Source organism: Hyaena hyaena, unplaced genomic scaffold (genome assembly GCF_003009895.1).
Source record: "Hyaena hyaena isolate Hyena2069 unplaced genomic scaffold, ASM300989v1 scaffold_140, whole genome shotgun sequence".
NCBI classification, from domain to species: Eukaryota; Metazoa; Chordata; class Mammalia; order Carnivora; family Hyaenidae; genus Hyaena; species Hyaena hyaena.
Genome location: NW_024080772.1, coordinates 1,434,066 through 1,578,244, shown reverse-complemented (window position 1 = coordinate 1,578,244; position 144,179 = coordinate 1,434,066). Strand labels below are relative to the sequence as shown.

Below are 144,179 nucleotides of genomic sequence, written 5' to 3'. Positions count from 1 at the left end.
GTAGGGGAGAGACGGCAGAGCGAACAAACCTAGGTTTTGAACCCCACAATGCCCCCCACTGAAACATTCTCTCTCTGCAGAGGAGCCTCAGACAGGCACCCCGTCCAGCCCACCCCCCCCCACCCTAGTATGCCCCTGAACACCCAGTTTGGGACACCTAGATCTTTGGCCTTGAGGGAACACACAGCTGGGTTGGAACCCTGCCCTCGCCCTTCTCATACTAACTTGGAAAAGTTCCTTAGTTCCTCTGAGCTTTGGTTTCTTCATCTGAAAAACTGTCCTACCAAAAACTGTCAGGATTAAGTGAAGTCATGTGCAAAAGTAAATCAGCACCATTGCTGGTAGATAGTCAGCAACATCAGGTGTGAACTCTTGCTTCCCCTTCCCCCACCCACAAGCCGTCTTTAAAGTTATGATGGGGCCGTGGGTGGCTCAGTCGGTTCAGCGTCCGACTTCAGCTCAGGTCATGATCTCATGATTCATGAATTTGAGCCCCACAACAGGCTCTGTGCTGAGAGCTCGGAGCCTGGAGGCTGCTTCAGATTCTGTGTCTCCCTCTCTCTCTGCCCCTCCCCTGCTCATGCTCTGTCTCTCTCAAAAAAAATAAACACTAAAAAACATTTTTTTAATAAAATTATGATGGGCCAGGCCTCTGTCCCTACAAGACAGACCCAGGTGACACGTGTGCCCCTCAGGTGGAGGAGACACATGTGACTGTAGAGGCAGCGGTTCCCACCAGCCCCGCCAGGCCCTCCTGAGTTCTCCCAGGGGATGCTGTGCTGTGAAGCCGCACCCACCTCGATGCTAGGGGTGGGTCCTGGGCAGAGATGGGCACCCGGGAGACCAGCTGTCCGACTAGGCTCCTGGAGACCCTCCACAGGAAGCAGCATCCTCGCCAGGCCCTGGGGGGGGGGAGGGGGGGGAGGGTCCCGATGCAGAGGGAAAAGGCCTCCCGGGCCGAGAAAACAGTCTGAGCCGAAGCACGGAGGAATGGACCGTGAGTGTGGGATTTGGAGAGAGGGCCCGAGGCCCAGAAGGCAGATGAGGGCCGATGTGGGGACCCCTGCGGCGCTCTGTCAGAGTCGGGGCTTGCTCTGCAAAGGGAACTCTGAAGACTTTTTGAGAAGCGGAATGACATTACCCGATTCCTGGGGTCCCAGGAGCCACCTGCACTGAAACCCAGAGTCCGATACTGGCACCCACCAGACACGCTGGGAGGGGCACCCAAGGGCCCCCACTTAGGCTCCTGCCTCCAGATGAGACAGGCACATGGGCCAGCAGGAAGGCAGTTCACAGATGACGTGCCCCCCACCCGCCATAAATGCCCTCTTCCTGGGCCCCTTGGTCAGCTCTGAAGCTACTCCCACTGGCTGCAGATGCCGCCTCCCTTCCCTGCCGTAATGGGATCAGGTGTTGGGGGGAGGTCAGCACTCCAGCACCCCTCGGTCTCCGGACAGCAGCAGGTGCATCAGCCGGCAGGCCCAGAGGAATGTAAAGAAATGCAGACAAAGTGCTGCACACAGCACCTGGCACATAGTAGGAGCTCCATAACCGTAGGCAGCAGGCACGAATCAAAAAATCAAAATGACAGCACAAGTTCACGGACAGTCTTACTGAGAAGAAACAAGGGAAAGAGGCTGGCCTTCCTTAGCTCCATGTTGTTAGGCGCCAGGCGCTGGGCTGAGGGCTGCCCAATGTCATGCCATTTAACTTTTGAAATAGAGCAACAAGGCAGACGGCATTGTCCTTGCTTTACACATAAGAAAACTGAGGCTCAGAGAGCTTAGGTAGTTGGGTTCAGGTAAGTGAAGGCCTCAGGGCCGACGCTCTCTGCTCAGAGACAGAAGAACATGGTACTTCACAGCATGCACTCGGGAGTCACAGCCTTGCGTTAAAGTCCATCCCCTGCTAGCTGCAGGACTTTACACAACGCATTCCTAAACCCCTCCGAGCTTCTGCTTCACTGTGAAAGGGAAATAGCAATGCCTGTCTCACAAGGTTACTGAGAGTATTCAATGAAATATGGAAAGCATTTCATACTGTCCAGCCCCTAAGCAAGCATTCAACACACAGTGGCTATTGACATTATTGTTTAATAACTATTCGTGTGTGTGTGTGTGTGTGTGTGTGTGTGTGTGTGTGTGTTATGATGTACAAGGGGAGGGAAGATGTCCTGTCTGGAAGTTTCTGGGGCACGAAGCTACAGTGGCCTGCCTGAGGCTGAGAGGCAAAATGGAGGTGTCACCTGGTAGATGTCCTTCATCCGTAAGTTTTCTGTGGACAGGCTGGGGCAGAAGAGCAGCTCAAGTATCACCTTGCTGGGGAATGCTCCAAGAGATTCCTTCTCACCAGAACAGACAGAGTCTGTTACGGAGGCAGTTAGTGCCCGCGTCTTAATGACTTTCTGGGACAGTATGGTCTCATGGTCAAGAGAATTTCTCAGCCGGTTTTATTCCCAATGCCACCAAGGAATGTCGCCTTCCATTTGCAACACAGTTCACTGTGTGTGTTGGGGGTGAGGGGACACAATGAGTGGAAGGGGAGAGTAGCATTTATATCTAGGGATGTGACTTTCAAAACAGCCCCCACCTCCCTGGAATTCTGATATGAATCATTGGTCTAGCAGACATGGGAAAGCCTCTGGGTGAGAAAAAGTTTTATTTAAGCTATGTGTGGAAGACAATAGGTTGGTGACAAGCAGGGCTGCCCTGTGTGGTTGTTCAGGTTGGGCACTGCACAAGGCATCATAATTAAGGAGACGCCATTTACACTGCAGTCACTACAAATCTGCACATTTATTGCCCTTCTCTGATGAACAGAAGTAAAGTGTCTTGATGAAGAGATGTCTTTTTCTAATGCACACAAAGGCACTTATGAGCAAGTGGTGGACCTGGTGAGAAGGGTGTGTAATGTATCCATAAATTTACAAAATTCAAAATCTTCTGAGCCTGCCCCACTTTTGTGTATCATCGTGATGCAAATATAAATTACAGATCAGAACACGTGTTAGTAATTCAATGAAGCTTCACATTGTGCGGACAAGAGGTACCTTTGTCTATCTGCTTCTGTCGCTGAATTGTGAGCTGTAAGTGACCTCAAAGGTCAGCTGGTCTCTTGGCTGGTAAATAAGGGGTTAATGTGGGGCCTGGCTGTATGACACACCCACCAGGGGCTGGAGCCTGAGCCTACCACTGGGCCATATCCCTGGAAGCATCACACTGGCCACCCACTGACAAGGTCCACAGCATCCTCCTCCACCCTCCCACCAAAGCATCCCCAAAACGGTCGGTGTAGTGCCTCAGACTGCAGTGCCTGGTCGAGGCCAGGACAAGGGGTTCCTGAGGAGGACTGTGTTTCCTGGTGGGGCTGGGGGCCGCTGTGTCAATCCTGCCCAAAATCACACAGCTGAGATTCGGAACCTTCTGCCCACCCACCCTGACATTTCCACCATCAAGGTGCGAGTCATCCAAGAGCCTGATCCTGGTGCTGGAGCCCTATGCAAAGTGGCCTGGTCCACCCCCGGGAAGGCTCTCTGCAAGGTTTCCTGGCTCAGGGGCCCCACCCAGTACCGGGGCTCCAGTCATCAAACCGCAGCCTGTGAGCACTTACAGGTACGAGAGGCCCAGAAAGGGCTGAGAAGAAAGAAACACCTCCTCCAATCAGCATCTCATCTTGGCAAACTTGTGTTGGCCGTGCCTAGCGTCTAAATGCCTGTCACATTCCAGGAAGTGGCTCTTTTTTTTTTTTTTTTAATGTTTTATTTATTTCTAGGAGAGAGAGAGAGAGAGAGAGAGAGACAGCGTGAGCAGGGGAGGGTCAGAGAGAGAGGGAGACACAGACTCTGAAACAGGCTCCAGGCTCTGAGCTGGCAGTCAGCACAGAGCCCGACGCGGGGCCCGAACCCACGAACCGTGAGATCATGACCTAAGTGAAAGTCGGACGCTTAACCGACTAAGCCACCCAGGCGCCCCTCACATTCCAGGAAGTGGCTCTTGACAAAGGTCTCCTTATAAGAAGCTCAGCAGGCTTCAGACCACTAGCTCTGTCCTTTCCCAACGGCCCCGGCCCCGGGAGAAAGCCAACTCAGCCTGACCAAGAGCTCGAACTTTACATAGGCCTCTCTGGGACGTGTGCCAGGTTTTACCTGGGAAACTGAAATGGCTTCTGTGGAGGGCCATGTTCTTCTGTCCTTATTTTACTGGAGGGAAAGACAAGGCCCAAGAAGGGGTCCCAGTTGGGCCAAACACCAGAGGTTTGTAAGCACAGACATGGTGGAAATCTCAGACCTCCAGACAGCTGCCTTGGAGCCCGGTCTAGGGTCCAGGGACAGACGGGCCTGGAGCACAGGGAGAAAAATGGAGGTCGGGAATCTGATCACAACCAGGAGCCTGAGCAATGGGACCAGGGGAAAGGGGCCTCTCCCAAAGAGAGGAAGGCAGGGAGAAAAAACAGGCAAGGCAGGTCCCAATTCCTGCTGATCAGGGAAATGCAAGTTAGTCAAAATGCATCCGCCAGTCGGCCAAGATCATCAACACAACTCTGAATGACACCAAGTATTGGTGAGACCCAGAGAGGCCGGGGCTCCAACGCACACTGGGTGAGGGGGACATGGTCGTGGCCACAAGGGGTGTGGGGGAAGCGGCCTGGTTTAGCTACTAAAGATGTGCAAGCCCAATGCCCGGCAAAAGAGCTCCTCGGCACCTCGCCTAGAGAAAACCTCGCATGTGTGAGCCAGGAATGAAGTATGAGAACGTTCATAGCAGCTCTGACTTGTCAATGGCCCAAATGTGGAAATAATCCCAATGCCCAAAAGGAAACTAGAGAAAAAAGTGATGGGTATTCATGCCATGGAATATTCCATGGCAATGAAAACGAACAAACTACTGCTCCCCTCAATGCCCTGGGTGGCTCCACGGTGTCATGTTTAGTGAGAAAAGCCAGGCATGGAAGATTCCATAGGGTGCCATTCTGTTACTATGGAGTTCAAAGGAAGACCAAATGAAACACCTTAGACATGCACACAAAGATGGTAAAACTCTATAGAAAAGCCAGGGGAGTGAGGAGTGTAGTTAACCCTAGGGGAAGGGAGGCAGCTTCCTAACGAAGGGGCCTGTGGGGGAAGCTTCTGGAGGCTGCCCAGTGGGCATCTATTTCTTGACCTGGGCAGTAGTGGCTACACATTCACAAATTGTACTTTAAAAAAATATTTTTTTTTTGAGAGAGAGAGAGAGGGTGAGCATGAGTAGGGGAGGAGCAGAGAGAGACAGAGAGACAGAGAGAGGGAGAGAGAGAGAATACTAAGCAGGCTCCAAACTCAGCACAAACCCCAATGTGAGGCTCAATCCCATGACCATGAGATCATGACCTGAGTCGTAATCAAGTGTTGGACACTCAAATGACTGAGCCACCCAAACGCCCCTATAATTCTACCTTAAACAGTTCATGAGTTTTATACATTTTTCGGTTGACAAGTGGTTGAGTATAAAACAAGTAATAAACTTTCAAGCATCCATGCTGGTGAACAAAGTTAGGCACCTGTGAGGTGGCCCTGGGGACAACAGGCGACCTTGAGAGACATCTTTTTTCTTTTTTAATTTTACAGAGAGAGAGCACAAGCAATGGAGAGGGGCAGAGGAAGAGAGAGAATCCCAAGCAGGCTCCACACTCAGTGTGGAGCCCAAGGAGAGCTGTGTCCCACAACCCTGGGATCATGACCTGAGCCAAAATCAAGAGTCCGATGCTTAACCAAGTGAGCCACCCAGGTGCCCCAAGCCTCTGATTCTTGATTTTGGGTCAGGTCATGATCTCAGGGTTCACGAGATCAAGCCCAGCACTGTCAGTGTAGAGCCTGCGTGGGATTCTCTCTCTCTCTCAGAATAAATAAACTTTAAAAAACAAAAAAGATCAGCCCAGTTACAGCCCTACACACCCTCCCTGGTGGGGCTGGGTGCCCCCGTGCTCTGGGACCCCCTTAGCAATGCACCTACAGAGCACAGGCCGTACAGTCCCTTCTAGTGCTCTTCGAGGTCCCCAGCCGGTGTGGGCCTCTGTCCCGGAGAGGTGGCCTCTAACACAGAGCCTTCCTTCCCCCTCTGGCAGCATCACTCTCAGCACCCCCGGGAGTAGGCTTACCCCCAAATGGGAGCTCTTCCAGGAGCCATGGCCGGCAGGAAAGGGCAGCCCCGTTTCTTGGCTCATAGGCTCAGAGAGCAGCAGGCTCCAGAGAGGAAGGGACCGCCCCCACAGCCCCACAGCCTCTATCCACCAGTGTCCTTTGTCCTGGCTCCAGGTCAGGTCCTCAACACCCCTCCAAGCACTCCAGGCGGGCTGGCCCGCCCCCACCCCCCTCCCCCGTGCACCCCTCCTCACCGTTCCATGTGGAGGCCAGCACCTGTCACTGGAGGAATCCAGGCTCTGTGGTCTCTCCGTGGCCGGTGCAGCCCAGGGGCCCCAGGGGGCAAGGATGAGGCGGCCCCACGCCTGGCCAGCCCCAGGCCGGAGGACAGGCCCCTGGCCCTGCTGCTGGTGCGCTGCTGCCGGCCTCTGCCACGCTCTCCTCGAATAAACAAGGCTGCATAGCAACCGCTGCTCTGAAGGAGCCCACAGCTCCTGCAAGAGGGAGAGAGGGAGCCAGGGGACATTTCCCCTTGGCCTCATTCCCCCTGGGGCCCAGCCGGGCACTGGGCCCTCCCAAATGCCAGCCTGTCCTGTGGGGCTGCCGTGGGGGGGAGTGGGGCGAGGGGAGAGCAAGGCCCTGCCGTGTAGTGACCGCAGCAGGGGAATGCCTGGCAGGCTTGGGGCCGGGAGGCGCTGGCTGGTTTTGCTGCAGCGGCCCGTGGGCCCCATTCTGGTTTAGCTCGCAAGCTGTTCTTGGGCGCAGAAGGGCAGGTGGTGTGAGCATCCAGGCCTTGGCAAGAGGCAGAGCTGGCTTTGAATCCCTGATCCTGCCTCTTCTGGCTGTGTGACCTCTGGCCAGCCCTGAACCTCCCTCAGCTTCTGTTTCCTCATCTGTAAAATGGGGGCAACAACATTGACTTGACAGGGTAGCTGCACGAATTACACAGCTTGCGTAACAGGCTGCGCTTATGTCCAGCCCATCAGAAGTCCCCCACCTGAGTTAGCGCCTTTCTTCAGAAACACACGCACACCAGCAAGCCCGTGGCCTCCTCTCCGGCCAGATTCCGCTGCCCCGGCTTTTGGAAAATGTGAACCTGAGTAGCCCATGTGTGCTTCTGCACTGGGCCCTTGCCCTTGGACGGAAACACCAGGCTCCCATTGTCCTACCTCGAATGAGACTTGCTCCCGCCCCTCACCCTACCGGCTTCTAACCCTCACTATCCAAGGGGCGCGGGGTGAGGGGAGAGGGAGCCAGAGGCCTCACTGACTTCATGCAGCCTGGCAAAGAGCAACTCACCCAAGACCCTGCGAAGTTTTCTAGGCAGATCCCCAACGGTCTTTACAGGAAAACAGGCAGGTGCACAGAAACAGAGCAGGAAGGGCTGGCGGGAGGCTGTTTGCACGTCCAGAGGCCCGGCCCACTGAATCACACGTGCCCAGGGCCTACTGATGGAACCCTCTCCCGGACTTTCCAGCACTTTCCTGGGTTCTTTCCCCTTCTCTGAGACACCAGTGAGGGCAGACCCATGGGGCCTCTCCTGAGGCCCTGGAAGGAGCAGCTTTCATTAGCCACGTTCCACGAAGGGCCCATGAGGGCCAGCCTGTAAGCGCGGAGGAGAGTCCCCAGGGCAGGCCCACTGGGTTCCATGGGGAGGCTGCTCCCCTCCACGGCCCCTCGGGGGGCAAGCTGGCACGGTGAGCTGAGCTCCGAGCTCCCTTTAGCAGAGGCCCCAGGAAGGAGGCTCTTCCTCCAAACCAGGACCAGCGGCAGGAGGGGCTCCCAGGAGCTTTGCACTGGATTCCCCCTTCACGGTACGTGTGAAGAAACCCGAGTTTACAGATGGGGAAACTGAGGCCCAGCAAGGTAAGTCCTGGCCCAAGCTTCATAGAGTGAACCATCAGTGGCAATGCCAGACAGGGCAGGGGGGGACAGGCTGGCCCCCATGTCCCCGAGCTCTGCTGGGAGGGGGCGTGTGGGCACCTCCCCACAAACCCATCCTCACATCACGGCCTGAGAGTCAGACCCTCCAAAATACAGATCTGACGGTCACTCCCCAGCTGGACACCGCTCGCGGCTCCCAGAGTCCTTGGGGCAAGGCCACACCTGGCACCGCATATAACGAGCTCCTCCAACCTGGCCCCCATCCTGTCTTCCTTCCACCGCGTCTCTTCCTGTGCCTCTTGCTCTCTACCCTGACCCCGCTGGACTGTCCAGCATAAAGTATCTCCTGAGGACTGTTTCACACCCCCCTCTCTGCCAGATGCTGGAAATAGGGGAGACTACAGTTTGCCCTTAGGAGCTGAGTCACAGAGAGAGACCCCCACTGGATTCCTACATTACCTACACTACAGGAGGCACATTTGGCTCAGCCCTGGAGGCAGCCTGGATCTGATCCCAGCCACCGCATCACTTTGGACAAGGAGCAAGCTCTCGGAGCCCCAGTTTCCCCACGTGCCAAGCATGGAGGAGCACAGCTCTGCCCTCCTTGTGTGTCTGACTCTCAGAAAGCACTCGGGCTCTGGCTGGCAGGGAGCAGGCACTCAGTGAGTCACACACTCACCGTCACTATGACCACGTGATGGGAGTGAGTCTGGGGGTGTGGTGAGGTGTGGCGTTAACCTGAAGCCTGAAAGGTAAGGAGCTGGCCAGGCGCCAGCAGGGGCGGGAGCTGCTGGAGCTGCTGAACCCCAAGCCCAGGGCCCTAGGAGCCAGCAGAGTTGCCCGGATGGGCGAGGGGAGGCATGGTGGCAGGCCGTCTTCTAGAAGCTCTCTGGTCACTTGTTGGAAGAGATCCCAGAAGAAAGCGGCTTGAATACCCTGCCCCAGCAATTTGGCTTGATGTCTTTAATCATCCTAAATCAATACTTTCAGATCTAATTTTGTGTTCTTTTTTAATGAAGCCTCCAAATTGTTCAAGCGCCAAGCCCCGCCCTCCTGATGGAAGGGTGTCCAGGCACGGGCAGAGGAATTCCAGGGGTGGGAGCCTGCGGGGCACAGGGGAAAGGGGTGAGGGAGGAGACACCAGATCTCAACGTCAGCTAAGCCACCTGAAAGACCCCAAACACACTCTGTCAGGCCTCTGGGTTCTGCTTAATAGCTCCCCCTGCATAGCACACACATGCCCACACACACACCCACACATGTGCACACACACACGTGTATATACACACATGCATGGACACACACATACGCGTGTGCATACACAACCACACACAAACACACGTGCATATACATATACACACCTATCCACACACCCACACACATGTATATATACACATGTGCACACGGGCACACACACACACACACACACACACAGGGAGCATTCTGTGGGAAGTTTGGAGTTAGGCTGCCACAGTCAAGCAACTACCAGAAGCCAAGAGCAAGGCCTAGAACATCCTTCCCTAGCATCTTCAGACGGGCCTAGCCCTGCCAACAGCTTGATTTTGGACTTCTGGGCTCCAGTAGGATGAGCCGATAAATTACCATCATTCTCAGCCACTCAGTGTGGGGGACTTTTTACAGCAGGCCCAGGAGACTGCTAGAGAGCTCCAGCACCCTCCCTGGGGGAAGCTTCCCCTCCCGCCAGCAAGTCTGAGTGCAGGAAATCTTCCCCCCAACCTCCCCAGGCTCCTCTCTCCCCCTTCACTCTGCTCTGTGCCCACCTCCAGGCCCCATGCCTTCTGGCTCCCTTGGGTGTGGCCAGTGGAAGACAGAGGAGGAGGCCAGGGTCCTATCCCCTCGCAGTCGTGCTGGGCTGGCTGTGGCCCTCACCAGAAGGTCACGGCTCCTGACAGGCAGCCCACTAGTTTCCGCGGTCCTATAATGGCTCCCTTCAAGCCCAGGGGTGGTCCAGGTGCCCAGTGTGACCAGTCAGTCCCAGGGCTTCCTGCTGTTTCTCGGCATCCTGCCCACACCTGCGTGAAGCCCTCTGATCACCCAATTTGAGAAGGCTGTTCCCTGTCGTTCCCTATGTTCCCTGTCATCTCACTGACTCTCCGAAGAGCTTATATCCCCCACCCATACAGATGGGAGAATCCCCAAACACAAGGGCCATGAGTGATTGTCTCTCCACACTTGACACGGGGCACGAGGCTTGGCCCGCCCCAGAAGGCACTGGATAAATATCTGAAATGAGTTAATTAAATGGTCTGACAGACTGCAGATTCACAAGCCGGGAGAAGGGCTTTTGTACGGAGCAGATAAGCAGTCCCCTCCACAGCGGCAGAGGACAGCCCTCGTCTACCCAGCTACCAGCTCAAGATCTCAAAACTCGATACACTAAAACTTTCAACACATGATTTGGTGAACGGATGATGACATTTTGACCCTATTACCTCAATGAAAATGTCACTGAAAGTCCTGTTGGCCCTTAACAAAGGAAACTGCTTCTATTGCCAGCAATGTAAAAGACCAGATACCCTGAACACACTTTCCACTGCAAAATATCTGGACGTCTGGTTAAATATGCAAATAGGGGCACCTGGATGGCTCAGTCAGTTGAGTGTCCGACTTCGGCTCAGGTCATGATCTCGTGGTCTGTGGGTTCGAGTCCTGCGTCGGGCTCTGTGTTGGCAGCTCAGAGCCTGGAGCCTATTTTAGATTCTGTGTCTCCCTCTCTCTCTGCCCCTCCCCAGCTTGTGCTCTTTCTCTGTCTCAAAAATAAATAAACGTTAAAAAAATTTTGTTTAAATAAATATGCAAATAAACATCTAAATACATAACTGAGAAAAAGCCTCCCTCAAACCTCCTCCCACCCCTACCCCTACACATACTGCCCCTGGCAGAGTCCCACGCCCCTGCGAGGAGCCCTCCCTGACCCCCCAGGATCTGCCCTGCTTCTCCAGCCCCTGCACGGTACTGTCGCAACTCCACTCAGCACACAGCTGCGATTGTCCACCCGCCCCTGCTCCCAGCCAGCTGCACGTGCACCCTAGGCCGTGAGCTCCCTAGCCCCTAGCCCCAGTGAGTGAGCAGGAGACCCTCAGTCATGTGACAGAAGTGATATGAACCCTGGCGATGTGGAAGACGGGACAATTAGTGGCATGGAACTCCCTTTCCCTGCAACATTCACTGCTTTTCCCCAGAGCAGACATTGGGAACATTATCTCCAGGCTACAGACCAGATTTTGAGCACCATACAATGTATGGAAGAGAGGAAGGGGGCTCTGGGGCGACCCCTTGGACGGTACTGCCCCATCAAAAACCAGCACTGGGGTGCCTGGGTGGCTCAGTTGTTTGAGCATCAACCTTGGCTCAGGTCATGATCTCTCGAGCCCCACATCAGTCTCTGTGCTGACAGCTCAGAGCCTGGAGCCTGCTTCAGTTTCTGTCTCTCTCTCTGTCTCTCTCTGCCCCTCCCCTGCTTGTACTCTGTCTCTCTCTCAGAAACAAATAAACATTAAAATTTTTGTGGCACCATCCTAGCCACAAAGAGAAGTTAGCTCACAGGCAGCAGGTGGGGCAAGGCCCTCCTGGTGGAGACCCTGTTGGGGTGGAGGCCCAGGCTGGGCCTTGTGTCCCTACCTCTCAGGATAAAGCAAGTCCTGATGATTAGCACGTGACTGGACCAAGGATTCCAGACAAGGAGACAAGGGGGTTGGTCCCAGCCCTGACCCTGTCATCAACTTTACTGTGTGACTTCTGGCAAGTCCCCATCCTCCGTGAGCTTGTTTCATTGTGAAACAAGGGGATCAGGCACTAGATGATGTCCAGGCCATCGTGGAGGCTGGAGGCCAGAGGCCCTGTATCCTCAGGCACTCAGATGCCCTGTATCCTGGGTCCCACCCCAGGCTGAGGAGAAAGGCTCAAGTTCTCCCTCCCTTCCACATACCACACACTTCCACATGGAGAAGTAGAACAACGGAGGCAAGCTGGCCCTTTTCTAGACTGACACTTGGGCTGACTCATCCTCCCAGAATATCACTCGTGTTTCTTCTTACCCCAGCCTGCCCCTCAGAGCCCAACCAATGAGAGCCTGAGAGATGCTGACTGCAGTGCAGGCTGGGTGCAGGTGCTCAGACACTGCCAAGGGCACAGAACAGGTCCCACTCTACTGGCATCCCACTGTGGCCTGTCTCATTCCCTGGGAAGTTCCTGGGACACTCCAATATAATATAGGCAACCTAAGCCACAGGGTCAAAGAGAGGACCAAGCCAAACCCTTCATATTACAGATGAGGGAAACTGAGAACCAGAGGGTGTCAAAGGAAATCAGTTATAGTAACAGGGCATGGACTGAAGCTTCTGATTATGCTGCTTCTGGCCCAGCTCCTCAGGAACTTCTCCCAAGATAAGCCAGCCCTTTACCTCACATGAGGCATGCCCCCTCCTGCCTTCCCCCCACAGAAGGAGAGAACACAGAGTGTTAGGGGAGAGAAGCTCACTGCCCCACAGCCACAGGAAAGAACATGAGCAAGGATACTTGTTCCTTCAGTAATGGATGGATGGATGGATGGATGGATGGATGAATGGATGGATGGATAGCAGGGAGAAGGGATGGGAGGAAGGAAAATTAATATGTGAATAAATGAATAAATAAATGAAATGAAAGAATGAATGTAAAGAAAGAGAGATGGGGTGCTTGGGTGGCTCAGTCAGTTAAGCATCCAACTCTTGATTTCAGCTTAGGTCATGATCTTGTGGTTCATGGGACTGAGCTCCATGTCAGGCTCCACACTCCACACTCTCCAGCTTGAGAGTTTCTCTATGTCTATCTGTCTCTCTCTCTCTCTCTCTCTCAAAATAAATAAATAGACATTTAAAAAAATTTTAAAGAGAGAGATAAAGGGTAGGAGAGAAAGAATCAATAAGTAAGCAAATAATTCTGGGGGCTAACAGAGAAAAAGAGTTGGATACATTTTTATAACAGCATGCAAAGAGATAAGAAAATTCTTAAAATGTCCCCACATTTCCTCTTTGTGAAAGTTCATCCAGCTTATGATCCCATTCTTAGGATGTGTGTACATTTCTGCATTTTTGTTTTTCTTTTTAAGGCTCCACACAACAGGGTGCAGGGGGGAATGGAACTTCCCTCCCCTCCCCACTGGCAGTGAGGGAAGGCATGACAGTGTGTGGCAGTGCTCTGCTTGTGCTGGGATGGTTCCAGTGGGACCCAGTGGGAGACTGCACATCCATCCCCACCCGGATCTGTGGGCTACACCTAGATAGCATGACTGCCTATAGAAAAGGAGCCAGAATAGGATCTCCAGTTTCACCACATAACACTCAAATATTCAAGATACATTTGATAATTACTCATCATACCAAGAACAAGGAAACTATCAACTTAGATGAGAAAAGACAACCAGTGATGCAACACCAAAATGATACAGATTGTTAAGATTACCTAACAAGGATTTTAGAGCAGCCATCATAAAATGTTTTGATGAACATGCTTGAAACACATAGAAAAGTAGAAAGTCTCGGCAAAGGAAATAGAAGATATAAAGAAGAAACAATTGGAAATTTTAGAACTGAAAAATAGAACTGAGATAAACAACTCAATGTGAATATAACTATGACAGAGGGCAGAATCCATAAACTTGAAGAGAGAACAATAGAAAGTACCCACTATGAATAACAGAGAGAAAACAAACTGAAAAGAAAGGAATAGAGCCTCTGGGACTTGTGGGACTATAACCAAAGCTCTAACCTTTGTTATACTGGAGTGAGTATGGGGGCTAAAGAGTGTGGAGCTAAAAAGTATTCAAAGAAAAATGTCTGAAAGTTCTCCAAATATAGTAAAAGACTTTAATCTACAGATTCAAGAATTGAGCAAACTCCAAATGGAATAAACCTAAAGAAATCTACTCAGGAAATATCACAATCAAAGTTCAGAAAACTAAAGACAAAGAGAAAAAAAATTTTTTTTGAAAGAAAAAAAAACCTGTTAACCCATAATTCTATACCCAGCAAAAATATCCTTCAGGAACAAAACTGAAATCAAGATATCCTTAAACAAAAGAAATGAAGAGAATCACCACCATCAGAACTACCCGAAAAGAATGGCTAAAGGAAGTTCTTTAAACAAAATGGAAATAACAAAAGAAGGAAGCTGGAGACATCGGGAATGAAGAAAGAACAAGGAAAGAGTGAAAATATGGGTAAATGTAATGGGCCATTCTCCCTGGAGCAGGGCAGGCACATAGAATGAAATGGAATGTTCCAAATGCTTGAAAACCTTCATACACAGCTCACACAATTGGACATGATCAAGGGACAAAGTCAAGAGGTATGTTTGAGGCACTTTGAGACACTGGGTCAAGCAAACTGCAAGACTTATTACCAAATGCCAACTAGTGTGTTCGTAAAATTCCTTTATTATTTAAGACATTTTGAGGAGAGTTTTCTGTTACTTGAAGGTGACAGTTCCCTAAATCACAAGGCAATTTGTGTGCTGGGATTTTCTATCCAAAGACCCTTGTGCTGAGAACAGAATGACTAAAATGGAAAGTCTTGACAAATCCTCCCCACTAGGGTGGCCCCTAATTCAGCTCATGTGAATGCAAATTATACCTTTGGTGTGGACCTGTGTGGCATGGACAGTCCAATCAAAGAACCTACACATAAGAGTTACTGCCCTAGGAGAAAGGCAGGCAGGTGAGAGCTTGACCCCTTCTACACCAGGGACTGGCAGCAGGCGCTGCTCTAGAGACTGAAAGGGAACGTTCAGTCTGCGTTCAGATATGCTTCTCCTTACCGCACTGTGGGAAGGGTATCAGCAAACCACAACCCATCCAGAGGAACGAGAACGTGACCGTGAGGCCATGACATCTCATAAGGAGCTGTGAAGACAGAGAAAAGATGGACTCAGAGGGGAATGTGAGGGCTCCATTGAGCCACTTAAGAGATAGCAAACCACAGTGAGCTGGGCTCGGCTGCTCGGCTCCACAGGCCAAGACACTACTTACATGCATGCAGGACGCTGTGCTTCCTGACACGCTAACAAATGGCTTCCCCAGGAAGCAGTGAACTCTCTGTCCTTAGGGATGCGTGAGGAGACAGCAGCCATATAGCATCCTTCCAGGATGCTTACTAGGGGTCCAGCCTCCCCCGACCCAGCCTTCTATTCCCCAACCCCAGTAAGAACAAGTAGAGCTCCGTGGTTCTGGAACGTGGGGAAATGGGAGATGCAGTCCCCTGCATTTCAGGTGAATTCTATTTCATTCCAGCTACATTCTGGAATGTACAATGAACCTGGACTCTATAGGGAATGTCAGCCCAGCTATCCTCCACAAAAAAAATAAAAAATAAAAATTCCAGTAAACGTAGTTCGGGAAACGTGAACTCAAATAATGCAGAGCTAGTTTTTAACTAGACCATGTCTCAGGACCTTTAATAGGTTTATGTGTTGTAATGCTCTAATAAAGGGTAGAGAATGAAGTGACTTCCAAATACATATGACCATACATCCATATGAAGCAACTTCTAGATCTATGTGACCATGGCATAGATTGGCTCATGAAATATGTCCTAGGACCAGAGTTTTGAGGACCACATGTTACAAACCAATGTTCTGATCTGTCTCAAAGTTCAGTTTGCAGGGCAACTAGCCCAGAACTTGAGCCCAACTGAATAACACACTTATAATTCAGTGCAAATCATATTTTACCTCTTGGAATCATCAAGACAAATCAGATCTCAAGAAAGTTGTTCAGATAAGTCAAGATGTGTATCTCCCTCGTCGGCTGGTACCAAGACACCATTACTTCCCTCCAGAAAAGTCATCAGAAGCAGAAGAGGAGAAAAACCCCTTTAGAGAAAAAAATACCGCAGAGAAGAGATAAAGGAGAGATAGAGAGTGTCTTCCCACCATCATACAGTCGATCGAGGATCTCCCTAACCACCACCACCACCCATCTTCTCTCTAAAAATGATCAACTACCACAAATGCAAGCTTTTCTGAGTAATTTCGGCCTCCTCCAGGCTACGACAGACAAACACTTCCCCAAGCCGCCCACCCATTACCTGAGGCACAAGGCTTCAGGGGCATTTTCAAAGGGGAGAAGTCCTGGGCTGGATCTACAGTTTCCAGGCCTGCTGGAGACCAGGGCTCCCCAGGAGGGAGAGATGAGGGGGAGGAGACACCCACAATCTCTCCAAAGAGACTCAGCAGGCCTGATGAGTCTCTGGGTACCAGCTCTGTTTGACGAGGATGGAAAGAAAAGACTCTTGTTTCTCACTGTTCCCCCGGGTGACAGTTACCATGGATATGAATCAATTTGGGGTGCTTGTCAGTTGCCAATTGAAAATAAAGAGCAAGCTCGCCCTGAACCACAGACATGCAGAGACGCACCTGCTGCTGGAGTGGCTGCCAGCAGAGAGCCCTCCCTGGGTCCTAACATGGTACTCACATGGGCACTCGGGGCTCACAGTACACACGCCCTCACGGAGAAGCAGTGTGACGTAGAAGGATGCTGACTAACTCCCTCTACCCCTCATTAATATGCAGGAAACCAGAATTCTAAAGGACACCCTCCCAGGGTAGGCCTGGTCCTGGGGTATTTAATAATCAGAGCCACGCTTAGTTGCCAGTCTAAGCATTTTGCTCATGTATCCCCACAACAATCCTTGGGGGTACATACTCTAACTACCTCCACTTTTCAAACAAAGAAACTGAGGCACAGCCGCATCAGCCAGCCAGCAGCAGTAGGGCCAGGATCAAAAACCAGCTTATCTAGTTTCCTAGCAGTTTTCCCATACTGTCAGGACTTCGGAGACCCAGCTTGTCCCTGTGGCCCGATGCAGATCAGTGAATGTCTCTGTACCCCATTTTCTCATCTCTAAAACAGGAATAAAAATATTTTCCCTGCTTACGTCCCAGCACTATGATAAGAATCATGTCAAAGCTAATCCAAATTTAGGGAAGAGAAAAAGAAAGGAAATTAGCATTCAGTAATCACCTACTATGTGTCAGAGAAGTTACACTGGTTCTTACATAACAGCTTGTCTCTAATTCTGCAAAAGAGGTAAGAAAACCATGTGTCAAAGACCTCATAGTCAGGAAGCCCAAGAGTCTGAATTCAAAAGAGGTCTATCTGGTTCTAAAACTTTTGTTTTTTATGCTTTCCATTTTTTGTTTTTGAAATTTTTTAAAAAATTGTTTAATGTTTATTCTTTTTTTTTTTATTTATTTCTAGGAGAGAGAGAGAGACAGCGTGAGCAGGGGAGGGCAGAGAGAGAGGGAGTCACAGTCACTGAAACAGGCTCCAGGCTCTGAGCTGGCAGTCAGCACAGAGCCCGACGCGGGGCTCGAACCCACGAACCGCGAGATCATGACCTAAGCGAAAGTTGGACGCTTAACCGACTAAGCCACCCAGGCGCCCTGTTTAATGTTTATTCTTGACAGAGAGAGAGAAAGGAAAACGAGAGAGTCAGAGAAAGACAGAGAGAGACAGAGGGAAGGGGCTGAGAGAGAGGGAGACACAGAATCCGAAGCAGGCTCCAGGCTCTGAGCTGTCAGCACAGAGCCTGACACAGGGGTTGGAACTCATGAACCACGAGATCATGACCTGAGCTGAAGTCAGATGCTCAACCGTCCAGGTGCCACTAGTTTGTTTTTATATACCAACACGGTTACAAAAAGAACCCACTAGCATTAATAACCCAGGTGTCCTTAGGACTCTAGTCTTCTAGAATCCTCATTTGCCCCACCAGTGTGAGCATGTCCTGCCTCACTGCACACAGAAAGGCTGTGGCCTCCAACTTCTGCAGGTGGGAAAGGTGGCCACCCTCGCTCAAGACCCCCTGCCTCTGAGTCATCTGCGGCACCCACTACTGTGCCCCACATCCTGCCAGGCAATTCCAGACCCAATACACTCACCTTTCAATGGGGCTAAAAGCCAAACTGAAGGCTGCATGGCAACTCTCAGCCCCTAGAAGTGGCATGCAGTGCAATGCAAACCTTGCAAAACTCCTAAAGCCCAGCTAGAATCTTCCAGAAACCTCTCGGTGCACACAGTAGCCTGTGTGCCATAAAACTTCACCATAAAACACAATTGGACATTTGTCATTATTGCTGCAAACAGGAATGGCACATTGTCCTAGTGAGACCAAAGAGCAAATAGCCTGTATTTCTCTCTTGCTGGTTTTCTCAGAGCTCACACGACTGCGGAGAGATGGCTTCCCCATCCCAACGGCAGGGTGAGCCTGCTCGGGGGACCCTCTGAAATGCTATGACCTTGACAGAAGCGGCCTGCGGGTAACAGGGGAGTGCTTCCCCAGAAACACATCCTTAGGATGTGTGCAGTTCGGAACAGGAGGGCAAAGGTGTAAAGGACGAAGATGGCCTCCTCTCACCAAAGAGTCACACAGAAAGAGGGCGGACGCGGTGGGGTGGGGCGTGGGGGAGACAGCTTCAGAGAGGACAGAGAGAGCCAAAAAGAGAATGCCTGTAAGAGCACAGCACATCTCTGAGTATAGAAGCCAAGGTGATCACGTGGAGAATTTGCTGTGTTACAGGAGAAACGTTAACAATTTAAACTGTTTAAAAAGAGAGGCCCTAACTGGAAAACAGATGAAGATAGAGGGGATGAGTATACCGAGGGTTGGAAGAAGCGGTTTTGTACTCGATGTTCTGCTGCTTCTGTGGCCTTCAGCTCATTTTGTAACATCTCTGAGGCTTCTTACTGAACCTTTGTGTGCTGCTGGCCCCTGGATACACCAGAGACTTTATTTTGTTGCATCTTTACAGCCGCCTTCCGAGATGCTCCATACTCTGATTTTGTGGATGAAGACCTTGGCACTCGGGGAAGGTAAGGGCTTGCCAAAGCTCACAGGGGAAGTGCTAGAGTCTGGACCCTCAGCACTCTGCTCCAACGCTTTTGTCATACTCGATTTCTTCATAGGGAAAGGCACGCCAGGCCAGCCACTGGCCACCTCTGATAAGGCCCGTGTAGACCCTAAGATAAGAATCACAGAGTTTTAACGTGTACAGTTTTGAAGCAGAGTGGCCTATTTGGGTTTCTTTTTTCTTTCTCAACTTTAAAAGATCCAAATTAATAAACAGTCCAGACTTGGGCAAATTTCTTGAACTCTGACAATCCATAAAAAAGTATTCTGTCTCTGCCCCCTCAAACAGTACATTTGAGGATAAGTCTCAAATGTCCTTGGGGGTCTAAGAATGCAATGTCAAACCTACTGCATCTCTCTCTTTCCTTCTCTCTCTCATTAAATAAAAATCTTCCTCTCGTGGGGTGCCTGGGTAGCTCAGTTGGTTAAACATCCGACTTTGGCTCAGGTCATGATCTCACGTTTTGTGGGTTCGAGCCCCACATCAAGCTCTGTGCTGACAGCTAGCTTAGAGCTTGGAGCCTGTTTCAGATTCTGTGTCTCCCTCTCTCTGACCCTCCCCTGCTCACACTGTCTCTCTCAGAAATAAATAAAACATTAAAAAAAATATATTCCTCTCATAAAGTTTTACATTTGCAAACTGGCAGACTTTAAGAAACAAAAAGCAAATATCATTTACTTGTACACATGAAAGTTGTCAAGTCCAGAGTCTTGTAAATGTCTCTGAAATGCAGTAGGTTCTCCTGAGAAACCCATGAGCTGGCATAATGCAGAGGAAAAATGGACGCCATTTCTCCTGCTTTCTTTGGGAGTAGGCAGCTGTTATAAACCATAGTCGTGGTGGGGATACTATGGTCTTAGTTTTATATTTATAGATATGCATGCTCATAGAAAAGTCTGGAAGGATATATGCTAAAACATTATTTCTGCTTACTTCATGATGGAGGGGATTATGGATGATTTTTCTTTCAATTGGTGTTTCAAGGTTTTCTACTATGAACATAGATTATTTATATGCATTTTTAAATTACTGTAATAAAGGCTATGTAGCCACATAAAAAAGATCAATAATCACAAGTTAAATGAAACGTCTCCTTCTGACATGATGGAATAACATAGACTGGATTTACCCTCCCGTGATAGACAATTAGAGAAACAGACAGAATATAGAAACCATTATTTTCAGACACTGGACAACAGGCAGCACTGTGATTCCTGAGGGAAAGGAAACAGATACAGTGAGGCCTGAAGGAGTTCTGGCTTTCTGCTTGGAGGCACATTCCAGACCACAGAGCAGGGAAGGGGTCCCCAATCTGGCTGTGTGGAGGAGACAGAGATGGGGTTCAGAGGAGCGGAGGCAGCTGGAAGTTACGAGACAGAGCTCTGGTGGAGAGGAAGGTGGATGGAAAAAATGGCTCCAGAAAACTCTGCCTGGGTGTGCCCTTGAGTCTTCCTGAATACCAAGATGCTCATGGGTAGAGGGAAATTCCAGGAGGTCAGACAAAGAGCTATGGAGAAACAGTGAGCAGAGTAGTCCCCAGAACTCAAACGGCATTTAACTAGCATTCCAACTAGCCAGAGTGGAGAGTCCCTGTTGATAACTCAGGGAGTTCACTAGGGACCCATAGGGTCATGCATATTGTGATGCATATGGAAACCTAGAGCCATCCATAAAACAAAAAAGTAGAGCAAATAAGACAATGGTGAGGATAAAATGGAATTATTTTGAGAGAGAGAGTGTGTGTGTGTGATCGAAGGTGGGGGAGAGAAAGAAGGGGACAGAGAGAATCTTAAGCAACCTCCATGCCCAACACCACGCCCAAAGCGGGTCTGGATTTCACAACCCACCATGAGATCATGACTTGAGCCTAAATCAAGAGTCAGACCCATTTAACCAACTGAGCACCCAGGTGCCCCTACAGTGGAATTTTTAAAAGTATTCATTCAAAAGTCACAAAAAGAAGGCAAAGGGTGTGTGAGTGGCTCAGTCAGTTAAGCATCTGACTTCATCTCAATTCATGATCTCACAGTTCGTGGATTCGAGCCCCACATTGGCCTCTCCACTGACCGCTCAGAGACTGGAGCCTGCTTTGGATTCTGTGTCTCCCTCTCTCTCTCTGCCCCTTCCCCACTTGTGCGTGCACTCAATCTCTCTCTCTCTTTTTCTGTCTCTCTCTCGAAAATAAATAAACATTAAAAAATAAAAAAGAAGCCTCCAAGTGTTTATTTTTAAAAAAGAAGGGGAAAGAGGGAACAAAGGCCAGAGGAGAAACACAGGAAACTAATAGTACGCTTAATCCCAATCATACTAATAACTACAATAAATGGACATGGTCTAAACGTTCAAGGAAGAAACAGTCAGACTGGGCAAAAACAAGACCCTACTGTATGCTGCTTACAAGACATACACTTTAAAATTCAAAACACAGATAGGCGAAAAGTAAAAAGATGGAAAGAGATTTATATCATGCAAACAATATGTATAAGGAAAGCAGAGCAGCTACATTAATATTAGACAATGCAGACCTTAGAACAAGAGCTACTACCAGGTATAAAGAGGGATATTCTGCAATGACAAAGAGGCCAATTCATCAAGAAGACACAGCAATCCTAAATGTGGGTGTGCCCAGCAACGAAGCTTAACATGCAAGAAGTACAAACTGGCAGAACTCAAGGAAAAACAGACAAACTCACGTTTATAGTTGAATACTTCAGTAGACCGCTTTCAATAATGGATAGGATAAGTAGACACAAAAAGTGGGAAACCTGGACAACACCATCAAACAACTTGACCTAATATTCACAGAACATTTTACCAGACAATAGCAGACACCAATTCTTTTCTAGTGCATGAGAAACATTCACTGAGCTAGATTATGTACTGGGCCATAAAATAAGCCTCAGTAGGTGTAAAGAAGTAAGTCATACAGAGGATGTTCTCTTACCATAGCAGAATTAAATTAGAAAGTAATAATAGAAAGATCTTCAGGAAATCCCCACATATTTGGAAATGAAAGAAATCACACTTCTAAATAATCCATGAGTCGAAGGAGAGCTCAGAAAAGAGAAATGAGAGAATGTTTTGTACTGAATAAAAATGAAAATACAGCCTATCAAAGTTTGTGGGTTGCAGCCAAGAGAAAGTTTGTCTTTAAATGCTACACTGGAGGGCGCCTGGGTGGCTCAGTTGGTTAAGCATCTGACTTCGGCTCTGGTCATGATCTCACAGTTTGTGAGTTTGAGCCCTGGATCAGGCTCTGTGCTGACAGCTCAGAGCTTGGAGCCCGTTTCTGATTCTGTATCTCCCTTTCTCTCTGCCCCTCCCCTGCTCACTCTTTCTCTCTCAAAATTAAACATTTAAAAAAAATTTTTTAATAAAAAATAAATGCTAAACCGGAAACAATTTCCATTAACAGAAGGAATCAACAAATTATGGCATACCCATGCAATAGAACATCACTTGACAATAAAAGAAGAAGCTATAGGGGCGCCTGGGTGGCTTAGTCAGTTAAGTGTCCGACTTTTGCTTAGGTCATGATCTCGCGGTTCGTGGGTTCGAGCCCCGCGTCGCGCTCTGTGCTGACTGCCAGCTCAGAGCCTGGAGCCTGTTTCAGTCTGTGACTCTCTCTCTCTCTGACTCTCCCCTACTCACGCTGTCTCTCTCTCCTAGAAATAAATAAAACATTAAAAAAAAAAAAAAAGAACAAGCTATAGATCCACGCAACAACATCAATGAATCTCAATAACATTATGTTGAGTATCCTTCATTGGAAACTTGGAACAAAAAAGAATAAAAAAAGAAAGAACAAAAAAAGAACAAAAAAGAAAGGTGTCTATCCCATGGTGACAGAGGATATATCAGTGGTTGCCTCAGACTTAGAGGGAGGGAGACATTTGGGATTAAGTAGGAAGATGCACCAGCGAAACTAGGGTTGATCGAAATTTCCGGTGTCTGGATCATGCCATGGTTAATACAAGTATAAAGATTTGTTGAGGGGCACCTGGGTAGCTCAGTCAGATAAGTGTCTAACTTCAGCTCTGGTCATGATCTCACAGTTTGTGAGTTCAAGCCCCAAGTTAGACTCTGTGCTGACAGCTCAGAGCCTGGAGCCTGCTTCAGATTCTGTGTCTCCCTCTCTCTCTGCCTCTCTCCCTCTCTCTCTGTCTCTGTCTCTCTCTCAAAAATAAATAAACATCAAAAAAAAGATTTGTTGAAACACATTGACCTATATACTTAAAAGTATGCTGTTATTGATTGTAAATTATACCTCAATAAAGATTTTTTTTTTTAACTAGCATCACAAATAGTGGGACAGTGTGTCATTATCTCGCCGCCTGAGGTGTTACAATATGAAGTATACAGTGTCATCTTTAATATCTTATCAAAACCATTAAACCCAAATCTAATTAAGCTGTAAGAGCTGTGCTGTTCCGTACCACAGCTACTAGCCACATGCAGCTATTTCAGTGTATATTAATGAATGAAAATTAAATAAAATTTAAAATTTGGTTATGCAGCCATGCTGCCTATGTTCTAAGTGCTCAGTGACCACATGTGGGTGGCGATTACCATATTGGACATCTCAGAGAACGTTTCCATCATCACAGAAAATTCTATTGGATACTACTGACATGTAACATCCCAATTATAGAAAACACAGGGGAGAGAATGAGTTATATCCACAACAGGGAAACAATCACATTCAGCATGTGGCTCATTCTATAAGACAAGTGGCTTGGTCTCTTCAACATGTTAATGGCATAGAAAAAACTAAGGAAGGAAAGTAGGAAAGACTGTTTTAGAGCACAAGTGACTAAAGAAGACATAACCAGATCCAATGAGTGAACCTTGACTAGATCCTGGCTTGAAAATGACAGCTATAAAAAATAAAATACAGGGGCACCTGAGTGGCTCAGTCTGTTGGGTGTCTGACTTCGGCTCAGGTCATGATCTCACAGTTCATGGGTTCAAGCCCTGCGCCGGGCTGTGTGCTGACAGCCAGCTCAGAGACTGGAGACTGTTTCTGATTCTGTGTCTCTCTCTCTGATCCTCCCCTGCTCACGCTCTCTCTCTCTCTGTCTCTCTCTCTCTTAAAAACTAAATAAAACATTAAATAAATACATACATACATACATACATTTGGGGGACAGTTGGAAAATTAAATATGAACTGGACATCTGATAACATTAGGAAATTGCTATTTGATTTTTTTAGCATAATATTGGTACTGTGATTATGTTGGAGGTCACAATTTTTAGGAACTTCACAATGAAGTATTTAGAAGTAAGTTTTATGATATCTCCAATGCACTTTCTAAAAGATGAGCAAAAATAAACATGTACACAAATATAGATGAAGTGAAATGAAATATTAACAATGATTTAATGTAAGTGGTATGCATACAGATAATTACACTATTCTTCTAACTTTTCTGTATATTTGAAATTGTTATAAGTTGGGAAAAGAAGTGGAAAAAATATTCTATGGCCCTCCTATTATTGCCATAGCGTAAAATCATGGTTTCCATGGACAAGGCTCTACAGAGGAACCTGATGCAGTTGATGGATGGTATGTGTGATTTTTCTCTGATTCGGGCTTTATTATTATTTACTTCTGAAGGAAATGCAGAAAGGGGAACATCCGTTCAAGCTTCCTGTGCCGGACGACTCCTGGCAGCTAGGCATTTCATCAGGTAGGTGTTTGGCCTCCAATGGGGGGAAGGGGTGGGGGTGGCAAGCAGGTCTGGGAAGGGCACAGACAGTCCAGCAGCCCACTCTGTCTGAATGGGCCAACCACCTGGACACTCAACCTCCTCTAACTAGGGGTTCACCTCTGGGTCCCTCTCACAATGCGTGTTGCTGGGCTTGAGACACTCAGGCTGTTTTAGGACCTGGACAGCAGAAAACAGAGTTGGGAGCACCTCACAGTTTCTCTGGGGCAACCCCAGAAGGTAGGGTGTGCAGAAGACACAGCCCCGTGAAGAGGTGAGAACTAGCAGCTTTTCTTCAAGACGCCCAAAAGCACAAACTTGCACAAAGCAAGGATGGCACCTAGTGGTTGTTTTTATATGGATGCTGTCCTTGCAGCCTGAGAAAGTAACCAGGGCAACCTGGGGAGGATGGGAGAAAATTCAACGCCCAGAGAAAATTCAAGCAAGAGCAAAAAGCAACATGCATGTGCGCTCTAAACTGGACACTGAATGTCCAGTGAGGGAGAGAGAACCATCTGGGTCTACCTGAGAACATTTTACCATAGGCTCTTTCTTCCCCGTTCATCAAAACTCATTTTGGTTTCCTGAACCTAGGTGGTCTTCCGCACTTCACTGGTCAAGGATCTCAGGTCTAAGGTGTTCATGTTATAAGTTTCTCGAACATACCTCTTAGGCCTCTATTTGCTCCTCACTTTTGTTCTTTGACATTCTGATCCCTGGTTGGGAGTAGATTGGTCTCCCCTTTCTCATGGCTTCCACGGCACCTGTCTTGTAAAAATAAATGACATTAACTTCATTCTACCTTGCTTTCTAACTAGTTGTTCAACTCTGTCTCCCCTCATCCCCACTCCTAAGTTATAAGTATCATAAAGCCACAATCCCAGGGACATTCCAATGCTGTGTCAAATGCAATCAACTGTGTGCAAAGCACTGAGCACCCAGCTGTGAAAAAAGAGAGGCAAAAAAACTAAAAACCTAAAAAACCCTTCCTGATGAAAAGATTCCCTCCTATGCAGAATCCCAGTGCCTCCCCTATCCTTCTGGAGTCCTAAGTAAACACACAAAATCATTCCGTCCTGAGGTAAGAGCCTGATGAATATGACGTGCAGGAATCTTACTTACTTTGCCCAAACTGGAATGTTCAGCCACAACCACTCCCAAAGAGGCAATTAGATCATTTCTTCCAATGCAATTACCCCAGCCTGAGGAGGGAAACGCAAGAGGCACCATTTCCCAATAAAAAAAAAAAAAAAAATCATCTGATATCCCTATCAAATGGGAAAAATAAATTTTAATGTTATAACATTCCACAATGGAATCAATTCTCTTTAGCTATTGGTCTACCCCAAGCCACGCCAATTGGTTCTGAGGTAGTTTAAAGGAATGAGAAAGTTCTTACAAACTTGGAAAGTCTTCCAACATATGCTGGGGTAATAAAAAGTGAGTTCTAGTTGCAAAAAGCTATATACAGTATACCATTTACGTGAGAAAAGAAGAAACGACTTATGTTCTCAGAGCACATGTATGTATGCAAAGGCACAGGAAAAGATGCAGAGGGACCCAGACTCTAAAATAACCATGCTCACCTCTACGTTTAACCGCTGCGAGTGGTGAGGAAGGGGATGCGAGTTGGTGGGCAGACTTAGTGCAGCCTTACACACGTTTTCATCCGTTCTTACAAGAATGTATTTCTGTATTACTTGTCTAAGATTTATTTTTTTTTAATGAGGTACCTGGAGTAATCAGATGCAGAAGCAGAAGGGAGAACAGTGGTTGCCAAGGGCTATGGTGAAGGGGAGAAGAAGAGTCAGTGTTTGTTTGTTTTTCTGAGAGACAGAGAGACAGTGTGAGCAGGGGAAGGTCAGAGAGAGAGGGAGATACAGAATCCGAAACAGGCTCCAGGCTCTGAGCTGGCAGCACAGAGCCCGATGCGGTGCTCGAACCCACAAACCGTGAGGTCATGACCTGAGCCGAAGTTGAATACTTACCCGAGCCACCCAGGTGCCCCAAGAGCCAGTGTTTAGAGCGTAGTGTCAATTTGAGAGGATGACAAGGTTCTGGAGACGATGGTGGTGATGGTTGTGAATGTAAGTAATGCCACTGAGATGGTAAATTTTATATTATGTGTATTTTACCACAACTTAAACATTTTTAATGTGTTTTTAAATGCTTAAAGTCTCTGTGAGGTAGACAACAGCTCAGTTTGCAATCAACCTGGCTTTGGGCAGGAGACTGTCCCCTTCACCACTGTGACGTGACACTGCCCAGGCATGGGTGACGGGATGTGACGATACCTGAACCACAACGAAACCACTCTCTCCCAGGAACAGGCCATTTAGACTAGCTCAGGCTCCCAGGAGGAAAACAGGTAACACGGTGTTTGATGCATTTTGTAAAGGTGTGGGCAGGGTTAGGGGAAATTGGCTGGGGAGGGGGAGGCATTGAGAAAAATGGGCAAGAAAGCAAAGCGAACTTTAAACTGCAGCCACGGAAGAGCAAAGTGGGCAACTCCAGTCGAGCTAAGCCCCTGCCACCCCACAGCCAGCCGGAGAGCTCGCCAGCCCCAGGCCAACAAACAACGCCCTCCCTGCCTCCCACCCTCCAGGCCGCCAGTCCCTTGCCTGCTGGCTGGTCCCAACCAGCTGCCAGCCCAGGGGCCTGGCTGATGCAGTTTATAAAACCCAGCCTCCTAGGCCATGGAGCAGATGGAGAAGGCGGGACCGTGGATCTGGGGTGGAAGAGAATCCCCAGCTCTCCAGAGAGCCCACAGTGGCTAAATCAGAAACTTGGGGACAGAAGCGGCAGAGGGTAACAGATAAGGGACCCTGGCGGCTCCTCCCCCTCTCACCTGTAATCCTTTCCCGAGGCCCAGATGGTTCTGTCTGAGCACGGAGAGTCTGAGATTCTAATACGTTTGTTTTGCTTCAGCTGCCTCCCGTCATGTTCTTGTTTAGTACAGCCAAAGAATATTTACTTAACAATGTGGAAGAATGAAAAAAATATTTAGGGAACATGTATAGGTATCGAGATAAAGTGACACCAGTTCACACCAATGTAGCAGTGGCACAAGAGAAGAGAACAATGAATAGAAAGGTTGGCACTGAAACGAACCTGCCACGAGCATGCATCTACAGGACAGAGAAAGCGTGTCTTTGTCCTCTCGGGCTGCTGAACAATTACCACAGACTGGGAGCCTCAGACAGCAAACATTTCTCTCTCACTGTTCTGAAGCCTGGGAAGCCCAAGATCAAGGCAGTGACCTGGCTCCTGGGGAGAAGCTGCTTCCTGGTTGGTTGGCGGATGGCACTCACATGGAGAGAGCAGAGAAGTTACACTCTCGGGTCTTCTATAGAAAGGCATGGACCCCACCATGAGAACTCCACTCTAAGGGCTTGATCTCCTCCCAAATGTCACATCTCCAAATACCGTCACATCAGGGATTAGGGGTTCAACATAAGAATTTGGGAGGACACAAATTCAGTCCAGTGCTAATAGTATCCAACAGTGTGGAGAAAACTGGGGTGTGTAGAGGGAAAACTGGATTCTCCCTCATCTCACAGATACACTGAAAATAATCCAAAATGGATTACAACAGCAACTTTCAAGTGTCTTACCCACAAAACACATTTTATGTTGCAACCTAACATACACCCCTCTAAAACAACCACTCTCGTCCACACGTAACACGCTGGTATGTTTTACAGTAAATATTTTTTCTACTTTGAAAAATGGTGGTTGCAGCCAACTTTATTTCACATGGACTGATAAATCACAACCAGTTACTAGAAAGGCAAATGTGGGAGAAAAAAAGATAAAGATCTAAAAGAACCAAAACAAAATACAAAGAATATCTTCCTAGGGGAAAGGTTTTTTAAGCTTAAAAATACGAAAACTATAAAGGAAAATAGTATCAAACAAAAATGAAAAGGCAAATTGGCGGAAATATTTATGGCATGTCTGGCAATGGATGAATATCTCTAAGAAAGAAAAAGCCTTTATAGATAAATAAGACAATCCCTTTAAGCAAAGACAAGGACCTGAACTTTCAATACTCTAAAGAAATAAATATTCTAAAGAAAAATCAATACCTTTCCAGAAAAGGATTTAGCAAATTTCTTGTCTGAAGAGAATATTCATGTATTTTATTAACTAACGCTACTCCTAAGAATACTTCAGAAGGAAACATTTAAAAAGAAATAGAACGTGGGTAAATGTTCACTGTAGCATTACTTACAACAAATTTAGTTAAAAAGTAGAACACGATGGAATACTAAAAACCACAGATAGCGTTATTTCAAATGGTAATTAATGGTATTAATGTAACAAAGGAAAAAATGAACAGATGCTAGGATTCCAATTTCATAAGAAAAATGTGTGTGCACTCATGCAAAGAGAAAAAAATTTAAAGCAGATACTCCAAAACAGTATAAACGGTTATCTGTTAATATAATTTTATTTTCCTTCTTTATGCTTTTCAGCATTTTCCAAAATTTACTCATTGGATGCCATTGCTTTTAAAACAATAGAGTTTAAACATACATTAAAGAAAAGGGGGTGGGGGGTGCCTGGGTAGCTCAGTCCATTAAATGACTCTTAATCTCAGCTCATCTCTCCTACTCGTGCTCTCTCTCCCTTTCTCTCTCAAAAACCAAAACAAAAAAAATCAGTTAAAATCGTCCATTTTATGTATATTTTACCACAGTTTAAAAGGGGAGGCAGACTTTGCTAGGTTGAAAGTACTTAACAAGGTCAAAGTTTGGCTGAAAATAGCAAGTTTATTTCTTAGATGTACCGGCATGGTGATGGTACCCATGGTCAGGAAGCAGGAAGCTGTCCACTGAATTATTATAACGTACCCTAACCAGCTGTCCTCAGTGGGTGCCTGAGGAGACCCAGAACACCTGCATTCCAACCAAAGTAACTGTCCCACTAAAAGCAGCATCAGTATGAAGTGAGAGGGTCCAGGGCAACGTGTAGGAAAGCCTAGAATTCCAACCCCTTCACAATGCAGACCATGCACTGCCCGTAACAGCAGCTAATAAAACCATCCAATTCAATTCCACACTCTGGTTCAAAGACAATCCTCCAATTATAAAGCCAGTTTCCTCTGTGGCTTTCCTGTGCAGAAAGATGGGTCTCCACCAAACACGAATACTCTGCTCCACTTGAGAGATCTACTTCTCACTGTAAATACACCATTTAAATACCAAGTTTTTTAGAAGCCTTGCTAATTATCTCACTACATGAAATTGCATCACCTTTAAGGACAAAGACAATCAGTTTCTGAACGTGCAAAGCTTTGGCCCCGTTTTGTAACATCATGACCACACAGGGCCAGCTAAGGCCCCTAGCGAGCTGCCAAGTGGCCTCAGTCCGGTGATTGCATAGCCAGGCAACTATGCCCCATCTCCTCTTTCTAACTGGAAAAACACAGACTACAGTGTGGCCCAGGGTCTAACGAAAGAAATGCTTTCATACCTACTTACTTCCACCAGGAAATCCTTTCACTTCGGCAGCCAGTTAAGTATAGTTATTTCCTCCCCCTTCGAGCTATCATTACCTACAAAGAATATGCCAGGCAACTTGTAAAGTGGTGATTTTCAACTTTGGGGTTTTTCATGTGACATTCCTCACGTGCAGTTATAATTGCCTTGTTCTTTTCAGAACTACCTTCCTATTAAAAACTAGCCACAAAGCGCCGCCAAGGACACTCTGATTTTCTCACAGCAAGTCAGCCAGCACTGCACAAAGAGAAAACACCATCTATCCTGCACTTCTGCCCGACTGTGCCTGCTAATCTGTCTACACGGCTACAGACTCTCGTCCTGCATTTTCTGATCCGGTATACAAACTCGACACATAGTGGGTCAGCACAAGGGACAGTGCTGAGGTACCATAAAGTGAAGACCACAACATTATATTTAAAAAGCAAATTTGGGGGGGAGGGCCTGGGTGCCTCAGTCAGCCAGCTCAGGTCATGATCTCACGCTCTGTGGGTTCCAGCCCCATGTCAGGCTCTGTGCTGACAGCTCAGAGCCTGAAGCCTGCTTTGGACTCTGTGTCTCCCTCTCTCTCTGCCTCTCCCCTGCTCACACCGTCTCTTTCAAAAGTAAACATTAAAAATTTTCAATTTGTTTTAAATAAATAAAATTTGAGGGGTGCCTGGGTAGCTCAGTTGGTTAGGCATCCAACTCTTGATTTCAGCGCAGATCACGATCTCACAATTTAGGAGTCTGAGACAACCCCCATCCCGCCCCCACCACCTTGGGGAATCTGTCCTGACAGCATGGAGCCTGCTTGGAATTCTTTCTCCTTCTCTCTGCACTCACCTCCCTCACACTCTCTCAAAATAATCAAACTTAAAAAATATGTATTTCTTTCATTCAAAAAAAATTGTACACCTGAGTTGCTTTCAGAGGGCTCAACAAATGATTACATGAAGGGCATCATAAAAAGCACTGTGGCCTGGGAGGACACACCAGTAGTATCACCTACAGTTGAAAGAACTCACAGCTGAAGGCTGTCATGAATTCAGATTTCCAAAGAATTAAGAGTAAACGAACATCAATCCCTCCTACTCCATGGTCATGCTTTCTTGGATGTGTCCCTCAAGGGTTCTCTTCTCTTACTCCAATGCTGAAACCCCAGGCATGGGTGTTGCTTCCGATGCACAATTGCTCTATGGGAAGCTCATCCAGCCTAGGGGCTTAACTGTCACATACATGTCAATACCAAACCTCTGCTTCCAGCTCACCTTTCCCCAAGTCAACTGGGCATGTATTTGTATTCCTTTTTTTTTTTTTTTTTTTAGAGATTACTAATTACAGAGACAGAGAGAAACAGAGCATGACTGGGGGAGGGGCAGAGAGGGAATCACAGAATCCGAAGCAGGCTCCAGGCTCTGAGCTGTCAACACAGAGCCCCATGCGGGGCTCAAACCCACCATCCGCGAGATCACTACCTGAGCTGAAGTCGGACGCTTAACATTCGTAATGATGTATCTAGAACTCAACATGTCCAAAACTCAATTCCTGATTCACTTTTCTAAACTTGCTTCCACCCAGAGCATCATCCAGATGCTCTAGCAAAAATCACTTGGGAGTCTTCCATGACTTGTCCTCTCTCATACTTCACAGGAAATCCAATTAGCTCTAATTTTACAACAATTCCAAGAATCAGCCAAACTCCATGACTATCACTGTGGTCTAAATCGCCATCACCTCTTAGTTGGATTACTGCCAAAGGATCCTCTGGGCTTCTGCCTATTAGGATACATGCCTTCAACTTCCCAACATAGCATCAGAGTGATACAAAATTCTCAACATGGAAGCCAGAGGCACTCCTCTGCTCAAACACTGCAACTGTTTCCGTGAGAGCATAACCAGTCGCAACAATGGCCTGCGAGACCCTATGCAACCTGACTGCTCATTGCCTCTGCTAACCCTCCTGACTTCTCCCTTTCTGTTTGTCTCATTGACCATCTTGCTACAACACAATCACAGGCAGGTGCTGGCCACAGGGCTTTTGATCAGGCAGTTTCCTCACCTACAACACTCTTCCCCAGATACTCACCTGCGAACTCCCTTACACCTCCTAGTCTGTTCAAACCTCACTTGCTCAACAAATCCTACCCCAATTGTGTATTTAATTCTGCCACCTACACTTTCCCATCCCAAGTCCTTCCAATAAGTTACCATCTCACATACTACACAGAATTTACTTGCTCTTATACATTGTTTTTTTGCCTGTCTCTGGTAGAAGGTCAGCTTCTCAGGACAGAGTTCAGTGATGTATACCAAGCAACTGCATAATCTCTGGCACAGAGTAGGCACAATCAATAAATATTTGTCAAATGAATGTACAGTGCTGAGTTAATTTCCATAGGGAACAGCCTTACATCAATCAATATACCCAGTGTTCCTACTACAGATCACATTTCTGATCCCCACCACACTTAAACTTCAAAAGTTCCAAACCTAAGGGGCGCCTGGGTGGCTTAGTCGGTTAAGCGTCCGACTTTCCGACTTTCGCTTAGGTCATGATCTCGCGGTTTGTGGGTTCGAGCCCCGCGTCGGGCTCTGTGCTGACTGCCAGCTCGGAGCCTGGAGCCTGTTTCAGTCTGTGACTCCCTCTCTCTCTGACCCTCCCCTGCTCACGCTGTCTCTCTCTCCTAGAAATTATTAAAACATTTAAAAAAAAAAAAAGGTTCCAAACCTAAAAGCTTGACACCTACTTCTGTCTAAACATATGATGATTATTCATCTATACTCAAAGAATTTTTTACAAATTACAAATTAGTGAAACCACTACCCATTTAGTATTCTTGCAAATAACATTTAAACCAAAATCTGAGGGCTCAGTAAACTGGACTCAACTGACTTTGCATTTTACCCCCAACACCTACTCACCATCAGGTACAATAGCAAGAGATTTCCATGCCACATTAACAGATGAATACAGACCCAAAAACATGTATAAGCTAGGCCTAATCAATGAATTATTTGGCTTTTCTTTGTGAGCTCCAAACACTACTGGAAACAATCAGCCTAATCCAGATGGTAAGACATTTCTCCAACACACCTTAATTTATGTGGAACCATTTAAACATCAAAATCATGAAACACACACACAAAGGGGAAAACTCTGGATTAACAGAGCAGTAACACAACCAAATACAATGTGTTAATCCCTGATCACGAATGTAGGGTTAATTTTTCAAAATAAAAGTCTGGGAGGAAAAATTAATCTCAGAAAAGAGATACACACAAAACACTGTTGCTGGGATTAGGACTGGAATGACATGGTGAAAAATACCCTGAGACTAGAAAGGTCTTTGAAACAAGCGTAATTAAGCCCCAGATTTGTCTAACCCAAAAAATAGTAAGCAATCACTACACACTGTGGTCCTTTACTTCTTTCAGGAATCAGGTGCAGGGAAACCACGGTGGGGGGGGAGGGGGGGGGCCAGGGGGGAAGGGTGTGCCACATCCCAATTCAGATCAAGTTCCTAGTTCTTTCACTTTGTTACAAATAATAGATGTCCCAACAAGCCTGAGAGAGTTGACCTATTAATGCTAGTGAAGGAGGATCACCTTCTTGAAACCTTCACAGAAGCCCAAACGGGTGGCTCTGTTCCTCTACATATACCACAAGACAAGCACTGGGTAAAGATGAATATTTATTCACTTTACAAAGAGAATGGTATTAAATTGCCATAAACAGTTCCATTTATAGACAAATATAACTGTACATCACACCAGTAGCTAGCTCAAACGTGCTTCCCAAGGTGCCTCACGGCTCCAGCGCCATTTAGTTGAGCACAGAAATCTCTGTTCCGCCACTGATGTTAAGAAGTCCCTCAGAGATCACGGTTTTGTGTTTTACATATTCACAGGTGGTAAAAATAAACCCATCTCCCCCGGCCCTCCCTCAGAGTTGAGTTTCCATCTGCATGTTCCCTAGAGAGCACTAAACAAATACTGGCTCATTCTTTAAAGAAAAAAAAAAAATGTACTGATAATTTGAAAAGGCTTCTGTTGCACACCAAAATACTTATTTATACATACATAAAAAAATCTTGAGTCAGATTTATTGTTTTAAAGGTAAACAGATACCCTAACACTGCCAAGAGTGGGTAATGAAAAGGAAGGAAAACATTAAATTACTGAATTATAAAAATATTTTCTTTGGAAAAAAATTCCAACAAGGTTATCATTAATATCTAAAACCAAAGAGAAAAAAATAAACAATTGTTCTTTGATCCATTAGTAATTTAAATAAAAGTGAAAACCTCTTCAAAAGCAGCTATAACTGAATTTCTTAAAAAGTTGCAGGTAATGGGTACTTCTAGATCTATACACTGATGATTCTCTACAAGCAACTTGCAGTCAAGAAAAATCCTTAATATGGCTAATTCTTTAGTTTTTAATTACCATAATTTTTTGTGTGTTTTAAAAAAATATTCCACATGACAGCTTAAAAAATAAATGGCTGTTTAGGGGAAGCACTCCAAATATTCAACCTGACTCAAATCAGATCACCACCATTCAAAGACAAGCTAGGGAAACTGGTATTTAATTTTTAAAATCACAACCGTTTTTACTATGAATCTTTAGTTATCCCTTCATATTTTATGAAAATGTACCAAATTAAAAATTGTTTTCACTAGTGCTGCTTCGTGTCTGGATTTGACGAGAGATACCGACCTGAGATAAGAGCTGACCCCTTCACAGAAGTTCAGTTCTTGAAATCCGACGTGGGAAAGGTCTTCATCTTCACTCCTGTCAATTCTTGGTATAACCAACCATACTAGGATATTGTATTATAAAAATATACCATATATTGGACACTCATGTCAGTACATTGCAGAAAATGTGTCTATTTACTGTGTAAAGTTTATTAACATTTGAATGAAACATTCTTATTTACACAGCTAAGTCTGGGGTGCTCAGGACAGCGAGACGGCATGGGAACCACCAGGAGGAATTTGGAAATGTGCAACGGTCCTTGGCACCTGTCCCAGAGACAACCCTCCCAGGAGAACTCGGCAGCACTGGGTAAAGGTGAGCCAGAGGTTATATAGTTCCATTGGCTTCTTTTCCCGCTTCATTCTTCTTCACTTTCATTTTCAGGATCTAAATCAGAATCTCCATTTAATTCCTTCTCACTTGCCACATCTCTGTCCTCACCATTTTCCTCGTCTTTTTCTTCAGCATCTTCCTCTTCCAATTCATTCTCTTCATCAATATCCTCATCTTTTTCACTTTCTTTATCTTCCTCATCTTCATCCCAGTTATCCTGGCAGAAATACATGAAGGGAAGATTCATTAAGTCCTTGTTTTTACAGAACACACGGATATAAAAGCAGATTTATGTAACAGGAAACAAATCACTCACATCAGAATCCTTCTCTGCTATTTCATCATCTGATTCCTCTTCAGAAGATTCTGCAAGGGGGAGAAAACCCAGCTTTAAATTTATATCAACAAGCAGGGGGCAGAGCCCTAAAAACTAAACAGAATCAGATTCCTGAGTTTACTTTTAGAAATATATTCAGCTATGATCCATCTAAGAAGTAATATTAAAGTAATATTCTTATTTGGGTAAAAGTACATTTACGGTTTTATTCCACCGACATCTAACTGAATAGGACAAAGTACCAAAACCTTAACAAAATCCATCCTTAAAAACTTAAGCCAAGGATGCGGAGGAAAGGGAACCCTCATGCGCTATCGGTAGACATGCAAACTGGTGCAGGCATTACTGAAAACAGGACGGAGACTCTCCAAGAAATTAAAAATAAAACTACCAGATGACCCATCAATTCTGCTGCTGGGTAGATGTTGAAGGAGACAAAATCTGGATCTCAAAGAAATACCTGCACCCCCATGTTCACTGTAGCATTATTTACAACAGCCACAACATGGAAACAACTTAAGAGTCCACTGATGGACTGGATGGACGGTTAAAGAAAATGTGGTACATTCAGCCACTGAACTCCGCTATTAAATATCATTCAGCTACTTAAAAAAGGAAATCATCCTATTTATGACAACATGGATGGACTCTGAGGGCACAGTGCTAGGTGCAGTAAGTCTGATAGAAAAAGATAAATACTGTATGATCTCACTTATGTGTGAGATCTAAACAACACCAAACTTACAGATACAGAGAAGAGACTGGTGGTTGCCAGATGTGGGGAATGGAGGGTGGGAGAAATGAGTGAAAATCAAAAGGTAAAAACGTCCAGTTATAAGGAAGTCCTGTGGATATAATGTACAGCACGGTGATCACAGTTAACAATACCGTATGTGATATTTGAAAGCTGCTAAGATTAAAAAAAAAAAAAAGTTCTCATCATTGGGGGGAGAAATACAATGATGTGTGGTGATGGATGTTAATTAAACGTATTATGGTGATCATGTTGCAATATATACACATATCAAATCATTATGCACACCTAAAAAAATACAATGTCATGGGTAAACTGTATCTCAATAAAACTTGGAAAAATGCAGATAAAGCCTAATTAATTAATCATTTAATTCGGGTATGCTTTTATGTCCTTCAATTATGTTTTATAATTTTCTCTATAAAGGTTTCTTTTTTTTTTTTTTAATTTTTTTTAATGTTTATTATTGAGAGAGAGAAACACAGCATGAGTGGGGGAGGGGCAGAGAGAAAGGGAGACACAGAATCCGAAATAGGCTCCAGGCTCCGAGTTGTCAGCACAGAGCCCGATGCGGGGCTTGAACCCATGAACCATGAGATCATGACCTGAGCCAAAGTTGGACGCTCAACCCACTGAGCCACCCCAGGTGCCCCTATAAAGGTTTCATTTTTTAGATATATTTCTAGGTACTTTGTAATTTTGAATGCTGCTGTGAATGAGATCTTTTTTCCAATAAATTTTCTAACTAAGACAGATATTAGTAGATATACAATCCATTACTGAAACATTACAATGCTACTGATTCTGATTCCTTTTTGCTGATCTTAGAATCCAGTAAACTTGCTTACTTCCTTACCTCATTCATGATGGTAAAACTGTAGATTCTGCTGCATTTTCTAAGCTATGATGGTTAACAACTGCCAAGTCCAATGTTCTAAAATTCACCTCTTTCATACAGTACTAAGCAGGATATCCAGAAGCAATAAAAAGTACATTTATTGTCCAATAAAAAGTACATAAAGTCCAGTTCCTGACTTTATGGGAATACTTCTAAACTCTGTCTGGAGACAGATTAAGGGAATGCCTTTAAATTTGTAAGTTGCTTAGATTATCAGTAATGACATAAAAATTAAATTTTATGGAATTCTTTTTCTAGATCTATTCATATATACTGTTCTGTTAATCAGTTAATGTGGTAACTACATTAAATCCTTGATGCTTAAGTGTCTTATAATCTTTAAATAAATTCTACTTGGAATGACATATTACTTTGGTTAAGCACTTTGCTTAACCAATCAATTTGGTACTCAGGATATTTGAAGATGGTCTAAAATGTTGTTTTCTTAACTATCCTTATCTGGTTTTGGCTCATAAAATGCCAAAATTGTTTATATATAACGAAAATGACTTGCTCCTCTAAAGACTGACTAAAGTTACCTATAAACACTCAGCCTGGCATCTTTGAACCAAGTCTTTGGTTAAATCAATTTTAGGACCATTGGCTTATTCAAGCTTTCTAGTTCTTATTTTAAAGTCAATTTTGATCATTAATGTTTCCTAAGAAATTACCTACTATCATCTAGGGTCACAATGTGCTGGCCTAAAGTTTGTTCACAGTGTTCTCCTTCTGTTCGTCTCTTCCATACCTACTGCCCTTTTTTTTTGTTACTCTATTTGTGTTTTCTCTTTTCTTATTTGATAGTATTTTGCCACAGAAGATGTGCCAAACATGATCTTATTCACATTCATGTTCTTCAAAATAAGGTAACAAAATTCAATGTTAAAAGATGAATGTTCCAATTCTAAACTCTATACTGCCTCCAAGCCTTACCTTCCTCATATACCAATTTTGCCTTTTGTTCAGGAGAAGTCATTCCTTTTGATTTCTCTGAGGCTGTGACCTGAAAGACAATACGGTTTTATTACAAAACAGAGTATAAGATTATTTCAAGTATCACAACCCTCACCACAATCCTCCTTTCTCACAGTGAACTTGCCCTCAACCACTGCAATGGATGACCTTAATATGATACAGGTCAAATACAGAGCAAAAAGCAAATTTGCCAAACACGATAAAGAATTACTCTGTAAAAGCTGAAAAATTGTAAGGTGATCAGAATTTCTTTCTGTGCCTGGAAGTGGGTCATAGCATCACAACCGTCCCAACCATATTAACAACCGAAAAAGGATGGTGAGAACCCCTCCAGAAAAGCTGGAACACACACAACTAGGTTTACTTATGATCAAGTATTTCCAGGGTATTAACATTTATCAATTTCTTGCTAAAACATGGGGCTTTCAATGTCCAGGTAAATGATTCTTATTCCTCTGTATTCCTACCACATCCAAAGTTTAGTACAAAACAATTTGATTTACTCACTTGAGTGATCAGAAGAATAAGCTTTCCATGAAGGTGGGAGAGTTTCTGAAAAGTTTTTACTCTGCTTTCCATTAATTGGTATAGTGTTCCCAGCTGGGGTACCAGATCAGGCAACTGAAAAAGATGATGTCATACCATCATGACAAAGTACAGATAACAAACATACAAATCATGCTCAGACACACCCAAGTATGCAGCCACTGCACCACAAGTATCTGCTTACACATCCAGTGGCAGTGGCTGCTTGGGACACAGCCTAACAACATCTCATTCTGTAGGCCGTCAATGTCCTCATGACAAAAAACAATGGAATTATTTTAAGTAATGGTACAGGGTCAGAAGAAACTGCAAGGAAATTCAAGAAAAAGCAGGGGGAGAGTGCTGTTCTTTGTGCTGATCACGGGTTTTAGAGAAGATCATGTAAATGAAACGCCGAATAAAAAATATTCCTACCATGTATCTCCGGGCTAAAGAGGGCTTTCCTCTGAAACTTACTCTCTGACTGTATCACATTATCTACCTCTACCATAAGGCTCCAGCAGGCTGAAGGAAGCTCTTCATAGCTTCCAGAGACAAGAGACCAGCACAACAGAGCAAGGAAGTATGAAGCTGACCTTCTGTATTTCAAACATACTCCCTATTAATGAATCCTATGAACCATGCTTAAGGAATTAAATCACAAATTAAAGCAAAGAATCTGTCCCTCCACAGGGACAAAAAATGAACCCACTCTGCCCTTTAATTAGCCTTTACTTGTTCTCCTATCACTGAAAATTTAGCATAAATAAGAGTTTCATTCAAATGTTAAATGGCAAACAGACACAAAAAGAATAAACAAAGTTTAACGTGATCATATTCCAATTACCATCATCTCTTATTTGTCCCCATTCAGAAGGTAAGCTGCAGGAACATGGGTATCAGAGTACCTTGTCCATTACTTAAGCCCCATGACTAGCACAGCCCCTCAACTTGGAAGGTAAAGATACTGATAAGGAAGGAAAAGCACTGTTTCCTGCAGTGAGAGAACTCTTGGCCGTCAAGTCCTCTCTATACCATGCTTCTTTGGTCTGTTTTGTCATGACCATGAACATGACACAACTACTACTCCAGCACTTCAACCTGAGGAGTTGATTCTGGAAGGAATTTCACTATAAGGCCTCCTAGGGCTCTTTTCACTTTTGAACAAGTAAATGAAGTCACAAAATAAGTGCTGCCCGCTTTACCAGACAGAGTCCCAAGTCTTGATGTTTGTGGGACTCTGTCCCTGCCCATCAGATGCCAATGAGCAACTCCACTCACCACTGCCCTCAACTGCCCTCCCAAGATTCTGCAAGCTGGGAAAACAAACAGTGTACCTCCTCCTCCCCATTCTAGCCTCCTGGTGAACTCTCCCCAGACACAAAGAACAAACCACTGGTTATTCCGATTGTTTCCCCAATTTCAAACTAATGAAGGGAAAAGGAAGGAGCCTGAGACAGAACAAGGGAAAGAGACAAAGTGGAGTCGGATGAAACTGTGTTACGAAAGGAAGAACAGGGGCGCCTGGGTGGTTCAGTCAGTCAAGCATCCCGACTGTGGCTCAGGTCATGGTGTCACAGCTCATGAGTGCTAGCTTCACGCTGGTCTCTGCACTGACAGTTTTGGAGCCTGGGGACTCCTTCGGATTCTGTCTCTCACTGCCCGTCCCCCACTCACACACATTCTCTCACAAAAATAAACATTTTAAAAAATTGTTAAAATTCTTAAAAAAGAAGAGTAAAATTAAGAATTTTCTTCAACTACCCACTGTAACCTTTTAAGAAAACCTAATATATGGTGCTAAATAATAAAATTAAAGAAGAAAGTAAATTGGATAATTTTATTTCTAGCTTAAAATATAACTGATTTGATGATGTGGCAAAGAACGCAATTCATATTAGGACATAAAACTGTTTTTTTCTGGTGTTACTTTAAGGTTTTATGTTCCCTCCCTTCTATTTGCGTAGATAATCAAGAACTTACAGCAGCCCCACAAAATGACAGGTGTTAAATATTTAATTTCATTTTTACCACAAGCTGTCTGTTAATGTCCTGGGACAAGGCAGGACATGGGAGACATACAATGAGAGACCGCATGCATGTATGAACAATACAGAGAGATACACACAATGTAAAACTAACTTGGCAAAACAGGTCATATACATAGAAAAACATCTAAAGGCTAATAAGTTAGTATGTTACTTTTTGCCTTTCTGTATTTTTTCAAAGTTCTCTATAGATTATATATTATTTTTAAAATCCAGGGCAAGAAAAAGAGGCCAATTTACAAAAGGCAACAACGGTGACATTATTACACCGCACACCTGGGAAAAAATAAAATCTTTAAAAGCAGCAGCTCATGGCTGAAGGGCAGCTGGAGTTGGAGTTAACTCCTCAGTTTATAATCCTTATCAAAGCCAAACGAGAGCTGAAGACTTACTGTGGATAAGTAGGATGCATGGACTGTTAACACACATTTTAGCCACTGAACCATTAAAACAGCACTGAAAAAAAGAAAAAGAAAATCCAACTAAACAAATATTCACAAATTCAAAATTAAATACAAGTGAGTTGTAATATTAGAAGAACTCAGGTCAAGTGAAGATCCATAAACTGCATCCTGTGAAAAGGACACTACTGAGCAAACCACTGGCTGTGACGGTCTTCTCATCCCTTCCCAAGTCTATCAGAGATCTGTGAAATATACTTACCTCTTGGGAGGGGAGGGAGTTACATGGACCGGAGGGGGACAAAATTCCCTTCCCTCCAAAACAATTCAAGAATAAAGCCCATGCTTTACTTTGTAATTAACTGATAGTAATTATGGGCTCAGTAAACTGGACTCAAATGACTTTGCAATTTACCCCCAACATCTACTCACCATCAGGTACAAATAGCAAGAGATTTCCATGCCACATTAACAGACAAATACAGACCCAAAAACATGTATAAGCTAGGCCTAATCAATGAATTATTTGGCTTTTCTTTGTGAGCTCCAAACACTACTGGAGTCTATGAGGGGGGAAAAAGAACTTAAAAAAGAAAAACTATATACTGCAGCACTGAAAATATTACACTGAAAGCTTAGGATCTTTGACATACCAACTTTCTATTTACATACTTAATCATCAAATTATTAACAAGACAGACCCACAAAATTCAGTCATATAAAATACTTCCTTATAATGTTTTAGGTAAGGAGAATTCTACAAATGGCAGTTTTATATATGATTAGGACAAAATCTTAAATAAGACTAATTCATTATATGACCTGATAATAAAACTTAAAAAACCAAACAAGAGTTTTCTAAAAGAAAGCAGAAAGCTAGACTAAAATCTTGGGAATAGAATCCTTCAAGTTAAAGTAAGTAGGAAGAACAATGTCTGACCCCTTTTAGAATCTGGGGCTATCCACTATGTAATCTCATGCTGTCAGAAACTGCTGTTTTTAACAATCACCTTTAAAATATTTATAAAATCAAAGCAATTTAAGTTGCCTAAGTGATCTTACCTATTAGGATGTCCCTGCAATCTTTTTGTAAGCTGAGGGGGGAGAAAAACAGTATTAGCAACAGCACCTCAGAGGCAGCAAATTGGTACCAATTCCCACAATTTATAATATCCAGAAGAACAAAGAAAATATAGAAAAGACTATCAAATATCTCTATTCCTAAATTTCCTAATTCCTCAATGTTCAACAAATATAATCTAGGAATACATTCCCACAGTAAGGGTAACTACCTGATAAAAATCTAGGCTAGGATTTATATGAATGAGTGTTCAGAACAGGTGAATCCAGGGAGAGAAAATAATTTGTGGTTGCCAGAAACTGAGGGTAAGGGAGGATGAGGAGTGGCTAACTGGTACAGGAACTCTGTGTGTGTGTGTGTGTGTGTGTGTGTGTGTGTGTGTGTGAACTACACAATCTGTGAATATATTAAAAAACACTGAATTGTACACATCAAAGGGATTAATTTTATGGTATATAAATTATATCTCAACAAAAAAATACACAAAAAATGAATTAGGTAAATCTTGTTTAACGAGACCTTTCATCTACTCTCGATACTCTGCTTCTTTACGTACTGCAAATCCATTTCTCTAAACAGATTCTTGCTTTAATTTATAGTGTAAGGACCGTAAAATGAAAAGAATACTCCGTTACCTCTTGCAACAATGGAATAACAGCATGCAGGGGCATCCTTAATACAGTCCTCTTAATTAGGTTTAAATTCCTAGTCTGAAGTACTTTCTGTGAGAAAATTAAAAAAATATAAAGATAAGCATATTCAGAAGCTAAGGACACTACAGGAAAAACTATCAATAAAAATGACTTTAAAAACCCAACAATAAACTACCAACTGAATTTTGGTGAATGAAGGCTGCTGGAGGGACTTTTTGGAAAACGTCTTGTTAATGTGTATGGCTGTCAGGCAAGTATAAGCTTTAGAAATCAGGACATTTGATACATACATTTCTTCTCTACAAACTCACTTCATGAACAATTTTTATATAATACAAAACACCTCTAAACATTTAAATACGGATCATGCCACTTTAGAGAAGCTGTTGAACTGTCATTATATAAAATCAGAGTTATATCCACATAAGAGTGAGCAAAACATACTAAAATCACACTTAGAAAGCAACAGAACTTTTAAAATTGTCAACTTTTGGTAAGATTTTAAGCCAATCAAGAGATAGGTTCTCTCTAGTTTCTGGCTATTAAAAAATAAAATAGCTATGACCATTCATGTACAAGTCTCCATATGAAGATACTTTTGATTCTCCAGGTAAATACCTAGCAGAATGACTAGATTTTAAGGTAAATGAATCCTTAACTTTTATGAACTCGCCAAACTGTTTTCCAAAGGAGATGTACCAATTGACACCCCCACCGCCACCACAGGACATTCAAGCTGCACCACACCCTCCCAACACAAGGAACTGTCTTTTCTATCTGAATCCATCTATACTGGGTATGTGGCGTCACCTCACTGTCACTTTAGTCTGCATCTGGGATGACTAATGACACAGAACACCTTTACATGCACTGACCGGCCATTCTTTTGTGAAGTTCTGTTCACACCTTTACCAATGGTTTTTTGTCTTGAGTCTCATTATTCAGGTGTTTGTCTAATCTGGATATGAATCCTGTCTGATATAGGAGCTGCAAACGTTTTTCCCAGCCTGCAGCTTGCCTTCTCCCACTCTCTTAACAGTGTCATTTTATGAGCAAAAGATTTCAACTTTCACGAAGTCCAAATGACCATTTTCTCCTGTGATGCAGAACACTTGTTGGGATGCCATCTAAAAAGATTTTATCCACAAACGTTTGTATAGATTTTATCCTGTTTTCTTCTAGAAGTTTTGCAGGTATCAATTTTACATCTATCTATTTTGTGTGGACTTTTGTGAAGTAAGAGTTGAGATGCATTTTTTCCCATATAGATATTTGATTGGTTCAGGACCAATTGCTGGAAAGAGTTTACTTTCTCAGTTAACTCAACTTAGTACCTTTACTGAAAATCAACTGTGTGTGGTCTTTTTCTGGACTCTCTATTTTGGTTCCTTAATTTATTTCACCAATACCAAACGATCTTCATTATTTTAACTTTACCTTGAAATCAAGTAGGCTAAATCCTCCAACTTTACTTGGAGATGTTGCTGAACTTTAATTGGGAATGTACTAAAAACACAGATAAATATGGAAGAATTCCATATTTTAACAATATTAAATCTTTCAATCCACAAATGTTTAGATATCTATATAATACATCTTTGTTAATTTCTCTCAATTTTTGTAATTTTCAATGAAGGGGGAGAATCATCTTTTATACATTTATCCTAACTTTTTGGTACTACTACAAATGGCATTTTCAAAAATTACTTAAATAAATTTTTAAAAATCTTAAACTCTCTATCTTCTGTGGGTGCCAGTAACTTGGCTTCTTCTCCTAAGCTATAGACTTCTTCTTTTGAATCAAATTTCTACCTCCCTAAAGCCACAAATTTAGTGTCAAGTTTTCTATAGTAGAGAGACACAGGATCCAAAGCAGGCTCCAGGCTCTGAGCTGTCAGCACAGAGCCCGACATGGGGGTTGAAATGACGAACCGTGAGATCATAACCTGAGCCAAAGTTGGCATTTAACCGACTGAGCCACCCAGATGCCCCTCCTTGGTAGGGATTCTTAACCTCACTTTTAGTCATGTGGTGTATCCCTGCCATTGCTCACTCCCTCTTTCATTCTTAAAGTCCTCCTACTATATTTCATGTATCCTCATAAGGTCACTCTTGGGAATGGGGAAGATTATTTTTAGGAGAAACAAGTATTTGTTTTTACTTGTCTTGCTTTTTATTTTAGAGAGAAGTACGGAATATGTGAATGCATCATCTCCCAGGTAATACAGTATGGGAACATCTCTATACTTTTTTAAGGCTTATTTTAAGCCCCCACTACTCACTACAACATTTACAAGTCTTTTACAGCACACAATTTTTCAGGATTCTAGTTTCTAATTACTTCTACTTAAGTAATGCAATAATGAAAAAGTCTTATGTGTACAATACTTCACAGTTTAAGAAGTGCTTCCTAAACATCATTTCATTTGTCCCAACAACTCTGTGACACCTAATAAAAGGACACACTGTCACCTTTGAAGTGCCAAAAAGATTCTAACCTGCATCTCTACAAGTTTCTGGATCCAACTACCAGTGTATACAAAATACGATAGAAGAACATGTTAAATGATACCATTTATTAGATTACATAACCCAATAAAATGGAGTTTTGCAGGAGGCAAAATACAGAATGTAAAACCTCCATAGGGCAAATAACTCAGCTTCTCTAAAAAAATTAACTGCAAGAGACAGAAGAGGCATCTATCTACCCAATACTGTGTGGACTTCACAGGGATCCTGTTTTGAAGAAAGCAAAAATAAAACTAAAGAAGTTTAGGAGACAATCAGAGGTATTTGATGATTTTAAGTAACTACGGTTTACTTTTTTATGTGTGTTAACGGATTGTGGTTGTTTTTAAAAGGACTTGTTATTGTCAGTTGAAAAGGGATTATTTATGGATAAAATGATGCCTCTAAAAAGATATGCTTCACTATAACGTAGGGAGGCACGTGGGCAGACAGGTGAAACCATCACACTGACTGACTAGTGCTGATCATTTCTGAAACTGAACAGGGAGGCCTTGGCAGTCCACTCTAATAAATTTTAAACGTTTTGAAATGTTTCTTTAAAAAAAAAAAAAAGGTAACTGATTTAGTTATACTACTGAGGAAGGTTTCAAAGCACATTTAAGGAGGCAATAATGAAAAATGTTACACTGTATTTTAAAAACATTGTCAGTTGTTTTCTACAGCTTGTTTTCCACTTAGATTTCTATGTTATATTAAACTAAAAGCCACCTTTCAAATTACATACACTTACAAACTATTTTACAAGTAATTTTAGGTTTTAGGATGTGGTTTCCCCTCTAATTATGCAAAATCACCTTTACAAATATAAGATATTCCCATTTAGATCGAAATATAAATCATAAAGATGCTATTCACAGACTACATATTAAAAGGTATATCAATACTAAGTGGCACCATAATATTGCTGAGTCACTAAAAACAAATGCACTTAAGAAAATGTAAACTGCTTTAACCTAATTAGGCAGTGCTGAAATCCAATTTTTATACTTAAATTTTCTGTACAGACCAATGCTTCATTCTGGAAATTAAGAGGACCTAGTTAAGTCACTTCATACAAGCAGTCACCAACTTACAAACACACAAATAATAAATGCCTCCCTTATATAAATTTCTAGTACTTTTACCTCTAAATACTTCACAAGATAACCCCCAACCCTCTTGAATTTTTCCCCAAAACCTCCTACCCATTGCCAAGGTTCCACCTCACCGCCCCCTCTCACGGCCAGGGGGAAATAAGTTTCTGGAATCCAGAGTAAAAACTCAGGAACGCATTTTCCTACAGAAAAAAATATAAATTGTGATCTAGAATGCTGAGTATTAAAATTCAGCTACACTATGTTTATAAAGGCTTTTGTGAACTAAAGCCTAAGACCTAATAACAATTCAGAACAATATTTCTATGAGAAAATGCATTCCAGGTTCAAAATAATTTAATACAATGCCTTTGTAGGTTGGTGACTGTCTGTATAGTGCCACCAGGTGATATGCATTTGACTAAACTCACAAAGTATTAAATTCAGAACAGCTTTATCACATGACTAGTCAGTCTGAGTGTGCTAGGTCAGTCACTTTCTAAGAAAAATTAACTATCTTAATTCATTTTAAAACTGCTATTAATACTTACATTTAGCATTTCGAAATCATTACTTTCTAAACCCTGTGTGAGAAGAACTGGAAAGCTATTTGTCTGTGGAAGGTCATCCTTCTCTTTCTTTGCATCTATATTCAGTGCTCCCAGGCGCTCTTCAATGCTAATCTGCAGAACAGAAATGACCTGTTAATGTTAACCTAGACAAGGCCTAAAGTAGTTTGGTTGAATTACTTTGTTCCCATGTCTGAAAAAGCAAAAGCACTGACTGGTTCACACTGAAAAACATAAATGGGCTCTTACTCATTCCAACAGAATCTTATACCAAGAAGCCAATAATGAAGACGAATGTATTATCTGCAATCCAAGCTTCCAGATCCTGGTGATCTGAAAGTGTCCAAGAAGTCATGATTTGAAAATGTAATTCATAAAAACATCGCTCTAAAAAAGACTGAAAAAATCCACAGATCTGGCATCTGATTATTAAAGCACAAGAAAAGACCTAGTAGCAAAGGAACTTCCCCTTCTAGAACTATCCCTGGTCATCACCCTCAGATCTATAAAAAAGAAACAGGTATTATCAAAAGAAAATTAAAACTAAAGACAACTATGTTGCCAAAACAATTTTTAAAATGTCTTTTCCTATTTTTCTTTTTATTAATTTCAAATGATGATTTATTTTCTAGAGATGCTCTACTACAACTAAGTTTCCCTCATAAAAGAATCTAAAATTTAAGGGTAAATAAACATGATGCAATTTGCTACACAAATATTCAATTGTAGAAAACTGATCTCTTATTTAAACAAGTCTAACAACCATGTTCTGCCAGCCACTTAGTAACTAAATCAAAATACAAGTGTTCTGACTACCAGGGCAAATAGATTTGCTCTGGCAAAGCTTCCTATTGAGGTGATCTTAACATAAAAAAACAAAAGGCAGGAAGAAATTAAAGAAGTGGATCTAGGTCAAGCTAAAAAAGTTGGCACGTTATTTTTAAATACAGATACCATGTTACTAAGGAATAATTTTTATGAACAGCTACTTAGACCCAACCCCCCCCTCACACACACACCCTATCCTATAAAGGAAGACATTTAAAATCAGGTAAAGAAACATAACAATCTTTCTCTAATGATAAAACAGTTAAAATTCTAGATCACTTAGGGTGACACATAAAAAGAAACAAGTACATTGTTGAGAGTGCTGCTGTGAACAATGTTCAACAATAGCCAAAACATGGAAAGAACCTAAGTGTCCATCAACTGATGAATGGATCAAGAAGATGTGGTTTATCTATACGATGGAATACTACAAGGCAATGAGAAATAATGAAATCTGGCCATGTGTAGCAACATGGATGGAGCTTGAGAGTGTTATGCTGAGTGAAATAAGTCAGGCAGAGAAGGACAAATACCTTATGTTTGCACATATAGATGGATTAGGAGGAACCTAACGGAGGACCATGGGGGAGAAGGGGAAAAAGAGTAGGGGGAGAGGGAGGGAGGCAAACCATGAGAGACTTGAATGCTGAAAACAAACTGAGGACTGATGGGAGTGGGGGAGAGGGGAAGGGGGGTGATGGGCATGGAGGAGGGCACTTGTTGGGATGAGCATTGGGTGTTATATGTAAACCAACTTGACAATATACTATTAAAAAAAAAAAAAGTACAGTAACCACAGGAAGGTCTAGGGAGCTGAGAAAAAATGAAGTTTATAAGCACTTGAAGAGGTTATAGTGATGACCACTTTTAAAGGCCAATACTCACTAAACTAGCCAGGACTGCTCAGACAGCCAAGAGAAAAGGCATCACTGGAACTCAGCAACATGCGAAACCCAATGGAAATCATCACAGCAAGTCCTGGCTTAAGGTACTGTTATCAATTATGTGACCCAGCTGACTGCTAGCAATGGCCCAAACAGCACCCTCTTTAGTTAGTAAGGGTCTCTCTTCTCCATTAACAGTGGCCAAGTAGAAGTCTCAGGTAGCAATCTGGAATTTTGGAACCTATGCTGCTGGGGATGAGAGAGGGAACTAGCAGCATCCTCAGTTAAGGTGCAGAAGTTTCAAGTCTGGCTCTATCCAATAGATTTGTTAGTCTCATGAGTCATCTTACAGTTCAAACTCAAAAATGGTCACAGTGATTGTATTACCTCATTTTCCCCTAATTTCCTTTTGGTCTCTACTTCCTCGGTTTGTGGAGGAGCAGGCTTGATAGCTGCATGATGCCCAGGTATGCCAGGTACCAGAACTTTTGCTTCAGAATTCATCACTGGTGTTCTCACCTGTTAGAAAGGAACAGCCAGCAGGTGACAAAGGGAATTATGCCTTAGTCCTTGTAAGATTTAGCCCCAATGAGAAAACTAACAGCTTTTAAAAGGTTTTTCTACTGGAAAATCTTAATATAATTAACTTAATATGATAAGAATTACAGATAAATTTTAATGGAATGTTAGTCAAGTTTCTAAATTATAATTTGAAAGTTTATAGTTTTAAAGCTTTCATAGCACAGGAATAAAAACCAGGAAAAACAATTTACAGATTACTTAGAAACAGTGAAGTTGTACATTTTACGACCCCATCTAGTGACCCAGCTTTGCCAGGAACGCTCAGACAGCCAAGAGAAAGGTGTCATCTCTGAAACTCAGCCAGAAGCGAAACCATAGATGGATGTCATCATAGCAGGTCTTGGCTTTTCTTTTCTCATTAAACTGCCAAACATGTATCTACACGCCATGTTATCAAAATAAAGCATCACAATGCTTAAAAAAATATGGTATTAAATTCCAGACCCATCATTTTGGGCTTTATATCCTTAAATATAGGATCCCTCCTTTAAATGCTGAAATCAGCAAAATAAGTTATTGATAAATGTGGTATTTAGTTAATGATCAGACATGGGGTGAGGGGCTAACTCCTGAAGGTTTTTAACTTTTAGTTGTCTATTCACTCATTCATTCAACAAATCAAAAGCACAGGAAAGCTGTACAATCTTGTTACCTAAAACTTAATCCCACAAATTTGTTAAGATCATAAGGAGGATATTAGTCTCTAAACATCATATAACAATTCAGTGCACCCAAATCTCTTTTTTCTCAACTTCTAACATGAAATGCACTCACCTTTGTTATAGCCGTCTCTACTTTGGGGGCCCAGCAGTTTGAAATGTCTCTTACTAAACACATGTGAGGCTCTTTGGAACTTAAAGCCTAGGAATATAATTTTAGGGGGAGAGAATGAAGGGGAAAAATGTCAAACAAAGCAACTGGGAATAAGAATAACATGAAAAGCCAATGTCTACCTGTGCATTTTCATAAGAATACAAAAAAGTATAGAAAGCTTCCCCACAAAACTGAGCCACTCAGACTGATGGCAGCAGAGAAAAGTGGGTCAACTGTGAAGATACTAAGCATAATGTGTACTTTCTTCGGTTATGAACTGCTCTAATTTTTCACATATATAGTTTTAAAATATCAACAGGTTTTTAAACTATAACAGATTTTTAAACATTCCAGTTTGCCACCCTTGTAAAGAATACTCAGGGCTATTTAGGGTCCCCCCCGCTATACTTCCACAAGCAAGTCAAAGACAGCACTGCTGATGAACAAATTGCTCTAAGGTGGATCTCTAACCCTGATATGCCATTACAAGAGAAGGACAATCAAATGCAGCAAAGTACATGTTACCCATAAGGCTTTACGGTTTTATGTAATTCTCTGTGCCCATATAATTAATCAGCATCAGGAAGGACACAGAACAGGAAACATTGGCTGCATCTGCAGAGGATGGTTAGGAGGTCCAGGTACAGCAAGGGGAGTTATTGGGTTTACTGCTTAACACCTTTCTCCTGTTTTTATTAAACCACATCCATGTGTTAAAGTCTTAAAAAGTAATAAAATAAACTCCACAAGAGTTTGCTTGGGCATGTAGTATTCCACTCAGCATCTCCCAGAGGGCCTTACTGTATGAAGTACAAATGCAAGATGAAGAAATCACCTACTGGACACCTTCATAATCACCCAAAGTCTTCAAAGAAACCTTCAAAAGAGTTAAGTATTGTACCACCCATTACATTTCCACTTGGAAAACTCAATGAGTACTGTTACTAAGGGCTCTTCTATTAAGATTTATCTTTTGGGTAATTGGGTAAAATTCATTCATACCTGTGCTGACCAAAATGTTAGCCACTGGAGATGTAGGTCTACTGAGAACTTGAAATGTGGCTCTTCTGAACTGAGGTGTGCTCGTAAGTGAAAATATGTACCAGACACATATTTTCAAAGACACAATACCAAGTAAAGGAAGAAGGGGAATAAAACACCTCAAATAATTTTCATACGAAGGATTAAAATTATCTTGGATATACTAGGTTAAGTAAAACTATATATATATATACACATATATATATAACATATAGTTACATATATATAACTATATATATAATAGGACCCAGTGAAAGGTCCTTCAGTTACAGGAAAATACATGACTTCTTTTTAAATATTCAAATAAGCAGACCAATGAATCGCTCCAAAATCATTTTTTTTCATGTCCATGTTGATGCTATATTGCTTTACTCCAGAGAAGTATCTACGTACCACTCGCTCAATGGTAGGCTGAAACCAATTGCCATATACAAGCAACAATGACATTTTGTCTGAGCAAAACCCAGCTGCTAGAATAGGAATGGGTTTTGGTGTTGATTTCTTGCCTTTCCCAGGTGTCACTATCTGAATTGTGCAATTTGAAGTCAAAGGCTTTTTGCAGTATCTAGAAATGGGAAAAAAAAAAATACATTAGAAAATTGGAAACAATGTCTCATGTGAATGCTTTGAAGCATCAAGTCAAGAAATGTAATGCTCCTGTGGCCTCCACACTATCACCAGAGCCACCAGGGTCCCCACAGCACTGCTGTTGCTGTCAAGACCTCATCTAGCAACACCTCGCCACCACATCTGCCTGGACACCTGCGTGCCCTTCCATCACGCTGGCAAGCCCCTCAAGGGGCCCCAAGCTCCCAGGTGCTCTCTCACCGCCTTGAGCTTCAGCCCCGGAGGACTCTCTGTACATGCCCTGTTCCAATCAGCCCCAGCTCCAGTTCTTTCCAACCCCCAAAAGCCTCACCATGACCTTGTCTGCAAGGCAGTTCCAGGAACAAAATTATCAGTAAAATCTAATCAACAAAATTCCATCATCTAATATAATTGACAAAATTCCCTCATGGCTTTCTTTCTCCCAGGGCCTTCCTCACCTTCTTGCTCTAGACTGCCTCATCAGGGCACATCTCCCAGGTTATAGCTGTTTGCTTTCCGTACCCTTTGTGTCAGAAGCCTTGGACAGGAGTTAAGTGTGTCCCCTGCTCTTCACGAACATTAAGATAAGCAGTTTCTCCCTTTTTCCTAAAACCTTGGGAAGTGTTGTTACCAGATACCAGCTACCTACCTCTCCTGCTGTCATCCAATGATTTCTTCAAGATTCTAGTGGCTGTCATTCTGTCTAACACTACTCCTGAGGAATTCCTCTCTTAGCGGTCTCTGTATCCGCCATGGAGGCTGATGATGCTTCTGACACACTGTCCTCCCAGCTCCGTCCCCTCCCACCTCCAACAGCCCTGCCCTTCGCTGTGTCTCGGCCTCTCACTCCTCACACCGCAGACGTCTCATTCCCAACAAGTGCACCACACCATCCTTCCAGCTCACGCCTCCTGCTTATCCTGACTCCAAAACCATCTCTATCCAGGATTTCTGGCCTTCTACCCCTCTGTAGTCTATTCTCAACACATCTGACAGAATGACTCAAAGCTCAATGTCTTAAAACACTCGACACTTGATGAGGTCTAACCTCATCAATCTTCTGCATAAAAAGCAATGGCTTACTACTGCCCAAGTCCTCACGGCAGCCCACCATCTCTGGGCCCTTAGTTATATATTCCACATACGTGTATGACTAGATCAATAAAGGTCTCAAGTGTTACACATCAAAATGTTAACAATTACCTCTAGGGAGTAGGACTCAATGCAGGAAGAATTAAGCTTTACAATCTAGTGTCTACACATCCTAAATGTTTTAAAATGTTTTATGCTTTCATAACAATTTCATATTTAAATAAATTCCTACAGTAGGATTGTAAGAATACCACCAACTGACAAAAAGTTGAAACCACCTTGAAGTTTACATGATTGAGTCTCAGACCATGTTTACAGAGCATGGCAAAGGTTGCCAAGCTTTCTATAAAGAGCAGATATTAAATATTTTAGTTTGGGGTGACCACATATGGTAATACTGGATTTAACCCACAGATCATAATTTACTGATCCTTGGTCTATGATTACTACACATGCTAACAGCAACACCCCCACCCCCCCATCCACCAAAACAATAGCATTGCCATGCTTCATTGATCCACATATGCATGGCAAGGGAAATTATTATCAAAGTTAGAAATTAAGGTTTTACCAAGTTCACAAGCAGTTTTCCAACAGAACCCCTTTCTTTTAAAATCTATCACTAGAAGGGTGCCCGGGTGGCTCAGTCAGTTAAGCTCCTAACTTCAGCTCAGGTCATGACCTCAAGGTTTGTGGGTTCGAGCCTCGCACTGGGCCCCATGCAGACAGCTCGAAGCTGGAGCCTGCTTCGGATTGTGTCTCCCTCTCTCTCTGGCCCTCCCTTGCTCATTCTCTGTCTCTCAAAAATAAATAAACGTTAAAAAAAAATTTTTTTTTTTAAATGTACCACTAGAGGAGCACCTAGGTGGCTAAGCTGGCTAAGCCTCCAAGTCTTGATTTTGGCTCAGGTTATGACCTCACAGTTCTTGAAAGCTGATAGCTTAGAGCCAGCTTGGGATTCTCTCTCCCCTCTGTCCCTGCCCCTCTACCTCTCATGCACACATGCATACTTTCTCTCTCTCAAAATAAATATAAATAAACTTTTAAGAACACAAACAAAATGTACCATTAGAACTGCCAACATTTAATAAGTATGTATCATAAAACTACTTTACTACCCACAAATATGAAGAAATGGGACACAACTCCAAAAACTTGAATTCTGACTGAGAATGTATATAATCATATGGATAAAGAATTAATAATGCTTTCAAAACAATCTAACTGAAAAGTAATATAGGGCAAAGAATACTGAGGAAGGAGTAGAAAAGAAAAACAAGTTGGGGAAAGAAAATAAATTTGACTTGAGAAATTTCTTACTTACCCATTTAGTATGTGTTCAAAAAGATGAACTTGACCATCTTTGCAAACAACAGCTAACTTGACAGGCTAAAGGAAAGATTAAACTGATTAATGGGGAAGAGCTTTCATAATATACTTATGAAACTTCAACTGTCCTCCCCACCCCTTTAAATAACCAAAGAAAAAGTTAGAAGACCAAGGTTGCACAACTCTTGTATTTAAAACCCACTACTGTCATCTAGACAACTGGAGTTGTTGTCAAGCATAGAAATAAAAGTTTAAGCCAAAAAGATAATAAGGAGAATGCAGCCTGGAAGCTATAGGAGCAAAGTCACTACCAAGTACAAAGTCACTGACAAAAGAAACTGGCAGGCCCCCGTGTCAGAGCACTCAGATCCCTGAAAACAGGGGCACCTGGGTAGCTCAGTCAGTTAAGCATCCCACTTCAGCTCAGGTCATGATCTTGCAGACTGTGGGTCCAAGCTCCGCATCGGGCTCTGCACTGACAGCTCACAGCCTAGAGCTGCTTCATTCTGTGTCTCCCTCTTTCTCTGCACCTCCCCTTCTCATGCTCTCTCAAAAATAAATAAAAGTTAAAAACTATTAAAAAACAGATCCCTGAAAACACCACTGGGCACAGTCCCCCTGCTCATAAGTGTACACCATAGTGATTTATTTAATGATTACTCTGGACATTCTAAGATTCTTGTTTTATTTTGTTCTTTCATCCCTCACATCCCCTTCTTTCCCAAATCATTAAATCATCAAAACACTAACTTTAAAAATATAATTTGTGAAATCCAAAACCAAATTCTCAAAAATTGAGCCATTTACCTCTTCTTTATTTTCTGACAACGTCAAGTCAATATAGACAGGTTCATCTGTAACTGTAAAAGACATCACTGCATTCTTTTCTTTGTTTTCTGATCGGACCTGCCTAGATAACAAAACCCATGATTAGGTTATAAGAAATTTAATAACAAAAAAAAAGACGAGCACCTAAACGGAGGAACAGTATTAGATTCCCAATAGCTTTTGCATCTTTTGAAAGCTAAATAAAGTGACTACAGATTAATCTTGGACCCATCTGTGTCACTGCCATTTAACATGGTTGCAGGGAAAAGAGAAAGCACTAATGCCCTTATGCAGATTTAAACCATGAATAACGTTCTCTATTCTTTTCCACTAATCTATTTGTTTATCTTGATGCCAGTACCACACTGTTTTGATTATTGTAGCTTGACAAGTCCAGAAATCAGACACTTTTTTCTGCTTTTTCAATGTTGTTTTGGCTATTCTATGTCCTTTGCATTTCTCTTTGAATTTTAAAATCAGATGGTCAATTTCTACAAAAGAGTCTGCTGGGATTTTGACTGGGTTTATACTAAATCTATAGATTAATCTGAGAATTCACACAATAGCAAGACAAACAAAACGGAGTCCAAAATAGTTAAATGCATACATTTAACCCAAATGATCCTCATTATTTGTGGATTCCTTCTCTGAGAATTTGCCTACTTGCTAAAATTTGTCAGCCTCTGATAGAATTTGTGGAACTTCCATGGTCTTGAACAGAACAGTGAAAAATGCTCAGAGCAGTGAAAAATAATAAGAGTTTCCCACAATGTTAAACAAGACTATGCTCTGACTTCCTACTTCAGCTCTCACACTACAGAAGTATTATCAGTACTATTTATTATCATTTGTATTATTTAGAACACTAAAAAGTGTTTCTTAGTGCCACTTTTTTTGCTTTCATGCTTTTTGTTGGTGATTTCACTGCTTAAAATGTCCCTTAAGGGGGTGCCTGAATGGCTCAGTAAGTTAAGCACCAGACTCTGGCTCAGGTCATGATCTCACGGTTTGTGAGTTCAAGCCCTCCATCAGGTTAACATGAGCCTCACACCCCGCTTCAACGGAGTTCAAGCCCAAATTCGGGTGAGCACCACTTCTCTCTCTCTCTTTCTCTCTGTCCCTCACTCACTTATGCCCTCTCTCTCTAAAAATAAAAATAAATAAAGAGTGCCCTAAGTATAGTGCTAAAGTGCTGTCTCATGTTACCTAAGAGCAAAAAAAAAAAAAATAGTTGTGATATACCTTATAGGAAAAAAAATATTTGTTAAATAAACTTTGTTCTGACAGGAGTTAATCAACTATATACATCAAGTATTTTTAATCAGAAACACACATAAAACAAGGCTATATATTGCTTAGATGACAAAAACATGACCAACAAGGCTTGCAGAAACCTAAACTTGTATTTCCCAGAGGAATCATCATTCAGTATCACTAATTCAGTTTACTCAAGGACTTCATATATAACAACTCCAAATAAGAAGAACCAATTGTATGTGAATATCCATACGTGTATGCAAAACCAGTTCACTGGAAATAGTCTGTTCAACACAAAAACATAAATTTCCATCCATTCAGGAATGCAAACTGGTGCAGCCACTCTGGCAAGCAGTTACGAAGTTTTCTCAGAAAGTAAAAAATAGGGGGGTGCCTGGATGGCTCAGTCAGTTGAGCATCCAACTTGGGCTCAGGTCACGATCACCCAGTTGGTGAGTGCGAGCCACACACTGGGCTCGCTATCAGTGCAGAGCCTGCTTCAGATCCCCTGTAACCTTCTCTCTCTGCCCCTCCTCCATTCACACTCTCTGCTAAATAGACATTTAACGAAAAAGTTAAAAACAGCGGTGCCTGAGTGGCTCAGTCACTGGGCATCTGACTCTTGATTTTGGCCCAGGTATGATCTGGCAGTCTGTGGGATCAAGTCCCACATCAGGCTCTTCACTGGCAGCACAGAGCATGCTTGGAATTCTCTCTCTGCCCCTCTCCCACTGGCTTGCTCTAAATAAACAAATAAATGTAAAAAAACAGAAATGTCCTATAATCTAGCAATAGCATCACTAAGTATTTATTCAAATACAAAACTACTAATCCAAAGGGATACATGCATCCTGATATTTCTACAATACCAAATACCTACAATAGTCAAATAATGGAAACAGCCCATTGATGAATGGATAAAGATGTGATATACACCACACACACACACACACACTGGAATATTACTCAGCCATTAAAAAAAAGTGAAATCTTGCCATTTGCAGTGACATGGGTTGAACTAGAAAGTATTATGCTACGTGAAATAAGTCAGTGAAAGACAAATACTATATTTAAGAACCAAAGAGGGGAAAACCAAGAAACAGATTCTTAACTATAGAGAACTAGTGGTTGGGGGGGGATGGGCTAAATAGGTGATGGAGATTAAGGAGTACACTTGTGATAAACACTGGATATTGTATGGCAGTGCTAAATCACTATACTGTACACCTGAAATTAATATTACACTGTGTACTAACTGGAATTTAGATAAAAATTTTTAAAAATTTGCTATCCATCCCTTGTACCATATACACAAATTAACTAAAAACAGACCACAGAACCAAATGCAAGCCTTAAAACTAAATCTTTTAGGAGAAAACCTTTGTGACCTTAGATTAATTAAGGAAAGATCTCTAAACATGACCTGGACTTCATCAAAATTAAAAACTTTGCTTCAAAAAGACAAGGCACATACTAGGAGAAAATATTTGCAAAGCATATACTTGATAATGGGTGTATAATCAGGATATACACAGAATTTTCCAAACTCAGTAAGAAAACAAAACTAATAAAAAAATAGGACAAACATATGAATAGACACTTTCATCAAGAAACATATCCAGATAGGGGCGCCTGGGTGGCTTAGTCGGTTAAGCGTCCGACTTTCGCTTAGGTCAGGATCTCGCGGTTCATGGGTTCGAGCCCCGCGTCGGGCTCTGGGCTGACTGCCAGCTATATATAATTAACAATACTGTATTATATACTTCAAAGTTACTAAAAGAACAGATTTTATTCTCGCCGTAAAAAAGGAAATGGAAATTATATGAGGTGATGAAGATAGTAATTAACCCTGATAATCACTCTGTAATAAAAATGTGTATCCAAAAAAATGTGTAACAAATCATCACACTGTACAACTTAAACTTACACAATGTTATAGGTCAACTCTACACCTCAATAAAGTTGAAAAAAATAAACAAAATTGAGATAATGGTAAAAAAAAAAAAAAGAGAGAAAGAATACGTGCAGTTTATTATACATCAATTATACCTCAATAAAGGTATTTCAAAAACCTAAGGCACAGGGCGCCCGGGTGGCTTAGTCGGTTAAGCGTCCGACTTTCGCTCAGGTCATGATCTCGCGGTTCGTGGGTTCGAGCCCCGCGTCAGGCTCTGTGCTGACTGCCAGCTCAGAGCCTGGAGCCTGTTTCAGTCTGTGACTCCCTCTCTCTCTGACCCTCCCTGCTCACGCTGTCTCTCTCTCCTAGAAATAAATAAAACATTTAAAAAAAAAAACAAACAAACCTAAGGCACAAATTTAAAAAAAAAGACTGAGAAACAGTAAAAAACATGATTTGCAAACACAATTCAAAATCAGTTTCTTTTTATCAACCAGTGAGACTTTATACATTCAGCAGTAAACAAAGGTGCTTGGGTGGCTCAGTCAGTTCAGCATACAACCGACCTCGGCTCAGGTCATAATCTCACAGCTTGTGAGTTCTTGTGAGTTCGAGCCCCATGTCAGGCTCTGTGATGCTTCAGATTCTATGTCTCCCTCTTTCTGCCCTTCCCCTGTTCACACATGCAAGCACACTCTCTCCTTCAAAAATAAACATTAAAAAAAATATATATATATATACACACACACACACACACACAAACACACGTCCACCTGTAAACACTCAATATTTTTATGTCTAGAAGAAACCTGAGAATTTTATCTGATCATTATTCTAAGTATTCCCATTTATGAATTCTTCATAAAACAATACTAATTGTAACTTGAAGCCATTTATACCATACATGTTCAAAATCACTGCCATCAGACTTTATACAAAAGAAACTAGTATCTAAGCTCAAAACAGGAGATAGTACTGTTCTGATAGTAATATAAAAGTGGTTTTTGGTTTTTGTTTTGCTTAATTTTCACTCAAGCAGCAAGAAGCCTTCAAATGTTATTTCCTAACAGAAATGTGTCTTTCAAAGATAACTACCAGGGAACCTTAGGCTTGTTCTACCTACCAAAACACAAAAGTTTTCCATAAATGGCCTTTGAAGGCAGTCTTTTAAAATGAGTTTTTAATTTTTCAAGTTTATTCCTCTGTTACTAGGAAGCCCACAGGCATACGCATTCTATTTAAGGGATGTTAAGACAACAGAAATCAATTTCTCCTTTACAGAAGAAATTTTGTATGGGAGCCTGGGTGGTTCAGTCAGTTGAGCATCCAATTTCGGCTCAGGTCATTATCTCACATCTTGTGGGTTCGAGCCCCACACTGAACTCTATGCTGATAGCTCAGAGCCTGGAACCTGCTTTGGATTCTCTCTCTCTCTCTGTCTCTCTCTGCCCCTCCCCCATTCACACTCTGTCTCTCTCAAAATTAAACATTAAAAAAAATTAAAATTTTTAAAAAAGAAGAAAAAGAAGAAAGTTTGTAGCTAGAGACCCCTGTATCTAGGGAGCCAAACAGATGAAGCATTTTTAAGAATGAAACATCCATGTAATGTCAGGATGATTTGGTGGCAGATTTTAACTTTCTGGAATTACTAATTTCTTATGTAAGTGTTAAACCTTATAGAACTGAATTATCCCAGCAGGCACACCTCAAAAACCAACACACTGTGATTATGAATGGATAATTAGGAACTATGGCTCAGTTGATGGATTGAAGGTGAACAGAGGTCCACATTAGGCCTTATGAACCTTTCCCAACCCAACTACATCAAGAATTACATATCTTGTAATGATGATCCCCACTTCTATCTGAGTATTATTTGGTATAAATTCATAGTAACTTTATATGGTCAAGAACATGCTCAACTAATTGATTACTAGAATGAGAAACTACTTGGTTTTTTTTTTTTTAATGTTTTACTTATTTCTTAGAGAGAGGGAGAGGGAGAGAGAGAGAGACAGCGTGATCAGGGGAGGGTCAAAGAGAGAAGGAAACACAGAATCTGAAGCAGGCTCCAGGCTCTGAGCTAGCTGTCCACACAGAGCCCGACGCGGGACTCGAACCCACAAACCGTAAGATCAGGACCTGAGCCAAAGTCTGACGCTTAACCAACTGAGCCACCCAGGCGCCCGAAACTTCGTTTAAATCTCCACTTATTTTATCTGAACAGCAGGTGTTTAAAAAAAGTTAGTTTCACCATCAGCTCTCATAAAATCCAAAACAACCCTCTTTAATTTTCTTAAATTTAAAAACTAATTGATGGCCATTTAATACCAAATTAATTTTTACTTTTAATAGTAGTTCCAGGGGTACCTGGCCAGCTTGGTCAGTAGAGCATGCAACTCTTGATTTTAGGGTTGTAAGTTCAAGCCCCATATTGGTTGTAGAGACTACTTAAAAATAAAATCTTAAACGGGCAGCTGGGTGGCTCAGTCAGTTAAGCATCTGACTCTTGCTTTCAGCTCAGGTCATGATCCCAGGGTTATGAAATCAAGCCCATGTCAGGCTCTGCACTGAGCATGGAGCCTGCTTAAGATTCTCTCCCTTACTCGTTCTCTCTAAAATAAAAGTAAAAATTACAAAAAAAAAAAAAAAAAAAAGTAATTCCAAAGAAAATTACAAAAAAGGGAAAAAAGAAAAGGGGAAGGAAAAAAAAGCTACTGGACATTGTCAGACATATCCAAGGAATTAAATGTTCTCAGTAAAACATCAGTAAATAGACATTACTGCACTAACCCAATAATTCTTTTTCAAGAAAATCAGCCATTATCCTAAATTTTTTTAAGAAGGTTATTTATAACTTGCCCAGTCACAATCATATTCAGACCCCTCTACCTCTAAGCAAGCAAGGGGACGCCTGGGTGGCTCAGTCAGTTAAGCATCCTACTTCGGCTCAGGCCATGATCTCACAGTTCATGGGTTCGAGCCCACGTCAGGCTCTGTGCTGACAGCCCAGAGCCTGGAGTCTGTTTCAGATTCCGTATCTCCCTCTCTCTCTGACCTCCCCTGCTCATGCTGTCGCACTCTCTCTCTCACTCTTTCTCTCAGAAATAAATAAAACATAAAAAAAAAAATTTGAGCAAGCAAGGATGTGGTACTGATATATAATGTTCCCAAAATTTTTTTTTTAAATACAATAAAGCAAGTCTCACATTGATCATTTGTATCAACCACATAAGCCGTGACAGATTCCTTCTAGGCACCACTACCACCCAGGCCCAGGACTACATACCAGACATTAAGTAGCCGGTCATGCACTGCTCCCGACAGGAAATAAAGGCCGGTGACCCCATCAAAGGGCTGGCTCTCACTAGGAGGTCTGACAGTAGTGAACAGGAGTGAGGAAACAGGCGTCGCGTGTCCTGTGAAGTGCTAGAGAAAGTTCAGTCTCATTTAGGAGAGGACACAGAACAGTGACAAAAGTGAAGAGTCCATATGGACCATAAACAATACAGATGATCCATATCTGAAATCAGAAGTCCAGACTAAAGGTAACAGCTAAATTGTAAGTAACCAAGATTATTTGTGCTACATTCCATGTACTTTTAAAAACTCCACCTGAGGGGTGCCTGGGTGGCTCAGTCGGTTAAGCCTCCAACTTCAGCTCAGGTCATGATTTTGTGGTTCATGGGTTAGAGCCCCGTGCCAGGCTCTGTGCTGACAGCTCAGAGCCGGGAACCTAATTCAGATTCTGTGTCTCCCTCTCTCTCTGTTTCTCCTCTGCTCATGCTCTCTCGCTCTCTCTCAAAAATAAACATTAAAAATATTTTTAATAAAAAAAATTTTAAAACTCCATCTGAAAATACTGAAAAATCACCATTCCCTTAGAACTCCCATGGCCCTACCCACAATCTTTATTTTTCCCATTCTGCATTAAAGATCCACTTAATTCTATCCGTGTTTAAAGGGGTGCCTGGGTGCTCAGACACAGCCAAGGAATTGTAGGTCCTCATTTTACTCTCAGTGAGTCGAAACCACAATCTTACTGCATCATCACAGCACCAAATGTACACCCCCAGCACACTCAAAAATACTACGTATCCCCATAGTCAAATACTGCAAATGTACTAAACACAAAATTTAAGGTAGAAATCAAACCTACTATATCACATATAGCAGAGTAAAAGATTTTTAATTCAAATTCTACTTATTTGTTCTATTCATTTCTCAAATGCATGTGAAATGGACACATCTAACCTATTAAATATCAACACACCAGATTTGGAAGCTAACTTAAACTACCGATTCTACTATTTAATATGCCTGAAATAACAAATCTGTACTCTTTTAAACAATATTCTACGGCTCAGACTTTCTGCCCTTCTCCATACTTACACTAGATGACTGTTAGGCTTACACTAATTTGATTCACTCACTCTGTAGATTTCTTTGGTCTCCAAAACCCATAGTTTGATTGTTCGACCAGCTGAAAGCAACATCTTTCCATCTGGGCTAATACACAGGGAACTGACGCTGCTATTGTCACCTTTCCATTTGCTGTAAAGTGAAGAGAAACAAAAACATCTCAATGAATGCAGAGAAAACTTTACTGATAAAGTAAAAAAACAAAAAAACAGCAAAAAACAAATCGGGGATTAAAAATATCACTTAAGGTTCTATGCAATTATTCCCAAAAAGCCTGTGTAAGGTGACTAACCTTGGACATAACACTAAGGTACAGCCTGCCCAGAGATTTTTCAAGAGGTACCAGAAAGTGGATGAGTAAGAGATTTAAGAATGAAAAATGGGTAGCTGTGTATCCTGTATATGAGGTGGATTTTGTCAATGCCCAGGAATCGACTGGGCTGGCTGGACCTCCCCAAGTCTGTCCTATCCCCACCACGGTGCCCGCACTGTGTGGCAGCTTGGCCTTTAATTTACGTAGCAACACAAATTACTTCTCAAGCTATAGTCCAAAAAGGTTATTTCTATCTCAAATCAACATAGGTTCACTCCCATCTGATAGAATAAAGTAAATCAAGTATAGATGATCCCCTTCTAATACCTGAAATAGGATTTGCAGCATGAGTCTCTGTGCTTTGTTGCACACATTAATATTTTTATAAACAAGAGGCTTGGTTATTCACTTATAAAAATCAGGAAGTAACAGCAGCAATCCTCTTACCAAAAGACGTTAATTATAAAGTAAAAGAAAACACACTGCTCTGACAGTCACATTGGAGTATATCGAACTACTCATATGGAAAAACAAAAGTAGATTTCTCTCTTACTAAACACACAAAAATTTGACTGATTAAACTAAAACTAACAGATTAAAAATAAGTATAAAAAGTACACAGGAGAGTGTTTTTATAATCCTGGTTTAGGAAAGACCTTCCAAAACAATTACAAACCAGGAATCATAATGGGAAAAATAACCTGATTTAAATAAGTAAAACTTCTGTACCATAAAACAAGTCAAAAATTTAAAACCAAAAATCTAGAAAATGTAAAAAAATATATGCTACAGGAAAAGGGTTAGTACTAAGAACACATAAACAGCTCTTTATATTCAAGATATAGATTAGGTTTGGGGGGGAAAAAAGAACTCAAAATAAAAACACAGAGAAGATATAAACAGGCAATTCACAGAAGAAATACAAATTGTCAATAAACCTAAAACTCTGCCCTTCACTAGTGATCAAGGAAATGCAGCAATAATCCAGGACACTTTTTCCTTTACCCTTTTCAGCTCCTGACATTTTTGACAATTTCTCAACAATTCCCACAGCTTCAACATTTTATACTCATTATTCAACACCTATTCACTTAATATACATATAAAAAAAGATGTGATCATCACCCTGACAAGCTTCCCTGAATCTACCACCTCACTCAGCACTGAAAATGCTAGCAAAGAACTAACACCCAACTGCCAAGTTCCCTCCCAGCCCCCATTAAGAGCTTAGCAACTCAAAGTGTAATGTCCTCAGGGGCATCACCTGGGAACTTGCTAAGACTTCAACTCCCAAGCCCCACCTAGACCTACTAAAAGCAGCTCTGTCTGCACAGGTAATTCACATGCACATCAGAGCCTGAAAAGCACTAGATGAGGAAGATTTCTCTCTAGGAAAGGTGACTGGTGCCAGGGTAATGACCCACACATACTGACATTTGAAGGCTTCCCCATCATTCCACAAATGAAGCCCAGCAATTGAGCCACCACCTACACAGGCCTTCCAATCAGCTTTTTCATGTTTTATTTTCAAATAGCAACAGGCAGCCACAGATCTCCAGTCATTTGAAGAATGCCTTTAACTAACATAAAAGAGAAGCTAAAATCAAACAAAAATCAAAACACATCCTCAAGAGGGGTATGATGTAAGGAACAGAAGAAAAATACTTTAAAATCCTGTAATTATTATCTTCAGAGAGTTAGAAAATATTATATCCATGAAAGAAACATGATGCAACAAAAAGAAATATTAAGAGAACAAAAACAAAGCTCCCAAAAATTAAAAATATGGCCAGAAAAATGTAAAATTTCAATAGAAGATTTGGAAGGTAAAACTGAGGCAATCTCCCTGATAACCGAGGGAAAATAAGAGAAAACAAAGAAACCTAGAGAATCCGTCCAGGAGATGCAACGTCTAAGTAACAAAAGACTGTACTAGAGAAAGATCAAAAAAACAAAAGATCAAATTATCAAACACATGCTACAAGAAAGACGAAACAGTGCCTGGGTGGCTCAGTTGGTTAAGCATCGACTCTTTATCTCGGGGTTTGTGAAATACAGCCCTTCTCCCCTCTCCAGCCCAGGACTTGCACTGAGGGCAGGGAGCCTGGCTTGAGAGTCTCAGTCCTCCCCCACCACCCCACCCCCCCCCCCCCCCCCCCCCCCCCCCCCCCCCCCCCACCGCGCCACCCGGCCTTGCTCACAGTCTCTCAAAATAAAGTATCAAAAAAAAAAAAAAAGGAACATTTTCTTCAAAAATGAAGAAAAAATAAATAGCCAATGAACCAATGCTTCAAAATCCTGAGGGAGAGCTACTTTCAACCTAAAATTCCCTATGGTCAAGCTATAAATTAACTGTGAGGATACAATAAAGGTGCTGGTGGACAAGCAAAATCTCAGTAAATTTACCATCACACACTTTTCTTAGGAAGACACCAATATGTGTGTTTCACAAAAAAGAGGAGAGTAACCCGACAAAGACAAAAATGGGATCTAGGGAATAGGGGTTCCATCTGGCGAGAGAATTTTCAGGATGATAATGCAAGAAAATCCCAGGATCCTCGCTGTTCAGCAGACCTTGAAAAGTGGCTGAGAAGTCCTCCAAGAAATAAATATAACAGAATAACTGATGTGTCCAAAATAACAAGCTACTGTGAGGGTCAAACGAGCTAACAACAGGTATATACAAAACTATAAGCAAATGAACAAGGAAACTATAAACCCGAGTTTTGTTCCAAAAAAATAATAAAAAACCTAGTAGAGCAGAGCACAAGGATCATCTGTAATAACATTTAAGTATTCATAATGCAAACAATGAATAGCCCTTCATCAAAAACTGTGATGGGGCACCTGGATGGCTCAGTCATTGAGGGTCCGACTTCAGCTCAGGTCATGATCTCACAGTTTTTGAGTTCGAGCCCCGAACTGTGTCAACTATGCTGACAGCTCACAGCCTAGAGCCTGCTTCGGATCTATGTCTCCCTCTCTCTGCCCCTCCCTGGCTCCTGCCCTCTCAAAAATAAACAAACTATTAAAAAAAAAAAAAAAAAAAACTGTGATGTAACAATATTGGGAAAATGGAGAGCGGAAAGGGGAGAAGGCAAGAACTAAATCCTCATCTTCCACAGCAGAAGTCAACACATGGTCCCTAAGATGGTACACAGACTCCATCAACAGCAGCAGAGGAAAGCCAAGAATGAAGCTGGGAGCACAATACCGTAGGAGACTGTAGTGTGTATGAGAGCTCAGGCTCTGACCCAACCTATTTCTTGTCTGTAAAACAAGAATAGAGCCCACCTCACAATGCTATCATTAAATACAAAACTGGGTAGAATGCACTGAACAGAGCCTTAAACATTAGGAGTTCCTACATGAAGCACCTGACATAGTGAACTTTCATCCAGGCAGCATTTTAAAAATACAGTTGTGTGGGCCCCCACCCCAGGCCAAGTGGATGAGAATATCCACAGGTGTTTCTGACAGTCATCGGGGAGGGGGGAACTGCTGCCACAGGTAAATGGAGACAAACACGGAACCTCTAGGCAGATGACTTATTCATCTGCACCACCCACCCCAAACCTTCCTTCAAATTCTAAATCTCTATTCACACCCCATCTGCTAGGTCTTGCCTTTCATGTATTATTTCAAATTCAACTTGTTTAAAAACTCAAAAACCATTTCCCTCTTCTGGCTATGATTTCTATGAATTGTATCACACTACTTGCCTAGTAAGTTCACAAAATGGAAGACAGTTACATTTAACTCCTTTCTGTCACTTAACACCCCCCTCCAGGGTCCCCAAATGTTCTTAGTTGCTATCTTCTTCATTCTTACTTCCCACATCCTACACTTGAACTACCACAACCACCTACAATCTTGCTTCTGTGCATTTGAACCTGCTCCTTTCCATATACTCTGCTCAGTGCTGGCAGATCACCTTTTCCTAAAGCATTATCTTGGTGACTTTATTCCCAAGACATGACCTTCAGTGGATCTCTCCTGCTTACAACATAGAACCCAAAATTCCAAAAAAGTAGTTTTAATATAGTAGAAAAGCACTGCACCAGAATTCAAGACAGCAGGATAAGAACCCCTTCCCTGCCACTTATTAGCTGTAAGGCCACAGCCATCATTATCCTTCTTAGGGTCCTCATCTGCACAAGCTGAACTAATTTAACACTTACTGAACACCTACTATAAAGCCTATCACAGGATTAGGTGCTTGAACTAGAAGAGTTGGTTGAGATTTTTATCTATAACAGCTAAGCCCAGACTCTTAAGATAATTTGGCCCATATCCTCTACTCATTATTCCCTAGTAAATAAATCCTATCTTCCACTTCTCTTTCCCCAACCTTTGGTCTTGCCATCTCCCCAGCTTCCTTTCCCCACCCTCTTCTATTCAAATCTTACCTCTCCCAGAAGGCCCAACTGAAATCCCTTCTCTTCCACCAGGCCTTGCAAACACTATTCACCTCATGTGACCAGTAATACTTGCTACCTTATGTTCTCTCTTGTGCAGTTATTTTACTCTTGTATCATTTAATGTTTATGTACTAAATCTTGCATGCCTGATTTGATTTAAAGTTCCTTGAAAAGTCTACACTTTGTATTGGTCACTGGTATCTACATTCCCTGTGTCCAATATCAGACTTTACCTACAGCCAAGAACACAGTCTTGATTTATCAAACTCTACTGTATTTCCAACAGTAACCAAGTCACCCCTCCAATACCATGGAACCATCAATGTTACTCACCACTTTACTTTGCATGTCTGTGTATTCCACTCCACAATATGTTTATCATCTGAACAACTATACAAACAGCCATTGTCTTGATGCCACTGTATGCAATTGACCTTGTTGTCATGTCCACCACTCTATGGATCAAAAAAAAAGAAAAAAATTAAAAGAAAAAAACCTCATCTGATAGAACATAATTACATCCTAGAATCATTACTAATAGTTAACAGAAAAGACAGATGTTAACCTAACTAAAAACACCCTAACCTACATCTATCTATTTCCAACATCAAAAATGAGATAAATCAGCTATAAATTCATCAAATGTTAACTTTCCCTTCTCTGCTGGAAAAATATACTTTCACATCTTAAGTCAAAAAAGGATGTTAGTCCTAAACGCCACTTGCCTTTCACAAGAATGTCAGCACTACAGCAAGATAAAATACTACATGTATAGGGGCAAAAAGTTTACTTCAGGTAAAAATCACATCTAGTCAAAACTATCCTTAAAAATCCCTTTTTAAAAAACTATCAAAACCATCTCTCAGTAAAGAAATCATTGTTTCTTCATGTAAACACTAAATATCTCTTTGTGTTAAGGAAGATACCATACAAACAAGAGTTTAAACATACTCAGCATAGCAAGATGCTCGTTCACTTAGAAGCTCCAGGAATGGTCACATCAACTAGGGAAGAGCAAGTTCAACTCTCCCACTCACTTTACACACATTCCAGGACAAACTCATTCAGCAGAATAAGGTGCTAAATCATCTACACTGTAACCAATTACGACTTTCACTCTACTTGAATTCACATGATTTAAACGAATACACGAATCACCATCACATACATATGTAAGCTAAGGATAAAACTCAAAATCACTATTTCTATTACAATCGATTGCTCCTACCTCAAAAGAAAAATAGTTTTAAATGTTAAGTTCAATGGCACTTGGGTGACCTAATCAGTTAAGTGACTGACTCTTAAATTTGGCTCAGGTCATGATCTCACAGTTCATGGGACTGAGCCCCACGTCAGGCTCCACAGGCTCCACACTGACGCCACAGAGCCTGCTTGGGGTTCTCTCCTTCTCTTTCTGCCCTTCCCCTGCTCATGCACAGGCACCTTCTCTCTCAAAATAAATAACCTCAAATAAATATTAAATTCAAATACTTCCCTTCACTAATATGAACTATCCACTCAAAGAACTAAGTTCTTTTTTTTTTTTTTTTTAATATTTTTTATTTATTTCTAGGAGAGAGAGAGAGACAGCGTGAGCAGGGGAGGGTCAGAGAGAGAGGGAGATACAGACTCTGAAATTGGCTCCAGGCTCTGAGCTGGCAGTCAGCACAGAGCACGACGCGGGGCTCGAACCCACGAACCGCGAGATCATGACCTAAGCGAAAGTCGGACGCTTAACCGACTAAGCCACCCAGGTGCCCCTCAAAGAACTAAGTTCTATACCACAGACACATACACAAAGAACTGGTTAAGTGTCCAACTCTTGATCTCATCTCAGGACATGATCTCACAGTTCATGAGTTTGAGCCCCACATTGGGCTCTGCACTGATGACATGGAGCCTGCTTGGGATTCTCTCTCTCCGTCTCTCTGCCCATCCCCCACTTGTTCTCTCTTTCTCTCTCAAAATAAACATTAAAAAAATTTATTTAAGAAAATAAAGTTTTCAAATTTAATAATCCAAGAGATATAAAGCAAAACAAACTAACATTTTCAGTCTGTCCATCTAGCAATTTGTTTAGCATTGTAATACCCATACTAATAAGGTCACAGAAAAAAATGGCACTACCATACATTGATAGGAGCTAGTACACCCTTTTGAAAAACAATCTAGTAACTGTACATTTGTTCATTCACTTACATATTCAACAAACATTTACACAATACCAATTACATGCCAGGCACTGCATTAAACACTTACAATATACTATTACATTTAAATCCTAATAAAAGCATGCAAGATAGGTTATAGAATACCCTTTTAAGAAATGAGAAGTTAAACTACTTATCCCTGACCATGTAACTAAAAGGATTCAACCTCAAGACAGACTAGGTCCTGGGGGTGCCTGGGTGGCTCAGTCAGTTAAGCGTCCGACCTCGGCTCAGGTCATGATCTCACGGTTTGTGGGTTCGAGCCCCATGTCGGGCTCTGTGCTGACAGACAGCTCAGAGCCTGGAGCCTGTTTCAGATTCTGTGTCTCCCTCTCTCTCTGACCTCCCCTTCTCACACTGTCTCTCTCTCAGAACTAAATAAAACATTTTAAAAAAAAAAAAAAAAGACAGACTAGGTCCAAAGCCTGATACCTTTCTACTTTACCGTATCATCCCAAAACTCTTACTCCGACCTACTTGGTTACTTTTTAATAAACCCATTCCCTGGTAAAGTTGTAGAGAGGCTCCTGGGTGACTTGGTCCGTTAAACTTCTGACTCCTGATTTCGGCTCAGGTCATGATCTCATGTATTATGAGACTGAGCCCCACATCAGGCTCTGCACTGACAGCATGGGGCCTGTTTGGGATTCTCTCTCTCTCCCTCTCTCTCTGCCCTTCCCTCCACTATACACGCCTACACTCTCTCCCTCTCTGAAAAATAAACTATGAAAAAAAGATTTATGTATAATCCCATGAGATACCAAAATGATCTAAAAAGGAGTTGTCGGCTCCATCAGCGTTATGTCCACAACCACAGCAGCTGAGTAAAGCAACCATCACACTGCACAGGTGGCTAGGGACCTGCTCACAAGACTGATCAAATCAAAGGACGGGCTCCCAACTAAAGTAGGGTAAAAGCCTATGAAGATCACACTTGACTTGAAAAGGAGGCAGGAGATAAGGGAGATGCCCTTCTTACTAATTATGCTTCTAAATGCTTTAACTGCTTTAATTTGTTTTACGGTTGTGTTTTTATAATCTTTTTTTTTTTTTTACAAATAGTTTATTGTCAAATTAGTTTCCACATAACACCCAGTACTCATCCCCACAAGTGCCCTCCTCCATGCCCATCCCCCCTCCCCCCCATAATCTTTTTTTTTTTTAATGTTTTTCTTTACTTCTGAGAGAGAGAGAGAGAGAGAGAGAGAGGGAGAGAGAGAGAGGGAGAGAAAGGTAGCATGAGCAGGGGAGGGTCAGAGAGGGAGATACAGAATCTGAACAGGCTCCAGGCTCCGAGCTAGCTGTCAACACAGAGCCCAACGCAGGGCTTGAACCCACGAACCGTGAGATCATGACCTGAGCTGAAGTCAGACGTTTAACCGACTGAGCCACCCAGGCACTCCATGTTTTTATAATCTTTAATATGAAAATAAGTAACATACTTTTAAATGCAGATTTAAAATCAGACAAAATGTTTTTATCTATCAAATCAGCTGGGTTTTTGTTCATGTTACTGCTGGATTATTTTTCAATTTTTTTTTCAATTTTATTTATTTTGAGAGAGAAAGACACAGCACAATTGGTAGAGGGGTAGAGAGGATGAGAGAGAATCCCAAGCAGGTTCCATGCTGCCAGTGCAGAGCCCAGATGTGGGGTCTGAACTCATGAAACCACGAGATCATAACCTAAGCCGAAACCAAGAGTTGGACACTTAACAGAGCCACCCAGGTGTCCCGATGTTACTGCTGTTTTAATAGGAATATTCAGTGATGGAAATAATGCTATTGGAATACAGGCACAGTCTTTTCACTGCTGATACAAAATTAGAAAAACTCTTCTAGAAAGGTGTATACTATGCATAAAAAGCCTTAACATTAAAACCCTTTGACTCATTAATTACAGGTAATTCTGGGAATGGAATCATGTAAACAGATTAAAAAAAAAGTATTAGATGTCACCTTAACAGTCAGTAATAGCTAAATTGCCAATGGGCTTTCCAATTTAATGGGATTTTAGGCAGTCACTGAAAATGTTTGTAACTAGTTCTTGACAAATATGAAAATTGCTCATGTTGTAATTTTTAAAAAATGTTTTAATGTTTATTAATTTTTTTGAGAGAGAGCACAGCAAGGGAAGGGCAGAGAGAAAGGGAGACACAGAATCCGAAGCAGGCTCCAGGCTCTGAGATGTCAGCAAAGAGCCCAAGGCAGGGCTCGAACTCAGGAACTACAAGACCATAACCTGATCTGAAGTTAGACACTTAACTGACTAAGCCACCCCAGTGCCCTGCTCACACTGTAATTTAATGGGAAATATCAGGATACGAAATAAATAAGCAGAACTCAACTATATTTCTTAAACACATACATAAAAACAAATACACAATCTATTAAGCATCTCTCAGTGTTAGATATAAGAGTAATTTTCTTTTTCTCTTTTGAATGTAATGTAGTCCCAAATTACCTGTGGAGCACGTTACTTAAAAGAGAAAGGAGGGTGCCTAGGTGGCTCAGTCAGTTAAGTGTCCAACTTTTAATTTCAGCTCAGGTCATGATCTCATGGGCATTAAGTTCAACCCCCTGGTTGGACTCTATGCTGAGCGTGGAGTCTGCTTAAGAGATTCTCTCTCTTTCTCAAAAAACAAAAACAAAAACAACCAAAAAACATTAAAGAGAAAACAAGAGCGCCAGAGTGGTTAAGTCAGTTAAGCATCCAACTCCTGATTTCAGCTCAGGTTCATGAACCTCAAGTCAGGTTCTCGACTGACAGCAGGGAGCCTGCTTGGGATTCTCTCTCCCTCTGTCTCTGCCCCTCCCCCACTCACACACACTCTCTCACACTTTCTCTCAAAATAAACAAACTTTAGAAAAGCAAAATTAGGTCAAAGAAAGAAAAAACACTGTTTGATTCACATATACAGAAAGCATTCCTATAGAAAGAGGAAAGTTCAGAGAACACCAAAAACATAATGTAATAGATGATGTCTGAAACAAAGTACGCTAACTCACTGTCCTGTAGTGCCAAACTCTTAACTTTGCTCTGTGAGAGACCACATTCTTGCTTTGCCAGCTGCATGGCCAGTAGGCTCCACCAATAAGCCAGAGGGAGACAAGGCTGGAGGAACAACAAGGGACTTGTTCCTTCCTGTCTCCTAGAATACATCAGCCCAGCAAATCTTTACCCCTGGACAGGACAATCCTTTTGGCAGCAGCTGAACACAATATGCAATTTTTCCAACCCCTAGAAATCTAGTCTCCTCCCCTCCTTTCAGAGATCCTGTCCTCAGAGATCTGTATCCCAAGTCCATGAAGCCACTCCTTCTCAATAGACAGCAGCAAAGAGAGCAATACCTGCTCCTTAAAGGTCTGAGTTGCAGCAATAATCCCACTGCCTCCTTTGTCCTCTGGCCCTGGAAGCGGTAAGCTCTTTCCTGCAGTCACTATCTGTGATACCTCGAACTTTTTTACCTTTATTTTAAAACTAGTCAACGGTTCTTCGTATTCTGACGTATAATGAAGTTTAAGTTACCTGTTACGGCCATTAGCGAATATCACTGTTCACAATTTTAAATGTGAGGGCAGAAAAATGTCCCTACAGTACAGATCCTATTGCAATATTCTGAACTGTTTTGTTTTTAATAAATCTCTAATAGTTTCTCCATCATCTTTTATATATATGTCCGCGCAAATACACATATCTATACTTACTATCAATTTACTGTGTAATTCTCCTTTTACTGTACTGTATAATAAAACACTACCAACTGCTGTACCAAGAGCCAACAAGTCAATCTGGTTACTCGTTCCTATAGCTTCTGATTTCCTTTTTTTCCTCTGGGGACTTTCCTGGGGAGAAAAAAAAGAAAAAACAATTTTGTATTTCAAAACAAGAATCATTAATGGATAAACACAAATGCCCACTAGCCCACAAATGATATAGGACTGCTACCAAATGACACTTTACTTAAAGATGTGGGGGAAGGGATTCATTCTTAAATGCGTTCTCACTATTTAGGGAAAAAACTATTCCAACAGAAAGAAGAGCTTGTAATTCTCTGTCCCTGCCCCCTACCTCTCTGGAAGGAAAGGAGCAAATAAGACAACTTGGTATGCTCTTGGTATTCTCTAGAAGGTCCACATGGCCTCACTGCTGCTTTCACTTCTCAGAAATGAACCCACTCCTGACAGGTCCAAGCAGAGATTACAGATCCACTCCCAAGCAACCAACACTTCCCCTTTTTCCCTCATCTTTCCTTGTGTTCCAGCTTCATTCCCAGGAGGGCACTCTAATGGTTTTATAAACAAACACTTATTTCAGTTCCAGTCAAAAAAATCGTTATTAACAAATGAGTAGCTCATACCAGAAGTTGTTCTAGTGTGTGAGAATTAGGGTTAGTCTAAAAGTTCCATGCAGTCTTGGTGATCCTAGAGGCACAACTTTCAATCTAATGTCTAATGACACAAGACTTCTTGGATTTACTTCAAAAATAATACTAATACTCCCATCCGTCAAAGAAAATCAATGAATACTTCACATCAAAGTATATTTATAATGCTGAAAATTTATTTCAGAACTTCTCTTCCATATGTTCTTTAAATTAAAGCTTACCTGTACTTTAGCATAAAATGCTGAGAAAGCCACTTAATATAAAACATTGTTTTAATATAAACCACTACAACTGGGAAAAAAACATTTTCTCAACAATGCAAGATCTTTGCTCTACAACAAAAAGCAGCAGCGCAGGATACATAAAAATTTGCCCCGAAAACCACCAACGTAAACTATGATGTTACAAATACATAAAAAATATCAAGGAGTACATTTATAAAGCACTTTCCCTTTTTTTCTTTTAGTTATCTTATGGGGATACTATATTTGAAGAATTTTATTCATTTGAACACTTAGGTCAACAAAAAGCAAAGTAACATTTTATGTATAGAAAAAAAAATAGTACTTTTTGCAAGTCCTAAGAAATATGTCTACATTAATAAACCCGAAAAATAAGTTACATTTAAAAGCCAAAGTATAAAAAAGTCTGATGGTCTTATCAGTAATATTTAATTTGCTTCAAACATTGAAACCTTAGTACAAGAGTTGTCCTAGGTCCTACCTTCAGTTAAATGTCTAAAGCCAAGTCTGAAAGATCCCACAAGGCAGATATGGTTTCTGTACAAGGTTATGAACACAAACACCTATTTCAGGCAGGGGGAGTGGGGTATACTGCAGATAGTATACTAACCTCTCATCAGAAAACTTTCTGCCCCTCATCAGAAAACTCTTCTCTGAAAGATTCTACAACTTATTTCTCCAACTCTTGGTTTTCCCAAATCAATTCAAAATTATCCACACTGAGGTTCCTACTGTATGAAATATATGCTGGCCCAAATATGCACATTTTCTTTGCATATATGAATTTGCACCAAAAAGCACAAAGAAGTTTTAGAAATTAAACACTAACATATTCAAGGCCCTAATTTCCCTATCAACAAAATCTGTTTTGGGGGAGAAGCAAGCAGAGGCAAGTGGAGAAGCATCTACAGAACCTATGCCCAATTTTGAGGACTACTGGTCTAAACCTAAATAATAACACAAGTAACACATCTCAAAGAACTACTGACTCATGCATATCTTCTCTGAGTTGGACGATCTTTTTAAAAACTCACTTCCAAGTTAGCAGGATGAGCATGTCTGAACAAGTCAACCAGATAAGTTTATATAAGCAATGTGCATTTTAGTGAAATCTACTATTTTAAATATTACCCCATGACCAAATATTCCTGAAACCAAGAATTTAAAGCTAAGATTTACAGATTATGATACACCTTTGTCAGTATTTTCTTTCTGAACCTGTTGCTCCTGTGATCAAAAACTTCAATGACTCTCCAGAGAAATCAATATAAACAACTCTGGCATTCAAAAGCCATCTGCAATTTGCCTCCAAGCCTTTTCCAACCTTATTTCCAATTCCCTCTTTACATTACACTAATCATTAACGCTTTCCCATTTTGTTTCTGTTTTTCCCCTGAACTTGGAGGGGTCTGTTTCTGCTCACTTCAATTTTCACCTGGTTAAAAATCTATCCATGCTTCAATGTCCACCTCAACTCTCATCTCTCCACAAAAATCTCTTCTTTCCCTTAAGGCCCACATCATACTGTGCTCTGCATTACAGACACTGTACATCTGAAATGTCCATTTCTTCCCTGATGTCTCAGTCATACTCAGTTTTACTTCCTCTAAAGTGCTTAACACAATGTCATATGCACATTCATTATACATATAATTATATAAAGTAATGAAAAGAGTAAGCTAAAACTTTAATTCATATTTGTGATTGGAAAATTGGAGTTCCTGGAGATACCAGGAGTGAAGACCCAAAACATGTGATTTCTTACAGTCTTTTTCAATATGAAAGTCTGACTGAGCTAAACAATAAAGAGCAGCAGCAGTCTAAAAAAGTTTATCAGCATTTGATCCACAAGGCAATAAAAACACTGGGTGAGAATGTCAACAGTTTATGTGCATGATTTATAAAATCAAGGCAGGGCAGATGTGAAAACAGAGGGAAAAAAGCACATCTATTGATGAGAAGTCTGAATTTGATCAATTAAGCAATGACTTTTTAGACCGAGATCCCAGGGTAAGAAGAGCTTACACAGAAGCCAGTACGCACACTCATAAAATACATATATGTCAGTGAAACAAGTTCCAGAAAAAACTTATCCTTTCCCATGCAAAATACACTCTGATGGTCTATTTCATTTTTTTAGCACTATCACAACCCACTAACGGATCAAAACTATTTTTGAAAAATTCTGACCTCCAAACATTGAAAATTATGCCAAAGTTTCAACTTTCATTCTGCTTAGTCTCCTATACCTTTTCTTGGCCTATCTTAACATCATTTCTCTGGCAAATGTTTACATTTCATGGATAACAGTGAATAAAATGTGTGCATTTTACATGTAATTATATGCAGTCCTTATATCAAAAACACTTAAATTCTAATACACAGGAACTTCTATTCCTGTCAACAGGTTCTAATCTGCAAACTTTACCTTTTTTTCAAGTTTAAATATGGAGAGACCCTAAGATAGAGTATCATACAGGAACACAACCAGACTGTACTACCATCTCCAAGGGATGAGAATGGGAATACTCAGCTCAGATTCTTGCTAGAAACGTTCTTAATGGTACTGTGCTTGCCCCGTCTAATGGCTGAAATCCATGTGTTTTGTTCAACAAGCACTAAGCTGTGTGAGATCATTTTAACTGCAGAGATAGCAAAGTAGCATAAATACATTTCCTATGGTAGCTAATAGTCAACACGGTCTGTTTCTTCAGGGCTGTACACCAGCTAGGGAAGGAAAAGTAGAGTAGTTTGAGAGATTTAAGGAGGCAATAAAATAGCAGGGTCAGTTACTAGGTGGCTCAGCCACTTCCTCTGTGGCTTTGGCATAACATCTCAGCCTCAGTGTACACACATACACCTGAGGAACTGTAAAAACAGCACCCAGCTATAGTCCAATAGTCTGTTTTCTTGCACTTTTCTTATCATCATTAGAGGTCCTCTTCCCCCAGGCTCCATCAACCAAATCAAATTCTCAGCTACATAACATCTACAAAAACCCCCCCAAAACTACTGTGGCATAAATGTGAAGTATTAGAATCATGTGACCAAGAACAAGAAACAGCAATCTAATTTTTCTAAACACTTAAGAAATACAGCTTTAACTCTTGTTACCCAAGCAACCCAGCACCAACTCATTTTTCTCCACTCATAGCAGTAATATCACCAAACTTTGTCTTCAGGTGGCAAACTGCCAATTACTGAACCGGGTACAGGATACTCTTACAAAATAACTTGCACTGAGGAATGGTAGTAGTAAATCATAAAATGGGCCCAAAGATCATGCAAACTGAATCATTCAATAATAACAATTAACATTTACTGAGCACATACTAGAGCAGTCATCGAATTCTCTGAAGACTCTGAAAGATGTATAGCATAATCCCCACCTAAGGTTTGGGTACCAAAAATGTTAAGGTGCTGGGAACACTGGCTTCAGAACAGCATCCATTTCAAGCCTCATACACTAGTCCTCAAAGACATAAGATAGAAGGGTTTAATATGATGTGAGTATCTTAAAACTTAAGGGACAAAGATCATAACCCAAGGTCCTGGGAGCAGAGACTGAAGCAACTGCTACGAATCACTCTCCATTTTTCTAGCTTTAAAAAATCATGTGACTTTATCATTTTATCTCAAAATATATGTGCATATTCAAGAAAACTGCTTCTCCCCTTTAATCTTCAAGTACAATTGATGTTCCAGAAGGATGCATTCCCAATATGATAAGGACTAGATGTCTCTACATTCCTCCCAGTTCTCAATTCCACAACTCAGGATACAGGGGTACCGTGCAAGAAAAGTGGACCAGGAATCGGAGTCCCTCAACTCTAGTGGCCACCATCTCTTCTTTGGTTATTAAAGCTTTGGTGAAGACACTTGAATTTTCTTAGTTCTCATTCGAGTTTAAAAATTTTTATTTCAACACATTTCATAAAGTTGTGTGGCTAAAACAAGAGCATACAGATAAAAGGATACTGAAACCTATAAAAACTCGTAAGTAGCCAATCTCTCATTTTTCAATGAATTCTTCCAAATTAGTGACCTGGTCAATGTGACCAAAGCCATGTTCAAGTTGAGTCCTGGATATGAAACCAAATCCAGATATTGTTCTACTTCAGAGTGGTATACATACTCTAAAACTATGATTTTCAACAGGAAATTTACAACTATGCCCAAGTTTTATTCCTGCGGCATAGGATGTGACTTAAAACAACAGAAAAGCAAAAGGGGGGGGGGCAGCAAATTTTTGCCAACCTAATATTAACTATTTGTTGTAGATAATGGAGAACTACGCTCTAAATACCCAAGTTCTAGTTCTACTTTTGGTTTTTTGCAAGTTGCTTAATTTTCCAGAGCCTCAGTTTTTTCTTCACAACCAAGGCAAAAAGTTAAGTCTTTACCTGCCAGCGCTAACTATATAAACATGAGATATTAATAATAACCAGTGGTTTCAGCACTTACACTATTCTAAATGCTTATGTGTTATTAAACATGTTCACCTTCATAACCATTCTATGAGATGGGGTACTGTCACCCCTGTTTTACCAATGAGGAACCAGAGGTATAATTACTACTGAATTACTATGAAGCCAAACCTAGATTATATGTAAGCAGTAGAGCTTGGATCCATGCATCCAATCGTTGCTCCAGATTCTCCCTCAGCATCAATACTATCATCTCTTTATAGGACCGTTAAAATAGAAATATAGGAAATAATTTTGAAAATTAAACAGACTGCTGTAACTTTAACAATGACGACTATGATTTTTTTAAGAGTCCGAGTTCACCTTAAAAGCTCTTAAAAAGATTTCAATAAGCAACTAAAAGACACTTCATCTATTAACTCTGAAAAGCTATCTTAAGATCTGAAAAATACCCAAACATACTCATCCAAAACATCGTTAGATATACCCCTACTTTCAACCTAAAAATTTAGCAGAAAGTTCCTCCACGGTAGTCAGATGGAGCTAAAAATCTGTCTTAAATACTGGCTTTTGAAGTTTTACACATAGTGTCAGCTAAACACGATACCTGAGGCTTCCAAATCACATTAGAACGATTCGGTTTGACTACTCTATTCCTGCAGTACCCACGTGCATGTGAGTTAGAGTAGACGTAGGCTAGTGACTCAACGGTGAGTGGCATCTTACCTGAGTTGGAGCCCTAACAGTGGAAAAACCTTCCCTAACTCGTCAGTGTCCCATCTAAGAAAAAGTTCACCTGGATTCACATTCATTAAACTAAACCGGCCACTTCAATTTACCTCCACATCCTATAATAGACTTCAGACTTGATTAAAAAGGGGTGTATGAAGGGGAGAACTGAGGTGTTAAAAATAAAAAAGCATACAGTTTCAAACTACTGAGAATGGAAACAAGCCTGGGAAAGTCAAGAGTTTCAAGAGTGAGAGTCCCACACACTGGACGTGAAAGAGAACACGTGGTGAGCCTGCACCCAAAGGTGGGGGGGGGGCGGGGGGTGTCCGGAAGCAAGGAAACAGACTTAGTCCTTCCAAATGCCTAAGGCAAAGCCGATGGGCTAGAGGAATCGGAAGAGTAGTATGTATAGTCCCAAGGAGGGGCTCTGTCAAAAGCCAGGACACTGAAGAGCACATGTTGATGCAAGAGACTTGGCAGAAGGAAACCGCCCTGGGGGACCGGGGGCCTACGCGAACATGGCGGCCCCGGCGACAGCAGGGCGCGGGAGCCAAACCGCAGGGAGCCAGTCGGTAGGACTCCAGTCTACGACCCGTCGGATCCAGCCGCGCCCTCTTTCGCTACCCCGCGGGCAGGCCGCACATGGGACTGGCGAAGTGGATGGAGTCCGCGCTGCCGCCGCGCTCTGTGCCTCCTCGCCCCGGGCCTCGCAGGGCCGCGCGGGATGCCGGGCCACGCGCCGCCGGACCGGGGGTGCGCTGAGGCTGAGCCCGGGCGAACGCCCGCCCCCCACCGTCCCGCCTGCTTTACCTTGGCCTGCAGCCGCGCTGGCGCCCAGGCCAGGCAGGTGCAGGTACCGCTGAGGTGCGCGGAAGGCACGTACTCTTGGTGCAGCCTATTGTTGGCTGTCTCCCACACTCGCAACTGACCGTCGGCAGACGCCAAAGCGAAGTAGGCCTGGTTCAATGGGGAGAATGCGCAGGGAACCCCTGCCGGGGACAGGGGGTCGGCAACACCACCGCCGCCCGCCGCCATTGCTGCCCTGGCTCCGCGGCAGCCACGTGTTCGTCTGTGCGCAGGCGCACCGGCGCGGGGCGGGGCCTGGAGGAAGGAAGTCGGGCGGAGGGAGCGCAGACAGCTGAGGGAGTGGCTCTTCGCGTCTCCAGCAAGCGTTGGGCGGACCCGGCCTGTGAACGGTGGCCCGGAGGGCCCAATGCTAACTTATACCGGGAGGGGGGAGGGGATGTGTGGAGGGACGTGACTGCAGACTGGAGAGCAGGACAATTCCTTAAAAAAAAAAAAAAGAAAGAAAGAAAGAAAAAGGTTTGAGTTTGTTTTGGTTTTTTTTTAAATAACATGATTGAGGGGCGCCTGGGTGGCTTAGTCGGTTAAACGTCAGACTTTCGCTTAGGGCACGATCTCGCGGTTCATGCGTTCGAGCCCCGCGTCGGCTCTGTGCTGACTGCCAGCTCAGAGCCTGGAGACTGTTTAAGAGTCTGTGACTCCCTCTCTCTCTGACCCTCCCCTGCTCACGCTGTCTCTCTCTCTCTCTCTCCTAGAAATAAAGAAAACATTTAAAAAAAATTTTTAAAAATAATAAATAACATGATTGAACTAAATGTTTAAAAGAAATAATCACTTATAACTCCATGATTGTTACATATGTTTTCATTTTTTCTTATCCACTTCCAGGCTATAATCATGTGCACACATAGCACGCACAATTTATTCAGACATCATAGTGTAAAAGTAATAGTAGAAGCTGCTTATTTCGTCAGGATAAATCCCATGTTACTACATCAAATAATAGACAATTTGTAATGACTCCAGAATATTTCAACAAATCAATGCATTATGATTCAAGAAATGCCAGATACTATTCAGCCCACACAGAGCTTATTGCCTAGCAGGAAAGACAAAAACACCAGGGATATAGGGAGACTCTGAAGCTTTTACAGCCAAGGAGTGCCACGGTAACATTTGCATTTCAGATTAGGAATAACAAATTTATCTACATTTCTTAAAAGGCCTCCAGGCCTCTGGATGGAGACCTTAGAGGGGCAAGAATGAAAGCAGACGCACAATATAGAAGGACAATGGTGAGTTGGACTCAGATGAAAACAGTAAAGGTGGGGAGAATGACCAAATTCCACATATAATCTGAAATTGGAGCCATCAGGTCTTTCTAAATGATCGCAAAGGGTGAGAAAAAGACAAGTGAAAGTTGATGCTAAGGCCTGAACAAACTACCAAATGGTGATTCCATCAACTAGATTGGGGAAATGGGTTTGGCTGGAGTGGAAATCAAGAGTTCTGTTTTGGACAGTTAAGTATGATATGCCTCTTATATCTCCAAATAGAGTTGTTTAGTAGGAGCTGGCTATAGAAAAAGATCACAGAGAAAGAAGTTTGGATGCATTAGCATACAAATAATTTTTGAAACTGTGGGACTAGTCAGAACATGTTGGGTACAAGTACAGATGGAAAAGAAAACAGCCCCAAACTGTGCCAACCTTTAGAGATCAGGGAGGGAAGGAAGATCCAGCAAAGCAGATAGGATGAAAGCCCAAGAGAATGAGATAAAAGCTGAAGTATAGAGCTGAGCAACGAAGGAGGAGCTGGATTTCTAACTAAGCCATCTTTGAGTACAAACAATTTAACCCAATGAGATTACAGAATTCATGTCAATGACCCTTCAATACCCAAAATATTCCTTGACCTCCTCCTTTTCAATGATCTTGGCTTCTACCTTACTTACTCCCATGGTCATGTCTCAGACCTTATCATTACAATAACTGCACCTCTATCATAATCTCAAATTTCCCACATCACTCTCTAACCATTAACTCATCTTTCCAGCTTGCTCCCTCTAGCTCCTTGATGGCTGCTCATCCCTCTTAATTTATCTTTTTATATTTTTTTAATTTTTAAAAAACTTTTAAATGTTTATTTTTGAGAGAGAGAAAGAGACAGAGACAGAGTGTGAGCAAGGTAGAGAGAGAAAGAGACACAGAATCTGAAGAAGGATCCAGGCTACAAGCTTCCAGCACAAAGCCCAACATGGGGCTCAAATCCAGAAACCATGAGATCATGACCTGAGCAGAAGTCAGATGCTTAACCGGCTTAGCCACCCAGTCACCCCCTTAATTTATCTTAAACTCTATCATTATAACCCTCAAATCCCTTGCCTCTTTCCCACATTATAGTCCTTCCATGGTAAAACTGCAAACCTGGCAAAATCTAACTCTTCACCCAAAAGCAGCTGAAAGTAATTAGAGAAAAGTCACAGCCACCTATTATGATTCTTATGCACTTCAAATTCATGGTCAGAAACTTCATATGGGAAGTCAATGCTGCCAGGTTATCAATTGTTCCCTAATCCATTCATACTTCCACTCTCCTAGAAGCTAATTCCTATCTTCTCCTACCATCTCAAAACTCCTCCTACCTCTTTGCTCTCAGTGACTTTGCTTCCATTTCTTGGGAAAAGAGAAGCAATCACAAGAGAACTTCCACAAGCTCCCAGTACCACAAACTCTAACTGACCTGTGTTCCATTACTTCTGGCACTACAAGTAAATTGTCCATGCTCCTAGCAAAGGCCACGTCTCCACATAAATTGTAGATCCCATTATTCCAAAAATGCTTTCCTCTCTCTACCAGCATCACTCTTATTTCTCAACTTAATCCTTATCATCAACATATAAACATGCTGTTATTTCTTTCTTCCTAAAAACTAAAATTCCCTTTACTTCACTTCCCTCTACAGGCACTGTCCCAATCTTTTCTTTCCTTAAAAAAAAAAAAAAAAAACTAGTCTAATTTTCTTAATCTCTCTCCTCTGATTTCTCTCCTCCAATGGGATTTTCATTCCAATCCATCCCATCACTACACCAAGATTCTCAGTAAAGCCACAGCACCCTCTACATTGCTAAGTATGTGTCCATTTTACATCTGCATCTGATATGACTTATCATTAGCATGCTTATCTTCCATGACATCACACCCTCCTGGTTTCCTCTTGCTTCTCTGTCTTCTCTCCTGGATCTTCCTTATCTCCCATTCTATAACATCAGGATGTGGGGGCACTTCCTTACCTGGGCATGTGACTTTCCAGAATAAAGAGTACATTTTCCAGCTTTCTTTGCAAACTGTGAGGCCATATGACTATAGGCCAGTACAAAAATGTCCTTAAAATGATAGGGTATGCTATTTTTTATTGCTTCTTTTCTTCTTAATTCCTGGAACTCAAATGTGATGGCCAAAAGCTAGAGCATCCATGATGGGGTTTGAGGAGAAAACAACATGCTAAGAATAGCAGAGCAGCAAGATAGAAGGAATAGAGCCCCTGAAGCATGATATATGCCCTGGACCACCTCCTCTGGATCTCTTTTATACAAGAGAAAATTAAACTACCATGCTGTTTAAACTACTATATTTTGGGTTATGTCATATGCAGCCGCACCTAATTGTGCTCATTCTTTTATATCCTTTGCCTCAGCTGGCCATACCATCAACTATCCAGTTAGTCACTAGAGAAAGTTTAGAAATCAGCCCTGCTTATTACCCAGTCCCACATCTCACTTCTACCCAAACACACATATCTGATCAATCATTAGATTCTATTTTATCTCTTAAATAATTCTCCATTCAATTTCCTCATCTCTATCCCATTCTACCACTTCTGTTCTTATCTAAGCTTTATATCTCTCACTGGAACTGCCACCACTACTTGTATTGGACTCCCTTTATCCATGCCTGTCCACTATGACCTTTGTAGATTATTAACCTGGCCCATTCCACTTCTTTACTTAAAACCCTCCACAAGGGCACTTGTGGGGATGAGCACTGGGTGATATATGGAAACCAACTTGACAATAAACTATTAAAAATAAATAAATAAACCCCTCCACAAACTTGCTGGCATCTACAGAAGAAACTTTATGCCGTTTAATACATATGGATTACAAGACAATCTGTAATCTGGTCCCTGTCACTCTCCCCAACATCATTACTTACTATGGATGATCTCAAACGTCATTAAACCCTGACCTGCTTCTGGTTTCCTGCCTTTATCATTCTTGTTAGAGGTCCTGCTCTTTTGCTCTTTCTATAATTTAGGCTCTTCTAATCCTCTCTCTGCCCCAATTCCAGGCCTTCATTGAACTTACTAACAATTCAACTTTTAACTAACTATTTTTATTCTAGAAAGTGATAGATCCTATCAGTCTGTAATCCATAACAGAATATTTGCAAATCAAGTCAGCAATATATAAAAAAGATTAAATACCATAATCAAATGGGATTTATCCCAGGAATGAAAGGTTGCTTTAACATTCAAAAACCAATGACTGTAATATACCATGTTAACAGAATAAAGGTTTAAAAATACATGATAATCTTGAAAGATAAACATTTTTTGATAACAAAAAAGATTTTAACAAAATCCAACACCCATTTACAATAAAAAAAAAAAACTTTTAACAAAGTAGGGACTGAAGGGAATATCCGCAATCTGATAAAGGGAATCTACAGAAAACCCGTAGCTCACTTCATACTTAATTATGAAAGACTGATGCTTTCTTCCTTTTTTTTTTTTAATGTTTTATTTATTTCTGAGAGAGAGAGAGAAAGCGTGAGCAGGGGAGGGTCAGAGAGAGGGAGACACAGAATCTGAAGCAGGCTCCAGGCTCTGAGCTGGCTGTCGGCACAGAGCCCGACGCGGGGCTGGAACCCACAAACCATGAGATCATGACCTGAGCTGAAGTCAGACGCTTAACCGACTGAGCCACCCAGGCGCCCCTGATGCTTTCTTCCTAAGACTGAAAACAAATTAATGCTGCCTATTCTCATCAATTCTATTCAATATTTTACTGAAGGTTCCAGCCAGTGTGATAAAGTAAATAATAATAATAATAATATCATCCAAATTGGAGAGGATGGAGTAGAAGTATTTTTATTCACAGATGACTTATAGAAAATTTCAAGGAATTCTCAAAAGATTCTAAAACTAATAAATCAATGTAGCAAGGTCTCAAGATACAAGATCCATATAAAAATCAATGGTATTTCTATCAATGGACAATCAAAATTAAATTGAGGATGGTTCCATTTGCAAAAGCAATAGAAAGAATAAAATATCTGGGGGGAAATTAACAAAAGAAGTTCAAGACTTGTATTCTAAAAAGTATAAAACATTGCTGAGAGAACTTAAAGGAGACATAAATAAATGGAAGGACATTGCATATTCATGTATTGATAAACTCCGTATTGTCCAGATAGTAATTCTACTCAATTTGCTCCATAAATTCAATAACCCCTACAAAAATCTTAGCAGGAATATTTCAGTGTTTATTTATTTATTTTGAGAGAGAGTGTATGTGCAGAAGGAGCAGAGAGAGAGGGAGAGACAGAGAGAAACCCAAGCAGGCTCCACACTGCCAGCACAGAGCTTGACACAGGGCTCGAACTCACAAACCACGAGGTCATGACCTGAGCTGAACCCAAGAGTTGGACACTTAACTGACTGAGCTACCCAGGCGCCCCTTAGCAGGACTTTTTGTAGAAACTGATAAATTAATCCTTATATGGAAACGCAAAGTGAAGCAATTATCTAAAAGAAAAATACTCCTACTACCTGACTTCAAAATTTACATTAAAGCTATAGTATCAAGACAGTGTAAGAACTTTTAAGATGTGCTCTCTTGTACTCTCTTAGCAACTTTCAAATATGCAATATAATATTATTAACTATTGTCACCATGTTATACATTATATCCTCAGGATTTATTTATTTTATATCTAGAAGTTTGTGTCTTTTGACCTCTTTCAATTGACTCCTTCCATTTCTAATACACAACAATAAATCCTAGAGGAGTTTTACAGAATCCAGATTCAAGTTCAGCAGCAACTCGGAAACAAATGAAAAAGCAACAGAAAAGCAGTTATATTCTCAGATTTAGATAGTTTATGTTTTACTGAAAATCAGTTTAAAAAATCACGAACTTCAGCAGCTCTAGTAAACGTGAAGTACACATAGAGATACAGAATAAAACACACAACTATTAAATATATTTGGACCACATTTACATGCTGAATTATTTAGTATAGGCTTCTAGGTATCAGGGCTGCTGTTTTTCTCATTTCCTACTTTTTTTTTTGTTTATTCAACAAATATTTATTGAGGGCACATTGTGTTCCAGGCACTATGACAGGCAATGGAATTATAATGATGAGTTAGACACAGCCCTCTCCACAATCTTATCCTCTAACTTTGGAAGTGGTAAACAAGCAGTGACTTTATTTAATCTGACGCTCACCATAGGGGTTTGGTCTAAAGACAGGATATTTACCAGGAGCACAAAGGAGAGGCATTTCCCCCGTGTTTTGGAGTTATCATAAGCCACCATTCTGGTGAGGTTGATACCTGAAGGATGAGGGAAAATTATACGAAAGAGAGGAAAGAAGCACACGCAAAGAGGTAGAGGAGAACATTCATGGAATTGGAACTAGTGGTCTAATTTGACTTGAGATGTTAAAATGTCAGCCATCAGCCACAGTACTTCTTGAAAGGTATTTGGGCTTTAAAGTAATTGTTTGACTAAATGCCACTAGAGGACAGTGTCTTTGTGGCCTTAATAAATTTGAGTTGATGATGCCTCATACTGTCAGAGAATAGTTTCAGAGTGCAGGCTGACAGTTTCCCAGGGAAGACAAAAGGAAAAGGATAGCCAAAAATAGAAAGGCACACATAGTGACCTTTTTGAGAGATTAAATGCTCTGAAAGATCATCAATAAATAAGGATTAATTGTATTTTTCAACATATGTTAATGTATTTCATTAGATGTGTGTAGGACAAAAAATTTATCAGTCTTTGTTTTTTTGTTTGAGAGAGAGAGAGAGCGAGCGAGCAGGGGAGGGTCAGAGAGAGAGGGGACTCAGAATCTGAAGCAGGCTCCAGGCTCCAAGCTAGCTGTCAGCACAGAGTCCGACACGGGGCTCGAACCTACGAACTGTGAGATCATGACCTGAGCCGAAGTCAGAGGCTTACCCTATTGAGCCACCCAGGTGCCCCTACATAGTGTCTTATTCAAATAATAAAAAAGGGGTGCCATTTGCTTTTTACAGTTTATCTTAGAAATCAAAGGTATGTAAATTTATTTCCCATAGTCTGTCAATATATCTTCTTTCCAAGTCCTACCCCTTCTGAAATAACAGCCAAATATAATTTAATCATATTTAAGAGATAATAAAGGAGGAACAATAAATTTTAAATCCATTAGTAGGGCTTAGGATTCAGACAGTTCCAACTCCGGTCCTCACTTGGCAGTAATAATAAAAAGATTGGTCATAAAATCTGTTTCTAAAAAAAACTTAGGTGGGTGCCTCGGTGTGTCAGTTGGTTGAGCGTCCAACTCTTGATTTTCACTCAGGTCATGATCCAGGGGTCATGGGCTTGAGCTGTGTGTCTGGCTCTGCACCGAGTGTGGAGCCTGCTTAACATTCTCTCTCCTCTCTCTCTCTCTCTCTCCCCACCCCGCCCATTCTCTCCCTCAACAAACAAAACAAAAAACTTTCTTAAGAAACAAATCAAAACAAAAAAAATCAAACAAACAAGTCAAGAACAGAAGTGAGACATACAGTTGGGCTGGAGGGAGAGCAGTTTATTCATTTTTAGGACTGAAAGAGAGAAACTTGATAATAGAGTCTGTAGTGGCTGATTTAGAAAGCACAGTTTAGAAAGTCTTAATTTATGTCTTTAAAATTAATAAAAAGACTTATTTTATCAAATTGAAACTGAATTCATAGCCCTTTTAGCGTATTTTGACTTGAACTCTAAATTCAATTGTAGTGTTGACCACTTTTTGAGAACGGGTGTTACAGTACAAAGAGCATGGACTGCTGAAGCAGGCTGACCTAGATCAGAAACCCTGTCATGTCGCTTGTCAGCTTTGGGACCTTGCCCAAATAATTTAATCTCCCTGGGTCAGTTTTCTTACGCATAAAGCAGGAATGCTTATTTCTCACACAGTGTTGTTGTAAACTTAAATAAGTAAATATCTAACATGCTTGGTATTGTTAAACCCTCAATAAACTTTTGCCAACTGAATTAATAAACAAATTAGTGACATTTAATGTCAAAGTAGACTTTGGACTCCAAAGATAACCTTTTCCTGGTTTTGTATTGGCTTTAGGATTAAATACATTTATTTTTATTTAATTCTTTTGGGGTAGGGTGCCAAAACCTGGAATAAATGATTTTTAAAGAGAGCCAATAAAAAAGAATCCAAAAATCCAGTCGATGCTTTTTTTCTTTCCTTTCCTTGTGTTTTGTTTTGTTTTTGGCTTACCCAACAGAAATGTATTTTCTCACAGTTCTGGAACACACAGGTCACGTTGTGGGCAGCTTTGGTTTCTCCTGAGGGCTCTCTCCTCCGCCTGTAGATGGACATCTGCTGCCTGTCTTTAGCTGGTCTTCCCTAAGTGCCTGTGTTCTAATTCCTTTTCTTAGAAGAACACCACTCACCTTGAATTAGGTGCCAAGCTAATGACTTCATTTTAACTTAATTATTTCTTTAACTTTATCTCCAAATAGTCACATTCTGAGGTACTGGGGATTAGGACCGCACTATGTGAATCTTGAGGGGATTAAATTCAGCCTCTAATACCCCTCTACCCTACAACCCTGTTTTAGCATTGACCTTTTCCCCCTTAAAGACCTAAGTAGATGATTCTACTTAGTTTTAGGGGTGGTCAAATAATTAACTGTTATATTTTAATTATTAAAAACAAGTCTGCTAAATAAGCACACAGTGAATACTATCACTTTAATCGGCCCTTCGGGACTCCGTGGGCCTGGGGCAGGCATGCACATGGTCAGAGCCCAGTCCGAGGGACTTGCTAGGATTGGTATGCGGGGGGTGGGGTAAAACTTTGCAGTCGTGTGGGGAAGGAACGCGGGTCAGCTGATGGCCCATCCGAATGCCGACAGCCAAACGCATGTCTGGGCTTTTTCCTCCGACATCTTGGGGGCGACCAGGTGACGTCAGTGTCCCTGATGACTAGTGAGCCGACGCTGGTGCAGGACTTCAGTTTACACAGTGCTTTCACAGGCTTTGCGTCTCTTAAGCCTCCCGTCCCCGGGGTGAGGTTGGTGGAATTAGTAAGCGGTCAATTGTTTAGTCTGTCCACATCCTAGGAGGAAAATGGGCCCCCCGAACGGGAGTGTGACTCGCTCCTGGGACAGTTAACTCCGCGACACCCGGTAGACCCGGCAGCCCCAACTCGGCCTCCTCCGCCCCTCTGGACGCAGGCGCAGTGGCAGAGCTCTTCCTGCGAAGAAGCTGCGGACACTCCAGGCGGCTGCGTCAGTGCGTCCGGCAGCGACAGGACCTCGCACAGCCTTACGTCACTGTGTGCGACGGCGCCTGCGCGGGACACCATGCTGTCAGCCGGGCGGCGAGGTCCAGCCCTTCTATGGCTGCGGCGGCTGCGGAGGTGGCCGGGGCTCGCGACCTTCTCGTTCCTGCGCGGCCTTGGGCGAGGGCCCTTGGAAACAGCCCGGTCACTGTGTTGCGAATCCTCTCCTAGAGACGCGCAAGATGGAGAGGGGCGGCGCGACGCGGCACGGAGGAAAGCCCCCGGCGCAGAGTCGGCTCCATCTCTCCCTCCGCGCGTCCGAGGCACTGGGACCAGATGTCTTTCGTCGCTGGAAAGCCTCAGATTGCCGACGCCACGAGAGGAGTCACCCCCTCAAGAGCGCGAGGACTCGAGCGGAGACCCGGGCCAGCCTGGTCCCGCCCACCGGGGATCCGGGGGTCCCCTGCCGCCCTCCCTGGCCCCGTCCGTGACCGAGGTAGAAGAGCTTCCTGGCTCCTCTTACTGGTCAGCTTCCAGAGAGGGGCCCTTTCGCGCTGGGGAGCTGATCTTAGCCGAGACTGGGAAGAGAGAAACACAATTTAAAAAATTATTCAGGTTGAGTAACGCCGGACACTTAAACAGTAGCTGGGGGACAGTCCCGTTCAGCGAGATCGTGGGGAAGTTTCCCGGCCAGATACTGAGGAGTTCTTCTGGTAAACACTTCATGCTGAGGAGGCCGGCATTGGAAGACTATGTATTACTGATGAAAAGAGGGCCTGCCATCACATATCCTAAGGTAATGCGGTGCGAATTAGGTGCGTACGGGTTCCAGAAAGAACAAAACTGATGCAGAACTACAGTCCTGATTCATGTACTTAAAGCACATCTCAGGTGCGCCTGGGTGGCCCAGTCGGCTCAGGTCGCGGTCTCACAGTTCGTGGGTTCGAGCCTATCATCGGAGCCTAGAGCCTGCTTCGGCTTCTGTGTGTGTGTCTCTCTCTGTCCCGTCCCTGCTCATGCCTTGTCTCTGTCTCCGCCTCTCTCTCTCTCTCTCTCTCAAAAATAAACATTAAGAAACACATCTCAGAACATTTAAATTGTTTTCAGACTTTACAAAAAATAATAAAATGAAACAAATGCATATGAATTTTACATATCTTATGATTGCTAATTTTAGGAGGAAGGAGCCACGTTTTAACTGGGAGTGTCAGTTCTCTTCATCTGCAAAGTGAAAAGAGTATTGACTTACTGTACAGAGTAATGGGGACTAACTAGGCACTAATAAGTGCTTATACTTGTTTCCCATAACCATTAAGTTTGCAAGTTCAGGACTCAAGAGAATGTTCAACTCTTAGTAGCATTATGGAGTATTTTAATCATTTAATAAGGCATGCTACTAGGGGCATATTTTATCAATAATAGACATTACAATGCTTTTCTCTTTAGGGAAAATGTTTTGTATTAAAACAGGTAACATTAAGCACTAGACATGAAAGATATTCTTTGTAAATAAATTAACTTCCTCAGGTTCCTTGCTACAGGCTTATAATAATCATCTATTGCTAGTGGTTTATTTCAGTTCTTAATCATAGTCATAGTCCTTGAGTAGAGGATTCCTTTGTAATTGTAACAACTCCTGTCCCCAAGTGACAAGTCATTCATCATTTATTCAGCAAATGCCTATCTTGTATGTTCAGGGCACTGTTGTAGAGGAAGTATGGTGATGAGCCATGGTCCTTGCTCTCAACCTAGACCTTAAGTCCTAGAGTGGGTGACACCTCACAAGTAAATGAAAGAATAGAATTGCAGAGAGTGCAAAGAAGACAAGTGGATTAACAGAGACAAGTAGAATAACATTGACATGCTGGGTGACCCTGGGGGAGGAGAATACTTTAGGTCAGATAGTTAGAAAAGGTTTCAAAGGAGATACATTTGATAAGAAACCTAATTAGGGAAAAGCCAGCTAGGCAAAAATCTAGGTGCCCCATGTTCTGGCAAAGGGAAGAGTAATGCAGAGATCCCGTGAGTGAGTTAGGGGCGGGAGAGAGCGGTAGGAGAGGTGGTTAGTCTATGTGTTTTGAGGACCATTGGAATGTTCTAAGTAGGAATCCAATTTATGTTTTAAAAAGTCTACCTAGGGACTAAGAAAACCTTTTAGAAGCTTTAGGCCAGTGGGGTATCATAAACTCTTGATGGAAACTGTTTTTTTTTTTTCTTACTTTTGCTTTGCCCTTTTGACTGTTCCAACCTAGCCATAAAAAGACTTGTGTAATTTCATCTCGCTTCCCCACATCTTTTTCCTCCCCATGAGACAAAACTGTGAGAGTGTACTTTTATTTTATAAAGGTATAAAGGTAAATCTTTAGCGTACTTTTTCCCTATTTGTCACTGATAAAGTTACAGTGTTCCATCCTAAGAAGGAATGTAATGTTACTTATTTTAGAGAGACACAGAGTGTGAGTGGGTGAGGGGCAGAAAGAGAGGGAGACACAGAATCTGAGGCAGGCTCCAGACTCTGAGCTGTCAGCACAGAGCCCATATTGGGGCTCGAACTCACGAGCTGTGAAATCATGACCTGAGCTGACTGAGCTGAAGTTGGAGGCTTAACCAACTAAGCCTCCCAGGCGTCCCCCTAAGGAGGAATTTAAATACTAGATTTGCTAGGTGTAGACTTCTTTATTTCCCAAGTGGGGCTGCAGGAAATTTGACTTCAACCTTTACACCTTTGAAATGCTTAAGGGAGTACCTCAATTGACTTGAAAGCTGGTCTCCGTGTTAGAATTACATAGTTTTGCCTTAATAGTAAAAGTAGGTCTGTGGGAATAAATTTAATAAGCTTCCTAATGGATACTTATGAAATGTCAGCATTTCACATTGGTCAGTATGGAACACTAGGTTTGCAGTAGAAAGATAGATGGAAACACTCCCCAGATTTTTAAGTTAATCATTTATGCTAATACGCATGATTGTTACACTTATAGAAGAAAAATGAGGAGTAGAAATCATTGCAACTTAATGAACCCTAAAGTGCAGTCCACTGATTAAAACTTTAGTCTGAGGATTAGATTTATATTACTGAATTAATCAGGAAAAAGATTGGAATTCATGTTGAGAAAAAAGTCTGAAAGCGTTGTCGTTACTTGAAGTTCTAAAATGTACAGAAAACTTGATAGTAAATGATAGCTCATAAGTTTGGAGGACTCTCCCAATCGCTTTAAATCCCTTTTGGAACGAGGCAGGGATATGACTCAATGCTAATGTTCCACCCAGATTTTGAACTGAAATTGCTAGATGTATGTAGTGAAATCCAATCTAGAAAACTCATCTCATTGAGACCATGTAACCTGAATGGCAAGAAGCAAAAGCTGAAGTGTGCTCAAGTTTTTTATTTTATACTGGTGGGTTCTTTATCTTATGTGAATGATCCAAGGAAATAGAACTGCCTTCTGCAGGACATGAAACTACCGGAGCTGCCTGCCACTTTTGTGTGAAGTTGTGCTCCCTCCCCGCCGGGTGCCTGGCGGTAAAGAGGATATGTATGTCTGAAAGATTCAGCATTCGTGAATGATACTTTTGGACTAAATGTCTTAGAAATTATGTGTCTGTGTATCATTTGGTCTTAGCTTTAGTCCTACATTTCAGAAAATACATTTTGATGTACCCCAATGTTCATAGCAGCACTCTCAACAATAGCCAAAACATGGAAAGAGCCTAAGTGTCCATCCACGGACGAATGGATCAAGAAGATGTGGTTTATCTATACGATGGAATACTCCATGGCAATGAGAAACAATGAAATCTGGCCATGTGTAGCAACATGGATGGACCTTGAGGGTGTTATGCTGAGCGAAATAAGTCAGGCAGAGAAGGACAGATACCATATGTTTGCACGTATAGGTGGATTAGGAGGAACTTAACGGAGGACTGTGGGGGAGAAGAAGGGGAAAAATAGTGGGGGAAAGGGAGGGAGGCAAACCATGAGAGACTCTTGAATGCTGAGACCAAACTGAGGACTGATGGGTATGGGGGAGAGGGAAAGGGGGGTGATGGGCATGTAGGAGGGCACTTGTGGGGAGTGCCTGACTTATTTCTCTCAGCATAACACCCTCAAGGTCCATCCATGTTGCTACACATGGCCAGATTTCATTCTTTCTCATTGCCATGTAGTATTCCATTGTATAGATAAACCACATCTTGATCATTCGTCCGTTGATGGACACTTAGGCTCTTTCCATGTTTTGGCTATTGTTGAGAGTGCTGCTATGAACCTGTGGGGAAATTATTTAACCTCTTTGATTTGTATTTGTAGTGGGGATGATGATACTTCCCTCATATTATCATCCTGATTAAACAAGATAATAAAAGCACTTTGCATTTTTAAGCCTGGCACACGGTAAAGTTTCAATAAAGCCCTTATTACTATCATCCATGATATTCCTGTTAACAACTCTTCAATTCTGGTGTTCACGAAATGGGTCCGCCTGTCTATTACTGGTATCCTAACGCTCAGTGAGAAGTTCATTTCATGCAGAGATTATGTAATAAATTCCTAACTGGTCTTCCACTTCTGATTTTTCTTTGGTGTATCGTGAATTCCCCTATCAGATTAATCTTCATAAAATGCCATTTCTTTCTTGTTTTAAAATATTTTTTTATTTCTGAGAGAGAGAGAGATAGTGTGAACAGGGGAGGGGAAGAGAGAGAGGGAGATACAGAATCTGAAGCAGGCTCCAGGCTCTGACCTGTCTGTCAGCACAGAGCCCGACGCGGGGCTCCAACCCACAAACCGTGAGATTATGACCTGAGCTGAAGTCGAACGCTTAACCAACTGAGCCACCCAGGCACCCCTAAAATGGCATTTCTATTACCTCCGTTACATGCCCCAATTACTGACTGACCAGGTAAAGTTCAAATGCTTTAGCTTGGCATTTGGTTCTCTCCTTAGCTCATTTTCTGAGATGGGTAAACTGTTTATTCTACCTCTGTTTTGTTTTAATTCTGGTCCTACTTCATGATTGTTTCCTTAAATTCTCTACATCTTTAAGCAAGGGCCTTCTGCTGATTTCTCTGTTCTTTGAACTCCTATTGTTACTTAATGTCTGTAACTTTGGTGTTATGCTAAAATGCTGCTTTATTTGCTAACTGATTCTTGAATCTCTTATTTTATCAAGTAAAATATAAGCTCTTGGTAGGCTGGACCAGAGTTTAATCCTTTTTTTCCACACCTTTCTTCTTCAAGTCCAACACAGTGTTTGGTAAGAGTCTGTGCTTAGTACATATTTATTGGTCACTGAGTCACCTATACTGTGTTTCAATCACAGGATATGAATATGATACTGTTGATGATGGATATCCACCCAGGTGATACTGTTTTGGAAGCTGGCTCGGGCTCTGGTGGAATGAGCTTATTTTTATCCAAAGCAGGTGAGAGTTGGGATAAATGAGCTGGGTTTAGATGGGCAAAGAAAACATACGATCTTTCCTAATAACAGAAAGTTAAATAAAGATGTTTTAGAAAATATTCACATAACTTTGTGATATAGAGCATTCTCCTTGAAACTAAATGCAAGCAACTATTTTTCTTTCCACTTTGTATGTTTATTCTAGTCACTCTCTCTCTGACCCTCTCTTCATTTTCTGTGCTTTCTCTTGCTCCCTCCATGTGTTTTAAGACTTCTTTTTTTTAAACTAAACTTTTTATTAGGACATAAGGTAGCCATAGTACACAGATCATAAGTGTGTAGACCTCAAACCATTTTTAAAATTTTTTTTTTTATGTTTTTATTTATTTCTAGTAGAGAGAGAGAGACAGCGTGAGCAGGGGAGGGTCAGCGAGAGAGGGAGTCACAGACTGAAACAGGCTCCAGGCTCTGAGCTGGCAGTCAGCACAGAGCCCGATGCGGGGCTCGAACCCACGAACCGCGAGATCATGACCTAAGCGAAAGTCGGACGCTTAACCGACTAAGCCACCCAGGCGCCCCGACCTCAAACCATTTTTAATATAGTGACCACATCAAGTACTTACCACCTAGATGGAGACAGGGAATGTTGCTGCATCACAGAAACTTCCTCATGTCTCCTCTTGGTCATAATCACCCCTCCCCGAAAGTAACCACCTGCCTTTTATCATCATTGATTAGTTTTGCCTGTTTTGGTTTTTGATTTTATTTTTTATTAAATTTTAAAAATGTTTTATTTGTTTTTGAGATTGAGACAGAGTACGAGCAGGGTAGGGGCAGAAAGAGAGGGAGACCAGGCTCCAGGCTCTGAGCTGTCAGCACGGAGCCCTATGCGGGGCTTGAAACCACAAACCACAAAATCATGACCTGAGACATAGTCAGACACTTAACTGACTGAGCCACCCAGGTGACCCAGGTAGATATGTTTCTAAAACATTCGCATTATTCTTTCTTAGTGCATTCTTTTTTAAATAATAAACTTTGTTAGAGCTGTTGAAGGTGTATATGGGTAGATTTTATAAAAAATCCAGATAGAAATATACTGAATTAAACTTAAACCTTTTGTTCTTTGACCTAATGCCATCACATACAAACATAATCCAGTTTAACCTAGGTCTGGAAATTCATTCTGGCCTCCTCAAATCTTTTATTGGATTCTTTTTGGTACATAGTTAAAAGCAGTAATTTCTTCACAGTGACTGATTCCTAAAGGCATTTGATAGAGTGGATTTATAAAAAATTTGTGAGAGAGGAATGCCCATATTTCTAACATCTATAGTACCAGAAGAGTGTCATGACATGAATAATCCCAAATTGTGAGTGATCAAATTATTGCTATTTACCTTGGGAATGGATTTTTTTCTCCATAATTTTCTTTCCCAAATGTTCAGCTTATGCTATTGATAACATTAGATTTTAGCCTTTGAGAACATGATGCATTACAGCTGGAGTTACATTTCAAAAGACATCCTTGAATTTAAACTTTTCATTAGAGGGGTGCCTGGGTGGCTCAGACTGTCGAGTGTCCAACTTCAGCTCAGGTCGTGATCTCACAGTTTGTGGATTCAAGCCTTGCTTTAGGCTCTGTGCTGACAGCTCAGAGACTAGATTCTGTGTGTCCCTTCCTCTCTCTGCTCCTCCCCCATGCATTTTCTCTCTCTCTCTCTCTCAAAAATAAACATTAAAATAATTTTTTTAATTTAAACTTTTCATTCATAAACTACAGACTGATCTGGGGCTGCTTCCAAATGATATCAAATCACCTTAAACAGAGGTGGGTAGAAAATTAATTTCCATTAATTAAAATACATATTAGTCTTCTGCAGAAACTCCACTATTACTATGGTAAACAATTTAAAAGTTTTTCAGACACACACAAAAAATACAAATATCTTTTAATATATGAAAGGTTGGGGCACCTGGGTGGCTTAATGGGTTACGCGTCCAACTCTTAGTTTTGGTTCAGGTCTTGATCTCAAAGTTTGTGAGTTTGAGCCCTGCATTGGGCTCTGTGCTGACAGTGTGGAGCCTGCTTGGGATTCTGTCTCGCTGTCTCTCTGCCCCTCCCCTGCTCACTCTTGAAATCTCTTTCTCTTAAAAATAAACATTAAAAAAAAAACTTGTACTAAAAAATAAATAAATAGAAGGCCTAACTTCATCCATAAAAAAAGAAATGTAAATTACAACTTCAATGATAAACTATATTCAGTTTTTAGATAGACACATATGAAAAGTTTGAAAACTCTCTGTTGGAGAAAGTATGGAGAAATAAGCACTTTACTACATTGTTAGTAGAGTATAAATTGGTATCATTTTTCTGGAGGATAATTTGGTAATAATTTTTCAAAATAAAAAAATTCACATACCTCTTGAGCTAGCATTTTCATTTTTAGGACTTTGTCATCTCATGGATACAAAGATTTAGGGAAAATAATTTTCACTGCAATATTGTTTGTTACAGTGTAGGACTCGAAACAAGCGAAATGTTCATCAGTAGGTGACTGGTTAAATAAACCGTGGCATAGCCATACAGTGGAGCATAGTAGCACTTAAAAAGAATGTAGTAGATCATTAATCACTGAAATATCATTGGTAAGTAAGAAGGTTAGTATGGGACAGTATGTATAATACATGTATGTTTTAAGGTGTGTTGAAAACAGGGAGAGATACTTTGCACACTGGTATAGGTACCAACTATTTTGCAAAGAGTAAATAACTGGTAACTGAAGAGGAAGATTGATTAAGGACCTGGAGTGCGATAGAGTTTTGTATTACTCATATTACACCATGCACTGTTTGTGTTATTTTTTTTCACATCAGTGTAATACCTTTGCAAAATAATGAAAAAAAAATTTTCAATGTTTTTATTTATTTCTGAGAAAGAGAGAGAGAGACAGTGTGAGCAGGGGAGTGTCAGAGAGAGAGGGAGACACAGAATCTGAAACAGGCTCCAGGCTTTGAGCTAGCCGTCAGCACAGAGCCCGATGCGGGGCTCGAACCCACAAACCGTGAAAATCATGACCTGAGCCGAAGTCGGACGCTCAACCGACTGAGCCACTCAGGCGCCCCTGCAAAGTAATTTTTATAACCTTTTATGAACTGATAAATACAATGAAAAATCATAAGTTATTTTTTTTAATCAAGTGGGATCACAAGGACGAGTCCTAAGTTTTGAAATACGAAAAGACCACCATGAATTGGCTAAGAAGAATTATAAAAACTGGTGTGATTCATGGAAAATAAGTCATGTAGAAGAGTGGCCAGACAATGTGAATTTTATTCATAAGGATATTTCAGGAGCAACTGAAGACATAAAGACTTTAACATTTGATGCGGTAAGTTTTCTCAAGTGGGTGCTATGATGTTACCTAGTACTGACTACAAAGATACCCAGCATCACACTGCTTTTAGATGGAAGGCTCTTCCTTCATTATTTGCCCATTTCTATCTGTAGGAGGAATGTTGTCCTTTAATGTCATGGTAGGATTTAGAGCAGAGAGACATACTGAATCAGGTGTCAAGGTTGTTAATAAATGTAGGGTAATAACCAAACTAAATACGAAAAGGAGTAGATGAATATCATGAACTTCACTTCCAGGATAAAGGAATAATTTGGAAGCAGCATTGGAAGCATATTGGTCTTAGTGCCTGACTTCATGTTGTGAGATTTTAGGGGAATAAATAGCCCCCATTTGTGAGAGAACAGCGAAGAGGAATCTTTAGACAGTTAATGTCAGGATGTAGACAAGTGCTCAATACAGATGTTGAGGACAGAGGCATTTATTATGAACATAGTGCCAGGAAGTGGAGTGGATGGGTTTGTAAGAAGGAGGAGCAGTGGGAGGTTCAGTTAGAGGAGAAGCAGCAGAAGATTATGAAGATAAAAGGATAGCTGATGACAGAGTGGTATTTTAGGCTGTGACCAGTGATGGTAGAGATATGGCACATGGAGGTATTAGTTGGCCTGAGTTTCAGAATTCTTAATTTATTAAAAATTTTTTAATGTTTATTTTTGAGAGAGAGAAAGCAGGGGGAGGGGCAGAGTGAGAGGGGGACCTAGAATCTGAGGCAGGCTCCAGGCTTTCAACTGTCAGCAAAGAGCCCAACTCAGGGCTTAAACTCACGAACTATGAGATCATGACCTGAACCGAAGTCAGATACTCAACCAACTGAGCCACCCAGGCGCCCCTCAGAATTCTAATAAGTTAGCTTATCCTTGATGATTCCATTATCATTTCGTAGCTTGACACTACAGACTGAGGTCTAGGTAAGAAGTCTTCTTTGCTTTTCTTAATTGGCTTTTGGAAAGTGGGATTACTTTAGGGCATTTATGAGGGAACTGGGTGAAAAACGAGGAGATTTTTATCAGGACTGGTTCCTATCTCTAACATTCTTAAAGTCTATAGTTTTGGTGACACAGATCCTGGACACACGCTTTTTTTAATGTTTTTTATTTATGTTTTTGAGAGAGACAGAGCACAAGTGGGGAAGGAGCAGAGAGAGAGGGAGACACAGAATCTAGGCCGAGCTGTCAGCACAGAGCCCAATGTGGGGCTCAAACTCACGAACTGTGAGATCATGACCTCAGCTGTAGTCAGACACTTAACCAACAGAGCCACCCAGGTGCCCCACACAGCTTTTTTTCTGTATCCTTGTTTGGTTTGCATATTACAGCTCAGTAAGCTCCCCCACCAAAAAAAAAAAAAAAAAAGGAATTTCTCTACCTAGGCTATCCACAGGAATGTCACAGATATCTGGGAGGTTAATTGGTCATCAGAAGTTTGCTTGGTGATCATTGAGACACAACAAAGGATTTTAGTGATATCATTGAAGCTTTGTAGAAACCTGCTGAACCATCCTTGATCTAAAAGAAAGAATATTCCTTACTAGATTTATTCAGCGGACTCTTGAGCATAGTGCCAGAAATTATCAGTGTGAGGAATATAGGAGAAACCATACTCCTGCCATCCAGAACGATGCTAAACTGGACAAAAAAGGTGTAAAATCACCAAGAGAACAAAAGGAGAAAAAATAGCTAATAAAATTATTTTTGACAAATTTTTAAAAGCTTAACTAACCACCAGAAGAGGAATGCACTAAAAATAGTATTATTTAACATAGTGAAATAAATGTACTATATCTACATCAGTAAATATCAAAGACGTGATGATTAGTGAAAAAAGCATTACAAAAAACATGTATATATGTGTATATGTAAAATTTAAAACTACGTAAAACAGTACCATGTATTGTTTGTAGCTATATACATATGTTGTAAAAGTATAAAATTATTTGGGAACATTACCAACTTCAGGACAATGATATTCTCTGAGGAGAGAAAGGGAATGGGGAAGAGGGAACTAAGTTTTGGAGTCCACTCAGCCTGGTTCACTCTTGGGCTCCCATAACAGCCAAGATGACCTTGGGTTAGTTACTTAAATCTTTCTAACTCTCAGTACCCTCACATATTAAACAGGAATGATAACAGTATTTCATATTTCATAGAATTGTTGAGGATTAAATAAGATACTTCATAGAAAGTGCATAGAACAGTGCGTGTGTATAGTAAGCATTAAAGAAATATTAGCTTCTATTTTCATCATTATTATTTTTCTCCTTTTCCTCGCCTGTTTAAATTCTACTTTTCCTTCAAAGTTTAGATCAAAGGTCACCTTCTTCACTGGAATATACCTTACTCATCTAACTGGGGGATTATCATCTTTCTCTGAATTATTGAACCACTGTTTCTTGATACAACAAACATTTATTAAAGACCTGCTTTGTGCAATGTACAATGCTAAGACAAAATAAGGTATACATTTAAAGGAGCTTCCAGTCTAGCAGACAGACATACAATTACTGGAAAGACTCAAAAATGTGGAACACCATAACTGTAGAAATTAGGTATCATGAGAAGAAGCTGCAAATGTAGTCATCAGGGGCTAGATAATGAAGTACACCTATATATATATCAAGCTAGGGCATATGGAGATTATCTTATAGACAATGGGAACAACTGATGAGTTCTTTTCTTTTTTTAAGTTTGTCTTGGGGGAGGGGAGGGCCAGAAAGAGAGGGAAAAGGAGAGAGAATCCCGAGCAGGCTCTGAGCTGTCAGCACAGAGCCTGATGTGGGGCTCAGGACCCATGAGATCATGACCTGAGCTAAAATTGAATCAGACACTTAATTAACGGAGCCACCCAGGTGCCCCTCTACTGATGAGTTCTTAAGTTGGGGAGCAGAATGTTGAGATTCCTATTTTAGAGTAATTCTTTTTTTTTTTTTTTTTAAATTCCAGTGCAGTTAACATACATTGATTTGTTTCAGGTGTACAATATAGTGATTCAGCAATCCCATGTATTAGTACTCATCAAGATAAGTGTTCTCTTCCATTTTAGGGGCACCTGGGTGGCTCAGTCAGTTAAGCGTCTACGACTTCGGCTCAGGTCATGATCTCACGGTTTGTGGGTTCGAGCCCCATGTCAGGCTTTGTGCTGACAGCTAGCTCAGAGTCTGTAGCCTGTCTTCAGATTCTGTGATTCCCTCTCTGACCCTCCCCTGCTCACGCTGTCTCTCTCTCTCTCTCTCTCTCTCTCTTAGAAATAAAACATTAAAAAATTTTTTAAAAGTGTTCTCTTCCATTTTAGAGTAATTGTGGTGGAAGGATGGAAGCTGTGAGTCTATGTAGAAAGCTACTGTAATGTTTCAACAAGATACAGTGGGGTCCTGATCTAAGGCATTGGCACTAGGATGACTTTGATAAATACTTCAGAGGCAGATTTGTGGGGCTTGATAATTTCAATCCAAACAGAAGCAGCAAACCCCACAGATTCTCAAAAGAGAGTGCAAGGCAAAGAAAATGATAATTCCACCAAGTTTCTGGTTTGCGTGACTGCTTGGAAATGTTAACTGAGAATAAAGTGAATATTCAAGAGGATTGGCAGGTTTCTTGGTTATCCGATTTTTGGTCCTTGTCAATAACATAGACAAACTACAGCCAAAGAAGCCCATTTAATGTTATCATGTTGACCCTTTTATTCAGTCATTAGGATCTTTCCTTGGAATCCAATAGGGATTTCAAACTCCTGTCCATACCTGAATTCTTATTTCTGCCAAGCCTGCTCCTCCCATAGTCTTCATCATTTTCCTCATTAGAAAATGATATCTCTGTTCTTTCAATGACTTAGGCTGAAAACACTGGATTCATCCTGATTCCTCTTTGTCTCACATCCCACAACCAATCCTAATTCTCATTGGCTCTACCTTTTCAAAATGTATACTACTTCTCATCACATATAATGCTGTTCACTATTGCAAGTCATCCTCATCCTTCCTTGCCGTCTCCCAGTCTTTTCTATGTATAGATTTAGTAAATCAGAATGGACTTAATGCCACTGATTTGTGCACTTAGAATTCATCTTTTACCATTTCTCCCTTTTGTCTCCACTGCAGCGACAGTGCCCTTCTCAGATTCACCAAGTATCCTATAGCCTCAGAGCATTTATATTTGCTGTTCTTTCCATCTGGAGCATACTTCCTCCCTAAATTTCCACAGGGTAAGCTTTAAGCTTAGTCATTTTCTTCAGGTCTCTTCACTGACCAGCCTATGTATAAAATAGCATTTCCTTTCCTTGTACTCTCTCTTCCTCTTATTCTGCATTTTAATTCTCTAGTTCTTCATGTCACTTATCCTCCTCTGATTTACATATTTATTGGATTTTTGTTTAATATCTATTGCTTTATTAGCATATATGTTCCCTTGAAACAAAGTAGACTATAAGCTCCTATTATATCCTTAATACTACTTAGCAAAATGCTTGGCACATGGAAGGTACTCAATAAATATTTGGTGAATGAATAATGAATGATGAACCATTAATACCATTAAAAAAAACAAATAATGGAATAATGTCTAATTTAGTAAATATGTTGTTGTACCAACTACTCTTAGCGTCCAGAGTTATCCATCAGTGAAAGCCACTTTATTTTCTATTTTGAGCACATTTATTTTTAAGTGAATTTTTAAAAATTTCTTTTATTCATTGTATTCATTTGACATCTGTTGTGAGTTATAGCCTTGGATTCTTCAATTGAATGAAAAATAAAGATATGAGGGACATGATTCTTACATTTTAGAATTTCTAAAATTGATACTTATAACTTTCCTGTTGAACATAAAAATACATATTTGAGATCATGTGAATTTCTATTGCCAAAAGCTGAATTAAAGTATTGAATGAAACTTTATAGGGGCGCCTGGGTGGCTTAGTCGGTTAAGCGTCTGACTTTCGCTTGGGTCATGATCTCGCGGTTCGTGGGTTCGAGCCCCGCGTCGGGCTCTGTGCTGACTGCCAGCTCAGAGCCTGGAGCCTGTTTCAGTCTGTGACTCCCTCTCTCTCTGACCCTCCCCTGCTCACGCTGTCTCTCTCTCTGTCTCCTAGAAATAAATAAAAAGCATTAAAAAAAAAAAAAAAGAAACTTTATAAAGTATGTATTTGTATATGTATGTGTATATGAAATATAGCTCAAGAAAGATTCCTGTATTATCAGTATTGCCAAGTGCAAGACATGCCATGGTTTTCATGTAGTCAAGTACTATGACAAATTGTGTAATAGTAAATATGCTTTTGGTGGCGGCAGCAAAATGATAGTTAACAGTACTATATTTAAAAAAATGAAAACTTTAAATGGGTAATCACTTTCTAAAGTGTATCATTTTACCACAGTAAGGAAAGAAAAGCTGTGCTTTGTTTAAACAAAACTCAGTCTGATTTGCTTTCCCCTCAACAGGTTGCTTTGGATATGTTGAATCCTCAAGTTGCTTTGCCTGTTTTATACCCAAATCTTAAACAGGGCGGTATATGTGCTGTATATCTAGCAAAGTGAGTAATGTGGCTATTCTTTGTAATGTGATCTAAAAAAATTTTTTAAATATGTATTTATTTTTGAGAGAGAGAGAGACAGAGCATAAGTAGGGGAGGGCAGAGAGAGAGGGAGACACAGACTCTGACGCAGGCTCCAGGCTCCATGCTGTCAGCACAGAGCCCAATGCGGGGCTCAAACTTGTGAACCACGAGGTCATGACCTGCGCTGAAGTTGGGTGCTTAACCAGCTGAAGCACCCAGGTGCCCCTGAAATATGATTTTAAACACACTTTTATTTTGTCTTTAAGTATTTGGTTAAAATGTTCATTTTGTAACTGAATTAGGATTAGGTATATAGGTCATCTCATAAAACTGTTACAAAATGACACATTTCCCAATTAATTTATATTGCTGTTTAAATCATCCTTTACCTAAGTGGCAATATAAGATGTGTATTTCTTCTGACAATTTAGAAGAAAAGTTTTAAAAGTGTATTGTAAACAATAATGTTAAATCATGGTCTCTGCATTTTTTTACTTAGTAGTCTATGAAATTGCTTATTGTGTGCTCTAATTTACATACCTATTTTTCCCCCTTGATTTAACTATAGCATTTGATTTTGGGTTAAGAGATATAGTGAACTTAAAATAAGTATAAAGTTATTATTGTAGTAGAAATTTAAAGTACATTTTTTTCCACTTTTCTAAAAGCATCACACAGGTTATTGAACTTTTAGATGGAATTCGCATCTGTGAACTTGCTCTCTCATGTGAAAAAATAAGTGAAGTTATTGTCAGAGATTGGTTGGTTTGCCTTGCAAAACAGAAAAATGGAACTTTAGCTCAAAAAGTAGAACCTAAAATCAACACAGATTTACAACTACATTCTCAAAAGAAAATTAGCATTGAAGATGAGATGTTTCAAGAGGATGATCAAGGTAAGCTTCAATTTTATTTCATATGTGTTTGCAATAATAAATCGAGAATAGGCTCCTGAGTGTATGGACCAGTAATCATAGAACTATTTCTCAGGGATTTGTTTTTTATCCCTAGAGAAGATGAAATGTAATATTTCTTCTGTCAAATTTAAATCTCTAAGGGACAGAATAATGACTTTTCTTGCCTTTTATATAAAATTCTTGATAACTTTGGAGAACTAAACTTCTTATAATATTCATATTTTACTTGTATCGAGGAGGTTGGCTTATAAAATACTTTTTTGTTTTTGTTTTTTTTTTTTTTAATATTTTTTATTTATTTCTAGGAGAGAGAGAGAGACAGCGTGAGCAGGGGAGGGTCAGAGAGAGAGGGAGATACAGACTCTGAAATTGGCTCCAGGCTTTGAGCTGGCAGTCAGCACAGAGCCCGACGCGGGGCTCCAACCCACGAACAGTGAGATCATGACCTAAGCGAAAGTCGGATGCTTAACCGACTAAGCCACCCAGGCGCCCCTGAAATACTTTAAATATACTAAAGGATGTTTTTAATTTAGATCAGTGATTATTATTGAAGGGAAAGAATAGGAGCTATATGCAAATTGCTAATATTCCAAACAGCAACTTCTGGACACTACTAGAATTCCTTAAAGAACTAAATTTAGGTCCTTGTTGTATGTACCATTATTTAGGCCTTGAACAAGTTTTCAAATATCCATTGATTGATGATGATATATAGGTTTATCCATTTGGTTATAAAACCATATATAAGATTATCATTTAATCCTTTTCAAATTGTTTTTGTAAGATAACTGGCAGAGTAGCTCCAAAACAAATGCTGAAAAAAAATGTCTGAGAGAAAAAACTTAAAGGGACACTAATTTGTATTTTAATAGTCTTGTGAACAAATTATATTTTATGTAGCTTATAATATATATTTTGTTCTACAACAGAAGAATCACATTCAGATTTTCCATATGGATCATTCCCTTATATCGCCAGACCTATACACTGGCAAACTGGTCATACAGGTGAGTGATGTTTTCAGGTTGTATTAAATGGTGTTTTCTTCTAATTATTGTAATGACCTTACTTTTTTTCTCTCCTTAAATTAGCATTTCTTGTCAAGCTGAGGAAGTTTAAACGACAACTTAACTGAGTTCCTCAGATGACAGCAACTGATTTGAAGATGGAAAAGTATCAAAATAGAACTTTATATTGCAAAACACTACTTTCATAGATTGAAAATTTTAGCTATTACTATGATTTGTATAACTTTTACATATAATTTCAAAAGATAGCAAAAGCTAAAGGAAGATGTGTAACATTTCAAAACTGTTTAAATGTCCCATTTTGATACTTGTCTTGTAGTTTGACATTGTGTAGTTAATGATTCCAAGTTGGTTTAGTTGAGCCATTTCATTCTTCACTTCCTGTAAACCACTCCATAGATTTGTCTTTCTTCATAAAATTAGTTTTCTTTTCTTTGTTTGATTGATGGTCATTGGCTACCAAAATAAAATATGCATTTTAAGATAAAATTATGTATTTGTGTATTTTAAGTACATATTTTAATGGCTTGTCTGCATCTTAAAAAGTAACAAGGAAATCTGGGTTATAGTAAATAATAGGAGGAAAACATAAAAATGATATATCATCTTAAAAATTATAACAAAAGATGTAACAATTCTTGACTCTTCTATCCTTCTCAGAAACATTTTAACTTGTTGAAAGAACATCAGGATTAATTAGGGGTTTATTAGTCATAGGCACCAGTTATTTAGCATTTACTGGTACCCTACATTGTTTTAAGAACTTTATAATGTTTTTTCATTTAATATATGTAGCTTATCTTTATCTATATTCTATAGATAAACAAAAACTTAGAGTCATTAGGTTATTGTTTAGATATAGATGTTTTATAGTTTTTAAAGGGTAGTGCCTGGGAGGATAAATGCTGCTATTCCTGGATTTATCCCTTAGGCTGGAGCTATTTAAAATAATAAAGTAGTATCTTACATATTTTTCATTATTTAGAAGATTTTAACATTTCTGCCTTTTTAGACTATAAAGTTTAACTAGACATTAAATAATCACGCAAATAGAAAATTGTTCTATGCTCCAAAGAAGTACAGAGTACTATAATAGAGGTTTTGCTCTAGCCAAGTAATTACCTATGCAAGTGACAATTGAGCTGAGACCTGAATGGTAAGTACAAGTTAACTATAGCAGGGAAAATGAGAATAAAAAAGGCCCGTGATGCTGGAGTTGGGTGAAAAGAGACCCGAAAAATAAGTAGGGGTCAGGCCATGCAGGATCTTATAGACCTCTTAAGAAGCTTGGCTATCCTAAGAAAAATAGGGTCTCATTGAAAGATTTAGTGGGTGGGTAACATGATTAGATCTGTGTTTTGAAAAAAATCACTTGTTGCATTTGGGGAACTGACTGAATCATATAAGCAGATCAGTCTTCTGATGTGATTTTTCTTTATGGTAACTACCTAAATACTCATATACTAATAATGGCTTTATAGTTTTCATAACACTTCCAGATATATATGAGCTCTGAAGTACATTATTAAGTTCTATCATAGAATAGATAGAACTTTTTCTTCTGCCCTTCTGTTTAACCAGTAGTGAAATTCTTCATGTATTGTTTTAAATGCAAGTTCCTCATTGTACTACTTGGAGAAGGGGCTGGCTTAAGAGCAAAGAAAAGTTGTGCCTCTATTCCTATTTCATGTAGAATAACTCGTTTCTGTTCAGTACATTGCACTCAATTCAAATATAGATGTTGAACTGAATAAGACGTCTTTAACGGTGTCCATTCTGATAGTAAGCTGAATTGAAAACCAAACTACATAAGCAAATAAGCTTTTATTTGTATGGCTAAAGTCTAGCTTCAGCCCTTTTTCCATGTCTCCATTGAACATTAAGCAGGTTTACAATCTTATGGGACAGATGTGTTCTTCTTTTTTATTTATTTATTTTTATCTTTAAAGTAAGCTCTTTACCCATTGTGGGGCTCGAACTCTCAACTCTGAGATCTGGAGTTTCATGCTCCATTGATTGAGCCAGCCAGGCATGCCTACAGATGTGTTAACTTCTTCTAAAGTTAACCTTTCTTAAATTCATGTCTGGCTGTCATCTATCATACTGTAAACTTCTACAGATTTGTGACTGTCTCATTTTTCTTCCTACTATTTTCCAGAGATCCCATCTTTTCCACCCACTAATGGTCAATAAAAATGTGCTGATGTAAGCCTACATTTGATCACCTATTGTTTTTATCTCTTGACTTGGTTGTTCAGTGGAAAATTTAGGCATATAGCTCTTGGACTGTGAGAGACGTGTGAGTTTGAATTCTGTACTTCAGAGGCAGTAGGGAACTCCTGAGGGTTTTCTGGTCTCGTGAAAGGAGATTTTTTTTAAGTTAGTCTGTTAGTAGTGCCTATGAGTATTTGAAGGAAGGAAAAAGCAATTGAATCAGAAACTTCACAGTAACACATGATATACGTTTTGAGGTAATTGGTTGTAATATACAACTATGAGGTAAGAAAAAGGGGTAGATTTTAAAAATATTGTGAAGGAATAACCTAATAAGCTGGTGAATCGTTGGCTATAGAGAGAGGGAAGCTATATATTTTCAAACTTTTATCTGCTATTCAGAAGCCCTTTCCCTTACTTTGCTGGGCAAAACAGGACTTGGTGCTCAGTTCATAAATTACTTCCTTGCAAAAGCCTTGAACAAGTCTCTCACCCTATAGTCTTTTGTACTCCTAAATGTTGATCATATAATTAGAATTGCCCTATTACATCATTAATTTGTAAACCCTGATTATGCCTTCATTAGGTATTAGGATTTTAAACCAGTATGACTAGAACAGTTGTAGTGACTAAACTAAATAAGGATTTTTTCTGGATGAAAAATCACCTGGTTTTAGATTATATAACAGTTGTAGTGTCCCATGGGTGTCTCTGTGATCCAGGAATAAGGTTTGGTATATTGCTTTTTTCCTCTGGCTTCACTCTAAAGTCTGAGGAGTACTCTGCATATTCATATTTCAGAGAGATTAACCTGGGTGTCACAAGGCTTAAAAATGCATAAGGTAAACAGTGTCAGTATAAAAATAGGTCATATATTCAGATAGAACTCGGTCCCATGTTGCTGTTTTTGTTGTTGCTGTTGTTTTACCTTACAACTGTGACTTTTCTGAGTTTGTTTTTTCATCACTAAAAATCAGCAGCTGCTGAGCCAGTAAGAGACTGCCCACTGCTAACATTGTTACCCTTGAATGCCCCCACACCCACTACTTAGCTTACTCCCAGTTAAACCTATTGAGTGAAAATGAATGTATATGTTTCCTGGTCAAGTGTATGTCTGATTAATAATTTCTTTGCATTGCCTACCCCCTGTCATCCTGAAACAAAAGCTTTTACATTTAACTTTAATATTCTGAATAAAACAGTAAGGAGTAAATACTTGTTCCTTCCTGTATAGGATCTGTATATATCCTAAACCAGGGCTTCAGGACTTTTCCTTCAGGGAAAGGATGGAAGCATAGTTCCATCTCCTTTAAGTCAGGTGCTCCACTTTTCACCCACCACCTGTCAAAGTCGTGCTTTTTTTTTTTTTTTTTTCCAAAAAATCACGACTAGCAGAGCCCCATCCTCCCTGGTTGCACTGTGATTTCCTGTTGAGATTCCAAAGCCTAAAATATAGAGTTTACTACTTTTTTTTAATGTTTATTTGAGAGAGAGAGAGACACAGCATAAGTGGGGGAGGGGCAGAGAGGAAGACACAGAATCCAAAGCAGGCTCCAGGCTCTCAGCACACAGCCCAACACAGGGCTCCAACCCACGAACTGTGAGATCATGACCTGAGCCAAAGTCGGACCCTCAACCGACTGAGTCAGCCAGGTGCCCCATAGAGTGTTACTACTCTTGATATCTACAGGGACTAGTCTCAGTAAACCATAACTGCTTATGTTCTGCTTTCTATAAATATCTGTTCAAATTGTGGTTGAAATTCTCTCCCAATTCACTCCATACAACCTTTCATTAGGGACTGGTTCTTAATGTTCCACCACTTCCTTTGTCTTTAGTTTGCAAAAAGACTTCTGTGGCAGCTTATTTTCACCACCAAAGGTAAGATTTCATCAAAGGGGGCAGTAGAGCATATTAGTTAAGAATTCAGGCTGTAGTCTAGAGTCAGACAGACCGGGGTTCAAATGTCGCTCCACTTTGGGCAAATGATTTAACCTCTCTAAGTCTCAGTTTCCTTATCTGCAAAGTAGAGATAATAGTATTTATCATAGGGTTGGCTGTGAACATTGTAATTATCAATGTAAAATGTTTAACATATTGCCTGGAACATTTTAAACATCTAGTAAATCTTACCTATTACAAGAATCAAAAAGTGTAGGTAAAAGTTGCTGGGATAGAAGGGATGCTTCTATAAAATAAAAGGCAATTTATTTTATAACTTAGCCTATGGTAGGTTCAACTTACCTTAAGATGTGAGTGAACTAATAAAAATTATGCTTGGAGGTGTTGCAAGGGAAGAGACTATACTGTCAAATTTGTTTAGAGATTTACTACGGCCAGGGAATGAAACAATGATTGAGGTGAGGTCTCTGTCCTGAAGAGTCTTAAGAGTTTAGTTTCTCTGTTACTAAAACTTCAGTAGCCACTGTTAATCTCATAAGGATAAAGCAAAAATAAATATGTGATATTCTGAAATAATGGAGGTTTCATTATAGAATTTTGGAAGAACCATAAAAAATCTGTCAGTCCTATCTTAGATGGATGAATACCTAGAAGAAAGGCTTTATAAAAAGTAAAAAGGATCACCACTAGTAGAATATTATTCTGGCTCGGTTTCTTTTCTTTAAATTTTTTAAATGTTTATTTTATTTTTGAGAGAGAGACAGAGCACGACCTGGGGTGGGCAGAGAGAGAGGGAGACACAGAATCTGAAATGGGCTCCAGGCTCTGAGCTGTCAGCACAGAGCCTGACGAGGGGCTCGAACTCACGGACTCCGAGATCATGACCTGAGCAGAAGTGGGATGCCTAACCGACTGGGTCAGGCGCCCCTCTGGCTCGGTTCAAATTGGGAAATACTCTACCTTTATAAACATAATTTGAATGAAAATTATGGTGTGGGTGACTGAAAGTATTTCCAGTTCATATGATTATTTTCTAATTAAGATATCTTCATGCAAAGCCTTTTAAGTACTAACAAAAATGAAATGTGCAAATAGATTATGATACTTATACCATGTCATGATTAAAAATCAGGTTTTCAAAGACTAATGACATCTGGAAATGCTTTATGGTAAGTAAAGAAAAGCAGGCCTAGATAGAGTATGTTTCTATTTTTTTTTAAATAGTAGAAAAGTGTATAGTATTACAAAGCTATAGTAATCAAAACTATGATTTTCACATAAAACTGACAAATAGAGAAATGGAATGGTATAGAGAACCCAAAAATAAACCCACAAATATATGGTCAATTAATTTATGACAAGAAGTGCCAAGAAGTGGGAAGTCTCTTCAGTAAATGGTGTTGGAAAAGCTGGACAGTCACGTGCAAAAGAAATGAAGACCACTATCTTATACCATACACACAAATCAACTCAAAATAGGTTAAAGACTTGAATATAATGCCTGAAACCATAAAACTAGAACACAATGGGAGGATATTCATCTTGCCAATGGTTTTTGGATTTGACACCAAAAGCAAAGGTAACAAAGCAAATATAAACAGTGGGATTATATAAAATTAGAAAGCTTCCGTACAGCAAAGAAAACCAACAAAATGAGAAGGCAACCTTGCAGAATGGGAGAAATATTTGCAAATTATGTATCTAATAAAGGGTTCATATCCAAAATATATAAAGAACTCCTACAACTCACTAGAAAGATATCCAATTAAAAAATGGACAAAGGAAATGAATTGACATTTTTCCAAAGAAGACATACAAATAGCCAAGAGGTACACAAAAAGGTGTTCAACATCAGCAATTGTCAGGGAAATGCAAATCAAAAGCATGATGAGATTTGTGGTTATTAATCAAGCATTTATGTTGTATGTAAAAAAAAACCCACAACAAAACCACAGTGATATACACACACACATGCACACATACACACTATGGAATATCATTCAGCCATAAAAAATAAGGAAATCCTGCCCTCTGTGACAACATGGATGACCTTGAGGGCATTACGCTAAGTGAAATACTTTATACAGAAAAATAAAGTACTGTGTGATCTCACATGTGGAATCTAAAAAGAAAACTAAACCAAAAAAGAACTAGATACAGAGAACAGATTGGTGTTTGCCAGAAGCAGGGATGCAGGGTGGGCAAAACTGGTGAAGGTGGTCAAAAGAAACAAACTTCCAGTTATAAGATAAATAAATCCTGGAATACAATGAACGACAGGGTGACTGTAGTTCACAATACTGTGTTGCATGTTTGAAAATTGCTAAGAGAGTATATCTTAAAAAGTTCCTATCACAAAAAAATTATATGTGGTGATGAATGTTAACCTATTGTAATCATTTTGCAATATATCAAATCATTATATTGTACACCTAAAGTTAATACAGCATTTTATGTCAATTATATCTCAATTTTAAAGTGTATAGAAGAAAACCAGTAGTTAATCACTGATAAAGCTGGTGAGATTACAGGTAAATTTATTTTCTTCTTGAAATTCCTTTTGAATAAAACATTTCAGAGAAAATGCTTCACGATCTTCAAATACTTAATACTTTAAAATACTCAAGACTCGTGGCGTGTTAGGTTTCAATTTAACATAAGTCACATTAAAAATCTTCTAGCTTAGGTGACCTATCACAAAAATAGATACTGACACAAGACAAATAGTAACTGAAAAGGAGAAAACTTTCAATGCTAATTTAACTCATAATGTGGTACATAAGTTATTATGTACCCTGCCTACAAGAATTGACTACAGGTCAATAAACGAGATTTGTTAATAACTTGCATAAATCTAATTCTGACATATTACTAAATCATACCTTGAGAATAGCTATAAGCTTCAGAAGGATTGACTACCATGTCCATTGAGAATGAGTTGTATTATTCCTGAGAATGTTTCTCCATCACCTCTACTGTATCACTGGATGAAGATGATGAAGACAATCCCAGTCTAACATATCTTCCTTTTTTACCACAGAGTGAACAATCTACTGGGGTGGCACTAGGTCCTCGGGGCAGTTGAACTTCATCTCTGTTGTAGTTTCTAACAGCTCCACTGTGATGCACAGAGCGTTCCCGTTGCCATATATAATGGGTTGGGGCAATAGCCATAACCTACGGTGGAAAGTTTCCTTTTAGAATTTTAATAGATTTGAAAATTTGGTAAAATTAAGTACAAAAATTAAAACTCACAGCTATCTCTATAACTAGATCTAAAAATCTAAGTTACCTGACTTGGGGGGGGTGGGCGGAGGGGGAAGGCATCTTCAGATAAGACAGCATTACCTATAAAGTGATTCACTGCTTGGATCCTAAAGACAGTAACTGACAAAGTACTTATTTCAAATATGAAATAAGACTGAAGCAACCTTCCAGGTTTTTCAATTCTGAGTATTTCTAAGTTTGGGATAGATAATACAGTTAGTCCAAAATAACACATAGTTTTTAACTTTGGAACATACTGGGTTGAAAATAACATTGTTGAGATTTCTAACTATGTATGTTAGGCTAATCTTAACATGTTTGCAATTGTGGCAAGGGTAAATAAGAACACAGGTAAGTTATGTAACCTCTCTCTTCCTCAGTTTCCTTATCTGTAATATGGAGAGAATAATAGTATCTATGTTAGAGGATTGTTGCAAGGATTATATGAGAAATTAATTATACAACACTTATAATTCTTCACTATCTGTTGGGCATTGTTCTCTAAGGTTAAATGAAATCCTGCCTTTGGAGTCTGGATAGACCTATTTCCTTATCCTGACTCTGCCACTTGCTAGCTGTATGATACTGAGCAAACTACCTAAACTTTCTGAGGCTCAATTTCTGTATATTTAAAATGGAGATACTATCTGCCGCATAGGATTGTTCTGAGGGTTAGCTCTGTGTAAAATCCTTATCACATAGTAAGCAGCTGGCAAATGATAGTCATATATTGGTACATTCCCAACATATGAAGGGAATTGTGGGGACTCTGTTTAAAATTTTGCTTGGAAAGAATGAAAGGCTTCTGTTGTTAAAAACTAAAATCTTAGGAGCACCTAGTGGCTCAGCTGGTTAACCAACTCTATTATAACCATCCAACTCTTGGTCTCGGCTTGGGTCATGATCTTATAGTTTGTGAGATTGAGCTCCACATCAGGCTCTGCACTGATAATGTGGAGACTGCTTGGCTTTCTCTTTCCCTCTCTCTCTGCTCCTACTCCACTTGCACACACACACTCCCTCTCTCTTAAAATAAATAAACTTAAAAAGAAAACCTTAAAATCCTCAGATTAAAACCAGTCTGCTTATTAAACAGGGTACCTGTGGCCTCCTCCAAAATAATAGCTAATGAATGCTGGCTATGCTGATTTCTTTAGGATTTATTTTATAATCTTTTTAATGTTTTTTAAAATTTATTTTAGAGAGAGAGAGAAGGAGAGGGGCAGAGAGAGAGGGAAAGAGAGAAAATCCTCAAAAGGCCCTGCATTGTCAGCACAAAGCCCAGTGTGGGGCCTCAAATCCATGAACTGTGAGATCATGACCTAAGCCGAAGTCAAGAGTCAGAAGCTTAATTGACTGAGCCACCCAGGTAACCCCCTCAAGTCTTTATTTAAATTCTAGGTAGTTAAGATAATAGTGTAATATTGGTATCAGGAGTAGAATTTAGTGATTCATCACTTGCATATAGCACCCAATGCTCATCACAAGTGCCCTCCTTAATACTCATCACCCATTTAGCCCATGCCCCATCTACTCCCCTTACATAAACCCTCAGTTTGTTCTCTATAGTTAAGAGTCTCTAATGATTTGCCTCCCTCTCTTTTTTTCCCTTCTCCTATATTAGATTTGTTTCTTCTATTCCACATATAGGTGAAATAATATGGTATTTGTCTTTTTCTGGCTGACTTATTTCACTTAGCATTATACACTATGGCTCTATCCGTGTCATTGCAAATGGCAAGATTTCGTTCTCTTTAATGGCGGAGTAATATTCCACTGTATATAAACACATTTTATCCATTCATCATTTGATGAGTTGGAATGATTGATTTGGGCTCTTTCCATACTTTGGCTATTGTTGATAATGTTGCTATAAACATTGAGGTACATATGTCCTTTCAGATCAGTATTGTTGTATCATTTGGGTAAATACCTAGTAGTGCAACTGCTAGATCTTAGGATAGTTCTAGCTCTAACTTTTTTTTTTTAATATATTTTATTTATTTTTGAGAGAGAGAGATAGAGACAGCATGAGCAGGGAGGGTCAGAGAGAGAGGGAGACACAGAATCTGAAGCAGGCTCCAGACTCTGAGCTAGTTGTCAGCACAGAGCCCGATGCGGGGCTCGAACCCACGAACCGTGAGATCATGACCTGAGCTGAAGTTGGATGCTTAACTGACTGAGTCACCCAGGCGCCCCTAGCTCTAACTTTTTGAAGAACCTCCATCTTGTTTTCCAGAGTGGCTGCACCAATTTGCACTCCCACAAACAGTGTAACAAGGTTCCCTTTTCTCTGCATCCTCACCAACATCTGTTGTTTCCTGTGTTAATTTTAGCCATTTGACAGGTGTGAGGTGGTAGGTATCTCAGTGTGTGTGTGTGTGTGTGTGTGTGTGTGTGTGTTATTTCCCTTATGAGTGATGTGATGTTGAGTATCTTTTCATGTATCTATTAGCCATCTGGATGTCTTCTTTGGAAAAATGTCTATTCATGTCTTCTGCCCATTTCTTAACTGGATTATTTGTTTTGGGGGCATTGGTTTTGATAGGTATAGATTTTGGATGTCAACGCTTTATCTGCTATGTCACATGCAAATATCTTCTCACATTCCATAGGCTCCCTTTTAGTTTTGATGATTCTTCCCTTTGCTGTGTAGAAGATTTTTATCTGTCCAAACAATTCATTTTTGCTTTTGTTTCCCTAGCCTCCAAAGACTTGTCTGGTAAGAAGTTGCTACAACTGATGTCAAAGAGGTTGCTGCCTGTGTTCTCCTCTAGGATTTTGAGTTTCCTGTCTCACATTTAGGTCTTTCATCCATTTCGTATTTTTATATATGGTGAAAGAAAGTGGTCTAGTTTCATTCTTCTGCATGTCACCAGCCAGTTTTTCCAACACCATTTGTTGAAGAGACTTTTTCAATGGATATTCTTTCCTACTTTGTCTAAGATTAGCTGATCATATAGTTGTGGATCCATTTCCGGGTTTTCTATTCTGTTCCACTGATCTATATATCTGTTTTCATGCCAGTACCACATTGTCTTGATGATTAAAGCTTTGTAACATAGCCTGAAGTCAGGAATCATGATGCTTTCAATTTTCAAAATTGCTTTGGCTATTCATGGTCTTTTATGGTTCCATACAAATTTTACGATTGTTTGTTCTAGCTCTGTGAAACATGCTCATAGTTTTTTGTTTTATTTGTTTTGTTTTGAGAGAGAGAGATGGGGGGGGGGGGAGCAAGAACAAGCCAGGGAGAGGCAGAAAGAGCGGCACAGAGGATCTGAGGCAGGCTCTGTGCTAACAGCAGAGAGCATTATGTGGGGCTCAAACTCATGAACTGCAATATCATGACCTGAGCTGAACACTTAACTGATTGAGCCACCCAGGTGCCCCTGCTGACAGTATTTTGATAGGAACTGCATTAAACGTGTAGACAGTTTTGGGTAATATAGACATTTTAACAATATTTGTTCTTCCAATCCATGAGCTGTTCTTTTTGTTATCTTCAATTTTTTTCATCAGTGTTGTATAGTTTTCAAAGTACAGATCTTTTACCTCTTTGGTTAGGTTTATTCCTAGGTATCTTATGGTTTTTGGTGCAATTGTAAATGGGATTGATTCTCTGATTTCTGTCTGCTGCTTCATTATTAGTGTATAGAAATGCAACAGATTTCTGTACATTGATTTTTGTATGTGCAATTTTGCTGAATTCATGTATCAGTTCTAGCAATTTTTTTGGTCGAGTTTTAAGTTTTCTATATAGAGTATGATGTTGTTTGCAAATAGTGAAAGTTTGACTTCTGCCAATTTGGATGCCTTTTATTCCTTGTTGGAATCTGATTGCTGAGGCTAGGACTTCCAGTCCTGTGTTGAATAACAACGGTGAGAGTGCACATCCCGTCTTTGTTCCTGACCGTAGAGGAAAAGCTCTCATTTTCCCCATTGAGGGTATTAGCTGTGGGTCTTTCATATTTGGCTTTTATGATGTTGAGGTATGATTCCTCTGTCCCTAAGTTTTAGAGGATTTTCATCAAGAATGGATGCTATACTTTATCAAATGCTTTTCTGCCTCTATTGAGAGGATCAAATGGTTTTTATCTTTTCTTCTATAAATGTAGTGTATCACATGGATTGCTTTGTGAATATTGAACCACCGTTGCAGCCCAAGAATAAATCCCACTTGATCATGGTGAATAATTCTTTTAATGTACTGTTGGATTCAATGTTAGAATCTTGTTGAGAATTTTTGCATTCGTGTTCATCAGGGATATTGGCCTGTAAATTCTCCTTTTTGGTGGGGTCTTTGTCTGTCTTTGGTAATCAAAGGTAAGGTAAGCATCAAGGAAATGCTGGTCTCATAGAATGGAAGTTTTCCTTGCATTTCTATCTTTTTTAAACAGTTTGAGAATAATAGGTATTAACTCTTCTTAAATGCTTGGTAGAATTCCTTTGGGAAGCCATCTGGTCCTAGACTTCTGTTTATTAGGAGATTTTTGCTTACTGATTCAATTTCTTTGCTGGTTATAGGTCTGCTCAAATTTTCTATTTCTTCCTGTTGCAACTTTGGTAGCTTATATATTTCTAGGAATTTATCCATTTCTTCCAAATCGCCCAATTTATTGGCATATAATTTTTCATAATATTCACTTACAATTGTTTGTATTTCTGTGGTGTTGGTTGTGACCTCTCTTCTTTCATTCATGATTTTATCTATTTGGGTCCTTTCTCTTTTCTTTTTGATAAGTCTGGCTAGGCGGTTATCAATTTTATTATTTCTTTCAAAGAACCAGCTCCTAGTTTCATTGATCTGTTCTGGATTTTTGTTTGTTTCTATATCATTTATTTCTGCTCTAATGTTTTTATTTACCTTCTCCTGCTGGCCTTAGGCTTTATTTGAAGTTCGTTTTCTAGCTCCATTAGGTGTAGGTTAGGTTCGTATTTGAGACTTTTCTTGCTTCTTGAGGTAGACCTGTATTTCTACATACTTCCCTCTTATCAATGATTTTGCTGCATCTCAAAGGTTTTGGACTGTCAAGTTTTTATTTTCATTACATTAGGTTTTAAAAAGTAGAAGGAAATAGGGGAACCTGGATGGCTTAGTCGGTTAAGCATGACTTCAGCTCAGGTCATGATCTCATGGTTCATGGGTTCAAGCCCCATGTCAGGCTCTGCTCTGACAGTTCAGAGCCTGGAGCCTACTTTTCTAACTATAAATATTTCCATAACAATGTAAAATTAGGTTCAGAACTACCTAAAGTGAGGAAGTAGAATATCAGAATTATTCCTTCCATATTTATGTGTTTCTTCCTCAACACTTGTACATCTTTATTTCCTATTTCTGGAATGTCCTCTCCCTTTATTTGTCTTAGTATTGCTTTACCTTCAATGCTGAGCATAAATCCCACCTTTTAAAAAATTCCAGCCTTCAGGCTGTACTGTGTTATGGTTAATCCTACATTAGGACTCTTAACATGTGTCTAGTACTCAGATATATCTTTTTATGACTGTAACCAATCTACAGAAGAACTCTGGGCAGGAAGAGCCTCTCATACATCTATCAAATGCCCTCCACACAACATTATGTAGTCATGTATTTCTTATTGATAGATGAAAATAATTAAGACAGAGGCCACTGACATTATAAACTTTCAACAACATTGATTTTTATAACAATTCTGTCAAACACTCTAGTGAGAAGAGCAGAAAAACATAGAAAGCAAAGGGCACATGATAAGCTTGGTAAACCACTTTCTACAACAAGCTAGGTATCAGTCTCTCCACATGCTAAGCCAGCTAGAAAAATACATGCACACATATTTGTGTACTTTTAAATATATTTGCACATATTTTATACACACAAATATAATATTATCATGATAACAGTGAATTAAAAAGAAAACTGTTAAGAGGGTCAAGAAAGTTGGATTTAATTCTATAACCTTAGGCAAATTATGTAATTTTTTGGGCTACAAGGTGACTTTTGTATATGAGCAAACAGGTCACTTACAGTCCTCAAATTCTGTGATTTATGAAAGTAACTTCTTTAAAGCATTGGTAGCACTTGATCTACTGGGAATATTATCCTAGTTTTTACTTTATCTTACTCTTCTGTCATTTTTAGTGATTTTGTTGTTGTTGTTCCTTTAGTGGGTGTTACAAAACTTAACACTTGGAACTCTTTTTTTCTCTATATATTCTACTGGCTACGATCTTAAGACATAGTATAGTATAGGTGTTTAAAAAAAAACAAAAACTGACTCTGGGTGTGCCTGGGTGGCTCAATTGGTCAACTGTCTGGCTCTTGATTTCAACTCGTCATGATCTCATGGTTTGTGGGATCGAGCTCTGGCTTTGGCTCCACACTGACAGCACAGAGCCTACATGGGATTCTCTCTCTCTCTCCTCCTCTTTTTCTGCCACTCCTCTGCTCTCTCTCTCTCAAAATAAATAAACTTAAAAAAACAAACACCAACTCTGGAATCAGACTGCCTAGGCTTGAATACTGATGTGCTACTTGACTAACTGTGACCTTAGAGAAATCATTTATCCTCTCTGTGCCTCAATTTTCTCTTCTGAGATTATCTAGCTAGCTGGAAGAACTGTTGTGAGAATTAATGCATATCTAGTACTTAGAACAGTGCCTGACAAGTACCCCAAAATTACTAACATTACTTTCACCTTGGATCTCTTATCTACTCTACCAAGCATTAAACATCACTTACATGTGATGACTTATACTTTACTCATACCTGTTGATCATTCACTTAATTATCCAAGTATCACCTTAAATTCACATGTGATACAAAATTTTTTATTTTCCCAATAAAACAGTTTGTTTCTTTAGCAAATTTCCTATTTCCATTATGGAATCCATTACTCTTTCTGTTCTACAGATTTGAAACCCTGAAAGTGGACTCTCCCATTTACTCTATATCCAACTGGTCACCAAGTCATGGCAATCATAATTTCATAACATTGATTTTTCTTTGGCATCACTGTCTTCAGCACTAGGTTTATACCTTCCTTCCTGACCTAGACCAAGTTTAGCAGTTTCTACTACCTTCCCTATATTGGGTGTCTGGTGCATATGGTCATTGGATTATTTTGTTCAAAACACTGTTTATATCACATCTCTGATTTCTAAACTCTGATTTGGAATCAAGTAGTAGCTGACAGACAAATCAGCTATGATGTTACTGTGCCATCAAGGCCAGAGTACATAACAAGAACAGAGAAAATGTTCCTCTAGATAAAATTGCTACCCTCTATGATGCATAAAGGGACTGGAATTGGAGTTTAACTCTTTCTTATCAGATTGGCATATTCCATAATCTGTGAACCAATCTAGAAATTAAACTGTCATCAACCTAAATAAATTCCACCTTGGAAAGGCTGATATCCAAAAAAGTAAACTAACTGTAAGTAAGAAGAGTCAGAATGAGTAAGGAAATAGTCTTTACTCTTTTCTGGAGAAGCCCTACATATATTTTTCAATTTAATCATACCTCATCTCTTTCCAAAAAAGGATTTGAGGCAGCTGACAAAAAGAGCAAATAAATTTTTCATTAAACTAGTACCCAAAAGGGAAAATTTTAAGGGAGAAAATAGACTTGCCAGTAGTAACGATTAATAGAACTGAGGTAGAGATAAAACCTGGGTCTTAGCTTCTTTGCAGGAACTAAGGTTAAAAAAAGAGACAAATTGTCTTGGGGCGCCTGGGTGGCTTGGTCGGTTAAACGTCCGACTTTCGCTTGGGTCATGGTCTCGCGGTTCGTGGGTTCGAGCCCCGCGTCGGGCTCTGTGCTGACTGCCAGCTCGGAGCCTGGAGCCTGTTTCAGAGTCTGTGATTCCCTCTCTCTTTGACCCTCCCCTGCTCACGCTGTCTCTCTCTCTCTCCTAGAAATAAATAAAACATTAAAAAAAAATAAAAAAAAGACAAATTACAAAATTCATATTAACTGAAAGAAGAGAATTAAGTTGACAGTGGTATATATGTAAAGAGTGCCAAGTTTAAGTACTAGCTGGCCCTACCACTTATTAAATAAATAAACATGGACAAGTTACAACCTTTCTAAGCCCCAGTTTCTTCATCAGAAAAATGGACAGAATACTTACACCATTTAATTCCTGAGATAAAATAACATAATAGATACATGTGTGCTTTTCAAATTAACCAGTATGAGCAGAGGAAGCTAGATGTCAGAGAAAACAGAGCACCAGGAAGTCATTAGATGTGAAATCATGTTCTGGGTTTACCATTTAATTAATGTATGATCTTGAGTAAACCTCAAACTCCTTGGTCCTCAATTCCATCAGATGTAAAATGAGAATGCTGCAACCCTCACAGGTATTTTTTTGAGGATAAGACGATAATCCTTATATATGAAAATATTTATGAATGTATAAAGCACAATGAAAATGTAAAGTATTATTATTTTAAGCCAGTTTATAAGTACTATCATAACTTGGGTTTACTTTCAGGTGAGACTCAAGAAATGAGTTGGCAGTATGTCAATACCAGGCTCTCAATAACAAATGTATAGAATACTTAGCTAAATTTCTAACAGCATGTCTTGCCACTTTAATGCATCAAACTTCAGGGCAAAGATTATATTACACTTTTTTATAATAAACTCCCATAACACTAAAGTTAAGTGTCTTACTCATAAGGTACCTATTGAATGAATAGTTAAGAGAACAGGATAAAGTCTAGGTAATTTCTATATACCACAATGATTCAAATGTACCTGGTTGGAACCACCATAAAAAAGATTATCCATGTGCCCTTATTGTAAGAGGCAGTGCTAAGTCAGCACATGAATTTTTATAGTTTATTGTTTTTCTACCACATGGATAAGAATGTATGAAAAAGAATCAGAAGCTTTAAATCCCATTCACTCTGTCAGCCAGCACTATTTATTGAGTACCTACTATGTGCCATGCACTATTCTAGGCACTGGAGGTACAATAAGAAAATAAAGACCATGCCTTCTTGGAATTTATATTTTAGTAGGGGGAAATAGAGATTTGCAAGATAATTAAAACAGAGTATGTTATATGATGGTTAAGTGCTATGGAGAAAACTAGAAAAAGAAATACAGAGGGACAGTGGGAAGTACTACTCGTTATTTCAGCAGCTTTATTGAGCTATAACTCAAACTACCACACAATTCACCCACTTATAGTGTACAATGGTTTTTAGTATATTGAGTTGCACAACCAGTACCACAGTCAATTTTAGAACATTTTCAGCACTCCATAAAAAAAGTAATCACACCCCATTTCTCCTTCTCCTTAACCTCTGGCAACAGCTAATCTGCTTTCTGCCTCTTTGGATTTGTCTATTTCAGACAGTTCATTTAATGGAATCATACAATATGTGATCCTTTGTGACTGGCTTCTTTCACTTAGCATAATGTTTTCAGAGTTCATCCATGTTGCGGCCTGTATCAGTATTTCATTCCTCTTAATTGCCAAGTAATATATCACTGTATAGATGTACTATATGGTTTATCCATTCATTCATTGATGGACATTTGGGTTTTCATTTTTTGACTATTACAAATAATGCTGCTCTGAATACTCAAGTTATTGTGTGGACATACCTTTCCTTTCTTTTGTGTATATAACTAGGACTGGAACTGCTGGGTTGTATGGTAACCCTATTTAGTCCTTTGAGGAACTGACACAGTTTTCCAAAACAAATACACTATTTTGCATTCCCAGCTAAAGTGTATGAGGGTTCCATTTTCTCCACATCCTTACCAATACTTGTTATATTTGTCTTTTTCATGATAGCTATCCTCGTGGGTGTGAAGTGATATCTACTTGTGGTTTTGATTTGCAGTTCTTTGATGGCTAATGATGTCAAGCATCTCTCCATGTGTTTTTTGCCCATTTGTATATCTTCTTTGGAAAAGACTTTTCAGATCCATGCCCTTTTAAAAGTTGTCTTCTTATTGTTGAGTTGTAAGAACTCTTTATATATTTCTAGATACAAGTCCCTTATTGGACAGAAAATTGGCCAAAATTTTCATCTCCTTTGTGGGCTTCTCATTTTCTTCATGGTATATTTTGAAGGACAAAAGTTTTCATTGTCAATGATGATCTCTATTTTCTTTTGTTGCTTGTGCTTTTGGTATAATCTCTGAGAATCCTAATCCGAGGTGATGAAGATTTACATCTATGTTTCCTTTCAAGAGCTTCACAGTTTTTAGCACTTACATTTCAGTCTTTGAATCATTTTGAATTAGTTTTTATATATGATATGAAAATCGGGGTTAAATGCATTCATTTGCATGTGGATATCCAGTTGTCCCAGCACCATTTGTTGAAAAGACTACTCTTTCCCCAGTGAACTTTCTTGGTACTTTTGTCAAAATTCAATTGAACATAAATATGAAGGTTTATTTCTGGACTCTTTAATTTTATTCCATCAGTGATACTACTTGATACAAGGTGGTAATGAAAGCTTTCTCTGAGGTGCTATTTAAGTAGAATCCTAAATGAAGTGAGGAAGTGAAGCACACTGATATCAGGGGGGAAAACATTCCAGGCAAACAGTCCTGAGATGGGAACGTTCTTGGTGTGTTTGAAGACAAGCAAGGAGGCCAGTGTAGTTGGAGGGAAGAGAGATGAAGAGATGAGAAGAGAGTTGGCAGATCAGGTAGAGCCATGATAAGGGTTTTGCCTTTTACTCTATGTGAGATGGGAAGCCTCTGGAAGCTTTTGAGTAGAGGAGTCATAATTTGACTTACTTTCTAAAAGATTTACTCTGGCTGGTAAATATATAATATACTCTGGAGAGAAATATTATAAAAGAGACTTGGAAGTTATGGCAATAACTGAGGCAAGAAGAGACAAAGTAGGGTTTAGTGGTAGAGGTCATGAGAAATGGTAGAATGCTGGGTTTTTTTAAGGTATGGATGTAAGAAAAGTGTAGGGCAACAGTTTTGTTTTGTTTTTTTGGTCTGAACAAACAACTAGAATGATGAAGTTACCATTTATTAAGATGTGGAAGACTATAGAAGGAGCAGGTTTGGAGGTCTGTGTAGGGAAATCAGAAACCGGATTTTCAGCATATTAAGTTTGAGGTATTTACTAGATAATGAAATATGAATAGGACATTTAATATCCACATCTATAATTAAGGGAGAGATCTATTGTCAGCGTCAAAGCCTTGATAGACTAAACTTTTCTGTAAACCCCATTATGCAACTGAGTTTATAATTATCTAAAACTTTTTAGTCCTTTACACCATTAAGGCACATCATACTCTGGCTCTTTAATAGTGTGATGCCAGCAACTGAAGTACTTTCAGCTCCAGTTGTGTAAATTAAGTTGTTGCAGTTATAATGTTAGTTCTTCTATCTTAGGAGTGGGTGGGCAATATGCCATGAGGTGAGCATTGCCTATCCCAGCTTCTTGTCTTTGATGCCCATTCCATGATCTTAGTTGAGTGTACCATGGGGCTTTTCAAAGTGTTCACTTTTAAAAAATCAGAGTGTTCAAGTAAGACCTACTATCATGTCCAAGGATGGGACAGGGGCACAAATTATCCACTCCTGACCTGGGGACATAGTGATAAAAAAAAAAAAAATAGCAATACAGGACTCTTTCAATGCCCTCTAATTGGAATTAGTTTAAATCCTTCAATGAGGATCTATTAATTTGGGGGAGGGGAGACACACAATTTTCCATATTTTTCTATTGAATTTCATTTTTTTTTTAAAAGACAGCGAGCAAGTGAGCAAGGGGCAGAGAGAAAGAAGGAGAGAGAGAGAGAGAATCCCATGTGGTGCAGAGACAGGGAGAGAGAGTATGGAGCCCAGAGTGGGGCTCGAGGTCACGAACCATGAGATCATGACCTGAGCCAAAGATGGATGCTTAACCGACTGAGCCACCCAGGCACCCCTATTGAATTTAACCTTGAAAAAACTTGGCCTTGCTATTCAATCTTTTTTTTTTTAATGTTTTTATTTATTTCTAGGAGAGAGAGAGAGAGAGCATGAGCAGGGGAGGGTCAGAGAGAGAGGGAGTCACAGACTCTGAAACAGGCTCCAGGCTCTGAGCTGGCAGTCAGCACAGAGCCTGACGCGGGGCTCGAACCCACGAACCGCGAGATCATGACCTAAGCGAAAGTTGGATGCTTAACCGACTAAGCCACCCAGGCGCCCCTGCTATTCAATCTTCTGAGTTATTTCTGAATCCTTTAATTTCCCTCCACATTCAACAATCCTCTTAATTTAATATACAATTATCCATACTTGCTAATACTTTCATCTCATTAATACATATAATTAACAAGGTTAATTCTGGGCAGAGTTCTGACACACCTCCAAAGTCTTCCCTGAAGTTTGAGACTAATCCATTAATTGGTTCTTTTGCCTATCATCATTTAACTGTATATGACTTCATTTCATTACAGCATTAACTAATTCACATTTACCAAACTTTACTAGTTCTGTCCTACAATGATCACTGCCTTCCATTTAGTTTTCTACTTCAGAATATTTCTTTAGTTTGAAACATTAACTTTTTTATTGAAAACCTAGACCGTTAGGTAAAATAACCCATTTCCTAATTTTTAGTGTTTTTCTGTTTGACTTAATAGATTCTGGCATCAAGAAACTTACTTTACGTATTATTCTATGTGAAAAGAGGTATGATTTTAATATATTTAAATTTAATACCATGTAGTGTGCATTTCAATCTTGGGAACTTGAAATTTCACATACTTTATTTGATGGAAATTATTATTCACCTCCAAATGTTATTAACATATTTTGTAATCTGCACACTGTCCTTTCCCAATATATTGGTGATCTTTTAGACTAGAGAAACCCACTAAAACAAAAATACTTACTACAGAATTAGGCTGCTCTGAAAAACAGAAATGACAATTTTTAATTATTGTGGTAAAAAATTAAAACATCAACATTGTAATATCCAAGATGTATTCATGGTAACCATCAAGTTAACCATCAAGTTAGCCTACCCTTACATATACAAAAAGTGAAATATTAGAAGCACATTTAAAAACAAGACAAGGGAAATTACTAAAGAGAAATTGGATTATATATCTAAAGTTTTTAAAAATCTTACCTCCTCACAGCATCGCCTGCTTACAATAGCCCTATAGTCAATTCTATCCCAGAGTTGGTCCCTTAACTTTAAGAAGTTAGGGAACAATTTTCTCCAGTTTTTCCCTAAAGCCCATGGAAAAATTTCATATTTAGATTCCTCTTCATCTTCTTCAACTGTATTAGCCAGATACCTAACAAAAAAGACCAACAACTCAAAAAAGAAATGGGAAAAGGAAAGGAACAGGCAGTTCACAAAAAATATATATAAATTACGTATAAACACATAAAGATGTTCAAGTTTACTCATAATTAAAGAAATGTAGATCAAAAATAGAAACACAATGAATTTTACCTCGTTGAGCTCTAAATATTTTGTTTGTTTTTTAATGTTTATTTATTTATTTTGAGAGATGGAAGGGGGGAGGGGGGGGAGAGAGGGGGAGAGAGAGAGAGAGAGAGAGAGAGAGAGAGAGAATCCCAAGCAGGTTCCACAAACAGCATGGAGCCCAACATGGGGCTTGATCTCACAGCCATGGGATCATGACCTGAGCTGAAATCAAGAATCATAGCTTAACCAACTGAACCACCCAGGTGACCCGAGTTCTGGATATTTTTGTATTCCTATAAATTTTGAACTTTGTTCCGGGATGCAGTTAAGTTACTTAGAAAGAGTCTGATCTTTTCAGGCCTTGCTTTAAGGATTTTTTAGGTGGATCTGGAGCAATGTTCAGTCTGGGACTAATTATTCCCCACTACTGAAGCAAGACATTCTTGAGTAATCTACTCAATATTCTGTGAATTCTGAGTTTTTTCAGTCTGGCTGATAGCAACAGGCAATATTTCCAGCTCTGGGTCAATGTTAGGCACTGTTCCCTCTAATCTTTCCCCCACAACCAGGTAATTTCCTTATATACATATGGAAATCAGTATCCTCCTAAATACTTGAGGGCGATCAGGCATGCACAGAAGCAGGTACACATGACCCATAATAAAAAGAATCATCAGTCAAAACTGACACATTAGAAGTAACAGACATTAAACAAAGACATTAAAATTGTTATATTTACTCCAGATGTTCAAAAAGAACAGGAGACACAAAGTGTTCTTCTAGAGATGAAAACTACCTTTAAAATGAAAAATACATGGAGTGGGATTAATAGATTAAATATTGCAGAAGAAAAGATTTGTGCACCAAAGACAGCAATATAAACTACCCAAACTGAAACATATAGAAAAAAAGAAACAAAAATAATAGAGCATCAATGAGCTATGAGACAACTTCAAGTAATTTAATAAAGGTGAAACTGGAGTCCCCTAACAAAAGTTGGGTGGAGAGAAAAAATATTTGAAGAAATAATGGCTGAAATTTTTTGAAATTTGATGAAAACTATAAACATACAAAGAAGCTGGATGAACTCCAAAGCACAAAATATGAAGAAAATTACACTAATGTACAACATAATCAAATTATTCAGAACAGGTGATAAAGAGAAATTCTTAAAGGCAGTCCAGACAAAAAATGAGACATGTTAGATAACAAAGAAACAGAGATAAGGATAGAGATTTCCCACTGGAAACAATGAAAGCTCCTTAGATGATTTTCCAAGAAAAACAGGCAGCTTCTAATTAAAAAAAAAAAAAAAAAAAAAGTGTAAAACATGTAAGGGAACAAGGTACTATAAACAGAAACAGACCCTGAAGTCTGAAGATACTGAAATTAATGTTCTATCCTTGAGTTGAGTCATGGGTACATGAGTATTTGTTTTGCTTTTTCTTTAACATAAACATATATACATTCCATATACTCCTTTTGTGGATATTTCACATTAGAAATTTTTAAAAGGCACAGAAGTGTTATAATATACTTCTATTCATATAATACATACACTGGTTTATCTATAGAAAATTATTTCTAAACAGATACACATGAAATGTTCATTGTTCTTGAGGAAGAATGCCAAGGTCCTAAGATACGAAGACTTATTTTTAATTGTATACCCACTTATGTCCTGTTAAAAACTATATGCATATTCAATTTAGTTACATTAATAGAAAAATAGCACTTACCTATTACTTTATCTTCCCTTAAAATAACTATATATATTTTAACATTACCTTAATATAAAGCACCTCATTGTGAAACCCATTCAATTATATGAATCAAATCATGTCCTCTGTGAAATTACATAATTACTTTAGTATCCTTGATAGTTCTTAGTAAAGGGTAGACAGAAGCCAGAGGTTGGTCCCTTTCATGCTTGTTGACCAAATAAAAGAGAAAATATATAATGTATTGTGGTACTATGCTAGCAGGACTACACTGTGATTGCACCCTAGATTAATAATTTTTCAGGCTCAATGTGATAAAAATATCTGTACTATATGCATATAAGTTGTCTTCTAATTTGAAATAGATTTTCTTGGAGCAGAGATCATTTCTTTTGTATAATAGTTAATTATGTTTATCCAAATAAAGAATTAAAAACAACCATACGTTAAAGGATGCAAAAATAAAAAAGGGGGGGGTTAGATACATGTTCCTTGCCTTTAAGCAGCCTATAGTCAAGTAGAAGAGGCAACTAAGTATGAAACAAATAACTGTACAAGAGAATATGGAATAATGACAATAAAAATACTGAGTGTTGTAAGAATATATAGGAGGGAAAAGAACTTGAATTAGAACTGTGGCTACTTGGGGCATCAGTTAAGTATCTGACTCTTGATTTCAGCTCAGGTCACGATCTCAGGAACCTTGAGATGGAGCCCTGAGTCAAGCCCTGCATTGCACTTCATGCTGTCAGTGCAGAGCCTGCTTGGGATTCTCCCTCTCCCTCTCAAAATAAATAAATAAACTTAAAAAAAAAAAAAAAACAAGAACTGTGGCTAACTGAAAAAATAGTTATTGAGAATTATTGAGTCAGGCTATATAAAAAGTATGATTAGATATAAAATGGAAATTATAATCCATGTTATTTTTAACATGGAATTTATCATACCACATGCAATGCAAACTCAAAGACTACAATATATTGTAAGCTCACACTGCTTTACTGGTAATAACATTACTAAAACATCAAACAAATCCAATTTCAGGCATCTGTAAGGATTAAAACTAAAGCTTCTTTTGGTTTTTAATTTGCAGGTAGAAAAACTACAAAATAGATATTGTATTGACATAGAGGTATAATATAATACTAGGGAGACATGTTAACAGCAATGTAGCTCAGTGGTTAATCACTAAATTTGGCCATGGGCAAAGTCACACCTCAATGTGCACCCCAGTTCTGCCACTTACTAACTTTTGTGAGACTGGGAAGTACTTATCTTCCTAAATCTCAATTTCCCCATCTGTGGAATGAAGGAAATTTAATAATATATCTCACAGTGAAGATTCAAGGAGCTTATAAAAAAAAAAACATTTTTGTGGTGTCCTGCACATAACATTCAGTATTAGCTAGTACTATTATATTCCCACAATTTATCAATCATCACTAAATTTTATAAGGTTCATTTTTCCTTGTCCATGGGGAAATGTGTCTTCTGAATACAAGTAGAGACCAGTCTTCTAGTCTTATTTCTTGAACCACACCCTGAGTCTGAATTAAACAGACTTTGAGTAAAAACTCACTCATCAGTGCTAACAGTTCTTGTGGTATTCTACTTAAGTATTTTTATACATAGTTCCCTAGTTAAGTATTTAAATTATATTCATACATTCCCAACTGCAGTATTATATCCAGGACATGAGTAGAAGAAGTTTTGAGATTGAGATACATTTTCTTAAACATTGCTTCTAGTATAATTCTGACCTATAGGTTGGAAAGCCACATTATTAAAACCATTTAACAGATCACAAAGCTAGTATGAATGATCTAATATAAAGTCAATAGAAGAATTGGAAAACAGACTATATTTCTTGGTCAAAGTTCAGTGTGTTAAGTAAAAGAGCAGTGGTTACTAAAGGTATCAGATATGAATAACTTATTTTTTTAAACAGTTTTTGATGTTTACTTATTTTTGAGAGACAGAGCATGAGCAGGGGTTGGGCAGAGAAAGAGGGAGACAGAGAATCCAAAACAGGCTCCAGGCTCCAAGCTGTCAACACAGAGCCATCCAGGTACCTCAGATATGAATAACTTCTATGTTATAGACAAAAATCTACAATTAGCATGTCTATAGCATTTTCCACAAGCGTTTCATGTGAAAGGAAAACCATGATGACTTTTTTTAAAGTTTATTTTGAGAGAGAGTGTGTGAGTGTGCATGAGTGGGGTAAGGGCAGAGAGAGAGGGAGAGAGAAACCCAACCAGGCTCCACACTGTGTGGTGGAGCCCAACAGGAGGCTCGATCACACAGACCATAAAATCATCCACAAGATCATGATCTGAACTGAAAACAAAAGTCAGATACTTAACTGACTGAGCCACCCAGGTGCCCCAATGATGATGATTTTTGCTATAAATTTACTGGAAATTTCAAACAGAATATTCTGGCTTTTAAAACATATTTAAGTCCAAAAGAGGAGAATTTGGGATAATTTATATGGAACATTCTGAAAAATGTAAAAGATATAATACAAACCCAAGTGGGATACTGAATAATAAATCTTAGGCATAAGATCAGTGAAAAGAACATAAAAATATCCTATTAAAGTAAAAAAATATATAACTTCTATATGTAAAGGTCTTTTCAAAAATATACATCAGGTTTTTAGAAGCCTCTGTTTTATTTTTTTATGGGTTGCAATGTTAACTTTATTTACTTATTTCTTTAAGTAAGTTCTATACCCAATGTGGGGCCTGAACTTACAACCAGAGATCAAGAGTCTCATGCTCTACCTAGTGAGCTAGCCAGGTGCCCCCAAACAGCCTGTTTTAAATAATTATCATATAATTATAAATAAGGACCACAAAAATCACTTAGTGGAAAGCATACTTACAGAGCAATAAAGAAATTTATCCTGGTATGCTCACTTATAGTAAATTTAGCTCTCTTGAAATAAACAAAGGTCATAGCCAAAAGATACTATAGGGAAAAAAGTAAAGGTTAATATTAGAGTTTTGCTTAAAACTGCTTTAAAATAGTTATCTTTAAGATGAATAATAAGCTAAAAACAATAAAGCATTATTTATCTTTATTACAGAATTTGGGTCATTTTCTGGTTTCCTGTAATCCATGTGAATGGTGAAAAATAGTTTTGAGTCATTTATCATGGGTAAGATTAGGAAGAACTCCTAAATTTTATTATTGCCAATATTGTTTGAACCCAAACCCCAATTTTTTCTATCTTAAATTTCAAATCCATAGAGAAGTTGAAATAATAAAAAAACAAGTAACCATACATCATTCACCTAGATTCATCAATTGTTAGTATGTTGCCACATTGGCTTTGTATATATATCTATAGAGAACTTTTTTGCTGACTCCTTTGAGTTAATTGCAGACATCTATACTCATTTTTCATTCATTGATTCATTGATTCACTCATTGTGGGGGGGATTTTTAAATTGAGATATAATCGACAAAGTTTTAAATAATTATCATATAATTATAAATAAGTAAATATTTAAGTAAATTTATATTTTAAGTAAATAAATAAATAAATAAATAAATATATATATATAAATATATATTTAAAGTTTGCAGTGTGATGATTTGTTATATACATTGTGAAGTGAATAGCAAAAACAAGTTAATCAACATATCCATCACCTCACATAATTATCTTTTTTTTTCCTTTTTGTTAAGAACACCTAGGGTCTACTCTCTTAGCAATTTCACATATTCACTTTTAAAAATAACTTCAAATCAGAAATTAGAATAACATGGTTCTATTTTCATTGGAAAAAAGGGTTTTAAATGTGTTACTAGAAAGACATATTTATCCTGGTATTAGGACACTGTGCCAGGTTCTATATGTTAAAATTATAAACAATTATAAAACTGATATACTAGATTCTCTCTCATAAAATGCCTATTTCTCCTACTTTCACAGGATTGACTACAAAGGTGATCCAAGTTTTCAAGATAACTTTCAGTTGAATACAGTATGCTGGTTAGTTACTTTAAAAGCACTGCCCCCTGCTGTCCAGCAACTGTAATTTCTGTAATGCACTTAAAACTGTAAAGTTGAAAACTTTACAACTCCACATGTACATATCTACACAGATATTTTATAAGAAGGCATTAATGTTAATTTTTAAAAGTGTTAGCAAAATCGTTATTATGTTTAAAAATATCTCATCTTTTAGAAATACATTTTGAAATATTCATGGATAAAATAATCCAGTTTTGAGAAGAAGGATTAAAAGAAACAAGCAGAGCCACGGACTGATGATTACTGTAGCTCCATGATAGGCACATAGAGATTCTTTACTCTATTTTCTCTACCTCAAGGTATACATGTTTGGAATTTTCCAAAATTAAATTTCCAAAATTAGAGATTAAAAAAACCAAACCCCAATTTTATCTGTGCTATCTTATTAAGCTTGAAATAAAAAAGTTCACATAAGCTAGGCTTCCATTCAACCCTTTCCCACAATAAATGGGACATTAAACTTAAGTGTGAGATGAAGTGATGCTGAATTTTCTAGATGACTACCTGGTCTAAGGTAACATTTATAAAGCTGAAATCATAACTGTTCAGCTAAATCTAAAGAGTATAGAAATAAGATCCCTAGTATGTAAGTTTGCATCATGATGATTTTTTAGAAACACAGATTCCTAAATAAAAAACACAATAACCTAATTTTATCTACAAAATTATTGGGATATGCTTTATCTAAGTTACCTACAAAATATTAACTGTATCGCCTTAGTGAAACAAATCTCAGAATATTCAGAGTATTCTTACTCCATAGCCTGATAAAAGGTGGTAATTCTGATCAAAACATATTAAGTCTATACTGATTCTTGTTTTCAGTCAAACAGATATAGACTTAAGGTCATTTAAATCAAATCAATAATATTCTACAATTCCTCAAGTGTAAAATGAATCTATGATGTATGCCAATTTCAAAAATTAATGTGTAAGGATTCCCCTTAGAAGGAGCAATGCAGACTAGTTCTTTTCCTAACATTAATTAATAGGGTAGAAAATTATTATAAGGTTTTGTTCAAGTTCTAATGGTCTAGTAACAATTACATCATTACCAAATTTACCTTGTCTGCAATTTTACAGCAGCAGTCCATCCACAAGAAATCTTGAATTAAATCATCATCTAGAACAAAAGATAGCTATGACTTGTCTTTTGAAAACAATGTTTTCTTTTGAAGAATTAATTTCTAGATAAGGGATTATAAATGATGCTTAGAAGTCAAACAAATATGCCTGGACATGTGTTGTCTAAAATGTAATTTTCACTTCTTTGGTGCATTTACCATTGCAAGCACTGTACAAAAAGTTACTTCTTTTACTCGGGTTTCCCATCTGATTTGCTCAGACCGGAGAGGATATGGAAGAAGAATCTGGTTTCCTGACTATCCCAATAGCTCTTTGAGAAAGATGTCTTGGGTAACTGTAGATTAGCTCTTTATTACTTTCTAAAATCAATCTTTACTGATGAAATCTGATAAAAGATAACTCAGTTCTTAAGGAATAATGACTAAATGAATATTACTCATTTTCAGAATGTGTTTACTCTTTCTACTATATCCTCCTGTTAGGTCTCAGGGTATTTTAATTTTGAAGTCTTCTTTTCCCTTATTTATCTCTGTCCAATTATCTCTTATCCAAACACCAATTAAAATATCTGTATAAAGATTCATAATTAGCTATTTACAATTAACATTTAATTTTAGAAAAACTGAGTATTATGACAAAAGATTAACAAAACTACTTTTTAAAATATGCAAAAAGTAGGTCAAAAGCACTTACTTCAATTTTAAAAGGCCAAAACATATAATCCCTCAAGTATATAAGTAATTGTTGAATACAATCTGAAAAAAATCTGCTTTTTCCTGTCCCCCTTCATTTTAAGTTAAATAACAAGACAAAATATACTTTATACTAATTTTTACATTCTAGAAATATCATTAGTATGGTCAAATACATGAAAAATTACAAGAATAAATATACATTTTCTTAGAGTTAATTTATGCCTTGTTAACTCTATTTTTTAAAAAGTAAACTCTACACCTAACATGGGGTTCTAACACACAATCCCAAGATCAAAAGTCGCATGCTCTACTGACTGAGCCATCCAGGCATCCAACTATTTCTTAAATTACTTATGGTAGAGCCAGGTATTTTCTGTTTCTCAGGATCAGCACATGTGCTCTTTCTTTCTCCCTCTTTCAAAAAAGAAATTCCTTTCATATAATACTGAAACTTCTCAAGGCTGACCACCCTTCCCAGTTTGCTCAGTTTTAGCATTGAAAATCCTGGGAAACACTTCAGGCCCAGTCAAATTGGGCTGCCTGGCTCACCTGAGACTTTATGCAGTATTTTATTTAGGTCACACAAAAGTCATGCTATGAACCTGAATTGTTCAGAATTCACATTTGACATTTGGATTTAAGTAGTCTAGAAGCAAGATGAAGCTAAAGTTCGAATCCAAAAGCAATCCAAAACAACAAAAATCCAACATTAAAAAAAAAAGAAAAAGACAAACCCTAAGTAAAAGAAAAACAAATTGGCTAGAGGCAGAAAGCCTGACATATAAAATAACAACATCCTCTTTGATTATTATAAAAATATTAAAGTAGATCTTTAGATTCTCTCATTTTTAAGTACTTTACAATTACTGCTCTTATAATATTTTAAACCTACCAAATAATTTAAAGAAAGCAGTCATTTCCTGACGCTGTATAACTAGACAGGGTCCTTTGGGGCGTTTAGACTTGTTGCTATTATGTGCATTTTTTTCAGATGAAGGCCAAGTATCTTTAAAAATAGGACGCTTCAGATTAATGGGTTTTTTAGGCTGATGTGATCTATTTGACCCTGATTTTACATGAACAGTGACAGTAGGCGGTGTCTCACAACACAGCTGATTATGTCTCATTTTGGTTTTCCAAGATCCCTGTAAAAATAAAACATATAACAATTTACCACACTCTTGTTCATTTCTATATAAAAACAACTAATCAGATGACATTACCAGATGCAGTCATATAAAATGTTACTGAACTTGCTACTAAAATGTTATTTGTTTTTATCATTCATTGCTAAAAAATGCTATGCTTCATTTGGGTAACTGATATACCTTCTCTTCTCAGTAAGATCCTGTATCCCATTTTGCTTTGACTACTAGGGAACTCCCCCCAAAATTTTGAAAGTTAATTAGAGAAACTATGCTGTGTTTATAATCTATTTGTGGTATTCTTTTTTCATAAAGTTTTAAATTCTGCTTCTACCAACATACTTTTATCATATAGTTGTTATATGATACTTCAAATTTTTTATAGAACAAGGCAAGCTATTTCCAGAAATAAATTATTATCATATCAAGTCTTACGTTGAAAGTAATCCACCCACACACACACAAAATATTTTCTTACTGGTAATTCTTTGATATGTTACAAGAATCACTTATTCAACAAGCATTTACTGGTATTTATTGAAAAGCTAAAAACAATTCCAGCAAAGAAATGTAGGATATATGTGAGGGATGCTCATAAATTGATCATTCTAATTTTTAAAGTTGTGAGTGTATGACCATAATATTTGAGTGATCGATTTTAAGTGTATATGTATGTACAGTGTTATAATAAAATTAGAAACAAAGTTAATTCATCAATATTTAACAATATGCATAATCACTACCACGTATGGTAGTAATTAGTTGACATAATTATTACTACAGTTAGTATTACTTTTGGGGTCAAAGTTTGTATAGGGTGGCAGGAAATGGACATATGCAAAGGCAAAGCAGGAAACTACTCTGAGATCCTAATGAGAACCTCTGAATCCATAACTCACAGTGACCCAGGCAGCCATGCCTCCCTTGATGTTCAAGGAGTTAGGTACAGATTCTCCTTCCTGACCCTCAGAAACTTCCCTGCTGAAGGAAGGAATGGAAAATAAGATTGGATATAGTAGGGCTAGATCAGCAATGTCCAACATAATGTGAGCCACATTTGTAGTTTTATATTTTTAAAACCACACTAAAGAAGTACTAATAAGCAAGTGAATTTTTGTAATATATGTTATGTAATCTGGTATAACCAAGTATCATTTTAATGTGTAATCAATATAAAAATTAATGAGATATTTTTACATACTTTATTTTTCATTCTAAGTCTTTGAAATCTGGTATTACACTTATAGTATGTCTCAATTCAGATGCTAAATTTCCAAAAGTCAGAGTGAAAAGCAGTCCTACCAAAACAAGAAAGTAGTGTGTAAAGGAAAAATATTTTACACTCCTTCAGTACTCAATTTTAAATTAAAGTAAAAATTCTTTACTTGCACCATCCACATTTCAAGTTCCCAACAGCCCACATACTAGACAGAAGAGGTTAGATTATGAAGAAATTATATTCAGTTGATTCTATAATTGCTCTCCTCCCTCTGTTTCACTTCCCTCCCATCCCCTCCTCTTTCTTCTTATATCTAAGGTCCAACCAAATTTAAGGCAATTATGGAGTTGAGGGTGGGTGTTAGAAACTCCACAGAAAAAGGAATGGGGGACAAACTGAACCCTGAGACTTAAGAAGTTTCTGCTCTTTCCTACCCACCTCATCTGGGAGACCGCTGAAGGTCTCATCTGCATCTTTTTTTTTTTTTTCCCCCGAAGTAAGAGCAGCCTTACAATCTAGATGGAAAAAATTAAAGTCAGGCTTCTCAAACTGCTGCATGGGAGCTAGCCTTGAGGGGAGGTGGAATGTACCAGAATATAGAATAACTATGACATATCTCCCAGAAGGTAAGAAGGTAAGAAGGTAAGTTATTAGGTAGCTTTCAAGTGTTGTTATACTAAGACAACCATGGGTATATCACGAAACAGAAGGCAAATTTTGTCAATCAAATAGATAAATATGTTTATAGTATAGCTTTACACTATTCCACTAAATTCTACATCTGTGTTGGGACACTTCATATGAAATTTGAGGATATAGAAAGAACTGTGTGAAATTCCCCAAACAGAGATTCATTGAAGTTAATTAGCAAACGCTGGCAGAAGAGTTCCGGGGGAGCTTAAGGAGGGAAGCTATCAATGCTACATTCTTAGTCATATTCCACCTTGAGGTGGTTTTGAATTTTGCTCTTTATTTGGATATACTGAAAATAGAGTTCTCATGGCAAGCAAGAGGAAAAGAATGCAAGGCAACTAAAAATACGAGAAAGGGTAAGAGACAGGGAGGAAGGGGGGGTACTAGAAGAAACTACACTCATATGGCAAAACCCTTTAATGAGTTTTTATGTGGACTCCACCAAACTGAAAAAAATCATACTAGAATTCACAACTGAATAGGATGTCTGGGTTCCCTCCCCCCCCCCCTTTGGTAAATAAACCACAGCTAATCTATAGGCATCTAAAATAATTTGTTTTCTCTGGGGGTAATATAAAGTTTTAGGATGTGGGTCACAGAATCGTACAACAGAAGCAGTACTGGGAGCCTCGTCTGCCTATTTGAAAAATCTAATAGCAACATCCAATGGCAATTCAGGGCAGGCAGGCAAACCTTAACTTCCTCATATTCGCAGACTTACACTGAACACTTAATATGTGCCAGACGTTGGGCTAAAAGTTTCACATGCATTATCTCATTTAATCTTCATAACATTTCTATAAAACGGGTATTATTTTATGCTTATTTTCTAGATGAGAAATTTGAGGCTTAGGGAAGAAGAAATTTGCCCATGGTCACATAATTAGTGAGTGATAAAGCTAGGATTCGAATTTAGGAAGGTCTGACACCAAAGTTCCCTACCCTTTAACCACTAAAGAACTGTTTTAAAAAATTAAATGAAGTGTTTACTTGACACATGGTAAGCAGTCCAATCTTACTTACTGTCGCCTTAACCTAAAAACAAACCCAGCTTATAAGCTTAAACTTTATGAAAATTTAAGTCTAGTATTTGCATTGTAAATGTGCAAAATATATTGTGTCTTAGTGGTTAAATAAGGCATTGCTTCAGGAAAGAAAGATGGGCTTATCACCGTTTTGTTAAAATAAAATAACTCTTAAAAAAAAAAAGAACCCTTATTGAAATGACTACAGCATTTTTCTATCATAGTCACAAAATTTAAACTATTAAAAATTAAAGCAAATTTAGGAAAAATATTCTGGCAAAACTTCTGGATATTATCAAATCTCTATAATTTTGATTTTTAAATATATATATATATTTCTAATTTAACATCTAATGGCGATTGAATACTTTGTTTCACCCAAGTGCTAGGTGCTATATATATATTTTATTATATATGTAATTATATATAATTTTAATGTATAAAATTATACAGCACAGCTGTTTCCATAAGAAGTTTGAATCTGATTAGCAATCCAACCAATTAAGTGAATAAACCCACACTCTGACGAAGTGGTAGGAATCAATGGAAGCCAGACTGAATAGAATTATGGGAGTGATACAGGAGTGCTGATGCATAGAGGGCACATGTTCCCCAATGTTCATAGCAGCACTCTCAACAATAGCTAAAACATGGAAAGAGCCTGAGTGTCCATCAATGGACAAATGAATCAAGAAGATGTGGTTTATCTATACCATGGAATACTACATGGCAATGAGAAAGAATGAAATCTGGCCATGTGTAGCAACATGGATGGACCTTGAGGGTGTTATGCTGAGTGAAATAAGTCAGGCAGAGAAGGACAAATATCATATGTTTGCACATATAGGAGGATTAGGAGGAACTTGACGGAGGACCACGGGGAGAAGAAGGGGAAAAATAGTGGGGGATAGGGAGGGAGGCAAACCATGAGAGACTCTTGAATGCTGACAAAAACTGAGGACTGATGGATGTGGGGAGGGGGGTAGGGGGGATGGGTATGGAGGAGGGCACTTGTGGGGATGAGCACTGAGTGTTATATGGAATCCAACTTGACAATAAATCATTTAAGAAAAAAAAGAATTCTAGGAGTGATGTGTTTAGAAAAGTAGGTGCGGGAGGTGTGAACGGACCTCCCTCCCCTTTTCTACATGCGGCAGGGATTAGAAGGAAGAAAACCAAACCAACAGCTGCTAGAAAGGACAGTGGTCAAATGGAGAATTTTCTTTTTTTCTTTTAAAGACAGGGTTCTTAAGCATGCCTCAAGGCAGAAAGGTTGAGAGAATAGTTTAAAATACGGGAGAAAAGACCTGTATTAAGACCTGATTCTGTTTCGCTGTGACCTTAGGCTACCTCACTTCTGGGAATACTCCTTTCCTCATGCGGGATATTAAGATACTGGAAACACCTAGGTTTCCTTAGATCCGGGTTCGTAGAAGTAGTCAATAAAAATTACGTATTATTAGACGATGTTAATAATACGTGCATAGGACGGTCCAGGAGCACAGGAAGTATACGGATCTGCCTAGCCTCGGGCTGAGTCCTTAGCCAAAACTCACTCTGTGGCAGTATTATTGCGTTTGTTTTACAGGGAAGGGTGTCTTCCAAGCAAAGGGCAGTCAGGATATGACGGACCGCCACATTTCACCTCAACGGATATAACCGAAACGTTAAAACTGCGTTGGTGACCGAGATCAGAGGGATGTTAAACGAGACCTCGATATTAACATAGCCTGCGTTTATCGATGTTCAATTCCGTCCAAAGGTCCTTTTAAAAAAATAAAAATAAATCGAAGCCAGCTGGCCCCCAGCCGTGCCGGACACTGTGGGAGACGGGCTCGGGGCCAGGGTGCCGACGTGGGGTCTCGGCTCCAGGGCAGTCGCGGCCGCGGGGAAGGACGCGCTGACCGGGGCCCCAGCGGACCGAGGCGGGCTCCTCCCCAGAGGAGAACGGCGGGCGGGCGGCGTCCCCCGGGGCCTGTCTTCCCCGCGAGCGCGACACCGGGGAGCGCGGCGTCGCTCCACGGTCCCCACAGAGCGACCGAGGAAGGGGCGGCCGCGCGGCCCGGAGCCGCAGACTCCGACCTTGACGCCCCCCGCCCGAGCCCAGGCCCGAGGAGCCGGGAGGGGTGCGCTGCGGTAGCGGCGAGGGCGCCTGAGGAGACCCACGGGCCGAAGCGTGTGGGGGCAGGGGGCCGGGCCGCCTCCGCAGCCTCACACCTGGTGGGCGGGCGGGGCTGGGTACGGGAGCGGGGTGGGGACCGGGCGCAGCGGGAATTGGAGAGTGGCTGGCGGGGTCCGGAGCCGCGGCACGAGCGGGAAGATACCTGCCACAACCTGGGGCTGCGGAGCCGGGGCGCCGGACAAGCCTCCCTCCGCACGCTTCGCGGCCTCAGGCGGTTGCTCGCCTGTCGCTCCCGTAGCAGCGCTACCAGCTCGGAGACCTCCCGCCAACCGTGAGCGAGGCCGGCGCGGGCCAATCAGCGCACAGAGCCGCCGCCGCGGGGCGAGGCCAGGTTGCGCGCGCCGCCCCCCGGCCCCCGCTGGGGTGTTCCAGCTCAGCGTGCGCTGCGCCTGCTGCGAGCTGATCCCTGCAGCCCCGCCACCCTTCTACCAGGCCTTGCTTACCCTCCGGGCCGGACCCTGGCAGAAAGTCACCACCCTCCCAGATTTCTTCTGACCTCCGAATTTAGCCCCTTTCCCTTGGACCCTCATCGAAGTCTGGCTTGTATCCGAGCCCTGTACCCCGTCTCCACTTAGGAGAAGCCCTGCAGGGCTGGGACTGCAAGTCTTCCGAAACTCACTTCTACTTCTCAGCACCAAGCGTGATGCCTTGCACACAGACACTAGCAGATACTCGACAAGGAGGGATGTCAATAGTAGGAAGACAAAGAATCAGAGGTGAACTTTGCGGCAGCAGTTATGCCCATACAATGACTGCTGTGCCAAAATAACTATATAAACAGAAGACACCACTTAAACCAAAAAACAAAGGTGTAAATACCGTGGCTCTTTGCGACAAGGGGTAATAGTGCACTCTTCCGTGAAATCTGTTTTAAGCTGTAAATTCTACAGGATCCTTTTCATTTTTGCCTCATCCTAGCACTTGGCCAGGTGCTTGCGATGTAGTAGGTGCTTAGTAAATGTTTGTTGAATAAATAAAAGGATTCTTCATAGCTTTAAAAATTTCCCCTGACATCCTTCCCTTTTCACTCCCCTTCCACCTACTGTATATATAACCTGCTGCTTCTTTCCCCCTGTTAACATATCATGGCCCTTTTTTTTTTCATGTTGCAACAATCTTTCTAAATTTTTATTGAATGCATAATACTCCAGGGTGGATGGACCCTTCTTTCCTCCTTCATTTGATTTGGCACTCTGATATTGGTTCGCTTCCAGATTTTTCAGCAATCACAATTATTACACCTAAAAAGAATGTGGCCTTGTCTATTTGTGGAACTTCTCATCAACCCTGAAGAATGAGTATGTTAGTTCCCTTCTTTCTTGGGCTCTCACCACAAGATGAGGGCAAAATCACCTACAAGTAGAAAGACGGTGCAGTCTGGGAACTCATTTTTCCTTACGAATGCCTTCACCTTTCCCCTTGGCTTTTAAATGGGGGAATGGACCAGGAAGCATCAACTACTTGTGAAAACCTGCAATATTTATTCTCCTAGGAAAATGACAGCTTTAAGCCTCATTCCTCTGGTTTCCCTCATTGTTCTTTTTTCCCCACAGTAGCAGAGTTTACTGTGATTACTAGTTTCCAGCCTTGCATAAAGAATGTTTACAAAGACCATGTATGTTTACTATATGGAAATCTGTTACAAATGTGAGGCAAGGAGAGTAACACAATAATAAATACAATAATGGCCCCATCCTTCTAGAACCTTCTAGATAGATATAGACACAAATAACTAAACTATAAGGAACAAGGAGTTGTAGCACCAGAGATGCATATATAATGCAAAGGTAAAGTACAGTTAGGAGACGGTATTCCTTAGGATCCCAAAATCTGCACATAGGAATTTGTTTTCACTTAAGTAAAATCTGTACACAAACATCAGCAAATATACATAGATGTTAACAAAGCTATTGGTGAATAAGCTTATCACTTAAGTTTTGGCTTCAAGTTAAGGGTTATGACCAGCAAGGCCTTCTTGAGCGTTCTCATTCTTGGGTTTTTGACTATGTTGGGCCCATGATACAGAGGAAAGAAAATATGCTTTAGAGTCACAGGCCTGGTTTCAATTCAAGCTCTTCCATTTTACTAGCTATATGAATGTGGGCAAATTATTTAACTCTGTATGCCTCAGTTAAGTGTAAAGGTGGGATGATACCATCTACTTTGTAAGTATAAGGGACAAATTTGATATTGTGGTAAACTGTTCCTCAGTGGACTGGCACACAGGAGGTGTTTAGTTACCTTCTTCCCTCCTTCATGTGATCTGGCATCTGGCTGATAATAACTCAATACGCATTTAACTAAACAGCCTTTGCATTATTATCTACAGTCCTTTTCCTCTTTTCATACATCCTATGCATGGCTTTATCTCCTCACTAAAATATTATTGATGATTTGCCCACAGCCTGATCATTCCTTGTACTCTCTGCATCGCCTCCAGTTTGTCCTCACTCTACCTTCTAATTCTGTCTCCCACTATTATCCAGTGGTTCTTTACTCCAGACTTAGTAACATACATTTTTCCGAGCATGTCTTAAACTTTCTTTTTTGAGGGGCACCTAGTGGCTCAGTCTGTTGAGTCGGACTTTGGCTCAGGTCATGATCTCGTGGTTCTTGAGTTCGAGCCCTGTGTCAGACTCTTTGCTGACAGCTCAGAGCCTGGAGCCTGATTTGGATTCTGTCTCTGTCCCTCCTCTTCTCACACGCTGTATCGAAATAAATAAAGATTTAAAAAATTAAAAAGAAATAAAAGACCTCTTTAAAAAAACCCAAAAACTTTCTTCTTTGAGCTGGCTTATAATGTACTCTCTTTTTTCAACTTCATTTAAATTTTCTACATATTTATCCTTAAAACATTTTTTAAATAGTTCATTTATGTTTTGAGAGAGAGAGAGAGACAGCATGAGCGGGGTAGGGACTGAGGAAGAGAGAGGGAGACACAGAATCTGAAACAGGCTCCAGGCTCTGAGCTGCCAGCACAGAACCCAAGAACCGCGAGATCATGACCTGAGCCGAAGTCGGACGCCCAACCGACTGAGCCACTCAGGCGCCCTGATATTTATCAAGACCCAGCATAAGACATCAGTCCATCATCTGAGTACTTAACAAGTGCAGGACCCTATTCCATTCTTGAATTCCTGCAGCACTTTCTTTTTTTAAAAGATTTTTAAATGCTTATTTTTGAGAAAGAAAGCAAGCACACAACAGGGGAGACAGAATCCAAAGCAGGCTCCAGGCTCTGAGCTGTCAGCACAGACTACAACACAGGGCTCGTTCATGAGCTCGTTCACTGAGATGGCCTGAGCCAAAGTCAGACACTTAACTGACTGAACCACCCAGGTGCCCCCTGCAGCACTTTCTGATGTTCTGAGTTTTGCAATCTTATCAAGCAGCTATTTTTTTTATAAAAAAATTATTTTTATTATGTGTACATAAAGATACAGTTTTACATAAGTGGGGTTGCATACATGGTTTAAAGAATGGAGTGTTTGAGAAGTACAAAAGAATATATATAGTAACATATATGCAGGCAGAGCATAATAAAAACTCAAGAAGCCACTACTAACCA

At 40.2% G+C, this 144,179-nt stretch overlaps 3 protein-coding genes and 3 non-coding genes across 6 annotated transcripts; 1 reads left to right on the top strand and 5 right to left on the bottom strand.

Annotated features, from left to right (window-relative positions):
* Nucleotides 1-33,782: 33,782 nt before the first annotated feature.
* Nucleotides 33,783-80,388, bottom strand: WDR43 (WD repeat domain 43). Its single transcript, XM_039238459.1, has 18 exons — nt 80,144-80,388; nt 73,253-73,390; nt 67,669-67,790; nt 62,613-62,733; nt 61,469-61,608; nt 55,005-55,107; nt 54,193-54,257; nt 51,582-51,753; nt 50,109-50,195; nt 49,140-49,271; nt 47,023-47,154; nt 42,852-42,938; nt 42,198-42,229; nt 41,127-41,190; nt 38,669-38,782; nt 38,120-38,189; nt 35,514-35,563; nt 33,783-35,414 (listed from the first exon to the last, which is right to left on the bottom strand). Exons 1-18 carry the CDS (start codon nt 80,366-80,368, stop codon nt 35,223-35,225), a joined length of 2,046 nt encoding a protein of 681 aa, XP_039094390.1. The 5' UTR covers nt 80,369-80,388; the 3' UTR covers nt 33,783-35,222.
* On the bottom strand, nt 48,768-48,843 carry LOC120235946. Its single transcript, XR_005529547.1, has one exon. It is a non-coding gene; the product is annotated as a small nucleolar RNA SNORD53/SNORD92 (small nucleolar RNA).
* Nucleotides 49,592-49,671, bottom strand: LOC120235947. Its single transcript, XR_005529548.1, has one exon. It is a non-coding gene; the product is annotated as a small nucleolar RNA SNORD53/SNORD92 (small nucleolar RNA).
* LOC120235942 lies at nt 62,154-62,238 on the bottom strand. Its single transcript, XR_005529543.1, has one exon. It is a non-coding gene; the product is annotated as a small nucleolar RNA SNORD53/SNORD92 (small nucleolar RNA).
* Nucleotides 80,389-89,703: 9,315 nt separating the features above from the next.
* Nucleotides 89,704-106,490, top strand: TRMT61B (tRNA methyltransferase 61B). Its single transcript, XM_039238502.1, has 7 exons — nt 89,704-90,488; nt 95,014-95,116; nt 98,296-98,486; nt 103,942-104,033; nt 104,726-104,952; nt 105,903-105,980; nt 106,065-106,490. Exons 1-7 carry the CDS (start codon nt 89,775-89,777, stop codon nt 106,106-106,108), a joined length of 1,449 nt encoding a protein of 482 aa, XP_039094433.1. The 5' UTR covers nt 89,704-89,774; the 3' UTR covers nt 106,109-106,490.
* A 6,200-nt stretch (nt 106,491-112,690) lies between these two features.
* On the bottom strand, nt 112,691-136,442 carry SPDYA (speedy/RINGO cell cycle regulator family member A). Its single transcript, XM_039238503.1, has 6 exons — nt 136,392-136,442; nt 135,240-135,492; nt 133,631-133,689; nt 131,409-131,494; nt 126,489-126,660; nt 112,691-113,294 (listed from the first exon to the last, which is right to left on the bottom strand). Exons 1-6 carry the CDS (start codon nt 136,407-136,409, stop codon nt 113,061-113,063), a joined length of 822 nt encoding a protein of 273 aa, XP_039094434.1. The 5' UTR covers nt 136,410-136,442; the 3' UTR covers nt 112,691-113,060.
* Nucleotides 136,443-144,179: the final 7,737 nt, after the last annotated feature.

Coding starts and splice junctions, on each gene's coding strand:
- WDR43 (XM_039238459.1), bottom strand. CDS start 80,368: ATGGCGGCGGGCGGCGGTGGTGTTGCCGACCCCCTGTCCCCGGCAGGG. Junction 51,754..54,192: donor TTTGAACACATACTAAATGG/GTAAGTAAGAAA, acceptor TCCCATTTCTAG/ATACTGCAAAAAGCCTTTGA. Junction 42,230..42,851: donor TTATTCCATTGTTGCAAGAG/GTAACGGAGTAT, acceptor CTCCCCCCTCAG/CTTACAAAAAGATTGCAGGG.
- TRMT61B (XM_039238502.1), top strand. CDS start 89,775: ATGCTGTCAGCCGGGCGGCGAGGTCCAGCCCTTCTATGGCTGCGGCGG. Junction 90,489..95,013: donor CTGCCATCACATATCCTAAG/GTAATGCGGTGC, acceptor TTTCAATCACAG/GATATGAATATGATACTGTT. Junction 104,034..104,725: donor TGTGCTGTATATCTAGCAAA/GTGAGTAATGTG, acceptor CTTTTCTAAAAG/CATCACACAGGTTATTGAAC.
- SPDYA (XM_039238503.1), bottom strand. Junction 133,690..135,239: donor TGCTTTCTTTAAATTATTTG/GTAGGTTTAAAA, acceptor CTTTTGTTCTAG/ATGATGATTTAATTCAAGAT. Junction 113,295..126,488: donor GCAGGCGATGCTGTGAGGAG/GTAAGATTTTTA, acceptor TTTCCACCGTAG/GTTATGGCTATTGCCCCAAC.